The sequence below is a fragment of the Pelecanus crispus genome, chromosome 3 (genome assembly GCF_030463565.1).
Source record: "Pelecanus crispus isolate bPelCri1 chromosome 3, bPelCri1.pri, whole genome shotgun sequence".
Lineage (NCBI taxonomy): Eukaryota > Metazoa > Chordata > Aves > Pelecaniformes > Pelecanidae > Pelecanus > Pelecanus crispus.
The window spans coordinates 131,728,018-131,856,203 of NC_134645.1; the positions used below are offsets into that span (position 1 = coordinate 131,728,018).

The following is a 128,186-nucleotide window of genomic DNA, read 5'->3' on the forward strand; positions in this document are numbered from 1 at the left end:
CAGTGGTTTGGGGTCAGCTCAGCTCCCTGTGGTCCTCCGTGCCTCAGTTTCCCTGTGGGGGCAGCAGGGGACAAGCAGCTCTCCCCTCTCCGGGGGCTGCACTTGCTCCTGCCCACCGTGGGTTGAGCTGCTCGGGAATTGGGCAGCGAAGGGAGAGAGAAAGGCGTGGAGACCCACTGGAGCTGGGACATGGACTGTCCCATGCACCCACCTCCTGCCCCAGGGCCAGGGCCTCCAGGGCTGGCCATCCCACCACTGCATCCCCCCGGGTCCCGGGGAAACCCCCCTCCGACCTAAGCCGAGTGCACCCGGGGGATGCTCCTGCCCCATCCCCCCGCAATGCTCCTGCCCCAGTCCCCCCGGGATCCTCCTGCCCCGTCCCCCCTGCGATGCTCCTGCCCTGACCCCCAGGGATGCTCCTGCCCCGGCCCTCCAGGATGCTCCTCCTGCCCCGGTCCCCCCGGGATCCTCCTGCCCCGACCCCCCCAGGGATGCTCCTGCCCCAGTCCCCCCGGGATGCTCCTCCTGCCCCGGTCCCCCCAGGATCCTCCTGCCTCGACCCCCCCAGGGATGCTCCTGCCCCAGCCCTCCAGGATGCTCCTCCTGCCCCGGTCCCCCCAGGATCCTCCTGCCCCGACCCCCCCGGGGATGCTCCTGCCCGGTCCCCCAGGGATGCTCCTGCCCCGGTCCCCCCCCGGGATGCTCCTGCCCTGTCCCCTCGGCTCCTGCCCGGTTCCCCCCGGGATGCTCCTGCCCCGGTCCCCCCAGCTCCTGCCCGGTTTCCCCCGGGATGCTCCTGCCCCGGTCCCCTCAGGGATGTTCCTGCCCCTGTCACCCCCCGGGATGCTCCTGCCCTGTCCCCTCGGCTCCTGCCCAGTTTCCCCCGGGGATGCTCCTGCCCGGTTCCCCCCGGGGATGCTCCTGCCCCGGCCCCCCCGGGATGCTCCTGCCCTGTCCCCTCGGCTCCTGCCCAGTTCCCCCCGGGATGCTCCTGCCTCAGTCCCCCGGGATGCTCCTGCCCGGTTCCCCGCAGCCGGGGCGGCCCGAGGCCGGCGAATGGGCGGCGGGGGCGGCCCCGGGATGTTGGGGAGGGGGGGGGGCGTGGGGAGCCCGCCCCCCCTCCCGTTCCCCGCCTACAAAACCCTCCCGGCCGAGCGGTCCTTGCTCACAGCCTCCCGGCTCCGCAGCCGCCCCGCCGGCTCCGCGCATCACCCACCCACGGGGGAACCCCCCACCCACCCACCCATGGGTGGCGGCCGGGGAGCGGCGGCCCCTCTGCGCCCGTGGGGAGCTGGCGGTGAGGCCGGGGGCTCCCCTTGCTGTCCTCGCCCCCCTGTCCCGACCACCATGGCGCAGCCCGGGGACTGAGCGACGCAGCGGGACAAGGAGCCCACGGGGAACTCGCTCCCGCGTGGGCGCGCCCAGCAGGTGAGTGGGGTGGCGGCTTCCCCTGGGGAAAGGGGACACACGAGGGCCGGGAGAGGGGAGCGGGATGGGGTGCAGGGATGGAAATGGAACCCCCCACCCCCACCCGTGACGTGGGGTGGGCACGGAGGGGCCGGTGTCTCCCCGAGCATCCCAGCGTGGGGAGCCGGCACCCCTGAGCCCTGCGGCGGCTCCCCCAAGTCCCAGCTCCCCAGTGCTGCCAAGACGGCCCGGTTACACGGGTGATGTTTCCCCCCGTGAGAGTGGGAGTGGGGATGCTGCTCCCGGCCGCGGAGGTCCCTGCCTGCTCCCCGCGAGGCTGCTTTTGGCTGGGGGCGGGGGGTGTGGGTGGCAGGAGCTGGGGGTCCCCAGGGAGCACAGCACCCATGTGCTGACAGCGAGGGAGCTGGGGGAGTCGCAGGGGGGCAGGGGATGAGTGTGGGAGTGCTCCGCAGATCCCACTTTGTGGGTGATTTTAATTTTCCACACCAGAGCCCTCCTGGGACCTGCCCAACCCAAGCCTCCTGACCAGGGAGGGAAGGACAGCAGGATCAGGCCCGTGGGGAGAGCAGGCTTGGCTCCCGGGCAGGGTGCTGGGGTATCTAGAGGTGGTGTGGTTGCAGGGGGACCCCAAGCCCTAAGGGTGAAGAGGAGGCTGAGGAGAGACCTGATCGCTCTGCAGCTCCGGACAGGAGGTGGCAGGGAGGTGGGTGTTGGTCTCTTCTCCCAAGGAACAAGCGATAGGATGAGAGGAAATGGGTTCAAGCTGCACCAGGGGAGGTTTAGACTGGATATTAGGAAAAATTTCTTCATGGAAAGGGTAGTCAAGCATTGGAACAGGCTGCCCAGAGAGGTGGGGGAGTCCCCAGCCCTGGAGGGGTTCAAAAAATGGGCAGAGGTGGCACTTGGGGACATGGTTTGGTGGGCATGGGGGTGTTGGGTTGATGGTTGGACTGATGATCTTAGAGGGCCTTTCCAACCTTAGTGATTCCTGGTTTGACTTTCATTAAAAAATAATCCAGCCACCAAGCCAGGAAACATGACATTAATTCTTCCTCTGCCCTTAATTGTTTTAGTGGTGGAGTTGGCAGTGTTAGGTTAATGGTTGGACTGGATGCTCTTAAAGGTCTTCAACCTAAACGATCTGATGATTCTATGAAACAGGTCCCGATGGTCCTTGCATGCACACACTGAGCCCCCAAGGACAGACTGGCCATCTGCAGGGCGCGTGGTCGAGTGCGGGTGGGTGGTGGGAGCCCCTCCTTGGCCAACGAGCACGGGGTCTGCGTCGGTGGTGAGCGTTTCACCCCGCTGCAAGCACACAGGCAGCACGAGCCAGTGGTGGACCTGTGGTCCTGCTGAGCTTGCCCACCAACTTTTCCCTGCGTTCGCTGAGAGGTCTGGCCCTCCTTCGGGGCACTGCCAAGCCCAGCCTGGGCCACGGGCAAGTCAAGAACCCACATAGAATCATAGAATCGTTTAGGTTGGAAAAGACCTTTAAGATCATCCAGTCCAACCATTAACCTACACTGCCAAGTCCACCACTAAACCAATCAAGGGTAGACTAGACCGAGCCATGTCCCCAAGTGCCACCTCTGCCTGTTTTTTGAACCCCTCCAAGGATGGGGACTCCCCCACCTCTCTGGGCAGCCTGTTCCAATGCTTGACTACTCTTTCCATGAAGAAATTTCTCCTAATATCCAACCTAAACCTCCCCTGGCACAGCTTGAGCCTATTTCCTCTTGTCCTATCGCTTGTTGCTTGGGAGAAGAGACCCATGCTGGGATGTGGTGGTCAGCTTTGCCAAGAGAGAACCTGGGCAGCAGGTCCATGGCCCCTGCACCAGCCCCACACCACGTCGCACTGGCCCATGGTGCCAGAGCCATGATCGGATTAGCCAGGATTGGGGCCCTGCCATGTCAGGATGTACCGTAGCCACCAAGCACCATCTCACATGCCTGTTCTGCTCCACCAGCAGCAGGAGGATGGAGAACAAAGCCATGTATCTTCACACCTTCAATGAGAACGGCTCCATCTTCGAGGAGCCCTTCGAGGGAAGGAACCTTTCCAAACTGAACCTCTGTGAGGACGGTGAGTCCGGGCTCCACGTGCGGCTCGGTCTTGGGGGGGGCTTTGAACCTGGTGCTAGAAACCTGGAGAGCTTCTGGAGGGGTACATGGGGACTTGGGAAGGGGGGGTGCGCAGGCGGAGGGTGCCTCGGTGGAAGTAGCACCACGATGAATGTGTCTGTCGGAGGAAAAAACGGAGCAGGAAACGTCTCCTCTCCCACTGGCATGGCCTCACTGGGAGAAACACTCAGGGAATCCCATTGCAAGGAGGTTTCTGGGCCTCCTCTCCTGTCCCCCCCTTTCTGGTCCGATGGGGGAGGACAGAGCCAGGGCACCGTGGGCCTCTCGAGGTGCCCAGCATCTCACTTGGTTCTGCCGCTGACCAGGGTTGTGCTCCAGGGAAAGTCACTTTGCTTGCTAAAGGTTGATTTTTTTTTTTTCTGGGGACGGGGAGGTTTGGGGTTTTTTTTTTTGCCTCCTCCAAGCCTCTGGCTCTCTTCCATGTCATCTTGTCCTGAGCACCGGGGCTGTGCAGCGGGGCACGGCGGGACCCGTTTGCGTTTCCCATGCACCTTAGCAAGCCTCCATCTCCGCTCTGGACCTGCTGAGCTCTTTTCCTTTGCTCTTGCCCCACGAAACGCTCTCCGTGTTTCACCAGACCCAAACTTGGTCCCCAAGCAAACAGCCCTGATGAATATTTTTTCCCCGAGGCCTTTGCAGCCCGGGTGGGAGAGGCCACGGTGGCAGAGTTGGGTGCTCAGGCAGAGCTGTGAGGTCCCCTTTGCTGGCAGCTTCGCTTAGAGACCTGTGGGGCTGCTGGGGAAACTGGTCTTGTTCTCAGCGGGCTTCCCAGCGCTGCTGTCCCCCACTGCAAGCATGGGATCGGGGCGATGGGGGGCTCACCTTCCCGGTTTTAGGCACGTGGGACATCCCCGGGATGTGACGGAGAGCTCTGGGTGTTTCCGGAGGGCAGCCCCTGTGCCAGGAATGGCCGCGTCCAGGCACTGAGTGAGCTGGGAACACCCAGCCCTGGCCAAATTGCTTTTGGATGCTTGCACGGTGCAGGTGGCTGGCGGGAGTTATTGCAAGAGATGCGATGTTGCTGTGTGGGTGTCTTCTCCTGCCCTCCAGCCCCCAGGATGGGGACAGCTTTGAGTCCGGAGGGTGGATTTCCCATCCAGATGAAAGCTGAGTCTTGATGCCATTCCCCAAACTTGCTGTCACCCTGCAAGGGTCCCCCTGCTCTCAGCAGCATGTCTGCTCCTGCCTCTGCCCACCTCCCTGCTGCTGGCTTGGAAAATCCAGCACCCGCCCCACCTTCCTGCAGCAGAAAGAGGGGCAGGGGCTGTCCCCGTGCTCCGCCACGCCGCAAACACGGCAGGGAGGTGGCGGAGCCTGGAGGGAGCGATGCGGGAAGAGATGGAAGAGTTGGTGTCTTCTAGGGCCAAGGCCACCATCTGCAGGAGAGACCTTGTGCTTGCTTGGAGTGATGGCAGGGAGGGTTCCAGGTATCTCCTGGCGTTGGTATTTTTGTGGCAGGTTGCCCTGGATCTCTTAGGGCAAACCTGCTCATCCGTAACTCCCTCCGATGCAGAGCTGGCCCTCCGAGGTTCCTCATTCCCACGGGAGAGGTTGCTGGAAGGAGATTTGGGGGGCTGTGTCTGGTCTGCAGCTGCACAGGGGCAGGGGCAAGGTCAACCCTGAAGGCTTCGTCCTGCGGATGGGACCACCCAAGTCCCTCCTGGGCTGATGGAAAATGCTCTGTGTGGGGCTGAGGACTGGTGCGGCAGCCTGCTGCTTGCCGTGACCCCCAGGACAGCGGCCCTGGACCCCCCCCCCAGGGCTCGGGGGACCACAAGTCCTGGCTGCTTTCAGCCTCCCACCTTCTGCAACCCCACCGACCGGGCGGGCCACAGCTCCAGCTCCCCTGGGCATGGGCAGGGGGAAGAAATATTTGCTTTTCCCCTTGGTTACTGGCCGGAGCCCGCCCATGGGCTCCTCGGAGCGGGCTGTTGTGAAAACCCTTCTTACGCAGCTGCGGTCCCCCCTGCTCTTCCGAGAGCAGCAAAGAGGAGTGGGTGGTTCGGGGCCCTGGGCCAGCTCCTCCCGGAGTCTCCCAGGACCTGATATAAGTGTTAATGTCAGAAAAATATTGCAGCTTTCCTCATTCTGAAACCTTCGGCTCCATCTGTTTGGCCGGTGACAGCAAATGGGAACCGCGTGCGGGTAATGAATTGCAGATGGAGGGGTCCTGGAGGAGCGGCACCGCCTTTCGCACCTGAGCAGGGGCGCCTGGAGCACCCCCCCATCGCCGCGGGCTCCCCTCTGGGTGTCAGCGAGCCTGACCTCAGCACTTTATCATTTCGGAGCCCCAAAATGGGGCTGAGCGAAGCGATACACCCAGCGTAACCCTTCACTGGCTGGAAGCTTTCGCAAGCCTCCCTGTCCTGCAGCAGGGCAGACACACAGGCCGTCAGCTGGGCAAGGGTGCAGTGGGGAAGGGCGAGGGTGCAGTGGGGAAGGGCGAGGGTGCAGAGCAGTCCCTCTCCATCTCTGGCACCCCAAGAGCCAGCTTGGACCCACAGGGAGCTGAGCTCCTGCCCCATGGATGGGCGGTGGGATGGGCTGAGGTCCCAAAGGCCATGGCCATGGATGAGCGTGGTCTCCTCCCCAGGAGGTTTGGCTTCGGGGCAATGATGCTTCACCCGCCTCACCCTTTCTGCTGGGTTGATGCAGGCTCTGGATCAGTTCTGTGCTGTGCCTCGGGGCTTAAAGGGCAGAAAGCAATGGGATGGAGCCACCCAAATGTCAAGGGGGTAGGAGTTTTGGACTCTTCCTCCACCTTTCGTTGGTGTCTCCTTGGAGACATCTCAGATCTGGCAAGGGGCAAAACGGGGCGGTGCTTGTTGTCCTGGAATGAAGTTGCTGGTTTGCATCTGCTCTCAGAAACCTTGTGTTTCTGCAAGGGTCCCACACAAAAATGCAGGCACCCAACACCCTGCACCCCACCCCAGCAGCACGGGGTCACCCAGAGAGCCAGGACATCAGGCTGAAGCATTACTGCAGCCTTGGGGCTGGGGACAGAGGGATGCGGGGTCTGGATCCAGATCAGGCTCCGGCTCCCACCTAAGAAGACCGCGACGTGGCCCGGATTTCAACATGAGCTCAAGCTTTGACCATGTGCAAAGCCCAAAACCAGATGACTTTGCTGCTGCTGGGTTCACGGCATGGGAGCCTTTCCTTCCTTTTCTTTTCCTTGCATTTTCCTCCCAGCTATTTTATTCATAAAACCCCACCTCCTCCACGCGCAGCTCTTGTTGCTCGTGGCAGTGTCGAAGAGGAGCTGGCTCGCAGCTGGTGCAGGAGCGGGCAAGCAGGGGCTGGCAGGGATTTCAGGATCCAGGCATCTTAGAATCACAGAATGGTTTGGGTGGGAAGGGACCTTTAGAGGTCACCCAGCCCAGCCCCTGCAGTGAGCAGGGACAGCTTCAACCAGAGCAGGGTGCTCAGAGCCCCGTCCAACCTGGCCTGGGATGTTTCCAGGGATGGGGCATCTCCCACCTCTCTGGGCAACCTGTGCCAGCGCTTCACCACCCTCAGCATAAACAATTTCTTCCTCCTATCTAGTCCGAATCTCCCCTCTTTTAGTTTAAAACCATTCCCCCTTGTCCTATCTTCCTCCATCCCCTTGTTGCCACCTGCCTCCTGCCTGGCAGGGAGAGCTCCAGGGCTGCAGGCAGGGAAGGCAGGGGATGGGGTGAAGGGTGGGAGCTGGAGGGGCAGCAGGGGTGGGTGATGCCGATGTTTTCCTAGCCGGGATCCCCACCGGGCCCTTTGCACCCCAGCTCTGCCTGCGCAGGAGATCATGGGCTTAAGCTGTGCCAGGGGAGGTTTAGGTTGGAAATTAGGAAAAATTTCTTTACAGAAAGGGTGGTCAAGAATTGGAACAGGCTGCCCAGAGAAGTGGTGGAGTCACCATCCCTGGAAGTGTTCAAAAAACGAGCAGAGGTGGCACTTGGGGACATGGTTTAGTCTGGTCTACCCTTGATTGGTTTAGTGTGGACTTGGTAATGTTAGGTTAATGGTTGGACTGGATGATCTTCAAGGTCTTTTCCAACCTAAATGATTCTGTGATTCTATGACTTGGGGACAGGCATGCAGGTTGACGCCAGGGCATGCAGAGCTCTGCCTGCACACACGAGGCATTGCCGAAATTCTATTTGCAATATTTTTTCCCAGTGGGAGATGGAGCGCAGGCTGGCTGGGTGCATGATGCTCTCCCTGACACCCCACTCTGTCCCCCAGGTCCCGGGCGGAGGATGAAGGCAGCCGGACGCTGCGGCCAGCTGGGCTCCTTGGCAGCATTGAAGTACGCTGTGGTGGGACTCTACCTCCTCGTCTTCCTCATCCTCGTCGGGGTCTTCATCCTCGCAGGTAAGGGCCAAGCCTGGGTCTTCCCTCCATGGCGCAGCGGTACCCCAGGGTGATGCTCCCTCGTGCAGAAGCTCAGTGCAACGTGAACTGGGTCTGACTGTGGGCATGGGACCATGTTTCTGCTGCCTCTGCAGAGGTGTTCGGGAGGGTTTTCCATGCCACCCAGGAGAGGAAAATACGGGATCCAGCAGAAGGGGGGTGTGGAGGCGATGCCTGCCTTGGTTTGCTGCAAACCAAGGAAGGCATCATCTCCACGCCCCACTTGCAGCTCCTTGGGGACAACAACATGAGCCTATACCGGCTCCATAGAATCATCATCATCATAGAATCATAGAATCATAGAATCGTCTAGGTTGGAAAAGACCTTTAAGATCATCCAGTCCAACCATTAACCTACACTACCAAGCCCACCTAAACCAATCAAGGGTAGACTAGACTAAACCATATCCCGAAGTGCCACATCTACCCGTTTTTTGAACACTTCCAGGGATGGTGACTCCCCCACCTCTCTGGGCAGCCTGTTCAAATGCTTGACCACCCTTTCCATAAAGAAATTTTTCCTAATTTCCAACCTAAACCTCCCCTGGCACAGCTTGAGCCCATTTCCTCTTGTCCTATCGCTAGCTACTTGGGAGAAGAGACCAACACCCACCTCACTACAACCTCCTTTCAGGTAGTTGTAGAGAGCGATAAGGTCTCCCCTCAGCCTCCTCTTCTCCAGGCTAAACAACCCCAGTTCCCTCAGCCGCTCCTCATAAGACTTGTTCTCCAGACCCTTCACCAGCCTTGTTGCCCTTCTCTGGACACGCCCCAGCACCCCAATGTCCTTCTTGTATTGAGGGGCCCAAAACTGGACACAGTATTCCAGGTGCGGCCTCACCAGTGCCGAGTACAGGGGGACAATCACCTCCCTGCTCCTGCTGGCCACAGCATTCCTGATACAAGCCAGGATGCTGTTGGCCTTCTTGGCCACCTGGGCACACTGCTGGCTCATGTTCATCATCATCATCATAGAATCATAGAATGCTTTGGGTTGGAAGGGACCTTGAGAGATCATCGAGCCCAACCCCCTGCAGTGAGCAGGGATTGAACCTGTGAACATACCGCACGTCTGGAGCGGTTTTGATGTAAGCTTTGAGGCCGGAGTCGCTGCAGGGTCCAAGCATCGTGTGCTGGGGATGGCGAGGCTCGGGAGCCCCCCAGTCGGGGCTCGAATTGTTCCCATCACTAGGTCACAGCTGCTGGATTTGCACCAATCCCCCAGTTTTGCTTGGGATAAGGATGAGCCCCGGCTCCATCAGCGATGGAGCTGCAGGCAGCTCGCAGGCAGGGTGTTATCCTTGCACAGCACACCCCGCACGTGCCGGCAAAGCTCCTGCCTCCCCTCTCCGGCTTTTTGGTGAGCGCAGGGATGGGAAAGCTGCTCGCAAATGCCTGTAATTGCTCCCAGCCCCAGCTCATCCCTGCGTACACAATCCCATGTGGTCCGCATCGCCGCTGGCTTGTTTTTCCCCTTGTCGTGCTGGAAGGAGTTTGGGAAGATGCCCGGTTTAACCCACGGTCCCGGTGCACCCCCCTTGCACCCGTACCACCCCCGTGTGGGGTTCTGCTGGGTGGGGGGGGCGCTTGGACGGGTGCCGCAGCGGGCGCGGGTGGGAAATGCCACCACCAAGGAGCAGCTCCTTGCTTCCTTCCCACCCACCTCCTTCCCAGCTTTAACCCCAGCATCCATGGTGGGGGGGGGGATACGTGCTCCCCCTTTCCAGCCCCCAAATCCCCACTAGCTGGTCTCCAGGGCCGGGCAGGGCTGAGCGCTGCCCCCGCGCCATCCCTCCAGGGTGATTTTCTGTGCCTTGCCTGTGCCTTGCCTGCTGCAGGCAGCTGGGAAGGTGATGGATTTCATGTTCAACTCCAGCTGCGGTCATGCCAGCAGCGTGAAGGCAGACCGCGTCTTTTGCAAAGGGCGGATTTAGCTTTTTTCCTGGGCTGGCGAAGGGACAGAGAAGGTTTTGCTGGAATTTTGAAGCCTCTCCCACTTATTTCTTGCATTACATTGTTTTAATATTGTTGTTGGCCCATGAAACCCTGAGCGAGGGATGCCATGAATTGTACAAAGAGCTCAGGACAGGCGCTCTTGTCCCGGGCTGAGCTACAGCTGCTCACCCAAAAGCAGCTCCAGAAATAACAATAACATTATGGCATCGGCTGACGGCGGGGCGAGCTGGAGGCTCACGGTCACGGGCATCTTCAAAGCCCCACCTCCTGGAGTCCCGTGACTGGCAGGATTTCAGCTTTCACTAAAGACCCCAGTGAAACCACCTTACCCCTCCCAGGTCATGGACCACAATCTTGGAAAACAAAGGCAAAATGGAGAGAAAAATCATCTCTTTCATTATTGCTTTCTGCATGTCTTGAACTTCAAGCCAAGCCTGGCTTTGGATGTAGCTGACTCAAGCGCTGGAGCCAGCTGTGGCGACTGCGGGTGCCTGGAGCTGTCTTATCACATCAAGGAAAACCACAGGCACAGGCTGGTCTTGCAACATTGCAAAGAGCAGCTCATTAACCCAAGACCGCATGCAGCCGGGAGCCACGTGTAGCCCAGGGAGACAGCCCTGATGGTCCCTGGCTTCAGGTGTCTGTGGCTGAAACCTCAGCGTTGGAGCTGATGGTCCTCAGAGGACGGGGACTGGGTATTTGTGAGCACCCTTAACCGTGGGGGGCTTGCTTTTCCCCTGGAAAATCCCACTTTGTGCTACTGAAGGCCAGACACCAGCTTGCCAGGGATGAGACATTCTGCCCAGCATCCGCTGTCTCCTGTCAGAGACGACATAATGGTTGGACTGGATGATCTTTTTGTCTTTTCCAACCTCAACGATTCTATGATTCTATGAAGGTGCACAGAAAGATGCAGCGTTTAGTGAAGTAGAATCATGGAATCACAGAATGGTTTGGGTGGGAAGGGACCTTTAGAGGCCACCCAGCCCAACCCCTGCCGTGAGCAGGGACAGCTTCAACCAGAGCAGGGTGCTCAGAGCCCCGTCCAACCTGGCCTGGGATGTTTCCAGGGATGGGGCATCTCCCACCTCTCTGGGCAACCTGTGCCACTGCCTCACCACCCTCACAGGACAGAATTTCTTCCTCATATCTGATCTAAATTTTCCCTCTTTCAGTTTAAAACCATTCCCCCTTGTCCTGTCGCTGCAGGCCCTGCTCCAAAGCCTGTCCCCACCTTTCCTGCAGCCCCTTCCAGCAGTGCAGGGCCACAGGAAGGTCTCCCCGCAGCCTTCTCTTCCCCAGGCTGCACAAGCCCAGCTCTCCCAGCCTGGCCTCAGAGCAGAGCTGCTCCAGCCCTCGGACCATTTCTGTGGCCTCCTCTGGCCCCGCTCCAACAGGTCCCTGTCTGTGCGGTGCTGAGGGCCCCCGAGCTGGGCGCAGGGCTCCAGGGGGGGCTGAGCAGAGCGGAGCAGAGGGGCAGAACCTAAGCAGACTAAAGCAGACTTGCTCTCCCCTGCTCCTTGGGCTGGGGAGAGCCACCCGCGATGCTGTACGAGAACGGCACTGTTTGATGCCGTCCCTGCCCTCCCACCGCCGCGGTGAGGTCCCTGCTCAGAGCAGGTCCCACCTGGAGCAGACACCATCCTACCCAGGGCATACGAGTCTTGGGTGTCCAGCTCATTTCCAGACCTGATGCTCTTTGGAGAGGGATGTGGACCTGTGATACCCCAGCTGCTCCCCAAAAAACAGCTCTCACCATGCCGTCTGGGCAAGGGTGATGGGAAACTGTGCCCCTGGTCCATGCCAGCATCCCTTCATCCCAGGGCCAGCAACACGGAGCAGGGATGCTCCGCCCAGCTTGCTCCGCTGCTTCCCATCCTGCCCACGGAAAAGGAGGAAAAGTCCCCAAAAAGAAAGCGCGTACGCGTGCGAACACGCACAGAAACACGCACGTGCATGCCACCACACGCTTGTGCTTCCTGGCAGGGCGGGGGCGTTGCGGGGGAAGCCACCCCGCTGCGGATAGCCCCCCCAACACGTGCTGGTGTCCCCGGCACGTGAACCTGCTGCTTTTGGCGAGGCAGCTTCCCCCGGGCATCGTTTTGAAGCCGCCGTGGGCAGGTGTCCTGCGACTCGCAACACGCTCCGTGAAAGCGGGTTAGAAAATGAGTAAATTGCTAAAAATACTGTGAACCACCTCGGAGCTGCAGAAACAGGATGTTTTCAGCAGCAGAGCCGGGGTGGTTTCAACACAGCCTGCTTTTATTATCCTCTCTTGCAAGCCTGGCAGCGGTTTTCTGGCTCCTGGGGACGCACACTCCCTTTCTCCCTGTCCCTGACCCCCCTTTCATCCACCAAAAAGGCACCTAGCCCAAGGTTAGGACTCCGGTCTTGGCTTTTTTGCAAGGTCTGAGTTAAATCCCAGCCGCCTGCGTGCTCAGACCTGCATGTTGGTGTTTGAACCCGAATCCCTGCCTGGCCCCATGCCTGTGCACCCCGGGCACGGCCCCCGAGCTGCTCTGCAGCAGCAGCGGGAGGCCAAGCAGGGCTCGTTAGGACGTGGCTAAGGAGCCAAGCGCCTTGGTGTGAGCATCTGAACCGTGCATGCGGCCGGCAATCCCACCTGCACCCCATCTCCGTGCTCATAGTCGCGTTGAGAGCGCCCACGTTTCCATGCTCGGCACTCCTGGTTGCCTGGCAGAAGGGTCCAAGGAATTGAGCCCCCGTTGAAACGGGGCTTGATCGGATCTTGAAACGGATCAAGACCTGCGACCCCAAAACTCGTGCTCCGAGGATGCCGGCGGAGATGAGAGCAACACACCCAGCCCCGTGGCAGCCACCGCGTGCGTGCTCCCCCATCAGCTCCAGCGCAAACTCCTCCTGCTCCCTGTGAGCTGGCTCCAACGCGGGTCTGTGCCGGCAGACGGCATCTCCCTGAGGCACGGAGCAAACCTGAGCTGCCGAAAAGCTGCCGGCAGTGGGGCCCTGCGACCCTGTGCCTGGGCTGCCGAGCCCCAAGAGACTCGTGCTGGAGCCGAGTGCGGGCTGCTCCCCACCGTCCCCCGCTCCCTATCCTGCCCGTCCTTCCCCAAATTCTTCTCCTTGCAAATATTTCCCCCAGCCCAGGGCTTGGTTTCCAGCTTTTTCTGAAATGCTGGAGTTTTCCACCCGGAGATGCTCCGGCGCAGAGCTGAGGCTGGATGGGGTTGGGCTGGAGGTTTGCGATGCCCAGACCCGCTGCCGTTGTGCATCTAGTCGCGTGCCGAACCTCACGCTCAGCATCTGCCCGACTCCCCCGTGGAAATAAAACCCATGGGAGCCCATAGCAGCGCTCCGGGGCTCATAGCTGGGTCCAAATCCTCAGCAGCGCTTCCAGCTTGGAGAGCACACTGGGGTGTCCTGCAAGACTTTGCCTGCAGCCTCTTGGTTTTCCGCAGTCACGCAACGCTGCAAAAGCGGGATGGGGAGCGCGTTTCCCCAGGGCGGTGAAAATGTCCGTATCTGTTGTGCACGCAGCAGCTTTGCAGCACCGCCTTGGCTAAACGGGAGCCTTCAATGCGGGGCGAGAGATTTTTGGGTGCACGCGAGGGGGCAGATGCCCGTACGCGCTCATGGTGCCCGGCTGCACCCGGGAGCGGGTCCCGGCGGCAGTGACGGCGTGCGGCGCAGCCAGGTGCACGCGCGGCGGTGCGTGTGCGCGCTTGCCCCCTCCGCGAGGCTCCTGCGGGACAAGTCACGTGCAAATTATTATTATTATTATTATTAGCGGGAGGGCGCAGGTCACATTCTTCATTAACCCCAGCAAGGTGGCGGTTTCCGTCAAGGCTGGATTAGCTCCGCCGGAGCCGCTGGCCTGCAGGCACCAAACGCGTCCCCTGGAGCGAGCTGGGAAGAGCTGCCTGCGGTCCCCGTCGTGCAAAAACGTGAGCGCGGGTGTGCGCGGGAACAGCTCCGGGAACAGCTCCGGGCGCGCGGGTGGCAGCGCGGCTGCGCGCAGCGGGCAGGTGCGTGCGCGCACATTCGTGTGGCGCTGCGTGCAGCTATGCACGCGTGTAGAAAAATATGTCTATATTTAGTAACCTCGAGGCATTTCTCTCCCTGTGCTTTTCCAACCTGCCGGCGGCGAGCTGTTCCGCAGCTTACCCACGGGAAACCCCCTCCTCCCGTCCCCGAGGGCTCTCTCTTGCTGCCTTCTTTCCGTGCCCGTTAGCTTTTTAGCACCTTTCACACGCGCGGGCACACGTGCAAGGCGTGACCTTGCACGGGGCTGGCGCTGCTCTGCCTGGAAGGGGCTTGGGGGTAGGACCGTGGGGTTCTTGCAAACCTTTTCCCCTTGCAGCAGGGGTGGGGACAGCAGCCAGGAAGGTGGCATGTCCCCAAAATAAATAGCGGGAGGGAGCAGCTGCTCGTGGAGCTCTTTGGGGGCCATTAGCTCACCCCCTGCGCTGCCAGGCCTCGGGCTGCGGCATTTGGGGTGCCCATAGCAGAGAGCATGTCTGTGCACGTGTGTGCCTGGGTGCACATCTGTGCTGGCTGCATGTGTGCATGCGTGTGTGTGTGCATCTCTGCTGGGTACACATGTGCATGCATGTGTGTGTGCATCTGTGCTGGGTGCACGTGTGCATGCATGTGTGCGTGCATCTGTGCTGGGCGCACGTGTGCGATTGTCTTGTGTGTCTGCGCTGGGTGCGTTTGTGTGAGTGCACGCATGCGTGTGTGGTGTGCATTCGCATGTGCACGCCGTGTGCTGTGTGCATTTGTGTGCCTGCACTGTGTGTGCGCACGTGTGTCCGTATGTGCTGTGTGCATTCGGGTGTGTGCACACTGTGTGCATAGATGCTCGTGTGCGTGTGTGTGCCATGTGCATGCGTGTGCCTGCATCTGTGCTGTGTGCAGGTGTGCATGCACGCTTGTGTGCCATGTGCGTGCATGCGTGTGCCTGCATCTGTACTGTGTGCCCGTGTGCGTGCACGCTTGTGTTCGCTGTGTGCATGCATGTGCCTGCATCTGTGCTGTGTACATGTGTGCATGCACACTTGTGTGCCGTGTGTGTGCCTGCATGTGTGCTGTGTGTACGTGTGCATGCACGCTTGTGTGCCGTGTGCGTGCATGCGTGTGCCTGCATCTGTACTGTGTGCACGTGTGCATGCATGCTTGTGTGCTGTGTGTGTGCATGCGTGTGCCTGCATCTGTGCTGTGTGCATGTGTGCATGCACACTTGTGTGCCGTGTGTGTGCCTGCATCTGTGCTGCGTGCACGTGTGCGTGCATGCTTGTGTTCGCTGTGTGCATGCGTGTGCCTGCATCTGTGCTGTGTGCATGCACGCTTGTGTGCCGTGTGCGTGCATGCGTGTGCCTGCATCTGTGCTGCGTGCACGTGTGCATGCACGCTTGTGTTCGCTGTGTGCATGCGTGGCTGCTGTGTGCAGGCATGCATGTGCGTGCGTGCATAAATACCCGTGCTGCGCGCATGCCTGCGTGCGCGCGTGAGCGTGTGTGCGCACACGTGAGCTGTGTGCGTGCATGGATGCGTGTGCTCCAGGCTCCCAGCCACTCCACCGGCCCCCAGCTCTTGAGTTCATGCACAGAACAGAAAGCAAGGAGGGCGTTACGGGCCCACAACGCCCACGTTCTGCTCCTCTGGCTCAGCCCTGCACCTGCAGCTCTGGCCCGCGGCTTTGCCTGCTGCGCGGGGCCACGTCCGTGCCTCTGCCTTGCGGCAGGATTAGTCCATCCTGCCAACCCAGCAAGCGGAAAGTGGGAGGCAGAAGCTTTGGGAGGCGGGTGAGCTGCCAGCACGTGTGCACGTGCGTGCACAGAGCAGCCCAAGGCTGGAGGTGATGCTGCTTGGAAGCTTCCCGGTGTGGTTTTGGCTGCGGGATGCTCGGGAGCGGCCTCGGTTGCTCGTGGGTTGGTGGCTGCGGTACCATGGCTGGGCAGGGGAGAGCTGCAGGGATCCCGGTTATTGGAAGTGATTTATGGGAATGTGGGGAATTCTGCAGGCTTTGCAACTAGCCGCAGGTGCAAAGGGGGGAGCTCGCCCGTGCTTCCCAGCCCTCGGCCACTGCAGGACGTGGGATTTGGGTTATTTCTCCTTGTGCTGGCCACGCGGGGTTGCTTTTCCCCTTGGTTTCTTTGCAAGAAAGCCGTGGTTGTCTCCACACCCATCACGGGCACCCTGGGTCCAGAGAGACTTGACGGAGCACCCTTGGTCACCCACGCAGAAGGCAGCAGCACCCAGCCCTTCGCCAGCCCCGTGGCGATTTTTCCCAAGGTTTTTCCTTGCCCGTTGTCCCCTCTCAGGGCGGCTTTGGGGCACGTCGCTTGGTTGCTTTCCCCATTGTGATCCCCCGCGGGCAAAGGTTCCCCCGAGCCGGTGCCCGCTGGGCGCCTGGCACAGCAGGGACGGGCGGTAAGCGGTGACACTGAGATGTCCCCCCGAAGTGATGCAGGTGACAAGCAGGGACATGCAGAGGGGACCGAACAGCATTCCCATGCCCCAGGAGGAGAGCTCCGAGCTGGCACGCTGCAGCCCAGCCTGGAAAGCTGGGACAACCCAACAGCGGGATTAATTAACGAGGAGGAAAGATGCTTTCGGTGCCTGGAAGATGCTCAGCTCCTCCGTTACGGCACCCACTGGCCCTCCCAGAATCCTTTTTCCGGGCATGGTGGGTCCCTCCCCAGGCACCCAGTGCTGCCGCTGCGGGTGGCCCCGAGCCCTTCGCGTGTGCACGGCTGCTTTCACCCTCTCCTTCCTTACTCCTGCGATTTTAATTCAAACCAAATGGCTTCGCTCGCTTTCTCCTCCGTGGAAATGAGGGGGTGAGCTGCCAGGCCGTTCCCGCGCCAGCCCGCGGCATCACGCCAGCCTAAGCCCCACCGCGGCTTAAAGAACAATGGGGATTATATATTTTAAAAAAAAAAAAAAAAGGAAAAAAATCTCATTATTCGTGTGGGTTTGGCTTTGAGTCCACCACCCCGGGGCTGCGCTGGACACCCAGCGTCAACGCAAGGCAGAGGGAGAAGATATTCTCTGCCTGGATCAGTGTTTTTGGGGTGTGCCAAGGCGTGATGGGGTCCAGGATTGGGCTTTACTGGGTGCTACTGGGCTTGCTGGGCAGGGGCTTGCGGGGCTGCCCGGCATGGAGCAGTGCTAGGAGCTGCTGAGAGCAAGAGGTTCCCCCCAAATTTCCAGGTTCCTGCTCCAAACCCCATCTCAGTGCTCTGGGAGCTGGTGCAAGGCCAGGAGAGGTTTGGGGTGGGTGCCTGGATGGCCAGGAGCTCTCTCCAACTGGGAATGCAGAGGCAGGGGGTGAAGGATGCTCCTGAGCTGGGTTTCCTTCCCCAGGAAGATCCCTGGCAGCCCTGGGATGCAGGATGTGGGATGCAGATGCTCCTGAGCCGGGGTGGGTTTCCTTCCTTGGGAAGAGCCCTGGCAGCCCCGGGATGCGGGATGTGGGATGCAGATGCTCCTGAGCTGGGGTGGGTTTCCTTCCTTGGGAAGAGCCCTGGCAGCCCCGGGATGCGGGATGTGGGATGTGGGATGCAGATGCTCCTGAGCCAGGGTGGGTTTCCTTTCTTGGGAAGAGCCCTGGCAGCCCCGGGATGCGGGATGCAGTACTTGGAGGCTGACAGCAAATTGCACCCAGGGCTGTGGAGACCTGCTGAGCCAGCCTGATGGTCTTCATTATAGAGCGAGGGGCTGAGCTCAGGCCCAGGATCAGTGGCCAGAAGGGAAACCTGATTGTTAAACTGAAAATTAAAACCTCCGTGGGGGAAGAAGCAGTTTTTAAGGTCTGTTTTTAGGAAAGGGAAGCGGATGCTGTTAGCAGCCAGTCCTCTGACCGAAGGCAAACACAAGCCAGGAGAAGCCACAAGGCAGAGCTTTGTAGCACCGTGACCCACCTGGCAAAGCCCAGAGCTGCCGGGAGCCTTTGCTGTCCTTTCTGAGCCAGGTGTCTCCTTCTTCAGCCCTTCTGCAACCAACCTCCTTCTCCAATCATGGAGAAAACCGTGGGGCCAAAGAGGGGCTTGATGGGATGAACCTTTTCATAGAATCATAGAATCATAGAATCATAGAATCATAGAATCGTCTAGGTTGGAAAAGACCTTTAAGATCATCCAGTCCAACCATTAACCTACACTACCAAGCCCACCTAAACCAATCAAGGGCAGACTAGACTAAACCATATCCCGAAGTGCCACATCTACCCGTTTTTTTGGGGTTTGAGGTAGGGCTTCCACCTCCAAGCACGAAGGAGCAGGGGGATGTCCAAGCATTCCTTGGGAGGAGACGGGGTTGCACCTCTCAGGGAGGTCCCCACCTCCATGGGGTGGTTTCTGATGCCCCCTCCTCTCCATCCCTTGCAGTCTCCAGACCACAGACTTCCCCCGAGGATCTGAAGGTGCTGATGGGGAACGTCAACCGCCTCAACGAGAGCTTTCGGGACGTGCAGCTGAAGCTGCTGCACCTACCTCTGAAGGGGGACGTGCTGGATCACATCTGGAGGCTCCAGGACCTCCTGCAGAACCACTCGGACTCCTTGTTCCTCATGACGGGGTCACTGCAGAAGCTGGAAGGGCTTCTCTGGAGCCTGAAGACCCAGGCCAGCCAAACTGACAAGGCAGTGTCCAACCTCTGGGACAGCTTGACCCAGCAGAGCGACGCGGCTCAGCAGGAGATGTACAAGCTCTCCGTGGAAGGCAACAGCAGCCGGCTGCTGCTGCAGCACCACGACCACCTCCTGAGCCACCTGGGCAGCAGGGTGGAGAGCCTGAGCGACCAGGTGATGGCCGTGAACGGAGCCATGGACTCCATGAACAGGACCTTCTCCTACGACGTGAACATCCACCATACCCGCATCCAGGACCTGCAGGTGCTGATCAGCAATGCCACTGAAGATGCTCGGCAGATGCGCCTCATCCACATAGCCATGGAGGAGCAGCTGAAGCACGAGCTGGCCATCCTCAACAACGTGACGGAGGACCTGCGGCTGAAGGACTGGGAGCACTCAGTCGCGCTGAAGAACATCTCCGTGATACGGGGTAAGCCGAGTACCTCTTGTAAGCAGCTCCCTTGCTGGTGCATGAACCTGTCGTGAGGAGGGAGGTGTCCTGGGGGCTTTGGGTGGTGGTGGAAATGGTCCCTGTGGCATGGGGATGTCCTGTGGGGATGTCTCAGGTACTCTTTGGTGTATCAAAGCCACCAGGCACCACTGTTTAGGTGTCTGCGGTGTTCAGGTGTGTCCATCACCTTGGACTCTCGGACTCTCCAAATGCTCCTCCATCCATGTTCGGAAGAAAGCTCCCAAGGTTCCCTCAAAGATGCCAGGAAAAAACTCTGCCAGGTCCCTCCTGACCATGAAAGTGAACCAGACCAAGCGCGGCAGAGTCGGTGGGGTTTTTGCCCTGCTCCGTACTGCAGTGATCAAGCAGAAGGCTGCCCAGCAGTACCCTCTGTCATCATCAATCACATAATTAGCTTTACTGTACATCCCCTTTACTCCATTTCTGGCCCCCCCCATCTTTTCCTCCTTTACCACCCTCAGCCCCTCCCAAATCACAGAATCATCGAATCACGGAATGGTTTGGGTGGGAAGGGACCTTTAGAGCCCACCCAGCCCAACCCCCTGCAGTGAGCAGGGACAGCTTCAACCAGAGCAGGGTGCTCAGAGCCCCGTCCAACCTGGCCTGGGATGTTTCGAGGGATGGGGCATCTCCCACCTCTCTGGGCAACCTGTGCCACTGCCTCACCACCCTCGTCATGGTGAAATAAACAGCCCATCCCTGCTAACTCTCGACCATTGACTCTAGTTTTGCAGATCCCCTTTTTTTGGTATTTATATGGTTGCCTGAGTGATCCCCCCCTCAGTCTGCTAAGCATCTACTCCCTTTTTCTTAATTATCTGCAAAGTCCAGCCATTTGTCACACTGTTATCTCATGAGCGTAGCTGTATGGCCAGGGTTAACCATCTGCTTGGACTTTTCTTCCTCTCTGATGTCAGGAATTTCCAGCTGCTTCATATCTTACTGTCCTGCTGCTGTGGGATCACCCACTTCTCTGCATCCCACAGCACTAGATCTCCTAGGTCCAAGGGAACCAGCTCAGGTGGAGATGTCTGCACTGGAAAAACCCATGTCTGCTGTGGTGGACCCCAGTCCGGTGTCCTGATGTGAGTGGGGAGCAGCAAAAGAAGGGTCCCTCTGTGCTGCAGCAAGGGAGAGGTGGCTTTTGCTTCAAGGATCTAGCAAGGCCTGTTGCGACAGAACAAGGAATAATGGATTTAAACTGAAGAAGAATAGATTTAGACTGGATATAAGGAAGAAATTTTTTACACTGAGGGTGGTGAAGCACTGGCACAGGTTGCCCAGAGAGGTGGGAGATGCCCCATCCCTGGCAACATCCCAGGCCAGGTTGGACGGGGCTCTGAGCACCCTGCTCTGGTTGAAGCTGTCCCTGCTCACTGCAGGGGTTGGGCTGGGTGGGCTCTAAAGGTCCCTTCCCACCCAAACCATTCTGTGATTCTATGATCTTAGAGGCTAAAACAGGAGAGGGAGTGAAGGGAGCTGCATTCCTTGGGAGCAGCTTGGCTTCGTGGGATGATGGGGAAGGGAAAGGGTCAGGCTCTTCAGGAACAGGGACAGACGAACAGGCTTCATGATTTATGGTGCAAGAGCAAGGGGGCACCTGATAAAATGGTGGGCAGCAAGCCCAGGAGAAGTTCAGCCCTTTCCCACGTGCCGCCTTTTCACCCAGCTGGAGGTCCTTGCTGCAGGACTTTGTGGAGGCAGAAACCGAAGCGGGTCCGAAAGGAGCTGGACAAATTCACGCAGGGGACATCCATGGCTATTAAATGCCGTGACCTGATCACAGTCCCAGCAAATGAACTGGTCATAGGAGGGGGAAAAACCATGAAGAAACACAGAAGAGCGCAGTGCAAGCTCTTGGGGGGAAAGCAAGAGGTTGGGGGGCAGTTGCTGTCCCACTTCTAGGCTGTTGGTTTGCACCTGCGGAGATGCAACGGGCTGTTGCTCATTTCTGGTGCTTCCAGCTGAAATACCAGACGGGGAAGGAAGGGGCTGACACCAAGGCACTTGCTCCCTCTGGCCGTCTGCTGAGCCAAGAGGGGACAGACGTGGTTTGAACCGCAGCAGCTACATCTCCCCATCCAGGGCAACCACCACCCTTGGGTACCAGCAGCTCATTGGGTTCATTTCCCTGGTCCTTGGGGGACGTTGGCTCCCAATGCCTGGTTTGGGGCTGCTGGGACCACGTTGCACCCACTGCTTTGAGGTTTTTCATAGCTGCTCACCCACACCTGTGCCCTTTCTTTCCCCCACTGCCATGGGGAGGACGTCACCCTCTCTTGGATTAAGCCGCTGAGGAAGGGGACTGTCACGGAGCCCAACACCCATGTGCCATGTTACTCCAATTAACATGAGCAGAAAGGAAAACAAATCCCCTCCCAACGGGCCGGCACCTGATTTATCAGCCGCTGCTCCGACACATTCCTGGCAGCCCCCACCTCCCTCTCTCCCCATCCCTCCTCCCTCCTCGCTTTCTGTCCGCAGCAACGGGTCGTGGATAATTTAGGAGCCTTGTGCCCAGCTGGCTTTACCCTGGCCTCAAATGTCCTTGGATGAATCCACCATGCTCCTTGCTGGATTTGCACCAGCGGAGCCAGTCCTGGGCGATGCAGGGCTGCCTGCTTGGGGGTGCATTTGCCTCCCCCTAAGACCTTAGCTACCCCAGGCTCTGGCTTTTTGAGGCTGATTTGCTGGTGATGGCAGCTTGGGGAGGTCCCCAGGCTCGTCTCCAGCAGCCGACCATGCCAAGCAGCTCGCGTGGCTTGGAGAGGGCTTGGCCTTGCAGCGCAGAGGGGCTCTGGGTCTTAAATAACGGTGTCACCAGGAGGGAGGATGCCCGGGATCGTCCACCGCCCGCCCGGAGCCGCTTGCACAACTCGCTGGGTGGGATGTCCTGGCTCGCAGCAGGTCTGGCAGGGTGATTGCAGCGGTCCCATCTGGCCGTCAGATCTGTGCACGTCATGAAAGTCCTCATCCCAATGGTTTTGGAGTTTGTTTTTTTTTTCCCTCTGCTGATGCAGCGAGCAGCCCAGCCCTGTGCAGGCAGGCAAGTGAAGCAAGGGTGCATCTGGGCTGGGGTTTTCTTTCTTGAGTGCAAACCTCAAACACTGTGGGGTGGGGACCAGCTTGGCACGGTGTCTGCAGTGCTGCTCGGCCCCTCCCAACCACCTCTCCCAGTACTCCTCCATCCTCCACTCCAGCTGTTCCCTGTGTCCCATCCCACCAGCTGTCCCTGGGGATGGGACCATCTCTGCTCATGGAGCTGCCTGGATGTAGCCGAGAGGAGATGTTCTGGTGGCTGATGGACCACAGGGCTCCCTACTGTGGGAATAGCTCCGAAGGATGAGTGCCAAAACTTAGGAGCCAGCAAACAGGTTCAGCCCAATGATCTGCGCATCCCCAAGTCCCATCTCTAACTGCAGGCATTAGGGTAAGGGAGTAAGGGACAACATGTGTCTTCCCTGGCTGTGTTCTCCCAGCCTCCAGCTCTTACGGAGCAGATGAGATTGTCTGTTTCCCATGGTCATCCTCCATGAAACTTAATTCCCTTCTTAGCCTGTCCATGCCCCAATGTCCTGTGGGATGTTTTTCTGAGATGGTAGAAAAGGTGAGATGATGAGATGAGATTGAGATGAGATGAGATGAGATGAGATGAGATGAGATGAGATGAGATGAGATGAGATGAGATGATGAGATGAGATGGTGGCAGAGGACTGGGGGGGCTGCACTGTGGCAGCTGATTTTAAGGATGAAGGGCAGCTCCAGCCCCCATCCCACCGAGAGGTGCCCTGAGCAGGCAGCTCCCATGTCCCTTCCAGGGTTAACAGAACTGAGGTGGGGCCCTAGTATGGGTTATTTCCCAGTGTGCCCATAAAAACAGAGCAGATGGAAGTTGTCGGAGCTGCCCCCGCACAGAGGACCTCAGCCGAGCCGTGCTGGAGCCGGCGTGGGGGAAACAAGACATTCCGTGTCAGCAGCGGTTTTGCTCCAGTGCCATTGGTGTGGGACCCCTTCCCTTCGGAGAGGTTGCTTGGGGCAAAGTCAGGGTGACGAAATGGGAGCCCTTTCCTCGGTGGCTCCCACCGCAGAAGTTTCCAGGGTTGCTTTTAGTTTTTCTCGTGCTGGGAAAGCATCTGTTTTGTTTAAGCAAGTGGTTTTCAGCAGCCCAACCTTTGCTGTGCTGGGGTGCAGCAGGGGAGGGAAGAACTTGACCTGAACCCAGGAGCATGGCTGGGTCATGCAGAGTTTTCACAGCTCATCCTGGGACACTTGGGGCCTTCAGGCAGGAGATAGGCTGGTAGAAAAACCCCTTTGCCTTGACACTCTCGCTGCTACCCATCAAACTCACCACCACCTCTATAAAGCCATGGATCTCTGGCAGGCGCGGCTTTCTGTAATGCCCTGTAGGCTGAAATTAATGGTATCAACATATTTTAATTCTTTACTTCCACATTCTCCATTAGTTCTTTATTTCTGAAGGGTCTGGGTGATACCGGGCAGCCTTAACATACCCCCATTATTGCACTTTAACAAACTGGCGTGACTTGACCTCCCTCTTGCTCTTTTGGGGCACTGAAAATCATTGGCTGTACTTAACACTGTCTATTTATGCAGTCAGGTGCTTCCTATTGCTTGTTTATTTGCCCATCGATTCAGTTTTTCAAACCCCAGCAGGCAAGTAAGCGGATCTAAGGACATGTAGTTTTACAATGAGGGTGGTGAGGCAGTGGCACAGGTTGCCCAGAGAGGTGGGAGATGCCCCATCCCTGGCAACATCCCAGGCCAGGTTGGACGGGGCTCTGAGCACCCTGCTCTGGTTGAAGCTGTCCCTGCTTGTGGCAGGGGGTTGGACTGGATGGCCTTTGAAGGTCCCTTCTCACCCAAACCATTCTGTGATTCTATGATTTAACGGCTGTTGTGTAACGCCCTCCTTTAATGCTATGGGCATGAAAACTAGTTCCCCAGCCATCCCAGCACCTTCGTACAGCGCACACCTTGCCTGGCTCCCGCCCCACGTCCCCCTGTGCAGCAGCTCCTCAATGTCGCTGGACCTTCTGCATCGTGAAGAATCCTGCCTCTCCTACCCAGGGCCAGGCAGCGTCTCTGCTGTGCATGGTTCCTCTTGGTTCCCCCCCCAAAATGCCTCCTCATTGTGCTCAGCTCTCCCGGGTGTCCATTGTTCTTTGCACCCTTTTGTTTTGCCAACAGGAGACGTGTCCCCAGGGTCTCGGGTCCATCCCCATGTTCTCTCAGTGCCCAGAGATGTGCATCATCTAGGGAAGAGGAAACCCAGGGCAAGCTAATGCAGTATCTCCCCGTAGTGCTCTCCCAGCCCCTGACCATCTCCAGCTCGGCCATTTCCTGAGCTTGCTGCGGTTCATCTGCTCAGGAACCCGCTAATTTCTGCATAATATTTGCAGATCCTAATTACTCATTCATTAGGTTTGCTAAAAATCCCCTGTCTTCCTTTCCTGATCCTTTTGCATTACCACGTCGCCTGTAGCCCTGGCTGGTTGGTTGCTTTCCACACAACTGTGAGATGATGGCTTTTGGGGTTTCTAAGCAAACAGTGTTTAACAGTTTCCAATTATCACCCTGGCTTGGTAGGACAAAGACCAAATGACCCCTCCAGGCATCTCTCTGCCCTCTTTTCTATCATCCCATGAGTCATTTTTTTTCTGTTCACATTCTTTCTTCCAATTGACTTAGCTCATAATTGTTTTCAGCTTTGTGGACTTGGCCCTTTGCAGGCTGTGGAATATAACTCTATTACTGGGTTGGACTTTCTGCTTGCTCATGAGAGTTTACACTGAAAAGCAATCACCGATGGCTAGTTCCTGATGAGATCAGTGATGCAAATCCCTTCCTAAAGGTTCATCTCAATATTTCCAAAATGCTTTTTGGTTTTTTGTTTGTTTGGTTTTTTTTTTCTTAACATTATTTCATTGGAGATGTCATGACTTTGGGTCAAAAGGCAATTCCAGGAGGTTGGAATTTCCCATCAAGTCACACTCAAGTGGAAGCACAGGAGCTGCAAGGTGAAGTTTTCTGGCATGCGAGACAGGTTGAGGAGGTCCTGTTTGGCCTTTAAAATCCTCAGGTGATGGAGAAGGCTGCTGGCAAGCTCCCTCACTGTCACTTTGCTCCTGTCTGCAGGGGTCTGTGTTTATTAGAGGTCCCTGGACACCTGATAGGCAATAGCAGCCGGTGAAGGGTGGGTGGGTGCATGCAGTCATGCATCTGCTGCATGGCTGGAAAGCTGGGGCGCGATGGCTGCACTCCAATACCTGTTGTGTTTCAGGGCCGCCAGGACCCAAAGGAGACCAAGGCAATGAAGGGATGGAAGGTGAACCTGGTCTTCCCGGCCTGCCTGGGCTGCGAGGTAAGGAACGACATGCCCAGGGTGCCCGTAACCCTGCAAGCCTTCACCCAAAGTCCATAGAGTCAACGCGATGACTCCTGGTGACTTCCCAACCTGTCCCTTGGGACCTCGCTGGCTAAGCACAAGTCTTGAAGAACAACAGGATTGACCTGCTGCCCCATCTCCTGCCAGACTGCCAGTCTTTAGGGGCGAAAAGTCTCTCTCGTCTCCCAGCTGGCCCTGGGGCAGTGAGAGCTGCGAGGGTCCATCACCTGCAGGTTGATGCCCCTTTGACACAGCCACCCAGCTCAGGTTTGTGCAGGAGCTGGCCACCACCCTGTGCTCACAAAAACCAAACCCTTGCAAGGTGCCAGGGCTGGCCCCGCTGCCTGCACCCCCCCGGCAGCACACAGGGACCTGGCACGGGGCCCCTCCAGCCCGGCGGAGGGGACTCGGCCACTGCCTGCAGCTCTGAGGCTTTTCATAGGACACTTTTTTCAATGTCAAGAATGCCAATTTTTTTCGCCTTCTTAATTCCAACCATTGTTTCGAAATTCAATTAAACAAACAACAGAAGAGGACCCCCCCAACCCCAAGAAACAGGACTTGGCTTGAGCCTGTTTCTAATTTTAAGCCAAACTTAGAAATACTGGCTTTGCATCCAAGAGCCGGGGATGGCACGCGGGTGATGGAGGATCCCCTTTGGTGAGGATTTGCTGGCCCCAAGAGGCTCTTTCCTATTGAGGCGACAGGATCTGTCCTGCCTGGGGCGTCGACCTCCTTCTCCATCCCAGAAGACGTCCAGCCCTGGCTTCACCTTGGCTGCTGAAGACATGACCCACGTAGGACTACCAGTGTCAGAGTCAGGTTCAGCGCCCCGGCCCCGTGCATCTGAGCTACCGGTACTGGGCTGGGCTTAAAACCTCATATTTTGGTACCCTGTTTCCCCCCGCTCCCCGGCGGGCGGCAGGACCAGCCAAGTTAGGCAGAGCCAGCCTGGAAACCCAATCGCTCTCTGAAAGCCCTTCTCAGCGCTGGCTGCCTGTGCTTATTTCACCGACGGCTATATTTTTTTGCGTTGACAGATTCATGGCTGTTTTTCTTGGGTGTAACAAGCATCAGAAATATATCGTCTGGTTTCTTTCCTCTTTTCTTTTCTTTTTTTTTTTTTTTTTAAAAACAGAAAAACAAAACAATCTCTGGAGCGTCCACCTTTGGGAAGAGTTGCTGAAAGCGCTGCTATTTTTAGGTCTTTCTCTGTCTCGCTTTCTCTGGTGCTTTTCTGGATGTGGTCACAGCACCAGCCCTTTGGATATGAGGAGGTCAGGTTCAGGTGCAGCCAGGTGTTGTAAAGCATCCCCTTTTGCACAGCGAATCTACCATCCTGCCCCTGCCCCAGCTCCTCTACCCAAATAGGAAGCCGGGTCCTGACACGCTGCAGCATCCCCCCTGGGAGGGAGGCGAGGTGTTGGCCAGATGCAGCAGGGAAAGAATTAAGCCCCAGACCATGTCCACTGGAGCTGGTGCCCAAATTCCTCCTGGCAGCTTTTTTCCCCTCTTAAACCAGAGGAAAATACTGACTAAGTTTGGAAAAGCTCCGCCCAGGAGGGGCGGAAGGCGCAGTGCCAAGGGAATCCAGGGCTCCCTCTGCATGGACAGGGGAGACCAGCAGCATCGTGCCGGGCAGGCAGCTGAGCTCGGGTGCTGGAGGAGCTCTATCTGAAGAGCTTCTCCCCCAGGAGCTTCGGATCTGACCCAGACTCGGGCTCAGGCTGAGTCCGTGCTGGGTTGATCCGGTGGGAACACCCCCGGATCCCACCAGAGCCCATCACTGGCACAGGGGCCCCTCCCTCCACCTCCCCTTGCTGGCCCACATGGATGGAGGTCACCTCTGGGGCTTGGATGTGTCCCCTACAAAAGGAGCCCAAGCTCCCAGACTAAAGCCCGCATTTCCCACCTCCCAGAGGTCAGGGGGTGCTCAGATAAGGGGTTTTAATCCAACCCCTTCTCCAATAAATAGTAAACCCACCTGGTCAGCGTGCATGGATGGCAAGGGACCTGCGGCTCATGCTGGGCACCTCATATCTCCTTGGGGTCTCTGCTCCACCCCGGCTCCTGGCTCTTCCTCCTTGGTCTCCAGCTTTGGAGCTCAGTTACCTTAATCTGAGCCTTAAGATGCTCAGAGCTGCATTAGCACCAACCCATCTCTGGGTTAAATCTCTCCTGTATCCAGAGGCAGGTGAAGAAAGAGAAGATGGGCTGGACTCTCAGGCATCTCCTGATGGTCCCAGACTTCTGGCAAAGAACCAGAGACCACCTGGCGCGTCTGCTGGCAAGCAGGACACGTGTGCGTGCATATGTGTGTGTGCACGTCTGGTTTGTGTAGGTCTCTGCTGCAACAGTGTCATTTTGCCTCTTTATCCTCGCTCCAGGGCTACCCGGGGAGAGAGGACCACCAGGACCACGTGGCTTGAAAGGGGACCAAGGAGACCTTGGCCCTCCAGGTCCAGTGGGGATGCGGGGATTCAAAGGTAAGGACCAGCCTCTGCGCACGCTCCCGGGTGGGTCGTGGGGTCTGGTTGGGCTTGTTGGGCGTCAAACTGGCTCTGGAGACCACGGGCACGAGGAGCACTGGTCATGGGTGTGAGAGTGGTGGGTGCCCTGGCTTGGGACCCACCTGGAGCTCCTGGCGGGGAGAGGAGATCTTGCTGAGCTGGGAGCGTGCACATGAAAAACCTCTGCACCGAGACCTTTCCACCACGGCACAGCGGTGGAGAGAGTCCAGGGGTTGGACGGAGAAGGGCAAAACAGTTGGGTCTGCGATGCGCCCGCCACGCAGTGGGGCTCAGCGCAGGCAGGCAGCACTCACTGGAGCCCCGTGAGAACCTGCCAGGCTGCCCTCCCATGCTTGGCTCCAGCAGAGTTTTCGGAATAGCCTTGTGTTTGTTTTCTGGTGACCTTTTCTGGCTCGCTGTGGTTTTGCAGAGCCTCACCACACCCTGGCTAAGAGCAGGGAAAAGCTGTGGGTGTAGGAAGTGGCCACGCACCTATTTAGCAGGACAGATCTGTCCCAGGAGACCTTTTAAAAGAAATTCCATGCTGCAACCTCAAATAGGATGGATAATCCCAAAACGTGCTCTTTCTGCCTCAAAATGCCTTGCAGGCAAGGAGAGGCAGGAAGAGCCCAGCCCAAGGAAGCAGCACCTCCCTGGGCAGAGTCGAAGGGGGCCAAAGCAGTGCAGTCCCCTCATCTCATGCTTGTGGGTGATGTTGACATGGGACGTGGCCATGCTGGCCACCAGGACCTGGGGCCATGGCCACAGACCAGTGTCCCCATCTGGAAAATGCCCGGAGCCCTGCAGGCAGCGCTCCGGGCACGGGGTGTTGATGTGTGATTTATTTTACAAGCTCTTGCTTTCATGCAGTGAGCTCCTTGGGTGAATTGCATGTGTGAAAGCTGAAGGAAAACTTTCTCTTTAAGTGTCCTCTCTCTCCTCTGTCTGCAAACTTGGCATCAAGCTGGAGAGCTGGCCAGAATTGGTGTCCAGTTTTCCTGTACATCCTCCAAAGTGCTGGTCATCGCCAGGGGCAGGGGTTAGGGTGAGACCTCCGTGTCATGTCTGGTGGCCCATCCTTCATGTGCGGTAGCCACAGTGGTGGCCATCTCTTGTACCTTGCATGCCACCAGAAAGCCCCTTGTAGTCTAGGGGCAGGAGCACAGCTTCCATCTCTTCTCCATACCGCTTTGTGGTGTCTTTAGGAGAAGGACCTTTAGGTGAAACACTGGCACAGGTTGCCCAGAGAGGTGGGAGATGCCCCATCCCTGGCAACATCCCAGGCCAGGTTGGACGGGGCTCTGAGCACCCTGCTCTGGTTGAAGCTGTCCCTGCTCACTGCAGGGGTTGGGCTGGGTGGGCTCTAAAGGTCCCTTCCCACCCAAAGCATTCCATGATCCTATGATTCTATGACCTTTCCTAGGGACAGGCCATCTGCCTCCCAGTGCCAGTGCCTCCCGGTGCAGCCCCAGGAAGCTTTAGGTCCAGGTAGAAAGGAGGTGCAGGAGGTGAGATGCTGCACGTGGCCTCCTTCTGCAGCGAGGGAGCAGCATGAAGCTCCCAGAGCTGCAGCCCAAGGCAAGAAGGTCTGCAGGATTAGCGCCTGTCCGGTCCTCTTTCCCTCAAGCCATCGCTGCCCTACTGACACAATGGCTCTGTTCATCCCACCGCTCTCCCAGTCACCCCAGTCTGGGCACAAGCTGACCTCCTGGGGCCTGATAGCTGCTGGAGATGGCTCTCCAGGCCACGTGGCTGGTTAGATGGTATTTATGCAGTGCTGTGTAGTCTTGAAGAACGCTGCTGGGTGCTGTCACCACATCCCATCTAACTGGAAGACCAGGGTTGCTGGGCTGATGTAGCTGGGACAGGTCTCCATTCTCCTACCAAGGCAGAGGCTGCCAGTGGGGCGCAGAGCCCTACGTGCTGCAAGAATAGAGAAACCAGCATTTCATGCTTGTTTTCCAGCGCTCTCTCTTGGGTTTTTTGGAGGTAACTCTGGCCTGCAGATATGGTGTTGTGGGGTTGCAGGACTTGTATCTGAGCTGCAGGGTGAAAATGCCTGGCCTGATGCTGCAGGAGGTCAAACCAACCCCCTGGATACGTCCCTGGCACAAGCCTCGCAAAGGCGTGAGTGCTGCAGGGATGGGTGCTAACGCAAGGGAGACATCGGCACCGAGATGTTCCTGGCAGCACATCAAACACCGAGGTCTGCCAACCCAAACCACAACGTGCTTCGGGACTGCGGTTTCCTTTCCTTCCCCGGAGCAGAGGAAAGTGGGCTTTTCTCACTGGCCAGTGCCAAGCACTCATTAAACAAGCAAATTATCCCAAGGAGCCTGGGACAGTTGAATTGGGCTTCAGTAGAGGACCAAGCCCTGATGCCAGATTTGTTCAGCAAAGCACATTCCCGGGGGACGTGTCCCTTCTGGAGGAAGGAGGTTGAGGGGCTCCTGCATCATGTTCCCACCCCCAAGACAGAGAAGTTAATAGCTGCTGTGCTGGGTCAGTGCTGAGATCTGTTCACGGACTCCATGGTAGGCATCAGAGCTCCAGCAAGCAGCTCTCTGGAGACACAACACTGAGGATGAAGCCTTTCTCCAGTGCTTACCAGCCCAGAAGGTGGTGGAAACCAGCCCAGGTGTTGACCAGGTGTTGACCACCCCCAGCACAGCCCCTGCCTTCAGGGAAGAGCTGTGGCCACACCACAGTAGTAGAGCATCAACCCCCACAAGCTTGGGCACCCTTCCCCAAAGCCAGTCTGCATCTCAGGCCCCCTTGTCCAGGGAGATGAAGCACTTCTGCTTTTGGTTTTGGGAGGCGACAGGTCAGACAGCATGCCAAAGGGTCAGTGGATCTTTGCCATGTGGCGCATTGCTTCTTGCTATCATCCTTTCACTGATGTAGAGTAATCCCTGTATCTGAGGAGGCCTCTTGGCTTGAAGAAGATTAAGCTGTCTCCAGAGCTCCACCAGCCGTGGCCTTGATGTACCCCCTTCTTCATGCATTTCTTGGAGGTGTCCTAGGTTTGGGGTGAGGATGACTCCGTGGCAGCAAAGCCATCACGTGTTCCCCTCAGGGGGATGGACCACCCCCAGGTCCCACCAGCACCCATCACCAGCACAGGGGTCCCTCCCTCCACCTCCCCTTGCTGGCCCATGTGGATGGAGGTCACCTCTGGGGCTTGGATGTGTCCCCTACGAAGGGAGCCCCAAACTACAGCCCCCGTTTCCCACCTCCCGGAGGTTAGGGGTGCTCAGATAAGGGGGTTTCATCCAACCCCTTCTCCAATAAATAGCAAAGCACGCTGGCAGCAAGCACTGAATTTCTATGGTTTATGGGATTCTCTGAAATTTATAGGAAACAGACACCAAGCCAGGCAATGGTCCAAGCTCGGGCTTTAAGTAAAGGCCTGTTTTTCCGCAGCACTAGTCTTACACATCTATAACGACTTTCTTCTGAGCACAGGAGAGCTATCGGTTCCCCGGAAAATGCAGCCTGTCCTGGGGCGAGGGGCATCTGGGGTGGATGAGCCTCCTCACTGAAAATTTTGGGTCAAACCATCTCACAGAGATGGTCTGACCTGGTTGAGGGACAGCTTCTCCTCTCCATAGCAGAGTCCCGAGTATTTTCCCTTGTTGGCATTTTCCTATCCTTGATGCATTTTCCCCTTAAAATTATCCCAGTGGAGTATTATTTTCCTCGTTTCCAAACGAGGAAAATTATTCTGGAAAGTGAGTATGTATCAGTCTTCTTCACTCTTCCATGGAGAACATCGTTGCAGAGAACACGTTCAGGAGGAAACAGCAATAAATGAGCCAAGGTAGGGATTGCTAATTTATAGATAAATTTGAGGCAATAAGAGAAGTCCCCTTCCTAAACACCGCATGCAGGCAAGGAGGAGGTTTTGGGCATGTTGCTGAAGGCAGAACATGTTTCTGCCTGTGAAGATGGGAGTTTGGCAGCTTCTCCTGGGGCTTGCTCCGAGACCATGCTGGTCCACCTCACCCTGCAGACCCAGGAGCTCTTTCCACCCTCCTCCAGTGACGTCCTCTCCCACCAGCTTTGCAGGTTTTGTGCCCTGCCTCTCTCAGCAGCGCTGATTTTTGGAGCAGAGGTGATGCCCAGGAGCGGGATGTCGGTGGGGACCGAGCTTCTGCCATGGGAAGAGCTGAGGGTCGCTCATCATGGCATCTGTGCCAAAATTGCGTGCACAGTCCAGAAAAACCAGACTGAGCTGCACTGATTTACCTGCAGTGGGAAGACCTTGACACTTGTTGGGTGAAAGCCCTGGGCAGGACATCCTGGTAGGACCAGCGGTGACACCAGCAAGGGGCTCTCCTGGACTCGTGGGCTCTGTCCCAGCCCCGAAGCTCTCTCCTTTCCAGCTCAGAGGGGCTTTGTCCCCAGCCAGGGATGCTGTCCAGCCCTGACACCTCGGGGAGCTGGGCTTGACCTCGGGGTGAAGTCAGCAAGCTGTGCCACCGAAGGGGCCGTCCTCCCTGTTCACCGGTGAACTTCTGGGGAGAGAAGAGAGATAGGAAGATGGGAAAAAGAGAAAATAAGAAGAAAAGACTTCCAGGAGAGCAAGGAAATGAAGCAGCTTGGAGGACTGCACGGAGAAGACAAGGCAGACGGGGAAGGATAAGGCAGAGGGGGTGGGATGTGTTTTAAAGCACCCTTGCGAATCTGTTGGCATCGTCCATAAAACGCTCCTTTCTTTTAAAGGGTCTTTCCTCTGCCAGATGCATGTGAAGCTAAAAAAGAAAAACAATGAAGAAACAATCCAGCTTAAGCCTAATGCAGCAGCACAGGTCGGGGATGAGGAGGAGAAGCACGCCTAGAATGGTGCGCTTTTGTTTAGACCCGCTAACCCATGGAATCATTGAATCGTTTAGGTTGGAAAAGACCTTTAAGAGCATCCAGTCCAACCATTAACTTCACACTGCCAACTCCACCACTAAACCAATTAAGGGGAGAGGAAGAATTAATTTCATGTTTCCTGCCTTGGTGGCTGCATTATTTTTTCATGAAAGTAAAACTGGGAATCACTAAGGTTGGAAAGGCCCTCTAAGATCATCAGCCCAACCATCAACCCAACACCCCCATGCCCACTAAACCATGTCCCCAGGTGCCACCTCTGCCCGTTTTCTGAACACATCCCACAGCAGCATCGGCTCCAATGGCGGGCTGTTCCCTGGCAGTGTTTGGGATGGGTCCAGCCACAGACCCCACTGCACCAGCTCCTCCTTCCCCATCCGTAAGTCATTCCAGCTCCTCAAAAGCCCCTGGACCTGTTTTTAACAGCTCAGCATCTTATAGCTGAGCCCATCTACTGCCTTTTGGAGACCCGGGTGCACTCTGTTGGCTAATGACACCCACATCAGGGCTCCCAGGCGAGCAGTGTCTGGCCCTGAAGATGTGCTGCTGGGCAACTCGCTGCCTTGTGCCAGGAGCCCCTCGTTTCCCGTGCAGCATTCCAGGCTGCTGGAGGAGTCTCACCATCAGCTTTGCTGCCTTCTGCCAGCTGTGCCTCTTCATAGCATCATTGAATCATGGAATGGTTTGGGTGGGAAGGGACCTTTAGAGGCCACCCAGCCCAACCCCCTGCAGTGAGCAGGGACAGCTTCAACCAGAGCAGGGTGCTCAGAGCCCCGTCCAACCTGGCCTGGGATGTTTCGAGGGATGGGGCATCTCCCACCTCTCTGGGCAACCTGTTCCTCTTGCAGCGGTACAGTACAGTTTCAATTTGTGCTGAATTTTTTTGCCTTGGTCTTTTTCTTAAGGGTTTCTAACCGTTTCTGATGGTTGAGGTCTCCCATCGTTAGAGTATTTCCTTCCCCTGCAGCATCTCTGAAGTCCCCAACTTGTCCCAGTTGCTGTCACCTCCCTAATGAGACCAGCAATGATACAGCAGTTGAGTTATTTACTCCAGGAATTTCAGTCCATGCCTTTTCTGCCCAGCACAGCTGATGTATTCCTGTCCCTCGAGCTCCACCTTTCCACCTTCACCTCTCTCCATCATTCCTATAGGATGCTCTATAGCATGCAGCACGGACCCTGCAGGGAAAGCACTTCTGCTCTGGAAAAAACAGATTTTTAGGGAGAAACACAAAAGAATCGTAACTGCTGCTTTCCAACCCCCTTTCCTCTGGGCTGGGGAAGGAAGGTGGTGGAGAGCATGGGCCGCTCCGGCATCCCAGCACCATCACGTGCCGGCGAGCAGCATCTCTGGCCGCTCTCCCGCTGCTCAGGGGGTTGTTGTCATCTGGTTCCCATCAGCCGGGCAGGCTGCAGGCAGCTTTCCTCCATCTGACACAGCTGCGGCTGCCCAGGGGAGCAATCTCGCCTTCCCAGAGCCTCCAAGTTAAAGGGCAAGAATTTCCTGCACGCTTTTTTTTTTTAATTATTATTATTTTATTTTATAAGACATTTCTCAGTGTGTGTGTGTGTTGTTTGTTGTTCTTACACGGAGACAAAAGAGGAGGATATGTCAAAGTGGGGCCATGCTGCAGGGTTGGAGCTCGCCCGGCGCATCGCTGGCCGGAGCAGCCCGGAGCCTTCCCTTGGCCCCTTCCCTCTGCAGCCTCAGGGCAAAACCAGACCCGGCAAAGCCAAGTCCACGACCCCACTCAGGACGGTGTTTTTAGTGGTACACAGCATGGGAAAACACGGCTCCTGCCTGCCAGGAGCAAAGCCGGAGCATGGGCAGGGGTTAAGGGAGGCAGGCAGAGGCAGCCCATGCTCGCGAGCCGCGGGGAAAGCCAAGCCATGACACAGATAATTATTGAGCTCATTATTTTTGTATGGAAATAGGCGTGGTTTTGAAGGCGGCCTGTTTACCCAGCTGGCCTGAGCCCCCCCAGCATCGTTGCCTTTCAATGGATACAGGGTTTGGTTCGGCAAATCTGCTCGTGAGGAGGTACCAGCCGAGTGCGGGAAGGGGCAATGCTCCATCCAGGCTGCAGGAAACCACGTCCCTGGCCCTGATCCCTGCAAAATGAAGCCTTTTTAGCCCTAAATAGGGGGTTTTTTTACCCCCAGATTCAGGATTTGCTTTCTTTTATTCCTGCTCTGCTGCTGCCCGGCAGCCAGGGCTCGGCTTTTTGGGGCAGGGGGGATAGCAGAGCGGGTGGGATGGTTCGAGGGACCGCCAGCCCTCCATCCTCCCTCTGCTACGGGACATGCACCGCAGGAGGATTTTTTGGGTGGGTGTCCCCATTCTCCCACCCTTACCCTGCGCCCCGAGCAGGGGGGTATTGCACAGCCCCAGCCCTGCAGATGCAGAGGGCAAGAGCCACTTTGGGCATGAAATACAAACACACGGAGCCCGGGGAGCGGCTGGCACCACGCGGTATGAGCCCTGCACGAAGCCGCGTTTTTCCAGGGCCGGGTTGGTTTTGCCTTTAAAAAGAAGCATCCCGGGAGAAGCTAGGGAATGAGAAGGTGGGTCCCATCACCATGCAGCATGGCTGGGGGGTGAAGAGAGGGGCCGACAAGTCATTTGCTGCTTTGTGCCTCAGTTTCCCCAAACTGATGAAGCCCTCCCAAGAGCTACAGACACACAGCGTTACCTAAGAGCAGGGTATCCAGTAAAAATCTGATTTTAGCAAGATTTATGTCCTGTGCTCTTTCTTTTACTAGGTGACCGAGGCCCGAAGGGAGAGAAGGGGGAGCGAGGCGGGGGCACAGGTAAGTGTTCGCTCGCGGTCGTCTCCCCGGTGCTCCAGGCAGGGTTTTTCGGTGGTGTTTGGGGGGTTGGGAGCCTGCGGGAGAAATGCCTGCCGCAAAGCAGGCAGAAAAGCCGCGGTCACTGCCGGGACAAGGCTGCTGAAGCCCATGCTTGAGTTTTCCTGCCTGGGCAAGTAGGAGCCGGAGCGGTGGGGAGGTGGGAGGGATGTCGGCAGCGTGCAAGGACCGAGGACGCTCAAGGAAAGCGGTCACGACGTTAAGGCAGAGCCAAGCAAGGGGGAGAACCTTGCTCTGCAGCCCCAGGAGGCCTCAGCGTGCCGAGATCCTGGCCAGGCTGATGGGGCTGGGTTGAGGATGCCCGAAGCCTGCTGGGACTTTCTGCTCCCCACTTCTTCCTGGGGAGCAAAATAGGATCAAGCTGAAGGCTGAGCTCGCCTGCCCACGCAGGAGTTTTCTTAGCAAACAGCATCACCACCAACCCCGGGGACAGCCCGGAGCTGGCAGCAAGAGGAACGAGGGACCGGACACATCTCTTCCACCCATCGCTCCATGGCAGGATTGGCCCGAGGAAGCGTTTTTCCAGGGCTTAAAGATGGAAACACCCATTTGGATGGAGGCACCTGGGCCATGCCGTGCTGCTGACCGCAGCCGTGCCCGGCAGCACTGCCGTTGCTTTGGGATTTCCTCTGAGGCCAAGACCAGCACATGGCCACCAATCCCCAGAATTGGCCTTCTGGGGTGGCAAGCCAAGAAATACCAGGGAATGAGCCCAGGGCTGGATCCTGCCCACCCTCTGCTGTGCACGGAGCTCATCCCTGAGATCCCTGGAGATGCTGATGCTCTCCAAGCTTTGGACATCCCTCCTGCCTCCCCAAGGACATCCTTCTGCCTCGGGCGCCCATGCAGGGGCACCAGGTCCCTGCAACCAGCCGCCACAACACCCAAATTTTTTTAGTCAAGCACTGGAACAGGCTGCCCAGAGAGGTGGGGGAGTCCCCAGCCCTGGAGGGGTTCAACAAACGGGCAGAGGTGGCACTTGGGGACATGGTTCAGTGGGCATGGGGGTGTTGGGTTGATGGTTGGACTGATGATCTTGGAGATCATTTCCAACCTTAGTGATTCCTAGTTTTTACTTTCATGAAAAAATAATGCAGCCACCAAGGCAGGAAAGATGAAATTAATTCTTTGTCTGCCCTTAACTGGTTTAGTGGTGGAGTTGGCAGTGTTAGGTTAATGGTTGGACTGGATGATCTTCAAGGTCTTTTCCAACCTCAACGATTCGATGATTCTGTGATTTCTACGAAATGGTGCCAAGCAAGAGCAAGGATGTGGCAGGGTTAGAAGGGGAGCAGCAGCGGAGGCAGCTGGGGAGCAGGGAGCACCACGGTGGGACGCACCAGCACCCCAGCAAGGACGAGGACCCCAGCCCCCTCCAGCCCCTGCCTGGTGGGCGAGTGCAGCTGGTTCCCACCCACAAAGTACAAATGATGGGGTATATCACTATTTAATTTCCTGGGATTAGACGTACCCCACATCTTCCCCCTGGAAACTCAATGTTTGCATCCGTATTCCCAAATCAAAGGGACCGGAGCGGAGCAGGGGCAGTGGGAGAGGGCAGTGGGGAGCTCAGGGAACCAGGGGCAGATGGTCTCCATTACCAGGGGGGAGATGATATCTCAGCCCAGCTGCAAAGAATCAGGCCCTTGTTTTCTCAGCCACCAGGGGTTATTTCTCCTCTTTAGCTTTTTCTTTCTTGTTTTGCTTTTTTTCTTTTCAGGGGCTGGGCAGGGGGGAGGTCGAGGGCTTTGGAAGTACTTGCAGCAGCAAAAACAAATGCACACGCACAGGATGAGGAGGAAATGATGCTTTTGGGGTTTATGGGGTATGTTGGAGAGGAAAGGGGCCAGGGAGCTGCTCAGAGATGGACGGGGCCAGGCCACTTTGCAGGCAGGGCGTTGCTGCAGGCGGAGAGCACGGCTGGGATGCTCCTGTGCTGCTCTGGAGCAGCAGGAGGGCCTGATCCTGGACAAGCTTCTGCCGCACAATGAGGTGGACAACCCAGATTGGTCCTGGTGCATCTCCTGATGGCTCTGTCAGCTCGCCGGGGCCAGGATCCGAGCGCAGCCCTGACTCCAGCTGCAGCTTTTGCAGAGTCCCCAGGGCCCATGGGCACCAAAACAGCCCCCAGCTGGGCTGGGCTGGGCTGGGCTGGGATGAGCTGGGCTGGGCTGGGCTGAGCTGAGCTGGGATGGGGTGGGATGAGCTGGGCTGCAGGGCAGCTGGCACTGGTTTGGGAGGAGACTTCTGGGTTTTATTAGCTTTTATTAGCCCTCTAAGCAATGTTTGTTAGAGGCTAAGTGGAAGGGCTGTGGCCAGGACTCACGCGGCTGAGCTCTGCGGCTTTATTAGCAGCCCTCACCCTGCTGATTAATGGGAACATCTCGGTGGTGCCTGGATCTGTGCCCTGATTGCACATCTCTTCCTCTTCTTGGAGAAGCGGTCGTTGTCCTCCAGCACGCACAGGCTCTGCTGAGCATCCAGCGGAGAGCCGGGGTGAGGATGGGCTCGCAGCGGGAGGAATGAGGGCGCTGGGACGAGCAGCAGGCTTGGGTTGGAGATACGGAGCTGGTCCTGGGCAGGATGAGCAACCAGCTGATGTTGGATACAGGGAGCAGGTCCGGGACCATCAGTCACCTGCCTGCTGTCCTGGCACCAGGGAAGGCCGGGGGCTTTGGAGGCAGAGCTGGATGGTTTCAGAGGGATTACTGCCTGCTGGGGGGCTCCACCTCCCCACCACGGGCTCAGTCCACACAGCCATTTAGCTATTGCTTTTCCATAGCCATTGCAGACACCAGGTGACAGCACCTGGGGAAGGACCCCACGCCCCGGGATGCTCCAGGGTGCAAGATGGTCCCAAAGCCACAGCATTCCCTGTGCCGGGAGAGCAGGCAGGCAAGGGGACCCCCCAGATGCTGCAGTGCCAGTGGCTGTGGTCACTGAACACATGGAGCTGGGAAGGTGACACTGTGTGGCTCACCACCTCAACCCGAGCAGTGGAGAAGTGCTGGATGCTGGGTTTCCCTGGCTGGGACCCTGGCTTTCCCTGGCTGCATCCCACCCTCTGCTTGCTTGCCTGGAGCAGGGAGGTTGGGCTGGCTCCCTAGCAGGGGACACCAGTGTTGGACCCAGCACAAGCTTGGCTTGGCAGGACTAGCTCCCCTGGTAGGTCCAGGCAGCGTCTGGAGCTCCAGAGCACGTGTTCAACTCGGAAGAGTCGCTTCATCTAGCCCTCAGATGACACCATCCCTGGGGTGAGCCAAGGCAGCTGTTGAGCAAAGCTGCGCGATGGCTGGGAGGAGACATCCCATGCCAGGGAGCCATCACGCTTCATTACCAGGACTCACTGAAGAAGACAGCGTTCCCAAATGAGCCCCTTGGCTGAGATGTGATGCCACCCCTCCGGGTCCATGGCAGAGCAGTGCAAAATATCAGCAAGCTGGTTCAGGGACAGCATGAGATGTTTCCTGGCTCCTCCGTGAACCCGATGCTCTGCCCAGATCCAGGAAAATATGCTCAGGGTTTCCAGACCCCTTCTTGAGCCTGACCCTGAGTGGGTCCTGGAAGTGGGAGATCAGCTGGTGTCAAGGCCAAGCAAGGACTGTGCTTTCTGGAGGTCACGGGAAGAGGTGGCCCTGTTCCCACTGGGAACAAGCCAGGGAAAACCCAGAGCCTGAAACATGAAAAAAAACCCAACTTTTGTGCGGGTCTCAGCCAGCCAACAGTGCCAAAACCCATTGCATCTCTGTGCAGCATGTCCCAAACGCAGCTCTGGTCTCTAAATGTGCTGTTAACCCTGCACCTCCCAGCCCCGAGAGCCTGGGGCTGGCTGGGACCCTGCTTTGCCCACCCTGGCCAACTTGATGGTCACCAGCTTGGTTGGCCAAGGCGCCTGAAGAGACCTCAGCCAAGCACAGCGGCCCGTGACATCCCACCACCATGGCTTAAAGCAGATGTTGGACCAATGTCAGATTTTACCCAGCTCTTGGCAGCTCCCGCTGCATTGGTCAGCTCTTGCTGAGCTGGAGACCTTTTTGGGTTCATCACTTGAGAAGCTGCCACGGTCCACGTACCGGCAAAATCACAGATGAGAGGGTTTTGTTCCTTTTTACATTGCTGGGACTTTGGTGGAGGCTGTGGTTGCATTGGTTTTGGTGGCGTGGAAGCGGGGCACAGCCCCCCGACCCCTTCTCTACCAGGATCCAGCACGGGATGTAGAGGATGAGCTTCAGCACTGGTGGTCATCAAGGAGGAGACCTCGGTCTGCCTGGAAATGCTTCACGCAGCAATCCAAACCCCATTTATCTTCGCATTTGAGAAGTAATGTCATTGAGCGTTTCCAATGGGAATGTGTGTTTTGATAGGGGAAAAAAAAAACCCAAACCCTGGCTTTGAGAAAGAGAATTTAAGTAAAAATCTCCAAGCAGCTGCAATACAACCTTGTTTGGGGGAGACCAGCTCCACCCTCAGCTGCGGTCCCAGCCTGTGGTGAGTCACGGAGCGAGCCCAGCTGCCTGACAGTGATTTTCTCCGTTCAACCCCATTCTCATCCCAAATAACGGAATTTGTGGTGTGTTCCTTTCGCTGGGTTTCCTTGGCTGGGGGTGGAGGAAGAACCGTTGTGGTTTGGTTTTGGTGCTGAGCTCTGCAGTCATTCCCTTGTCAGATAAACCACCACCCCCCTGTGCCTCTCCCTGGCTGAAGGATGAAGGGCGACCATGCTGGTCTCACCTAGCAGGAGGGTGGTGATGGGGGGGAGGAAGGCTGAGCAGCCACAGAAAGGCACCTGGGAGCAGAGGGAGCAATGCCATGGTGGGGAGGAGGAGGACAAGCCATGATCCCCCACCCCAGTTTAGCATTTCAGACCAATGTGAGCCTCCCCTCACCATCTCCTCAAGTGTGAAGTCAGGGTCCACCTGGGCAGCATGGACTTGGTCCAGGGTCCTGTCTCCAGGCAGGAAGAGCCTCCTCATCGCCCACGGTCCCCTTCCATAGTCCCGTTTGGAAACTCTTTGTGCCCTGGTTTTGCTGGCATCTCACTCCTCCCATCGGTTGCTCAGATCTCTTCTCACCGCAAGCCTGAGCTGTCTCTGTTTGGTCTCACCTTGATGGCTTCAGGACTGATCCTTGCTCGGTGCTTGCCCTCCCTGCAGCACTTCTAGGCTGCAAACAGGTTTCCCACCTTGGCATAGAATCATAGAATTGTTCAGGTTGGAAAAGACCTTTGAGATCACCCAGTCCAACCATTAACCTAACACTGCCAAGTCCACCACTTGCATGACCATTGCAAGGCTCAGCCTCCTCCAACAAAACCCTGGGTTTGACGGGACCCCCTCCAGCACCATACCCAACAGTGGTGGGATGTCCCCAGGTCTCCTGGAGGAGCATCACCCAGTGCTTTCTGCAGCCCCGTGCACCACGGAGAGGGCACAGGAGGTGGTCCAAGGCAGGTGAGGGGCAGCACTTGGAGATGCCACTATGCGCCCTCTGACTTCCCTCTCTCTTCCCACCAGCAGCCCCTGAGGAGGGGATGATTCGGCTGGTGAACGGCTCCGGCTCCCACGAAGGACGGGTGGAGGTCTTCTACGACCGGCGTTGGGGCACGGTGTGCGATGATGGCTGGGATAAGAAGGATGGAGACGTGGTGTGCCGGATGCTGGGCTTCCGAGGCGCCGAGGAGGTGTACCGCATGGCCCAGTTCGGCCAAGGTAAGACCCTTCCACCTCTCCTCCCACCTCGCCCGGCGTAGATACCTGGGGCCAGCCCATAAATAAACCAGAGACCCCCCCAAAAATGAGCCTGGAGGCATTCAGCATGTCCCCCATGAGCAGGACAGGGGCTGTGGTGGCCCGAGAAGTTTCAGTCTGGTCAAGCACCAGTTTATTCAGCACGGCCAGCCCCAGGTGTCTCCAAGTATTTTGGCGTTGGCTTGCGGGACCGCGTGCGAGCACATCGCTGGTGCTGGCCCAGGCTGCTCCTTCCCCTGCTCCAGCTCCCTCAGCGCTCCCGCCCTGCTGCATGCTGACTCAGCACTGGAGAACCGTCCCCAGACTTGTTGTTTTTGAACGAACGCTTCGTTTTTTCAGCCGGATGTGACTTTTGAGATCTATTTTCTTTTTAGAATAACAAAAGGAAAAGCTTTTAAAAACAGAGGGGAAATGTCAGGAACGCTTTGGCAGGCAGAGGGGTGGCCTTTGGCCCCAAACCGTTGGGTTAGGGTGTTTCTGCCCAGACCAGTCTTTCCACACAGGCTTTTTAACTCCTTGAGTTGCCTTCTCTCCAAGGAGATGATGGGTCCCAAAAGCAGGTAGCCACCATGGCCATCATCTAGCCATCAACATGCCAGTTGGCCAGACCTTCTCTGTGAGCACAGCTGGACCCCTCCAAGAGTTGGTGTCCTTCACACCAGCCTTGGGAGACCTCGGAGCTTGGTTCACCACCAGTACCCTGGTTGCCCACTCCTGGGTTTCTTCACCCTGTCTCCCACCCTGGTCCTCTACCACCCCCCGAAGCTGGTGCAGCTGCTTGGGGTCCTGGCATGCCGTCATCCAGAGCCTGTGTCGGGGGATAGGCTTGACTTGGGGTGTCCCACCTGGGAAGAGCTGCCGCTCCTCCTCCCGTGACCCCCCTGCCACCGCAATGAAAGCGCCCGAATCCCCCAACCCAGCAGCCTGCAGAGGCACAGCCCCAAAGGTCCTGCCACAGCACGGTGCCACCTTTGGTCCTCCTTGATGGGGCAGGAGAACCCCATCGATGCCTCGTTGAGCATGGTACGTCCAGTGCCTTGCCATGGCCACAGCCCCTCACGTGCTGGTGGCTGGTGGCTCTCCTGGGGGTGGTTCCTCCAGAACAGGGATTGTGTGTCTCCAGGGGCTTGGTAGCCCCCCAAAATCTGGGGCTACCCCACCGCCACGTGCCAGATGGACTGGGCTGCACCCGTCACCTGTGCGGGCAGATCTGGGGTCCGTGTTTCCGCAGGGGTGAATGAGGAGAATCATTGAATTGCAGAATGGTTTGGGTGGGAAGGGACCTTTAGAGCCCACCCAGCCCAACCCCTGCAGTGAGCAGGGACAGCTTCAACCAGAGCAGGGTGCTCAGAGCCCCGTCCAACCTGGCCTGGGATGTTGCCAGGGATGGGGCATCTCCCACCGCTCTGGGCAACCTGTGCCACTGCCTCACCACCCTCACAGGACAGAATTTCTTCCTCATATCTGATCTAAATTTTCCCTCTTTCAGTTTAAAACCATTCGCCCTTGTTCTGTGGCTGCAGGCCCTGCTCCAAAGCCTGTCCCCACCTTTCCTGCAGCCCCTTCCAGCAGTGCAGGGCCGCAGGAAGGTCTCCCCGCAGCCTTCTCTTCCCCAGGCTGCACAAGCCCAGCTCTCCCAGCCTGGCCTCAGAGCAGAGCTGCTCCAGCCCTCGGACCATTTCTGTGGCCTCCTCTGGCCCCGCTCCAACAGGTCCCTGTCTGTGCGGTGCTGAGGGCCCCCGAGCTGGGCGCAGGGCTCCAGGGGGGGCTGAGCAGAGCGGAGCAGAGGGGCAGAGCCCCCTCCCTCGCCCCGCTGCCCACGCTGCTGGGGATGCAGCCCAGGATGGGCTTGGCTTTCTGGGCTGCCAGCGCACATTGCCGGCTTGTGTCCGGCTTTCCATCCCCCAGCACCCCAAGTCCTTCTCCGCAGCGCTGCTCTCCATCCCTGTGTCCCCCAGGCTGTATGGATACCGGGGGTTGCCCCGTCCCAGGTGCAGGACCCTGCACTTGGCCTTGTTGAACCTCATGAGGTCCACATGGGCCCGCTTCTTGAGCCCATCAGGATCCCTCTGGATGGAATCCCTTCCCTCCAGCAAATCAGCTGCACCACTCAGCTCGGTGTCATCTGCAAACTTACTGAGGGTGCGCTCGATCCCACCATCTAGGTCTTTGATGAAGATATTAAATAGTGTCAGTCCCAGCAGGGACCCTTGAGGGACACCCAGCATTACTATGAACAGTGCCCTTGGAAAAAAAAAAACAACCATGAAGACAACGGAGAGTTTTGCCAACCCACTGCTGGGGGGCTTGGGCTGGGGAATGGACCCCCCCACCCGGTCCCGGAGGCAGCAACCCCGGCACAGAGCTTTGGCGACAGCGGTTTGCAGCGATGGGGAATTCGGATGTGCCACGAAAATTCGTGCCGACGGAGGGGAGAGGCTGGGATGCAAGGTGTGAAATGACAAGAGGCAATATTTATTCTTGCACATGGGGTGTCCCAGCCAAATCGGGGCACCCAAATGTGGTTTTACGGCGGGGGGTCCTTCTCCCCTTCAAGCGTTCAGGTATGCCATGATTGGACTGATCACTAATGCCCGTGGTACTGATCGCTAATCATAGGGAAACTTCGCAAAGCAACTCCTATTTTTCCAGCTTTCTCGCTGCCCGCCTATTGATCCAGATGTCCCTGGAGCCGGTCTTGCTCAAGTTCCTGATCTCCGACACCAGACTATGCCGGGAGGGTCTCAAAGCCATGTTGCGGGGGCTATAGGATGCTACATTATCTCGGTTGTCCAGGGGCAGCCTTCATGGACAGCTTGAAGCTTCCAAAAAGCAAAATCCTTTATTTCTAGTCTTTAGTTTGTTTTACTTAAGCATGAAAAATACACAAATCTCTGGTAAAACTCCATTACGTCTTTCCGTTACAGCGTATAATGTGAGCTACGTGGCACTTTGGGGCCATGGTTTAGTGGGCATGGGGTGTTGGGTTGATGGTTGGGCTGATGATCTTAGAGGGCCTTTCCAACCTTAGTGATTCCTGGTTTTACTTTCATTAAAGAATAATGCAGCCCCCAAGCCAGGAAACATGAAATTAATTCTTCCTCTGCCCTTAACTGGTTTAGTGTTGGGCTTGGTAGTGTGAGATTAACGGTTGGACTGGGTGATCTTCAAGGTCTTTTCCAACCTCAACGATTCAATGATTCGATGATTCTAATATATATTTTAACAAAATTAATACACATTACTGTAAAGAAGGACCGCTGGAATACTTAGGGGAGGGAATTTTCATAACGGATGAAGCCTTTTGTTCAAGAATGGCTTGAATTATTTCTGCTTTATCCCGGTGATGCGGCAGTGCACGTGGCCTTGGTTGGAGGGGAGCCACCGAGGTGCCGGTGCCGATGCCGGTGCCGGTGCCGCTCACCGGGTCGCTGTTTTCGCAGGCACGGGGAGGATCTGGATGGACGACGTCTCCTGCGAGGGGACAGAGGAGAGCCTTCTGCACTGCAGCTTCTCCAGCTGGGGCAAGACCAACTGCGGCCACGCCGAGGACGCCGGCGTGAAATGCTTGACGCCGTGATGGGGAGGGGTACACACGCACAAAACACCCCCCCCCAGTCTGGCCGCGGGGGGTCCATGGGGGGCTCGGTCCACCCCATGGATCTCACCTGTGCTTCCTGAAATGGTTTTATTATTAGAGGAATAAATGCTTTTTTATTATTCTCTACCGTGGCTGGGCAGCCGTGCTTGGATGGGGGGCGATGGGGATTCATGGGGGGCCGGGGGGGTGAATGCAGGGGGCATAAATACGGACCCTGGGTGTGGCTCAGCCCTGGTTCAAGAAGCCCCTGTGTGCTGGGTGGGGGTACAGAGCACCCTGGGGTGCCTGAGCCCCCCCCAAGCCCACCCACAGAGACACCCTCCCTTCAGGGCTTCGCGACCTCCCAGAAACCCCCCATAAGGGCTTGGGGACCCCCAGAAACACCCCCTCCAAGGGCTTGGGGGCCCTGCTGAACCCCAGAGACACCCAGCTATGGCCTGGGAGCCCCCCAAAGACCCCCCCCAAGGGGTTGGCAGTGCCATAGAGACCCCCCCAAGGGCTTGGGGACCCCATGGAGACCCCTCCCAGAGACTCCTCAAGGGCTTGGGGACCCCCCAGAGACCCCCCAAGGTACTGAGAACCCTGCTGAACCCCAGAGACATCCTCCCATGAGCTGGTGGCCCCACAGAGACCCCCCCAAGGGGTTGGCAGTGCCATGGAGATCCCCCCAAGGGCTTAGGAACCCTCCAGAGACTCCCCAAGGGCTTGGGGACCCCATGGAGATCCCCCCAAGGGCTTGGGGACCCTACTGAACCCCAGAGACACCCCTGCCATGGCCTGGGGCCCCCACAGAGACCCCCCCCCAAGAGCTTGGGGACCCCCCAGAGACCCCCCAGGGCTTCGGGACCCTGCTGAACCCTAGAGACCCCCCGAAGGACTTAGGGACCCCACGCAGGCTCCCCCTAAAAGCCTTGGGAATCCCATGGAGACCCCCCCCAAAGGTTCAGTGCCCCTGGTGCCCCCTCCAAAGCCTCGAGGACCTCTCACAGGTGCCCCCTAAGGCCTTGGGGACTCTTCTGACCCCTCAGAAAAGCATTTGGGGACCCAACAGACCCCCCCCAAACTCCTGCTCAGAGCTTGGGGACCCCCTGAGGCCCCCCAAGGGCTTGGGGACCCTAGTGAACCCCAGAGACACCCCTGCCATGGCCTGGGGGCCCCACAGAGACCCCCCCCCAAGGGCTTGGGGACCCCCCAGAGCCCCCCCCAAGGGCTTGGGGACCCTGCTGAACCCTAGAGACCCCCCGAAGGACTTAGGGACCCCATGTGGGCTCCTCCTAAAAGCCTTGGGAATCCCATGGAGACCCCCCCCCAAAAGGCTCGGTGCCCCTGGTGCCCCCTCCAAAGCCTCGAGGACCCCTCACAGGTGCCCCCTAAGGCCTTGGGGACTCTTCTGCCCCCCTAGAAAAGCATTTGGGGACCCAACAGACCCCCCCAAACTCCCACTCAGAGCTTGGGGACCCCCTGAGGCCCCCCAAGGGCTTGGGGACCCTAGTGAACCCCAGAGACACCCCTGCCATGGGCTGGGGGCCCCACAGAGACCCCCCCCAAGGGCTTGGGGACCCCCCAGAGCCCCCCGAAGGGCTTGGGGACCCTGCTGAACCCCAGAGACACCCCTGCCATGGCCTGGGGGGCCCACAGAGACCCCCCCCAGGGGCTTGGGGACCCCCCAGAGACCCCCCAAAGGGCTTGGGTACCCCCCGGAGACCCCCCAAGGGCTTGGGGACCCTGCTGAACCCTAGATACCCCCTGAAGGACTTAGGGACCCCATGCGGGCTCCCCCTAAAAGCCTTGGGAATCCCATGGAGACCCCCCCCAAAAGGCTCGGTGCCCCTGGTGCCCCCTCCAAAGCCTCGAGGACCTCTCACAGGTGCCCCCTAAGGCCTTGGGGACCCTTCTGCCCCTCCAAAAAAAGCATTTGGGGACCCAACAGACCCCCCCAAACTCCCACTTACAGCTTGGGGACCCCCTGAGGCCCCCCAAGGCCTTGGGGACCCTTCTGCCCCCTCAGAAAAGCATTTGGGGACCCAACAGACCCCCCCCCAAACTCCTGCTCAGAGCTTGGGGACCCCCTGAGGCCACCCCCAGGCCCCGCCCCTCCAGCAGGCCCCGCCCCCTGGCCTGGCCCCGCCCCCTGGCTGGCCTGGCCCCGCGCACTTCCGCGTTCCGCGGGGTTTGGCCGCCCGCGGCCGCCGTAGCGGAGGCGGGGGGGGGGCGGTTCCCGCGCGTTGGATTCAAACGGCGGCGGCAGGTAACGGCCGGGCTCGGGGTGGGGGGGCCGCTACCGGTACCGGTGTGGGTGTGTGCGGGGGTACCGGTCCCAGGGCTTGCTCCGCACCCCGCCTCACCCCCGGGGGGGGGCTCTGGCGGCCCCGGCTTCTCCTTCTGCCCTCAGCCCACCCGGCCGGGCCGCCCCCCTCACCCCTGAGGGGGGACCCGGGAGGCCTCTCCCGCCCCCCAGCCCCCCCTCAACCCCTGAGGTGGGGCCCCGGAGCCACCTTCTGCCCCCTCCCGCCCCCGGACCCCCCTCACCCCCAGAGATGGCATCCAGCAGTCCTCTCCTGCCCGCCCCCCCCCCCCTCACACCCAGAGGTGGGACCTGGGAGTCCTCTCCTGCCCCCCCCGAATCTGAGACTCCCCCCTCACCCCCAGAGATGGCACCCAGCAGTCCTCTCTTGCCCCCCCCCCCCCCCCAATCTGGGACCCCCCCTTACCCCCAGAGATGGCACCCAGCAGTCCTCTCCTGTCCCCCCAAACTGGGACCCCCTGTCACCCCCAGAGATAGGACCGAACATTCCTCTCCTGCCCCCCACCCCGCAAACCTGGGACCCCCCCCTCATCCCCAGAGGTGGGACCTGGGAGTCCTCTCCTGGCCCTCTGCCCAACCTGGGACCCCCCCCTCATCCCCAGAGGTGGGACCTGGGAGTCCTCTCCTGGCCCTCTGCCCAACCTGGGACCCCCCCCCCTCACTCCCAAAGATGGCACCCAGCAGTCCTCTCCTGTCCCCCCAAACTGGGACTCCCTGTCACCCCCAGAGATGGGACCGAGCAGTCCTCTCCTGCTCCCCCAAACCTGGGACCCCCCCCTCATCCCCAGAGGTGGGACCTGGGAGTCCTCTCCTGCCCCTCTGCCCAACCTGGGACCCCCCCCCTCGCTCCCAGAGATGGCACCCGGCAGTCCTCTCCTGCCCCCCCAAACTGGGCCCCCCTGTCACCCCCAGAGATGGCACCCAGCAGTCCTCTCCTGCCTCTCCCCCCCCAAACCTGGGATCCCCCCTCACCCCCAGAGATGGCACCCAGCAGTCCTCTCCCGCCCCCCCCCCCCCCCAATCTGAGACCCCCCCCCTCACACCCAGAGGTGGGACCTGGGAGTCCTTTCCTGCCCCCCCGAATCTGAGACCCCCCCTCACCCCCAGAGATGGCACCCAGCAGTCCTCTCTTGCCCCCCCCCCCCCAATCTGGGACCCCCTGTCACCCCCAGAGATGGCACCCAGCAGTCCTCTCCTGTCTCCCCCCAAACTGGGACCCCCCTGTCACCCCCAGAGATAGGACCGAACATTCCTCTCCTGCCCCCCACCCCGCAAACCTGGGACCCCCCCCCTCATCCCCAGAGGTGGGAACTGGGAGTCCTCTCCTGGCCCTCTGCCCAACCTGGGACCCCCCCCCCCTCACTCCCAGAGATGGCACCCAGCAGTCCTCTCCTGTCCCCCCAAACTGGTACTCCCTGTCACCCCCAGAGATGGGACCGAGCAGTCCTCTCCTGCTCCCCCAAACCTGGGACCCCCCCTCATCCCCAGACGTGGGACCTGGGAGTCCTCTCCTGCCCCTCTGCCCAACCTGGGACCCCCCCCCCTCACTCCCAGAGATGGCACCCCGGCAGTCCTCTCCTGTCCCCCCAAACTGGGACCCCCTGTCACCCCCAGAGATGGCACCCAGCAGTCCTCTCCTGCCTCTCCCCCCCCCAAACCTGGGATCCCCCCTCACCCCCAGAGATGGCACCCAGCAGTCCTCTCCCGCCCCCCCCCCAATCTGAGACCCCCCCCCCTCACACCCAGAGGTGGGACCTGGGAGTCCTCTCCTGCCCCCCCCGAATCTGAGACTCCCCCCTCACCCCCAGAGATGGCACCCAGCAGTCCTCTCCTGTCTCCCCCCAAACTGGGACCCCCTGTCACCCCCAGAGATGGGACTGAGCAGTCCTCTCCTGCCTCCCCACCCCCCCCCCCAAACCTGGGACCCCCCCTCATCCCCAGAGGTGGGACTTGGGAGTCCTCTCCTGCCCCTCTGCCCGATCAGGGACCCCTCCCTCACCCCTACAGATGGCACCCAGCAGTCCTCTCCTGTGCCCCCAAACTGGGACCCCCCTCCACCCTCACCCCCAGAGGTGGGACCTGGGACTCCTCTCCTGTCTCCCCCCAACCTGGGACCCCCCCCACCTTTACCCCGGAGGTGGGACCCTCAGTCCCCCCACACCATGGTGCTGGCTGTGCTGAGGCCTGGGGACGCTTCCCCCCGTCCCCAGCTCCTTCCCTTGGTGCCACATCGCTTCCCAATTCCCTTAGAGCACCGGTCCCGGGCTCCTGCCTGGCTTCCGAGCCACCCCCAGCCCCATTTTGGGGTTCATTCCCTCTCTGCGAGCCGGCCTCCGGGGCGATCAGCCCCGCTGGGGACACAGTGGTGACAAGCTGCAGGGTGACACCGGGGAGGGAGGGAGCCCGCGGAGCTGGGCGTGCTGGGAAGCGCATCCCTGCTTCAGCCGTCAGCCCCCTCGCTGAGCAGAGCCGGGAGAAGCCAAATTAGCGGTTGGGAACTCCCAACGGGTGTAATTCCATAGAATCCTACGAAATTATGAATCATCGATCATTTAGGTTGGAGAAGACCTTTAAGATCACCCAGTCCAACCATTAACCCAACGCTGCCAAGCCCACCACTAAACCAATTAAGGGCAGACAAAGAATTAATTTCATCTTTCCTGCCTTGGTGGCTGCATTATTTTTTCATGAAAGTAAAACCAGGAATCACTAAGGTTGGAAAGGCCCTCTAAGATCATCAGTCCAACCATCAACCCAACACCCCCATGCCCACTAAACCATGTCCCCAAGTGCCACCTCTGCCCATTTTCTGAACCCCTCCAGGGCTGGGGACTCCCCCACCTCTCTGGGCAGCCTGTTCCAATGCTTGACCACTCTTTCCGTGAAGAAATTTCTCCCAATATCCCATCTAAACCTCCCCTGGCACAGCTTGAGGCCATAAATTTATGTGATTTCTGTCATTTCATGTGCTGTCACGGTACCTGTAATCCCCCTGCATGGGTCAGGTCTTGAGCCCCGCGCACCCCATGCTCCCGGCTCCTTTCCGAGCGGGTCCCTCCAGCATTTTGGGGCGTGAAGGTGTAATAAAGCCTCTCCTCTGCTACAGGGATCCGGACAGTTTGCAGCCATGGAAGCCTTCAAGTCTCAGAACAACCCAGCCCACAGGAAGAAGCCTGGTGAGTGGCACTCAGGTGTGAGCCCTAAATATTTCCAGAGGGGCTGGCAGGGAAACCGAAGGCTTTGCCGCTGGCCCTGTGCTTCGCTGTGGGGAGGCGACGGGTGTTGCGTCGTGGTTTAACCCCGGTGGGCGGCTCAGCCCCACCCAGCCGCTTGCTCTCAGATGGAGGAGAGACTCGGAAGGGTAAAAGTGAGAAAACTCGTGAGTTGAGATAAAGTAAAGCCAAAGCTGCGTGCAGAAGCAAAGCAAACTGAGGGATCCATTTGCTGCTTCCCATTGGTTTGGCCATCCCCATCCTGTGTAGTGGTGACAAACGCTGTCACTCTGAACGTCCCCCGCTTCCTCCTCCTTCTCCCCAGCTTTACTGCCAGTCTGGGATGTCCCTGTTGTCCCACCCGTGTCCCCTCCTCGTGCACCCCCAGCCAACCTGCTGGCAGAAAATTAACTCTATCCCAGCCAAACCCAGCACAATTGCTTAGCCTGGAGAGCAGACTGGACCAAAAACCTGCGCCTAAGATTGGGCTTGAACATAAAACATTGCACAACGCTTCGCAGAGCGTTGGCCTGGGTGAGAAACCCAGCGGGGGTGGTAGCGACAGCTTGGTGGGACCACCGTTTTGGTAAGATATTGGGGGATGGGAGTGGTTGGAAAGGAGCTTCTTTTAAAAATATGAACTCGTTCGAGCTTTTTTAAAAATATGAACTCGTTCTGTGCGCTTGGTAGAGTCACAAATGTGATTTGTAATTCGAGCGTCAAAGCTCCCTAGTGAGAAGCTGCCGTTTGGTCTGCTGTGGGGGGTCATCCATGGGGGGTTTCTCTTTTTCTTTTTTAGACACGGGCCCGGTTTCTGTCACTATCCCAGCCTCTCCCTTCATGCAGAAGCTTGGATCCGGCACTGGGGTCAGCGTCTACTTGATGAAAAGGTACGTACGAGAGCGCAGGCGTGACGCGGTGCTCGGGAACGGGGCTTGGCAGCTTTTTTTTTCCCCCTCTAGAATAATACAGGGGGTGGAAAGCGATTGAGTTCTGAGCAAGAAAGTGTCACTGTCGCCGACCTTCACGTGCTGCCTGCGGTCCTTCAAATGGGCAGGGAGTTGAGGAAGGGGTGTGGGATTTCCAGCCATCCCGTGTGTGCTGGAGGTATCGGCGCTGGGAAGGAGCCCATCGTTTTGGGATAACCCCATCAGCCATTCCCTGGGCTGGAATTCAGGCATTTGGGGGCCGTTCCTGGCTCTACGTTGGCCTGCTGGGCAAGCTGCTTCCCTCCCCAAGCCTCGGCTCCTCCACCTGAAAATGAGGATCGATATAATCTGCTTTTCTGAAATACTTGAAAATTTGATGGATGAGCACTGAATATAGGCAGAGCATTACTGTGCACCTCTGTGGTGTGCGCGTTAGCAAGCTTTAGCTTATTTCAGTGTTGTTCTTTATTGATTCCATGAAATAAAGTCAAATGCTCTCCATAGAATCATCGAATTGTTGAGGTTGGAAAAGACCATTAAGATCATCCAGTCCAACCATTAACCTAACACTACCAAGTCAACCACTAAACCAATTAAGGGGACAGGAAGAATTAATTTCATGTTTCCTGGCTTGGTGGCTGCATTATTTTTTCATGAAAGTAAAACTGGAATCACTAAGGTTGGAAAGGCCCTCTAAGATCACCAGCCCAACCATCAACCCAACACCCCCATGCCCACTAAACCATGTCCCCAAGTGCCACCTCTGCCCATTTTTTGAACCCCTCCAGGGCTGGGGACTCCCCCACCTCTCTGGGCAGCCTGTTCCAGTGCTAGACCACTCTTTCCATGAAGAAATTTATAGAACCATAGAATCGTTGAGGTTGGAAAAGACCTTGAAGATCATCCAGTCCAACCATTAACCTAACATTACCAAGTCCACACTAAACTAATCAAGGGTAGACTAGACTAAACCATGTCCCAAAGCGCCACGTCTGCCCGTTTTTTGAACACTTCTAGGAATGGTGACTCCCCCACCTCTCTGGGCAGCCTGTTCCAATGCTTGACTACCCTTTCCGGGAAGAAATTTTTCCTAATATCCAACCTAAACCTCCCCTGGCGCAGCTTGAGCCCATTTCCTCTCATCCTATCGCTAACTACGTGGGAGAAGAGACCAACACCCCCCTCCCTGCCCCCTCCTTTCAGGGAGCTGTAGAGAGCGATCAGGTCTCCCCTCAGCCTCCTCTTCTCCAGGCTGAACACCCCCAGCTCCCTCAGCCGCTCCCCACCAGCCCTGTGCTCCAGACCCTTCCCCAGCTCCGTTGCCCTTCTCTGGACATGCCCCAGCACCCCAATGTCCTTCTTGGAGTGAGGGGCCCAAAACTGGACACAGCATTCCAGGTGCGGCCTCACCAGCGCCGAGTACAGGGGGACGATCCCTGCCCTGCTCCTGCTGGCCACACTATCCCTGACACAAGCCAGGATGCTGTTGGCCTCCAGAACAGCTCCTCATTGACCTGTGTGAGCTTTGACCCCTTACAGAGCCGTTCTGAGCCGTGTGGCTTTTTCCCATGCAGATCTCCCAGAGGTTTGTCTCGCTCCCCTTGGGCTGTGAAGAAAATTAATTCCAAACACAACAGCAGCCAGCAAAGCATCTATCAGGAGAGACTGAACGAAGAAGCCAAGATCTTGAAAAACCTCCAGCACCCGAACATCGTGGGTAAGTTTCCAGCGCAACCCATGTCACTTAAATTGCAAATCAGGCTGTCGGAGCCAACTCTGGAGCCAGCTGATGGGACGCAAGGCTGCTGCTGGGTTTCTCTGCCATCTGGCTTCCTCTCGCACTGAGGGCTGTGGGTCACAGACCTCCCCGTCTGGCTCTGGAATTCCAGAGCCCCGGGATGCGATGGCTGGGAGGACGCACGGGGAGGGATCGCTGCGTGCTTGCCCCATCCTTATGCTTTGGAGACAGGTTGCTGGGCTGCCTGCGCCTTTGCTCAGGCCCGCCGTGGACTTTATGAAATTAATTTAGTCTTGTCCTGCGTGTTGGGGGCTTGGAAGTGCTCCTGGAGTGCTGGGGCAGCATGTTTGGTGGCAGAAAACACCTCCTTGGTGCTTCATTGCCTGTTGACATTGGCATCAGTCGCTGAGAGGTGGTTATCTGGGTGAGTTATCCGACGGAAACCGTTACGGTGGGAATCCCGAGCGGCCGGAGTGCCGAGAGGTGCCTCGCCGCTGGCTCTGTGCTGCGGGGCAGCTCCGGCACGAGGAGAGCCGCTGGCTGATTCCGGAAAAACCAGCTGCTCGCCCTGGGGCTGCGCCAGCACGTGGCTTTAGCTTACGGCCTCTGGGAAGGGAGAGACCACTGGAACATTGGAGAGGACGGGCAACACCGGAGTGATATTTGGGATGGCTTCTGTCTCCTGGGTCCCACCCTGATGACACACCTTTGTGGGTGACGATCGAGGCTCCGTCACGCTCTTGGCTCTTGGTGGTAGGAACACTTTGAGAAGCTGCTTTAGTCTGTGTTTAATTTCTGCTCTTATCTTGTCTAAAAATCTCTCCTGCCAGTCAGAACAGCAGCTTTGTTTGACTTTATCCTTTCCTTTGCGCTTTCAACTATCTCAGTGCAGTCACCTGGATTAGAAGTGCTGCGTGCAAAGAACTTTGTATCCCTAAAATGGCGTGTCTTGCTCCTGGCAGGAATTTAAGAGTACAGATGGTCTCGACCTTTCACATTGCAAACATTTCACTGCTTTTTTTGGTAAAAGGTGCCTTAAATCATTGACAACGTAAGTCTTTAGCTATGCCGTTGTGCAAGACTTCGCCGCTTACAACTCCACCTGAAGAGTATTGTTTACAGCTCGGAGTAAAACGTGGAGGAAAAAAGATTACGTGACGGCCCGTACACGCCTTAGCCTTCACCTCGTGGAATGGCCCCTGTGAGACGAGGGCTTGGCTTTCCCAAATGTCCCTCCGCTCTTTGTCTCGCTTCTGCGGCTCCTTATCTTTGCAACTGGAGATGTGGGTCCTGCAGATCTGCTGCTGCTCTCCCTTCCTCCTTTCTCCTGGTTCTCTGTCCTGTAAAGACAGGGGTAAAGCTCCCTGCCGCTGGCGCGGGGTGCGAAGGTGACCTGGGAAGCAGCAAGCTGGGTGTCCGTGGGCTCTCCTGGAGAAGGGAGCTCCTTTACCCCCACGAGGTTTGTGGCTCGGGGCCGCGCAGGTCTCTCCACCGACATTCCTGTGGCTTCACCTCGCCACGTAAAGCGCGAGCCAGATTCCCTCGGGATCTGAATTTGTTTGGGGTTGGTTGCAGCCGCTGGGAAAGCACCTGGGTAGCAGCCCCGAACGCTCTGGCTGCGTCAGGCCGGCAAGCACGCGGAAACGCTGGTGCCTGCTTCAGCTCTCTTAACAAATCAATTCTTTGTTGGAAGGTTACCGTGCGTTTACCAAAGCCAGCGATGGAAGCATGTGCCTGGCCATGGAGTACGGAGGAGAAAAATCTCTCGGTGACTTAATCGATGAAAGAAGTGCACAACGCTTGGGCCCGTTCCCTGCTGCCACGATTTTCAAAGTTGCCTTGAGCATGGCGAGGGGGCTGAAGGTATGTTTGACGTTAAGCGTAGCTGTTCTGTGTGGCATTGTATACGCTGGTGACGCTGGAAAAATAAATGAATTTGGTTTGTGAGAAGGCCGCGCCGGCAGATGGAGAGCAGATGCCGTGATACTTCGTATAAGGCCTTGGTGGGTTTTTTTTTTTTTAATATATCGGGGTGCTGTACGGACTCAGGTAAAAACTGAGCCCTGAAGCTTGACATTGAAGTAATATAAAAAGAGATGCAATGGTGGGGTTTTGTCCCAAATGTCCTGCTGCTCTCCCCTGGGGCTACCTGCTCTCCCCGCTTGCTAGCCAGCGAGGAGGCTGGCTGCTGGCTCCGGCATCCTTATCGCTGCGCCAGGCAGCTGCGGGAAGCCGGTTTTGGCGGTGAAAATGGTTAGCTGATGCCCGCGGCTGCCAGCTGGTGCCGCTTGTGTACCTCCTCTCGCCGAGCCGCAGCAGCCGCCGCGCTGAGGTTGCCTTAGCGGGGGGAAAGAGGGGAAACGGAGACTCGGCGGCACTCGGGCTGAAGCGCAGCACGGCTTCTGAGCTTCTCCGCCAGCTACGGCAGCGGTTGGGGTAAAGCAGAGGCTGCCCCGGCTGTGGCAGCGAGTCCTGCGCTGTTGCTGCCGAGGAGTCGGAGCTCCCGGGAGAACGCGGATGCGTGCTTGGCTGCCAGCTCATGCCCACGCTTCGCGCCCGCTCTCAAGTGCTTGTTGCCAGAGGCACTTCTCGCTGTTCTTTCACTAAAAGGCAACTGTAAGCCTCCAAAACTAGGCTGGGTGGAACAACTAGGCTGGGTGGAACAACTTGCCCTGTGTTTTGTACGTGGTACAGGTAGGCGTTGAGCCGTCCTCGAGGTTTTAAGGCTAAATATGTTAAAAGTTAAGAAGTTGGTGCTTTGTTGTGCAAATCCGATGGCTCCTCCTGCCTCTCCGTAGCTGTATCTGTATGCGGGTGTTAACGCAGCTCCTCTCTGCTTCTTAGTATCTTCACAATGATAAGAAGCTGCTCCACGGAGATATCAAGTCTTTGAACGTGGTCGTTAAAGGCGACTTTGAAACCATCAAGATCTGCGATGTGGGAATGTCCCTGCCCCTGGATGAGAACATGACCGGTAGGTTGGGTGGCCGGAAAGGGGACCCGAATGCCAGAATTTGGCACACAAACCCTCCCGTGTCCTCGGAGGGAAGGACTGGCAAGTGGTTTGCACCCTTGTGTGGGTGAAGGGGATCTCTGGAAGGTCCAGCTTTAATTCTCCAGACCTGTGACCTCTGTCTTGTGCCCTTCCACGCTCGTACATTCGCTCCCGCGGGCAGGAGCGCCATTGTACGTGGGATGCTGGATCGGTCCTTGCTGGAGCGTGTTGAGGAGACGCTCTTGCCAGCGAGTTAAGTAAATGAATCTTTCTCGTAGGGCTAGAAAGAAGGCCGAGCCAAAAGCGAGCGTTATAAAGACTTCACGTAAATGAGAAGCAGATGTCTAATGGCGTCGTGGCTTGGCTGTGAACAGCAGGAATGTGTTTGGGTTAATTAGAAGAACGCTTTTCTCTGCCGCTTTACACGGCGCTTGGGCCTGCGACAGCCTCGTAATTTATAAAGCTGCTCTATTACATTTTTATTAGTAGCTGTTCCCTTTTATAAGGAGCGAGAGAGCTGGAGGCAGCGCCCCAACGTAATCTCCCGGTGAGGAGTGTGGTTAAAGTATCAGTTTCTGGGCTGGTTTAACAGGAAGAAGTCCTCTCCGCCCAGCCCCGATTTTTGCCTTTGCCTTCTCATGGTCTCGAGGAGACGAGGAGCACCCACCGACGGCGAGGCCACTGGGTCCCCGTCCGGGTGGCAGCCAAGGATTAAAGCTCAACAGCCCGTGAAGAGTTGAGGGATTTCGGCATTCGCTTCTCGTTACAGGCCGGGCTTTGAAGATCAGCCCTGCAAGAGAAAAGTTTCTTGAACAGCTGAGATTTGCTGACAGCTCGGGAATTTGCTAGGGAGAGCAAGGGGGGAAAAAATGTGGCTGCCTCCTTCTGGGAGTCGTGCCTGTAATTGGGAGAGGGATATAAGGGATCGAGGCGGAGCTGGTGTTTCCTTCGTCAGGTTGAGAGCTGATCCCTTCAACTCTCCCAAGGCTAATTAAGATCAAGGAGGCATTAAATTGAACAAAGCGGTGAGAACTTGGTTTGGGCCGGAGTAAAGAAAACAGGAGGAGCGCGTGGCGGGCAGGAGGCACCGCGTGGTGGAGGCTGACGGAGCCTCGTGAGCACTGGGGTTCGCTTTGTCCCCTGGCTTTGTCCCAGGAAGGTGCCCCGTGAGCGCTGTCACCCTGGTCCTGCCTCCCCGGGGTGGGGGGACCAAGCTGAGGAAGGGAAACACCTGGGGAAAACGCAGATAATTTCTCATTTCTTCATTGTGGGGTGTCTTACAGCAGGGTTAAGCTACAGAGTGCCGCTCTGATCCTCAGTTCTTCTCTCTGCGTAACCTCGGACGCTTCACCGTGAAATCTCCTCGCGGAGTTTTCTCCGCGGTCCAGGCCTGTGGAGGAGAAATGCAGGCACCTCTGTGGAGTGAACCGCAGGTTACAGGGGTTTGAGACTACGCAGATGTGAAAGAAAAATGGGTTCAGGTCCCCGAAAGATCCTGCCCTGTGGCTTTAGCACGCCTGAGCGAACCGACGGGCTAAATCCCCGCTGCGTGGCGAGCTGCGACCGTGTCTTGCTGTGTAAGCAAGTCCCAGCAGCCACCCGAGCCGTGGTGTTTCCTTCCAGTGAGTGAGCCGGACATGTACTACGTGGGCACTGAGCCCTGGAAGCCCAAGGAGGCTCTGCAGGATGATGGCGTGATCACCGACAAGGCCGACATCTTCGCTTTTGGGCTGACTCTCTGGGAAATGATGACCCTCTCCACGCCCCACATCAACCTGGGCGATGACCTTGATGATGAAGGTTTGTTTCTATACGTTGCTGGTGAGTCGATAAAGTTGATAAATGACGGTAACTAATCATTGCAAACCAGTGCGCTTGGTAAGCGCTCCAGCTGCTCGTCTAACAGCTGGAGAGAGCTGGAAATTTGGCTGCTCATCAGATTCCTGTCAGCACGGTTCGGTAGGTTTGAAAGATGTCCTGGAGCCTGACTGCTGCTCCCCCGAGAGCCCCGCAGCGTGCTCGGCCGTGCTGCGGCTCTGTCCCACATCCACGCAGCGTAGGAGCGATCTGCGGGCTGCCTGACAGCCGCTCACAAAAAAGCAAAGGGGGAAGCAGTTTGAGTTACTTTGGGCACCTCCTTTGTGCCCAGGTGGGGATTTGTTGTAGGATCAGGAATCGTTTCGGTTGGGAAAGACCTTTATGATCATCAAGTCCAACCGTAAACCCAACACTACCAAGTTCACCACTAAACCTTGTCCCCAAGTGCCACCTCTGCCCGTTTGTTGAACCCCTCCAGGGCTGGGGACTCCCCCACCTCTCTGGGCAGCCTGTTCCAATGCTTGACCACCCTTTCCATGAAGAAATTTCTCCCAATATCCAGTCTAAACCTCCCCCAATGCAGACTGAGCCCATTTCCTCTCGTCCTATGGCTTGTTCCTTGGGAGAAGAGCCCGACCCCCCTCCCTGCCCCCTCCTGTCAGGAGCTGCAGAGCGATCAGGTCTCCCCTCAGCCTCCTCTTCTCCAGGCTGAACACCCCCAGCTCCCTCAGCCGCTCCCCACCAGCCCTGTGCTCCAGACCCTTCCCCAGCTCCGCTGCCCTTCCCTGGACACGCTCCAGCACCCCAATGTCCTTCTTGTAGTGAGGGGCCCAAAACTGGACACAGCATTCCAGGTGCGGCCTCACCAGCGCCGAGCACAGGGGGACGATCCCTGCCCTGCTCCTGCTGGCCACACTATTCCTGACACAAGCCAGGATGCTGTTGGCCTTCTTGGCCACCCCCTCGTTTGGAGTCTGCTCCGTGTAACAAGGCAGGGGGGAGCAGAGGGGATGGGCAGGGGATGCTCACAGCTGCCTGCGGGCAGATCTGTGCCCTGGAGCTTAAAAATCCTACGGGCTTGTGCTGGGAAAACTCTTGCTCCAGAGTTTGTGCTGGCACCGACCCGCAGGCTGGTTTGTGTTTTCTAACTCTGTCTCCAGGCAGCCGGGGGAATTTTCCTCACCCTCCTGCTCTCGACATCTCCTGGCTGTAGAGCTTTTTCCCAGCCAGCTCTGCAGGGGTGACTCAGTTATTCTGCTAGGAGACAGGGCTTAGATACAGCTTCAAAACAAGCAATTTAAGTCACAGGGAAAGTAACGATGTATCCCAGGCAGTAATTAGTGCTAACAAAAGAATAGCAAAGTGGACACCAAGGTTGCATCCCACTGCACCCCTGCAAGGCAGGACCGGGGGGTGCTGGGGGATGAAAAGCCGGACATGAGCTGGCAATGTGCGCTGGCAGCCCAGAAAGCCAAGCCCATCCTGGGCTGCATCCCCAGCAGCGTGGGCAGCGGGGCGAGGGAGGGGGCTCTGCCCCTCTGCTCCGCTCTGCTCAGCCCCCCCTGGAGCCCTGCGCCCAGCTCGGGGGCCCTCAGCACCGCACAGACAGGGACCTGTTGGAGCGGGGCCAGAGGAGGCCACAGAAATGGTCCGAGGGCTGGAGCAGCTCTGCTCTGAGGCCAGGCTGGGAGAGCTGGGCTTGTGCAGCCTGGGGAAGAGAAGGCTGCGGGGAGACCTTCCTGCGGCCCTGCACTGCTGGAAGGGGCTGCAGGAAAGGTGGGGACAGGCTTTGGAGCAGGGCCTGCAGCCACAGGACAAGGGGGAATGGTTTTAAAGAGGAATAGATTTAGGCTGGATATAAGGAGCAAATTGTTTGTGCTGAGGGTGGTGAGGCAGTGGCACAGGTTGCCCAGAGCGGTGGGAGATGCCCCATCCCTGGCAACATCCCAGGCCAGGTTGGACGGGGCTCTGAGCACCCTGCTCTGGTTGAAGCTGTCCCTGCTCACTGCAGGGGTTGGGCTGGGTGGGCTCTAAAGGTCCCTTCCCACCCAAAGCATTCTGTGATGTACAAGCCTGGGAGCTTGTCCCTCCATCCAAGGGAGCAGTGCAGTTTCCAGCACCCTTCCCAACACCTTTTCCACCTTTTTGTCTAGATGAGTGTTCTGAAGAAGACTTCTTTGACGAGGAAGCGTATTATGCAGCCCTGGGAACCCGCCCACCCCTCAACATGGAGGAACTGGATCCCTCCTACCAGTGCGTGATCGATCTCTTTTCTGTCTGCACCAGCGAGGACCCCAAGCTGCGTCCTTCGGCCGCGTGCATCGTGGAAGCCTTGGAGGCAAGTCTGGCCCAGAATTAAAAGCATCCGAGCTCCCACGCCTGCGCCACGGGCTCAGGGTTTGAATTTAAAAGAGTAAGACTACTCCTGCAGCGTGTAATCTTCTGGTACATGAAACTTGTTCTGTGTACTTAAAACCAGAGCCTAAACTTGTTAAATACTAACACCCAGTTTAAGGCTCCAGGTTGTTCTAGATCCCCTCCCACCCACCTTTAGCTCCTAAATAAGCTACACGCTCAGTGCAATAGCTGCGTTTTTATATTTGTCTTGTTACAGCTGCTTTAAAACCCTTCCTTCGATGTTTGTGTTGAATTAAACATATATTTTTTTCTTAATGTCCTTGTAATTTTCCTAAGGTATGTGCAAGCGTTGGTGAGGGCTCTTGTGTAAAGTATTTGTGTTCTGGAGCTGGCTGCGGACAGCAGCCCCCAGGTAACAGAACATTACGGAGCTCAAGGAAAATGTTTTTGCGCAAGAGGTTGTTGCACAGAATCGTACCGTGGTAAAAAAAGGGGGTAGGGTTAAGGAAAGAAAAGCAAAAAACAGTCTTTTGGGGATTTGTTAAAGAAAACCCTGCTGGTTAGGGAAATTCCTGCCCGCAGCTGGCTGGAGACATAGAGGTTGCGACACACACTTGTCCTGCTCCCCCACGCAGCTGGTGCTACCTTCTCCAAACTCCTCGAATTAAGAGATGCATGAACGCTTCCCCTGCTCTCTTTGCACAGAAACAAGCTCGAGCAGCAGCATTTCACACGTTTTATTAAGCAGGTAACCCTCCCGCGCTCGCTTCCCCTGCAGCACGACACCTTACGTGCTGGGGGAAACGCTGCCACGAGTCAGTCGTTTTAAGACATCTCACACTCTGTGCATAAATTTAGCAACTACTTGTATTAAGGCTTCCACCCCGCCTTTGACAGTGCACACAGAGCGGAGAGCTCCGAGTTACGTACCCACGCATCAGGGAGAAGCCAGCCATCTTTATATTAATTAAACCTTTTAAAGAAATTAAGTTACTTGCAATAAAATTTAGTTTCAGAAGAACCCAACCTACCTGAAATCCAAGTGAGGTTCCACAGCATACACTAAAATATAACACAACTCAATATAACACAACTCTGTACACAAAGTGACACATTCTCCTCCAGCTCGCTCACAAGAACGAGCGCTCAGCAGGAAAACAGCGTTGAGCCCCGGTAACAACACTTAAGTGTTAATTTAAACATCAAATTACTTTAGGCAATTCAAACAAACTTCAACTTGTACTAATCAAGTTGAATCAGTTGCTATAAATAAAATTGTAAACGAGGAAGGTAGGGGTTTGGCAGTATTTCGTTGCAAACAGCTTGCCGTCGGGCGTCGGGTCGGAGAAGGCGATTTCGTCGGTGCTCAGGTAGCTGCCGTACATGAAGGTGCTCCTGAAAGAGAGAGCAGAGCTATCGGTGCGCTGCGACCAGCCGGCTGCTTTATCCGATTCCTAAAGTGCGCCGCAGGGGTGTTCCCCCCCAGCCCTCCTCCGCAGGGAGCGGTTATTTCTTCTGTCGCTTTGCTTTCAAAGCGGAGAAGCAGTTTGTCCTCTTGGATTCTGGCGTAATCAGGAATCGGGAGGCATTTTAAAATTAGCAAGAAGGATGACGTCGGACCGAATACAGGCAGAAAACCCCCAATACAGTTTTACATGGAAACCCAGAGGTTTCAGTTAAATATCTTGGAGCAGTTCCCGGGTGAAGTCCACCACGGCGGTGCCAGGACGCTCGTGGGCACACACAGGTGACCCGGCTCCAGCTGGCTCACCCGTCCCGTGGGTTTGGAAGGCGTCAGGGAGGTAGCACATCCACTGGCACATCAACCACTAACCACAGGAGGAAGCGGAGCCTGAACACTGGCTGATGGATTTTCAGAATACTGAGCTCCAGATACAGACATGTACGGTTATATGAAAATACATACATACGTACTCATATATGGCTGCATGTGATATACATACAGCAAGCAGATCACAAAACCATTGAATCGGTTGGGTTGGAAAAGACCTTGAAGATCACCCAGTCCAACCATTAACCTAACACTGCCAAGTCCACCACTAAACCAATTAAGGGCAGACAAAGAATTAATTTCATGTTGCCTGGCTTGGGGGCTGCATTATTTATAATGAAAGTAAAACCGGGAATCACTAAGGTTGGAAAGGCCCTCTAAGATCATCAGCCCAACCATCAACCCAACACCTCCATGCCCACTAAACCATGTCCCCAGGTGCCACCTCTGCCCGTTTTTTGAACGCTTCCAGGGCTGGGGACTCCCCCACCTCTCTGGGCAGCCTGTTCCAATGCTTGACCACTCTTTCCATGAAGAAATTTATAGAATCATGGAATCATAGAATCGTTGAGGTTGGAAAAGACCTTTAAGATCATCCAGTCCAACCATTAACCTAACATTACCAAGTCCACACTAAACCAATCAAGGGTTGGGCTCTTCTCCCAAGGAACAAGCGATAGGATGAGAGGAAATGGGCTCAAGCTGCACCAGGGGAGGTTTAGATTGGATATTGGGAGAAATTTTGTCCCGGAAAGAGTGGTCAAGCATTGGAACAGGCTGCCCAGAGAGGTGGGGGAGTCCCCAGCCCTGGAGGGGTTCAAAAAACGGGCAGAGGTGGCACCTGGGGACATGGTTTAGTGGGGCGTTGGGTTGATGGTTGGACTGATGATCTTAGAGGGCCTTTCCAACCTTAGTGATTCCTGGTTTTACTTTCATGAAAAAACAATGCAGCCCCCAAGCCAGGAAACATGAAATTAATTCTTCCTCTGCCCTTAACTGGTTTAGTGGTGGCCTTGGTAGAGTTAGGTTAATGGTTGGACTGGGTGATCTTCAAGGTCTTTTCCAACCCAAATGGTTCTATGATATAAATGTATCCCTTTCCATACGTTCCTTCTAACCACTTTTTGCTGCAATCATCATTTTGCGCCCCCTCCAAGCACAAATCCCAGCTGGGATCCTGGCTCCCCACCACCCTCCTGCCACTCCCTACCTGACCACGTCCACCATGCGACGGGCGATGCCCTTCCTGCGCCTCAGGCCGAACACCCAGATCCTGCTGATGCCGCAGATGGCGGGCTCCGGCTCGCTGGAGCAGCGCCAAGCCCGGTGGTGCTGCAGGACGTCCTGGCCGAGGGACGGCACGGCTCCCGGCTCAGACAGCACCCGGAAAGCCTGCAGGGATGAGCAGAGGCATCAAATTGCTCCTTCCTGACGGGATGCGGAGCCACCGACCTTCCCGTGCTCCCAGCTTTGCCTTCTGCTGTCTCTGACAGGGCAAAGCAGCACCCAAACCAGGGTCAGGTGGAAGCTCGCCGCAGTATCGGCCGGGCAAGCTCGACTAACTCCTGCCAGCACCATCTCACCCTGACAAAAGCACAAGCTTTTCCTTAATTTCTTTTTGTTGTTGGGTTTTTTTGGCTGGGTTTTTTTTGGCTGGGTTTTTTTTTGTCCATTTGGGTGTTATTTCCTTAGTTTTATGTCCCCCCCATCCCATGCTAAGCCAGGATTTCCAATACACAGGCTTACGCCCGTCATTAGCCCGCAATTTCACCCCCTCCCCATAGAATTAATTCCACCTACCTGCTTGATGGATTCAGCCACCAAGCACCCAACGACCATCTTCTCATTGGACACAAACAAGTACATTTTAGTCTTGTCTGGGCAGCTCAAAGAAACTTGCTTAAATCCCAGTTCGTTATCTACAATTTCTCGCACATCTTCTGCCTAAGAAAACAAAACCGGAGAGAGACGCGTTAGGAACTAACGCACACGTTCTTTGGGGTGAAAGCTGTCAGAAAGGGGACTCGTTCCGCCCAAATAAGCCTGCGCTTACGCGAGGTCAGGCTCTAACTGTGTAGGGAACGTTAAAAGACCAGGCGCTCGCTGGTGTCTTCATCCCTCTATGCCTCTCGCCAAGCGCACCTGCCTCTCGCCCCTGTTCCTTGGGACGGAAAGGATTGGGTTATGTCGGTCATTTAAGAACAAGAGCTTCAGCGCAGGGAGCAGGGTTAGGATCATCGAATCGTTTAGGTTGGAAAAGACCTTGAAGATCATCCAGTCCAACCATTAACCTAACACTACCAAGTCCACCACTAAACCAATTCAGGGCAGAGGAAGAATTCATTTCATGCTTCCTGGCTTGGTGGCTGCATTATTTTTTAATGAAAGTAAAAACTAGGAATCACTAAGGTTGGAAAGGCCTTCTAAGATCATCAGTCCAACCATCAACCCAACACCCCCATGCCCACCAAACCATGTCAGGGTGGGTGTCCACAGCAACCCGGATTGCTGCCATGAGCCCACTCAGCTCTCCTGTTCGCCCTGCGTGCTGGCAAGCCATGTGTGATCACACACTGAGCTAGTTCCGAGAGCTGAGCCAGCAGAAAGCTGATCTACAATATAAACCCCAAAATAAACAAACATGTACCTTCTTGACGGCGTATTTTGGGTCATTTGGAAGAATCAAGACGATTTTCCCATCCCAGAACTCTGCCACAACCCGTTCTTTCTTCCAACCCTGCCACAGAGGGGAAAAAAAAAAACCAACCAACCCCAAACAAACAACAAGTTAGTGGTCTAGCAAGAGAGGGGATGTGATTCAGTGCCAACTCTGGCAGATGAAGCTGTAATCTGAACTGCTTCAGCCTGCAGGAATAAAGTCAAGTCACATTCATCAAACTGATGAAGGCAGACATTTGCTGGAACTGCCTAACTTACACTTTAACCTCCCCTCTGGACGACAAAATTTGCCCGCAGCTGTCTCAACTTTGTACCTGGATATCGCCCACCGCTTCCCCACCCCGCTGTCTTCTTCAGCTGAGCCGCGAGCGCAGCCATCGCCTTACCACGTATCTGAGCGCCTCGAGGAATCTCTCGTGGTGCTGGATGTGCTGGGCTTCATCCTCCGGGCTTGCGGCCGTGTAGATCATGCCGCACGACTTGCAAACTACGGCACCAAAATGCTTCTGCCCAGCATCCTAGTGAGAAACAGAGCCAGCTAAGCGCTTCTGAAGCTGTTCAAAACCACATTCGGTTTAAGGAACGAGGTTGAGAACTGGTTCTAGTAACAATCATCAAGGATTCGAGTATTTGTTTTCATTTGAATTTGGGAAAAGGAGGACGAGCTTTTGCTTATTTGCAGAATATTCGGAGCTACAGAGCATAAATTATCCAGGGAACAGGATGAATGCATTATTTGGAACGAGCCTTGAAATAGATCAGCAACACCCTCACTGAGGAAACAATGTAAAAGAGCACTGCAAAAAAAAAAATCCAAAGGAAAACTCTGTACAGTCTTTTCATCAGTTATCTGAGAAAGAATTTCACGTTTATCAGTACACAGGGAAGGGAAAAGAAGGAACTGAATGCCAGATGTGCAAGCAAACAGCGGATCGCTCTCCCAGTAGCGAGGGGAAGCGAAGCCTCGTTTGTTAAGGACCCATCTTCTTCCCCTGCGCTGGCTGCTACTGTGGCAGCCGCTTTCCCTTCCCCGCGTCCCCAGGTCGGGCTTCCCCCCGTGTCACAGCACCCACAGGCTGTCCCTTGTGGGCCCGGCGGTCAGACACGCAGCCGAGCTGTGCCGGGGCAGGGCTGGAGCTCGCGGCTCGCCCGCCAGCCGCGTTCAGGGCGGCGATGACTGTACGTGCCGCTCCTTTCCTCTCAGCGCAGGCACTCATCCGGCTTTCTCCCTTCCACAGGGACCAGTTTTCAAAACACTAAAAAAAAAATTTCTATCTGTGAGGTCTCAAATTTGACAGAAATCATCCAAATAACTCAAAAGGTGCTTGAAAGGGCAGATCAGCAGATGAGAATGATCACACAAGCCCTGCTCCCTCAGGAAACAGGCTTGAAAAAGTCTGCGTGTCACCACATGAGAGCAAATGGTCTACTAAAAAAAATTACTCATCGCTAAGGGTGTGTTTTCTGGAAATTGCAGACGTGTGATGGCTACACGACACGTGAGCCTCAGTAACGCCGTTTGGCCTCCTCCTGTGCCAAAAAAATCAGTACTTCACACTGAAGGGTAACAGCAGGAAGGCAGACGCGGGGCTACCAAAGAGGCACCCGCTCGTTAATGGAGCGAGCTCCGTTCGGGCTCGGCTCTGGGTCGCAAACTCCTGCTCCCGTGCTGCCCTGGCTGACGTTTGCCTCTGTGGTTGCGGTGCTGCGCTGACTCTGCTCGCACAGCGGGCCAGGAAGCTGTGGGAAGGGAAAATTATCCAGCCAAATTCACTCCTATAGCACCCATACAGCCTTGGCTGAGTTTCCTTTTGTTTGGGTTTTTGGGTTTTTTTTTTGTGGTGGGTTTTTTTTTTTTTTTAAATATTATGTTCCATAAATCTCTTTTGAATTCTAAAATGTAATAAAGCGCTAGTCCCAGGGAAACCGTAACAACTATTTCCTAGCTACCACCCTGTCCTAGCCTAGCGCTAAGTACGTTAATCACTGCCCCGTTACGGTCATTGCAGCGCGGTTGGTTTGAGGTTTACACGTAAGGAAATCTACTTATGGGTTAGCCTGAATACATATTTCTTATTTCCTCACCACCAAGTCACCCCGAGGACCCAGCGCGCCCCGAGGAGAACCTTACAATGATCATCTGATCTCTGGAGCGCTTGCAGAGCTCTTTCGCCTTCTTGCTTTTCTGTGAGGTGTGAGATGTTTTTGCAGGTGGGCTGGACCCAAACGGCGAAGTCAGTTCATCCAGCACAGCCTGCGGCCTGAAAATCATTTCAGAAAGATGAAAATTAATTGCTTGCAGACAAAAGTTAACGTTACACATCAGATACCAGGGCAGGGGGAGTGACTCTTATTACGGAACATCCCAAACGAAGCCAGGGACAGCAAAGCCTGTGAGAGCCAAGGTGCCAGCTCCTCCGGGGGAGGGAGGGAAGGAGAGGGGCTCTAGGAAGAGCCACAATTGCATCAGAAGTTAAATAACTCTTGATTAAGCACCTCTCCCACTTCCACAGCCATCCTATTTCCAGGATACTGGAAATTCAGCAGCTCCTTGGACAAAGGGATACACAACAAAGCGAGAAGCAGAGGGCTAGGTCCGTGAAGCACGGAAGCTGCGGGTGAAGAAACAGGTGCCTAAGTCCAGCAGCTCCCTCCTCGAACCACCGCTTACGTGCATCTAGGCATCCAAAACGCTCCTGCGCCGGCTCGGAGTTTTGCGGCAGGAAGCTGCCCAGCTCCGGCAATCTTGCACCCGAGTCTAACTGGGATGTGAAAAACCCAAAGTCTCCCCTAAACAGTCCCACAGACACGCTCCTAGGATCATCGAAGCGTTTAGGTTGGAAAAGACCTTTAAGATCATCCAGTCCAACCATTAACCTCACACTACCAAGTCCACCACTAAACCAATTAAGGGCAGAGGAAGAATTAATTTCATGTTTCCTGGCTTGGTGGCTGGATTATTTTTCAATGAAAGTAAAAGTAGGAATCACTAAGGTTGGAAAGGCCCTCTAAGATCATCAGCCCAACCGTCAGCTGTCCTGGGTTTGGCTGGGATAGAGTTAATTTTCTTCCTAGTAGCTGGCATAGTGCTGGGTTTTGGATTTAGTAGGAGAAGAATGTTGATAACACACAACATTGTGTTTAGTTGTTGCTAAGTACTGCTTATGCCAGTCAAGGACTTTTCAGCTTCCCATGCTCTGCCAGGGGCACAAGAAGCTGGGAAGGGGCACAGCCAGAAGAGTTGATCGCAACTGCCCCAAGGGCCATTCCATACCATCCGGCGTCATGGGCAGTATAGAAACTGGGGGGGTTGGACGGGGAGCAGCGATCGCAATTGCATTGTGCATCACTTGCTTTGGATATTATTATTATTATTATCATTATTATTATTATCATTACCATTTTACTTTATTTCAACTATTAAACTGTTCTTATCTCAACCCAGGAGTGTTTCTCCCTCTTACTCCTCCAATTCTCTCCCCCATCCCATTGGGACGGGGGCAGTGAGCGAGCGGCTGCGTGGTGCTGAGCTGGGGCTGGGGCTAAACCACGACACGACCCAACACCCCCATGCCCACTAAACCATGGCCCCAAGTGCCACCTCTGACCATTTTTTGAACCCCTCCAGGGATGGGGACTCCACCACCTCTCTGGGCAGCCTGTTCCAATGCTTGACTGCTCTTTCCGTGAAGAAATTTCTCCCAATATCCAGTCTAAACCTCCCCTGGCGCAGCTTGAGCCCATTTCCTCTCATCCTATCGCTTGTCCCTTGGGAGAAGAGCCCGACCCCCCTCCCTGCCCCCTCCTGTCAGGGAGTTGTAGAGAGCGATCAGGTCTCCCCTTAGCCTCCTCTTCTCCAGGCTGAACACCCCCAGCTCCCTCAGCCGCTCCCCACCAGCCCTGTGCTCCAGACCCTTCCCCAGCTCCGTTGCCCTTCTCTGGACACGCTCCAGCACCCCAATGTCTTTCTTGGAGCGAGGGGCCCAAAACTGGACACAGCATTCCAGGTGTGGCCTCACCAGCGCCGAGTGCAGGGGGACGATCCCTGCCCTGCTCCTGCTGGCCACACTATTCCTGACACAAGCCAGTATGCTGTTGGCCTCCTTGGCCACCTGGGCACACTGCTGGCTCATGTTCAGCCGCTGTCGACCAACACCCCCAGCTCCTTTTCGGCCAGGCAGCTTTCCAGCCACTCTTCCCCAAGCCTGCAGCGCTGCATGGGGTTGTTGTGACCCAAGTGCAGGACCCGGCACTTGGCCTTGTTGAACCTCACACAGTTGGCCTGGGTCCATGGGTCCAGCCTGGCCAGGTCCCTCTGCAGGGCCATCCTACCCTCCAGCAGATCGACACTCCCACCCTAAGTGTCCTAACTTGTTTAACTTGTGCATAAAGTTACAGCTACGATCACGCACCTAAAAAATGCCTATCCTCCGATGGGTAGAGGAGCCCTGTGGGTTTGTGAAGTCCCCAGCGGATCAAAGGGCTCGGGGAGATGAAGGCAGGGAGATGTGGCTACGAATAGCTGGGAACGTCAGCGCAGCAGGCAGAGGGAGCATGCGCCTCGCTGCGTGACCACACTGCAACCCACGGCACCACAGCTGTCGTGGTTGAGCCCCAGCCAGCAGCTCGGCACCACGCAGCCGCTCGCTCACTGCCTCTGCCCCGGTGGGATGGGGGAGAGAATCGGAGGAGTGAGAGTGAGAAACACTCCTGGGGTGAGATAAGAACAGTTTAATAGTTGAAATAAAGTAAAATAGTAATGATAATAATAACAATATCATAATTATAATAATAATATCCAAAGCAAGTGATGCCCAATGCAATTGCTCACCACCAGCTGACCAATGCCCAGCCAGTTCCCAAGCAGCGATCGCTGCTCCCCGTCCAACCCCCCCAGTTTCTATACTGCCCATGACGCCGTATGGTATGGAATGGCCCTTGGGGCAGTTGGGATCAACTGTTCTGGCTGTGCCCCCTCCCAGCTTCTTGTGCCCCTGGCAGAGCATGGGAAGCTGAAAAGTCCTTGACTAGCACAAGCAGTACTTAGCAACAACTAAAAACATCAGTGTTATCAACATTCTTCTCCTACTAAATCCAAAACCCAGCACTATGCCAGCTACTAGGAAGAAAATTAACTCTATCCCAGCCGAACCCAGGACAACAGCTTGGCCTGAGCAGCTCAGGGATCCGCGCCAGACTTCTGGACAGTGTGATACTCAGCAAGGATAAGGGTCCTACCCTGCCAGAGTCAGCATCGTCTGAAATCACCTTACAAAGCTTGAAGCGTTTTGCGAGGAAAGCTGACGACAGAGCGTGCACCACATCAGCACCGCTCTCCCCTCAAGGGGAGGGAAAAAAAGGAAAAAAAAGGCAGAAAGTGAAAAATTGAACTCTGATAACATGCAAAGCTTTTCGTCGAGGTTTTGATCAAGGTTCACAAGAACTTGTGACAGTGTTTTGGCCGAGACCCACCATAGCTTGGACTCAAGCCCGACTCCTGGGGTCCCAAGACCCCTTCCGCACACAGTCGCTGCTCCAGCAGCACAAGTCCCAGCCCCTGATGCCAACACCACCTTTAGACCAGGGCATCGACACCCTGGATCTCAGGGAAACCCTCGGTGCTGGGGCTAAGCTCTCCTCTGCCACCTAGCAGGGACAGCTTCCCAAAAAGGGGAGCAGACCAAAGCAAGGCCAAGAGGAATTTTTCATATTCAGAACCAGACGTGGAGGCTTTATATGAATTTTTAAGTTTACAACGTGGGCTTCAGCTACAGGGAAGCAGATTGTTAGGGGTGTTAATAATTGCACGGTTTTTCTAACCTACCTTTAGACTTCTGTATGCAAGGTGGCATTTCTTAAGCAATCTTAGAGTGGGAAATTGTTAACTATTGCGCAGTGAACCTTAACATGGAACTAATTTAGAGATACACCAAACAATTTCATAGATTTGGATACTAAGGAGAATTTCCAAAGCAGAGATTTCGTGTAGGAAAAGCTTGTGCTCATCAGCTTCCCAAGAGACAACTGCAAATGCAAGGCTGATTCTCAGTTAATCACAAACACCAGGATTTCCACGCATTCCAGGGTTCCACTTGTACCACGGAAGGTATTTGAGAAGCCACATGAGGAAGCAAAGCAAATATTGCAATCAGATCTCTCTTTCAACACTTCTGTGGCAGAGGACTACAGTAGCACGACAAGCCTTGGAAGGTTTATTTTGGCTCTTTTAGGAGCAATTTTAAGTGGGTTGGTTTGGTTTTTTTTTTATGGTCGCAACAAAGTCGGCTCAGAATGCTTTTACTGTTAACAAAATGTATCAAGAAGTTGATTCAATATGGGAGAGGGATTAGCAGCTTTGGTTCTTGCGTGGGAAAAGAAGTCTTTTTCCACTAGAGGTCTATGAGTACGACAGCAAATTAATTGAAGAAATAAAACTAATCAGAAGTACAGGCATCGGATAGTACAATTACACCTTACGACTAAAGAGTCCCAGTGCTTGCAAATAATTTATCAAGCACGCTTTTTACAGAATCAAAAAGCAAAAGCTTCACACTCTTGCGCTTCGTTTTCATCACGCCGAATATCAAACATCGCCCGGCAGAGTTACGACAGACCCACTCGGGCGAGCACGGGAAAGGGGAAGAGGAGCGGGTGCTTCCGTGCATCCTTTTCACCCATTTTTATTACGATTTCTGCCTCGTCTTCGGCGCCTAGATCAAAACTCCTGAGCATGCCGCTACCTAGTGCTGCTTTACGAAAATTTCTCCGGTTAAAAAAAGCACGATACAAAATACATCTGACCAGTGCAGTTACTGAGCTTTGCGCTTCAGGTGATTTCCGTCTAGCACACGGATACTGCTCGGAGTGCTAAGTGAAGATGTCAGTCAGCGTTAGCCACGGCACTGTAATATTTACAGAAGCGTATCACAGGAAGAGTTACTACGGAAAAAGCGACGACCCTGATGGCAGAGATCAGTTTGACACTAAATTTAAGGAACACGGGTATTCTACACCCCCAGCACAAGGCAGGTAAACAAGCCTGCGGAACTCTTCAGCTCCGCACAACTTTAATAAGCCAGTGCCTTCCCAAAAAGTGAGCCATTTCAACAGTTTAAAAATTAACACTGTAGGCTTAACTGGTAAAGGAGGTTGAGTGTGACAGACAGAGAAGTTGCCAGTTCTTGCAAAAGCCAGACTGGCCTGAGCAGATTTACTGACCTGCCCCAGCAGCCTCTCCAGCGTTACTCAACGAGGGACCCGCAGTTTAACTGGCCCAGGTTAAACGTAGAGGCGAATTTTCACGCGCTGTAGCTGACGTACCCAAATTTAGCTCAAAAAGTTGCTTGCAACACAGAATTGCTTCAAGCACGGCAAGAAACACTCACGCCAGAGGCATCGCTGCCGTACGGGGGGGGTGATGCGGGTGTAGTAAACTCACGAACACGCCTGTTTGCTGCCTACAGCGCAGACTTAAACGGATTTACAGAAACCCATGCCATTTATTAGACTCTAGCGAGGGACAGCAACGCCTCCCTGCTTGTTGTGTGGCCCGCAGGCAATGTTATACTGTGCCGCTGCACTTGCCAAACTGTTTGAGTAAAAACAACTCGTTTTGGCAACTCTGGTACCAATTCAAAGTCCGTAGTTAGCGCTGTTGAGGGTCTCTGGCTGATGGGAGGTCCCGGTCCCTGATGAACGGCCAGTAAAGACTGAGAGTTACTGCTCATTATGGACGCTCCAGGTATGGAGACAGAGGACACGCAGAAGTAGTATAAATAAATAAAAACCCCTCTACGTGGCTCAAACACCACCAAGGCTGTGCCATTCTTGGTGATGAATATATCCTGAAACAGTCCCTCTTGTTCTAATGATTTTAGCATTAGCAACAGCTAAGAGAAAACCATTATTTCCTTTTTATTTCAAAAAGTAAAGCCCATCAGCTCAATCATACGTACAAATTCACAAGTAAAATGTACTACAGCCAGTAAGCAAACATGTATTTCCTTATTCGCAGGCTAGAATCTCCCTAAACCAACGCATATTTAATCTTTCATCTTCTCTTATTTAAAAAAAAAAAAAAAACCACAAACAAACCCAAAACACCCTCAGACTCCCAAAACCTTACAAGGATTGGGAGAAAGCTAAGCTATTGTTTTTAGCACTAGTATAATTTCTTTAAAAAAAAAAAAAACAACCCCTGATTCTGCAGATATGACACTTCTGATTATTCTTGGAGAGCGCTAGCAGAGGTTAACCTACCTTTTCTTGCTGGTAGGGCGAGCGCTGAATATGGGGTAGACAACAGCATTTGAAGGAGATGCTGGAAAAGACGAGAGAAGTTAGTGTGGTTTAGAATCCTTTTTAGTTGCAGAACACATCGATACAGGGAAACAAATTCAAGCAATGAGACTTCAAAAAATGACACACAACGGTGACATTGAACTCTATAGACAAGAGCTTAGAAGAGTACCGGGAAGCTGTCGATGCTGCAGGACATAAAGGTTACGTCCATGAGTGGTATCCAGCCATAATTACCTTCAATCCACTTCAGTGACATTGATCAGGCTACCTGGCGCTCTCCCTTCTCCCATTGGAGTTGTAAAGAATGCTATCAAGCAGAAATTTCTGCTGCAGTAGTTTAGCATTTCCTTGGCTTTTAATTAAGAGTGTTAATCAAGCAGAGGTTTCTCCATTTTCCATTATTTTGGCCAAGGCAGCCCGAACCTAGAGCTTCTTCATCCTTGAGAAGCTGGGAAATGACAGGCTCAGCACCAGGCTACAGCACAAAAGCTGCAAGTTTTAGGATAACTTAGCAAAGACTTGGGTAAGTAAAACCGAGCCAATTGTTAGTTAGGCATATATTTTCCCCTCAAGCGCAAAAAGTTTAGGTGCTAGACTGCTTTATGCTCTCATATTTTGACTGCACTCACAAAGAGACAGAGAATTCTTCGGAATTACAGAAACATAGTAAAGTACATCAGCAGAAAAATGGCCTTAACGGCCTCCAAAAAAACATACCAGGAAGATGAACCAGTCGTTTCTAGGAACTGGGACACAATAAAAAAGTCTTTTGTTAGTATCAGTAGTGGAAAAAAGCTTGTGAGGAGTCACGAAGAAGATGCTAATAAGCAATGAAAAGCCTACAGCTTCCTAGAAATGCAGGATCTTAGAGGGCCAAGACACTTCTTGGGAAAGGGCGCAGCAGGCAATTAATGTCAGGCAATCCTTGGGAATGCGATGGCAACAGCTTTATAAACAGGTGGAAAACACAGTGAGAGGAGTCGTTCATACAGAGCCGGAGATAGCGGAAAGAAAAGTGGCTGGCAGCGCAGAGCGTGCCACTCCTCAGAACGAGGAGAGAAAGTGCAGCAGAGAAAGGGTGACCTTCAAGAAAACCGGCTTCACGAAGTGCCAAAAGCGGATAAATAAGTTCCCATGTGAAGCAAGACTTAAGGGGAGGGGGGGAAAGCTCAGGAGTGCTGGCGATTTCTTCAAGAAACAGATTAAGACCAGATGTGCCAGAAAGAAGCGGAGTAAGAGACAAACACGGCTAAATCACGACTTTTTCCTCTCACTGGAAAGTCAAGGAATCACAACAGGAGTAGGAACCGGGGGAAAGCCGAGCAGCAACGTGAAGGACGGAAAGCAGAAATGCCAAACTGCAAAATGAGCTCTACCTGGGAAGGCCACGGTACCAGGAAAGCAAGGGGAAAACCCAGAAGTTTTTTCAGCTACCAAGAGAGGAGGAAACACTGAAACCAGATTAAAACAATGGCAAAACATTCAGTGCCTTTTTATTTCAGTCATCAATAAAAGAATTAGTTGTGATGAGATCGTTAGCACGATGAAGACACGAAGGAGATATGAACTTCCACAGCTGGGGAAAGATGTAGAGACAGCTCTCGGATAAATTAGACTTTTTCAGACTAGCAAGGACTTAATTAAATGAATTAACCCAGGGCTGCCGAGGCTAGAATAGCAAATGCTGCCTATTTTTAAAAGGGAAAAACAGAGAAAGCAGGAAATTAGGATAAAATAACACACCCTCAACTTCTGCAAACATACTGGCACATGTTAGTGCATACTTGGAAGATGAGAGAGCAGGTAGAGGCCAACAAATTATTTTGCCTTAATAAAATAATATTCAACCAACATATTTTCTTTTTCTTAACACTTGCTATTCTGAAGAGGAATAATTATAGATGTCTTAAAATTAATATATAACATCTGAAATTTCCCTTGTGTTAGTAGGGAAAAATGGTGTCTGTAAACCAACCATATGCAAAGGGGAAAAGTTGACTGGGGAGAAAAAAAACCCCAATCATATTCAAAGAATTCTTGTTAATAATTCACTGTATGAATTCCTTCCTTCCTGCTAATTAGAGCTGGTAAGGCTGGGGTGCAGTTCTGTTTGGGAGTACCACACCAGGAAGGACGTGGCTCAGTCTGGAGAAAACAAAGAAATGAAAAAGTGAGATGCCTAAAAATCAAGATTTGAAAAGGAAGGCTGAAAGAATCGGGGTAACCGTCCAGGGAGAAAAGAATGGGGGAAAACCTAATAGAGTTCAAATACAGCAGTTTCCCAAATCTTACTGGGAATGGGCTATGTAGTAAAGCAAAGAGGAAAGATAGGTTAGGCATCAGGATAAAAACAATTTACATACTGCTTAACGTTAAAACAGATTTGTCAGGGAGACAGCTGAATCTCCATCGTTACCGTCCAGCTTATTAAAACACAAAACAATAGGACAAGATGGGAATTCAGCGGAGCTGATCCTGCTGGGGAAAAGCAGGAAACCTGAGAGATTTTCAAAGTCTCTTCCGCCTCATTTTCCTACAGCAGCAAAGGTCATGGACCAAGATACGTATAATCCAACTTACCTCGTTTATTCACCTTACGCGAAGGTTGGCTTGAAGGAATAATGCAATCATCTGACTCGGAGGTTGTAGAAGCGATTTCCTCAATATCCTATAAATTAAGACAATTTTTTTTAGGGCAAAAAGAAAACTTGCCAGTTGAAAGCTGCAGAATCGCATATAGTTCAAGTGACCTTCACAACGAGCATTAACTGATGTTACGAAGTGTTACCAACAGCTTGTGTTTTCCAATAACAAACCGCGGCCTTCGCGGACTACCCGGCTCGCCGTTATTAAAGTTACACCTGAACGCCGAATTTGAAAACGCTGCTGAAAACATCGCACCCGGCACTGAGGAAGAATTCATTTCCTGCGGGTTATTTGCAGCCTTCACGAGTACCGTCGACATTTCTCATCTGCCTGCCTTTGCTGTTGACAAACGATGATCATGTTTTTTGCTTCTCTACACCTTAACACCTACTTATGCCCCTGCTTTTGTTTTAGTGCAGGATTTTTTTTTTTTCCCTTCTGTTTTCAAGTAAATCTTAACTGTAGAGGTTTGTATCATTTCTTCACCTTAGTGTTTCTGGGACTCTTGTTTCATTCTCTGTCTACAACTATGCACCTTCACAGCTTTTGGAAGCCTCTCCCAAACGTTCCATAAAAATGAAAGTTTGCCAAACTGATTTTTGCCTTGAACTCTGCTCTTTCTGTATATGACAGCATATTATTTCCCATCTCATCAGGAACCCTAGACAGTCACCCGGTAAAGCAACCGGCCGTAGCAGAATCTGAGGCTGGATCAAGGCCAAACGTGGTCTGTATTCAGTTTGCAGCAACAAAGTCACCAAGTTCCCTGTTCAAACGCTCCGTGCTTCTGGTTAACCTCTGAGAAATAGTTTGCCAACACACAAAAAATTCCCATCACTGCAGACTCAAATGCTTTCAAGTTATATATATATCTTTTTTTTTTTTTACTGCACGTGCAAGTTTAGATCGCACAACCTAACATTTGTGTTTTATTAATGCTGCATTGTAAAAACATATTGACAATCAAGTCAGGAATGTGAGAGAGAGACTAAAATGGTGCAGGTGAACAAAGGAAGCAATAAAGTGTCCTTTACTGAGCCGACACAGGAATATAAAACACATTAGCCCTATAAAACCAGCTTCCCATCTTGTTCACTGCTTCCTTTCAACGCCCAGTATAAAATACTACGGTAGTATTCCACTGGCTTTTCCTGCTTTCCTAGATTTCAGACGCCAGAATGCAAGAGCAAAATATGACATTAAGCGTTATGAAATAGTTGGCGAACCTGTTCCGAGTTTGTATTTTACTGCTGCGCCCGTTCCGTTGCCACCCTTACCTTTCACACCTAAGCCCTGCGTTAGAAAGCGAGCTCCACATCCCCAGCAAAACAATTCTCTGGGAAATCATAAAACTAAAAGCGAGGTCTGGCAAGCATTAACTGGTTGGCAATAAGGGAGACTCATTGAGAAGTTTAACCATTCCAGCACTGCTAAAGATATTTGCAGAAGAATCAAATATATGTTTTAAAAAACCAAAGCAAACCAACGCTTTTCTATCACCAGGAGTATTCGCTGCTAAGGTAGCAACAGATAAAAATGGCTTTTAACTCTTCAGTGATGTACAAGAAGGTTACAGTTCTTCAAACACAGACTAGGTCAGAAAACTCATTCTTGTTTTGTGAAAGCATGAGAAACCGGGGCTTAGTCTCACTTCCTTGGAGAAGGGAGCTGCAGAGCTAGCACACACAGTTCCTGCTGCAAAAAGAATCACTACAAAGATAACCCCGGAGCAGACCGCAGCCTGCTAGCGCCGCCTGAATTACAGCACGGGCTGTACCAGCAAGCAACATCTTGCAACCCGGGAGAAATCTCTAAATAAAACCACTCTAGAAACAATTTTGCTTTCTCTCTCCAATTACTTCGCTGGCCGAGAAGCACGTGGCTGGGGAAAAAACAAGAAAGGCTTCAGGGAGTACAGCAGGACCGGTGAGAAGCACCTCCTTCCCCCAGCTTTGAGCGGGGAACGCGTTGAGGACAGAGACGTTACCTAGGGAGAGCGCCCAGGCTGCGGGCTCATCACCTCCCACAAAACTCAGCAAGGTCAGACTTGGCATTTGTATTTATTAAAACAGAAGGGGGGAAAAGAAAATAAAGGACATTTGAAAACTCCTTTTTCAGCTTTGCCCTTTATCACAAAAATAACAGATTATGTTTTGCAAAAACTTCATGCAGGAAGCTTTCCTTTCAGCTGTCATAAATGGAATATTTCACTGCGACCAAGAGCCAGCAACAGACGGAGATGCTGACAAGAACTTCTTGAAAGCTAACCACCTTTTACACCTTCGTAAGGCGGGAATAAATCTGTGAAAGTTTTCCTAGGCAAAAATCGGCTAATATATCTAAAGAAACCGTATGTCCAAATAACTGGAGCACGTATAACTTCCAGCTTGCTCAGCAAGCTCTGCGGGTGTCACCCGAACGCCTCCGCGCGTCCCGGTGACACCTCTACTTACCACGTTCTCTGCATCGCTGTCTCCAGCGGCTGCAGACGTGGAAGTACGAAACGGACCGGAGGCGCTCGCGCTTTTCCGCGGAGATGTTTTTCCTTCACGTGCCGAACCTCTCCCTTGATTTGCGCAGTCTGTAAAGTCCTCCCTGTTTTCATTTTCCTTCTCCTGAGGCACAGAAATACTTCTCAACACACCACCCGCCTCAAGAATTTTGTTTCTATCAGCCGAATTAGACTTTGTAGTTGTCGGTGGTCCGGGCTGATCATTTCCTTGCGGAGATTTGGGGAGACTCTGGAGAGATTTAGGGTCTACAACTGGTTTTTTAGAGTGCGATTTCTTCCTGGCAGAAAAGAACGCCGCTCCCAGCTGGAGTTTCAGGGCCGGTTTGACTGTCATGCTTAAGACTCTGAAGGGTGAATCCATCTTCTTTTTAATTAGGCAATTCACATTCTCTTTCTCCACGCTGGGTTTGCCCGCTGGTATCTCTCCCTTTGCCTTCTTAAGCGTTTTGGGGACAGTTTTGCCATGTTTGGAGCCGGTCGCGTGCTTGGTTGGCTTTGAGCTTGTGTTCCTGCTCGAGTTGACGTTCGTCTTCTCAGTCCTGCTGGCAGCTGGGAGATTTTCACCCCCGTTCCTCTCGCCCAACGAGCGGTTCTTGTTCAGCCGTTTCCTCTCAAGAGGAGTAAGGTATCGCTTTTCTTTGCTGTAAAAAGACACCACAGGCACAAGGGGCTTGTACGAGGAAGCGGTCATTGGGGATAATTTCCTTGCAGAGTCCCTCCGGGCAGCAGTGGGAACGCTGGCTGCCCGGAGGGGTGAAGCATCCAGCCTCCTCGACAGCTTCACCGGGACAGCCTCATTTTCTTTCACCTCATCGCCGGAGCCCGCTGACCATTTTATTTGAGAAGCAAACCAATTATTGTGCGATTTCTTGAGTGGAGACAGCCCTTCAGCAAAGCCTGTCATCGTTTTTTTCACAGGCATCTCAAAGGCTGAGGATGAACTGTAAAAATAATTACGGAGCAAAATGTTACACGTACTACGGAAAGCTTTTCAATTATAGTTTTACTTAAATAACACTTCATTTTCACTCAGCCTAGTTGCCTGTACTGGTATATGCCCTGTAACAAATAGAAATATCAAATACCAAAATGTAATATACAAATATCAAAAGGCCTAAGACAGTCTCGCCATTCTCCATAATATTTTTTTTTTTTTTTTAAAATAGCAAATCTATTTTCCTGCCTGAACTTGTTAAAGCACCGGGAAACAACAGTCATTCTATTTTCTGGAATGCTGCTGACAGGATCAGCGCAATTCATGACTAAGGAGACGGGGGAAAAAAAAAAAAATTTATTTGTTTCAGGCCAACTCTATCAACTCAGATATGTGCCTCTGAACAAGCTTGTGCATCTCCCACCCCTGTATGTAAGACTGATAAAATGGGGGGAATCTTAAAATATTTTACACCAGTTTCTGAAAGGCACGCACTGAAATCTCACCCCGACAGCCATTTCAGAATCTAAAACCTCATCAGGAGATCACTAATAGCTTCTGAACCTACTGCCCAAAAGGAGATAAATATATTTATATGAAGGACACGTTCAGCCATTGCCGGTTGTAACTTATTTGGCGCACAACATGGCGAGGCGTTTCCTCGGCGAGTATTTACACCCTGTCTCAGGAATTTGTCCTTCCAATTCAGAAATCAAACTTCACTCTCGGTCCGTGTCCCCCCCCCCCCCCCCCCAGAATATTTTTGTGGGGGAAGTACAGGACAAGCATGAGAAAAATGTGTTCAGCTGGTAGAGTTGCGAAAGAATGAGAAACAAGCTATTCTTTCGGATTTAAAGCTCAGCTTTTTTTTTTTTCCCCACAGCCAGTGGCTTATCCTCCGCTAGATTTAAGGGGGGAAAAAAAAAAATCTGTAATTTTTTAGGTATACATGACAAAGGAATTATTTTTCTAGAAGGCTATTCAGATAATTTGTGCAGACCGCTGTATTTCCGTACTGTATATCAAAGTCTTTCCAAATGGGAAAGACTGAGGCTTTACCAGAAAGAAATGCAAGTATTGAGGGGCTTTATTTCTTAAAGTTTCTAAACAATCAGTTTTTAGGTTTCTACTGGTTTTGTGACGTACTCAGGGCTAGGTCTGCCCGTGAATGTTACGTACGGGGACATGCGCTTGACAGAGCTGACTACCAAAACATGATATTTTTTTTTTTTCTTTTATTAAAGTAAGGTAATGCCCTAATACAAACTAATGCAACCTACCAAGGTGGGCCTGCGAAGTGTCAGCTCAGCGTAATGGCTTTTTCTCGTGTCTAATTCTGTGCTATGCTACAGATTGAAGATCATCCTTAGCTTCGGTTTCCCTATATATTAGATGAAATCTCTCGAGATGCTCAATACAGTATAAAAAGGATACATGTCACCGAATCATAAACACGGGCTGACGGCACTGCGTCTCAGAACCACCTTAATACTTTTTTCCCACTTGACATTAAAAGCTCTCAAGGATTTTAAACATCTATTTTATTCCATGTGCAGCAATTAAGTTGTTTTTATTAGGGAAAAAACAAAATATCTATGAAAAGTTAACATACCCATCGGTATCAGTAGAACTACGGCTCCTTTTCTGTGGGGTGACAGCTGCCATGTCTTCACCAAAGCACCTACAAGAACACAGTTTTTAAGAGCTTGAGGCAGATTTCCAGTAAAAAAAGGAAACTAAATTAAAAAAAACTTAGCGAAGAAGGAAGAGAAGGTGGGGGACTGGGAAGAAAACACTGGATGGAAGCAGTTCAGGCATGACAGAGACAAGAGCAACACAGGGCTGTGTTTCGGTTGGGCGTAAGCCATAAAACAAGTGCACACAGAAGAGATCTTCCAGGTCAAGTCCAATCCTGTCATCATGGACAAATGCATCCTAAAGTCTCTTTTCTAAAGCAGAGTCAGATAATTCAGAAATGCCACTTTCCGTCTCTCACATTCCTCTCCCAAGGCACGTGGTTCCTAAAAAACCTGCTTGCTCCTGCCTATATCCATGGTCAGTTTATTTCCGGGAGGATTTCACGTTGGCATTTACCTTCCAGCTGAGACAGCTCTTTACCCAACAGACTTTTAGTTTCTCTCCCAGCTCCCTTCTGGCCAAATACCATAAGCCACGCTTTTTTTAGCCTTCATTAACACAGTAGCCATTTAAACCGGTTTAACGCTCGACACTGTTCCATCTCTTCCAGTTTGAGATAATTATCGTAATTTTGTGTTTTGTGGCGTTTCACCGCTGAAACTCCAGCGTGAAAAAATACCCTGTACCCAAGAGAACTAACAATAAATATTCATAAACCCCCTAGAACACCACAAAGAATAATTTATTCAATAATCTGCCGGTAGGGGGAAGTTCCTCCTAACCTGCCCGCGTTAACGCATCGCTGGGATTGGAAAAGCGGTGACTGGTGACAGCCCAGCCGTGACAAGCTGCCGTCAAGCCCAGGAACACCATCGCTCTCTACTACTACCTGACAGGAGGGTGTACTGAATGGGGGTCGGGCTCTTCTCCCAAGGAACAAGCAATAGGATGAGAGAAAATGGGCTCAAGCTGCGCCAGGGGAGGTTTAGATTGGATATTGGGAGAAATTTCTTCATGGAAAGAGTGGTGAAGCATTGGAACAGGCTGCCCAGAGAGGTGGGGGAGTCCCCAGCCCTGGAGGGGTTCAAAAAATGGGCAGAGGTGGCACTTGGGGCCGTGGTTTAGTGGGCATGGGGGTGTTGGGTTGATGGTTGGGCTGATGATCTTAGAGGGCCTTTCCAACCTTAGTGATTCCCAGTTTTACTTTCATGAAAAAATAATCCAGCCAACAAGCCAGGAAACATGAAATTATTCCTCTCCCCTTAATTGGTTTAGTGGTGGAGTTGGCAGTGTTAGGTTAATGGTTGGACTGGATGATCTTAAAGGTCTTTTCCAACCTAAACAATTTGATGATTCTAGGACACAAGTGGTGGCAGAGGATTGAGCCAGGAGCTGCGTAGCTGCAGCAGGAGTTGTACAGCCACAGCACAGAGCAGTGCTGGTGTAGGGGAGCTTCCAGAGAGCGCAGGCAATGCCCGAGAGGCACGGGGCAAGAAGAACGGGCCTTGCAGGTACCCGGGAAGTAAGAGATCAGGTGCAGATGAAAAGAAGATAAGACAAGGCCACGCTGCTGGCAGGACAGTCAAGGTGCACACACAGGGAGGAGCAATCCTTATAATTTGCACAAGTCACCTGAGGATCCCGCAGGCAGCTGCCTGTGGAGCAGCTCTCCGCTGCCGGCCGCAGCCACCCACAACCCTTCCCAAAACACTCCCGGCCCAGTTCCCAGCAAGCCCCTCACCCCTGCACTGCATCAGACCTTCATCCCAGCACGCCCACAGGCACCTGCACCCTACTGGGGCACCAGCCCCTTATCACAGAATCACGGAATGGTTTGGGTGGGAAGGGACCTTTAGAGGCCACCCAGCCCAACCCCTGCAGTGAGCAGGGACAGCTTCAACCAGAGCAGGGTGCTCAGAGCCCCGTCCAACCTGGCCTGGGATGTTGCCAGGGATGGGGCATCTCCCACCTCTCTGGGCAACCTGTGCCACTGCCTCACCACCCTCAGCGTAAACAATTTCTTCCTTAGATCCAGCCTAAATCTATTCTTATTTAGTTTAAATCCATTATCCCTTGTCCTGTGGCTGCAGGCCCTGCTCCAAAGCCTGTCCCCACCTTTCCTGCAGCCCCTTCCAGCAGTGCAGGGCCGCAGGAAGGTCTCCCCGCAGCCTTCTCTTCCCCAGGCTGCACAAGCCCAGCTCTCCCAGCCTGGCCTCAGAGCAGAGCTGCTCCAGCCCTCGGACCATTTCTGTGGCCTCCTCTGGCCCCGCTCCAACAGGTCCCTGTCTGTGCGGTGCTGAGGGCCCCCGAGCTGGGCTCAGGGCTCCAGGGGGGGCTGAGCAGAGCGGAGCAGAGGGGCAGAGCCCCCTCCCTCGCCCCGCTGGCCACGCTGCTGGGGATGCAGCCCAGGATGGGCTTGGCTTTCTGGGCTGCCAGCGCACATTGCCGGCTCGTGTCTGGCTTTTCATCCCCCAGCACCCCCAAGTCCTTCTCCGCAGGGCTGCTCTCCATCCCTGCGTCCCCCAGGCTGTATGGATGCCAGGGGTTGCCCCGTCCCAGGTGCAGGACCCTGCACTTGGCCTTGTTGAACCTCATGAGGGTCACACAGGCCCCCTGTGTGCAGGGCTCCAGCACCAGCACTCCACACCCCAGGACCTAACCAAAGCGCCCCACACCCCCCAGAACCCCCCTCCCCGCACCTGACCCAGCCCCACGCTGCCTCCCCCCGTTACCCCCACCCCACCCCCGCTCCCCCACCCCACCCGCAGCGGTACGTGGGGCCGGCTGCACCCCAGCACCGCACCAAACCCCCAGCCCGGGGCTCCCCGGCCCTCACAGCCCCCCCACAGCAACACCGCGCCAGGCACTGGCCCACCCCCGCCCCTCAGCGCCACACGGGCGCCTCAGAACCGCACCAGGCCCCGACACCCGCACCCCTCGTCCCCCCAACACAAGCCCCCACGCCTCCACACGGCCCCGAAGCCCCGGACACAGCACCAAAGGCCCCGGCCCCGGCCCCGGCCCCGGCCCCGGCCCCGGCCCCGGCCCCGGCCCCGGCCCCTCTCCCTCACCTCAGCACCGCCAACACTCCCGCGCCTTCGAACCCCGCGCGCCTTCTCCCGCCCTCCCACCTTCCTCTTCCCATTGGCCGAGTGCCTCGTCGCTCACCGAGATTTCATTCCCATTGGCCATAAGCAACGGCTTTGCACCCGCCCTACCCCTTTTTCAGCCAATCGGATGGCAGAGGCCGCTGCACCCCGTCTCCTCCCAGAAAGACTCCAACTCCCAGAGTGCCTTGCGAGCGCGGGGCCGCCGCCGGGCTGGTGAAGACGCGCGGGGGCTGATGGGAGCTGTAGTCCGTGCGCGGCGCGGCGGGGGCTCGGGAGGCTCAAGGCGGGGGACTTTGGCCGCTGAAGGGACGGGGTGAATCGAGAGGCGTTTGCGAAGGTTACGGGGGCGCTTACGGGGGTGCCCCGCAGTGCTTTTGCTTTTAAACGGGCCGTCAGGGCCCTGCTGTGCAGAGCATCCTCCTTAAACGAGGGTCACTTGAAACTGAAAACCAAAAACCCCGGCAGCCCGGAACAAGCCGGGAGGCGCGGCAATGAGCTGGATGCGGCAGCGAGGATGGCCGCGAAGCGCTTCCATCGCCCTGCGCGACACAGTCTGCCGTGAACCCAGCTGTAGAATCACAGAATCATGGAACACACCCTGTCTCTCCTCTCTGCTGGTAAAGGGGTAAACTGATCTGAAACTCCGCCCTCGCCCTCTGCATACTCCGAAGACCATTTCCGCGTAGCCAGAAAAAAAAAAACCAACACAACCAAAAAAAAACCCCAAAAATCCGTGCCCAGGCCCCCAGCGCCCCCTCCCCATACAATGGGCTGGAGGAGCCTCGCGCATGCGCACACGGCGGCGTGCCCTCACTGCAGAGATGCGCATGCGCGACGCGGCGCGCCAGCACTGCCACCTCCTGGGAGCTAGGCGCATGCGCAACGCTCATACCGGCTTCACCGCCCGGAGAGCTTGCGCATGAGCATAGGGAACGAATTAACGTTGGCACCTCACTGCGCATGCGCACGGCCCCGCCGCGCATGCGCTCTGCTCACTTCCGCCCCCACCGTCGCCAGGCGCTGCTGGAGCGGGAGAGCGGCCGCCGTGCGGAGCCCCGGGCCGGGCGGGCTGAGGAGCCGCCGCCGCCATGGTGTTTTATTTCACCTCCAACGGTGAGTGGAGAGCGGCTAGAGGCCTTAGGGCCCGCACGGGGCGGGCCCGGTGCTGCCGCCGCTGTGAGGGGAGCGCTGGGCCGCGCCCCTGCCCGGTTCCTCAGTGAGCGGGGCCGCCTCGAACGCCCCGTCCTCCCGCCCCTGCCCTTTGACCAGCCGGTTGGGCCCAGCGGTCCCTTTTTGTGAGCCCTTGCGCTGGGCTGAGTGTAAAGGGCCCGGTTTGGGCCGGAATCGGCTCAAGTTTAAAGTTATTTCAGGAGCTAAGTCAGGAAACATGAAATTGCTACTCTCACCTGAATTGGTTTAGTGTGGACTTGGTAATGTTAGGTTAATGGTTGGACTGGATGATCTTAAAGGTCTTTTCCAACCTAAACGGTTCTGTGATTCTAAGGGCTTCCCTGAGCTGCGGAGCCTCTCCACGGTGGTGGCCAACAGCTCTGACTAAATAGCCATACCGGTGAGTGACTTCTGAAGAGCTTCCTCAAGTGTCCTGCTGTCAGAAGTTTGAGAGAAAGCATAATGCAGAACTTGTCTCATTATTTTGCCTTTCATATAGACAGATCTCCTTTGCTTGCCTGTTTGGAAAGGTCAGACGCTGCTGATCACAGAATTGTTTAGGTTGGAAAAGACCTTGAAGATCATCCAGTCCAACCATTAACCCAACACTACCAAGTCCACCACTAAACCAATTCAGAGGAGAGAAGGAATTAATTTCATGTTTCCTGGCTTGCTGGCTGGATTATTTTTTCATGAAAGTAAAACCAGGAATCACTAAGGTTGGAAAGGCCCTCTAAGATCATCAGCCCAACCATCATTAGGGCCACAGAAATGGTCCGAGGGCTGGAGCAGCTCTGCTCTGAGGCCAGGCTGGGAGAGCTGGGCTTGTGCAGCCTGGGGAAGAGAAGGCTGCGGGGAGACCTTCCTGCGGCCCTGCACTGCTGGAAGGGGCTGCAGGAAAGGTGGGGACAGGCTTTGGAGCAGGGCCTGCAGCCACAGGACAAGGGGGAATGGATTTAAACTAAAGAAGAATAGATTTAGGCTGGATCTAAGGAAGAAATTGTTTACGCTGAGGGTGGTGAGGCAGTGGCACAGGTTGCCCAGAGCGGTGGGAGATGCCCCATCCCTGGCAACATCCCAGGCCAGGTTGGACGGGGCTCTGAGCACCCTGCTCTGGTTGAAGCTGTCCCTGCTCACTGCAGGGGTTTGGGCTGGGTGGCCTCTAAAGGTCCCTTCCCACCCAAAGCATTCTGTCATTCTATGATCAACCCAACACCCCCATGCCCACTAAACCGTGGCCCCAAGTGCCACCTCTGCCCATTTTTGAACCCCTCCAGGGATGGGGACTCCCCACCTCTCTGGGCAGCCCGTTCCAGTCAGAGCGGGTCACTCAGGACCGTGTCACCAGAAGTCTGCGCCGTGATGCAGTACGGGCTGATAATACGTAGGACAGGACAGGAATGTTCCCTTTTGGTTTGCCCCCAGTCATTTCACCAGCGTATAACCTGCTTGCAAAAGTTTCCATATATTTTTTACCCTTTACCCACTGTATCCACAAGCAAGAATTTTATAGCATTGCATTCCTCAGTTCTAGAGGTGAAGTTCCTTAATGAGAAGGATTTGAGTGTCTGGCTGTTTGATTTTCCTTGGACAAGGCGCGGCTTAACGCTCTTGTGAATGTTTCTTAAATAAATTTGTTCTTGAGATTTATTTAAAAACTTTTTTTTCCCTCTCTTGTGGAAAGTCAAGTCCCTTGTACACCCAGCGAACAGTTGCACTGGCTGCATTGATCACTTAACCTTACGCTCGGATGGAAACATTTTCTGCTGAGAAGCAGGCTCCTAGGGAGAAGTTCCGAGACTTTCCTGGGCATGAGCCTTTTTGTGGGGAGAAAAGTCCCCGAAACAGTGCCCGGCAGACATGTAGGGTGACTTGGGGGTTAGGAAGAGCAGACAAGCCGCAGTTAATTCTGCTAATGATGTGAACAATCTGCTTTATTTTTAAACCATAGTTCCGCGGAGGGTTTCTGACATGTTATAATCAGTTTTGCTGCCAGAGGCTATTGTAGTTTGCCTAAAATGTGTTGCACTGTTACTGGTGTGCGTTAAATCATATGGGTTGGAAGTAATCTGCTCTGTTATGCTAGTGTTCCCTGACTTTTTTGGCCGGATGGGCTTCATTTGCACGGAACCATCACTGGTGCAACTTTATTTTTGAGCATTTAACTTTACGCTTCTGGGTAGTGCCCGTAGTCATGATGATCTCACATTCTCTGGGCTCTCCTTCCTATGTGTCCGCGGTGGATTTTTTTCCAGTCTTTAACTCCCACAGGTGTATGATCCTTTCAGACTTTTGAAGTTCCATTTCTTATTACCTCATTACTAAATTGGAAAGCGTTGTCCGGGCTTTGTGCTCGCGACAGTTGGATTTCCGATACAAATGCCCTCAGAAAGGACTGGGTCAGTAAGCAGTGTGAGATCCAAGTCATTTCACTGCCAGAGCTTTAGCAGGTAACTGAAGTGTGTTTACTATTTGAAAGTGACTTTGAAACTATGAGATTAGAGACTGGATTTTCAACGGATGCTTTTTGGAGGCAGATTTGGTCAGCCTGCATTTCATTTGTTTGCTCTTAGTCTTTAATTGGTGCGCTGTCAGTGAGCAGCTTTAGAAATCCCGCTATGAATTCTGTTTGTTCAGCAACAGAATATGAAAAATACAGATCTTTGTATCTTGTGCTGGAGCGTGTCCAGAGAAGGGCAGCGGAGCTGGGGCAGGGTCTGGAGCACAGGGCTGGTGGGGAGCGGCTGAGGGAGCTGGGGGTGTTCAGCCTGGAGAAGAGGAGGCTGAGGGGAGACCTGATCGCTCTGCAGCTCCTGGCAGGAGGGGGCAGGGAGGGGGTGTTGGTCTCTTCTCCCATGTAGTTAGCGATAGGACGAGAGGAAATGGGCTCAAGCTGTGTAAGGGGAGGTTTAGATTGGATATTGGGAGAAATTTCTTCCCGGAAAGGGTAGTCAAGCATTGGAACAGGCTGCCCAGAGAGGTGGGGGAGTCCCCATCCCTGGAGGGGTTCAACAAACGGGCAGAGGTGGCACTTGGGGCCATGGTTTAGTGGGCATGGGGGTGTTGGGTTGGTGGTTGGACTGATGATCTTAGAGGGCCTTTGCAACCTTAGTGATTCCTAGTTTTTACTTTCATGAAAAAATAATGCAGCCCCCAAGCTAGGAAACACAAAATTAATTTTTCCTCTGCCCTTAATTGGTTTAGTGGTGGACTTGGCAATGTTAGGTTAATGGTTGGACTGGATGATCTTCAAGGTCTTTTCCAACCTCAACGATTCGATGATTCTGTGAAATCCGTGTCGCCGCAGCGGGTCGTTTCAGCCACTGGCTGTTACGGCGTGAAGCCGCCTGCTGCAAACCCGCTCTCTGCAATCCTTCGCGCTGAAGCGTGCGGGTGCTGTCGGTCCTCATGAAGAACAGCTGTATGTCAGGGCAGCGCTGAGGCTCGTAGCTATGGCTGGCTGCAGCATTTGCTCGCTGGCAACATAATTCTTAAAAACTGTCGGAGCTAGAAACGTGACAAATTGGGAGATCGTGTTGCTGGGAAATTGGGATTTCCCTGCTGCCGTGTACAAGAACAGAGCCTTTTTTTTTTTTTTTTTTTTCTTTTAAGCAGGTTGCTCTGTGGTTTCTTCACCAGGACTTCCCTGACTGTAGCACCCTCATACTGCTCTTCATCCGTCTCCCAGCTGTGCTGGCCTTTGGTCCAGACGCTGAAGGGATGCTCGTTTGCTTCCCCAGAATTGGCAATGTCTTTACTGCCTGATGGAATGAGCCCTAAAGAAGAGAAGGACGTTCTTTTAAGTGCCCCAAAAAGGCACAGATGAGACAAACGAGTTTGCTGTTTATGCAAATTCAGTCTTTCTGTTGAATTTTAATCCTCCCAGGACACCTGGGGGAGGTTCCTGTTGGGCTTCTTTTACTTTGGGGAAGCAAGGGCCAGGCAGATGAGCTGTTTCACTCAAGGCCACACAGAGAGTTAATCCCAGACTGTAAATACAATGTCAGCCTTTCTGGCTCTCAGGAGTGTGCTTAATTGAACGGATTATACAAATTACACAGATACAGTCTGAACCACCTGGATGTTGAGGGTGTTTTGCCCAGAAGGCTGGTCCTTGCTGGATAATCTTCTACGGAAAGCAGTGGAAAGGCCACTTTCCAAAGTCCTTCGCAGCATTCGGGGCAAAATTGGGAGGAAATTCAAAACAATCTTCCTTTGGCCCCCAGGAGGGAAGTGGGATGGGTGGGTGAAGCAGTTTTCAGTCTAATTTCTGTGACCAAGGCTGGTGTGTTTGTCATTCCTTGCACAATTTGTCCAAATGCCTTTTGATTTGTTTTCCTCTTTCTATCCCTCAGTTGTTCCTTCCGTTTACACCATTTACATGGGAAAAGATAAGTATGAAAGTAAGTACCTTAATGTAATGATGCCTAAGGGGTTGGATTTAGATTTGTGGGGATTTAAGGCCATTTTGAAAGGATGTCTTTGTGTTAACTTGAAATATTCTTTGAAAACTTGTCTACCCTTGCAAGTGATTCTGACTTACCCCTCTGAAATCCACTGCATTACTTCTAGTTAGGATAAATCAATTTTGTAAATCCTCTAGGCGGAGTAACTGCCTTCAAGTACAAGTGAAAACTAAATTAACTGAAAAAAAACAATCTGTCTAGAGAAAAATACTGGTTTTCAGGTTGTGCCTGATAACTGTTTGCAAATCAACCTTCCAATTCCCTGCTCAGTCTGTATTTTTCCCCCTCTCCAGCGAGCATTCGTACTCCGCAGGTTTCCTGTGCCCATCCTTTCCCTCCCGGTGAAGGTTATGGTTCTGCTGCGTCTCCTGTTTCCACAGCAGCGGCTGATGTGAACCCGGGTGTCTCACTCCAAGGGAAAAGTGTTTTTTGAAGACTTGCCCTGAAAGTCTTCCCCCCCGCCCCCGCCCCGCATTAGATTGATATTTGAAGAAACGTATTTTCACTTAAAAATTTCAAAATTTGGCATAGCTGGTTCTACCATTCCTGTGAGCAGGCAGGTGCAGCGTTAAACCCTTTTTCTGTTTCTGCTCAATCGCCCTGCACTGGCTGACCAACAGTGGAGGGTTCCTGCTCTTGTCGGGTTCTTTGATTTGTTGTTTGATTTGAGGTCCTGGGCTTTGCTCATTGATACTTTTTATTCCTACAGATGAAGACCTCATAAAGTATGGCTGGCCTGAAGATATCTGGTAGGTGCTGAAATAAATTGCCTTTCGTTACACAACTGAGTCATAGAATCACAGAATCGTTTAGGTTGGAAAAGACCTTTAAGATCATCCAGTCCAACCATTAACCTAACACTGCCAAGTCCACCAATAAACCAATTAAGGGCAGAGGAAGAATTTCATGTTTCCTGGCTTGGTGGCTGGATCATTTATAATGAAAGTAAAAACTAGGAATCATTAAGCTTGGGAAGGATCTCTAAGATCATCAGTCCAACCATCAACCCAACACCCTCATGCCCACTAAACCATGTCAAATGATCGTGACGACCCTCTCGCTTCCCCAGGCGCTGTAGAGTCTCTTTTTTCCAACTTAGCAGTTTAAATGCAATCGCAGGGTGGAGATGGATTGCAGCAGACCCCGGTGCAGCTGTTGGGACTCTGTTGATCCTGAATTCATTCCCCTGCCTCTCCCCCTCCATCCCCTGCTTTGTTCCTCGTAAGAGCTGGCCCCTTTGTGAAGTTTTTTTGGGGTTACCTGTTCATGGAGCTGCTGGAGTAGCAATAACTCTAGATACGGATATTTGTGTTTCAGAATATACGTGTTAGCTTGCTGTTGCTCTTAGCGCATTTGGGAAATGGGCAGAGTTAAACAAGAAGGGAAGCTTGGTATTTGTAAGAGGGCAAGGGGTGGTGGGTTGGTTTTGGCTCGTAAGATATCAGAAGAGAAATCCGAGAGAATCATAGAATCATAGAATCGTTGAGGTTGGAAAAGACCTTGAAGATCATCCAGTCCAACCATTAACCTAACACTACCAAGTCCACCACTAAACCAATTAAGGGCAGAGGAAGAATTAATTTCATGTGTCCTGGCTTGGTGGCTGGACTATTTTTTAATGAAGGTAAAAACCAGGAATCACTAAGGTTGGAAAGGCCCTCTAAGATCATCAGTCCAACCATCAACCCAACACCCCCATGCCCACTAAACCATGTCCCCAAGTGCCACCTCTGCCTGTTTGTTGAACCCCTCCAGGGATGGGGACTCCCCCACCTCTCTGGGCAGCCTGTTCTAGTGCTTGGCCACTCTTTGAGTAAAGAAATTTCTCCTACTGTCCAATCTAAACCTCCCCTGGCGCAGCTTGAGCCCATTTCCTCTCATCCTATACTTGTTCCTTGGGAGAAGAGACCAACACCCCCTCCCTGCCCCCTCCTGTCAGGAGCTGCAGAGCGATCAGGTCTCCCCTCAGCCTCCTCTTCTCCAGGCTGAACACCCCCAGCTCCCTCAGCCGCTCCCCACCAGCCCTGTGCTCCAGACCCTTCCCCAGCTCCGTTGCCCTTCTCTGGACATGCCCCAGCACCTCAATGTCCTTCTTGGAGTGAGGGGCCCAAAACTGGACAGAGCATTCCAGGTGCGGCCTCACCAGCGCCGAGCACAGGGGGACGATCCCTGCCCTGCTCCTGCTGGCCACACTATCCCTGACACAAGCCAGGATGCTGTTGGCCTTCTTGGCCACCTGGGCACGTGAGCAGAAGAGGAGATCCCAATCCTGTTAGCAGTAGTTGGTAGCATCTTTGCTGGCTGGATTAATCTGTAAAGTTTCCAAACTGATAAGGTTTGTGAGATGTTTATGCAGGAGTTAGCTTGCTTTCAGGCACTATCGCGCAGACCCGATGTGTCGCAGTTGCTGCCCTCTCCTTCGCTGGCAGCTCCGAACAAGAATCACCGTGAGGATTGTGCTCCTCGCTCTTCGAGGTGGCCTTTGCCTGGATGAGCTGAGGTGTCTTGGTAGAACTGGAGGTTGAATAGGTAGTAGCTAATGTGCCCCGTAGAGCATGTTTTGTCAGCAGTCAGCTAACTGGCAAGGGAATATTTTTTTCTTTTCTAGCAGAACAGATTGTACTTCAGCTGAATAACACTTTGTTGTAGCAGTATCACATTCATTTTCTGTCCCATGTTTGTCCTATCGCTACGTAATTTAAGGTACTGTTATTTAGGAGTGACCTTGAGATTCATCCTCAAATTGCCTGAACTGTGAAAGTCGTCTTTCCCCCTCTCTTTCGTGTCTTGCAGCTCACACCAACATCATCCACGTTGCTTTTTTTCACATCCTAGTGCTATCTCAACAAAATATCGTAGGTCCTCTTGTGGAGGCCTCCTGGGAATTGTTGTCCTAACAGTGTCTGGCACCTTTTAGGCTTACTTCTGCTTAAGAGGGCTCCAGTGGAGTTGGGTTAGGAGGCTCGGGAGGTACAAGTGAGCATTCATACGTTGGTGCTTGAGGGTTTTCTGTCTTGAAGCAGGAAGGAAAAAGTCCCATTATGTTAAAAAGAAAACAGTGTAAAGAAAGGTTGGGAGGTGACATGAGATCAGTTCCCCCCTTCCATCCTTGGAAGTCTGCAGGGTTGGAGTGCATGTTATCAGGACAGAGGCTTGAAAAATAGGTGATCATGCTAAAAATACAGTGACAGAATCATAGAATCACAGAATGGTTTGGGTGGGAAGGGACCTTTAGAGCCCACCCAGCCCAACCCCTGCAGTGAGCGGGGACAGCTTCAACCAGAGCAGGGTGCTCAGAGCCCCGTCCAACCTGGCCTGGGATGTTGCCAGGGATGGGGCATCTCCCACCTCTCTGGGCAGCCTGTGCAAGCGCTTCACCACCCTCAGCAAAAACAATTTCTTTCTTATCTCTAGTGTGAATCTCCCCTCTTTCAGTTTAAATCCATTCCCCCTTGTCCTGTGGCTGCAGGCCCTGCTCCAAAGCCTGTCCCCACCTTTCCTGCAGCCCCTTCCAGCAGTGCAGGGCCGCAGGAAGGTCTCCCCGGCAGCCTTCTCTTCCCCAGGCTGCACAAGCCCAGCTCTCCCAGCCTGGCCTCAGAGCAGAGCTGCTCCAGCCCTCGGACCATTTCTGTGGCCTCCTCTGGCCCCGCTCCAACAGGTCCCTGTCTGTGCGGTGCTGAGGGCCCCCGAGCTGGGCGCAGGGCTCCAGGGGGGTCTGAGCAGAGCGGAGCAGAGGGGCAGAGCCCCCTCCCTCGCCCCGCTGCCCACGCTGCTGGGGATGCAGCCCAGGATGGGGTTGGCTTTCCGGGCTGCCAGTGCACATTGCTGGCTCGTGTCCGGCTTTTCATCCCCCAGTACCCCCAAGTCCTTCTCCGCAGGGCTGCTCTCCATCCCTGCGTCCCCCAGGCTGTATGGATACCGGGGGTTGCCCCGTCCCAGGTGCAGGACCCTGCACTTGGCCTTGTTGAACCTCATGAGGTCCATGTGGGCCCACTTCTTGAGCCCATCAGGATCCCTCTGGATGGAATCCCTTCCCTCCAGCAAATCAGCTGCACCACCCAGCTTGGTGTCATCTGCAAATCTGCTGAGGGTGCACTTGTTCCTGCTGTCTGTCATTCATATGTCTGTGTCAGGACATCAAGGAGATGAAGAGCTGTGCTGTAAGGAGGGAGTGGATAGGAGAGCACCCTTCATCCTGCTGGGGAGAGGGCTGCAGGGGGTGATGGAGGTTTATGAACTCCTCAGGGCAGTGGATGAAGCGAACGCAGAACTGGTTGGTGTTCACCAGTGGACTGGCACCCACTCGAGCCACTAGATCCAGTGCACTTCCCAGGCAGCGTCGCCTGCTCCTGCTGTTGCAGGCAGAGCACTGGGCTCCGTGGACTTTTTGCTGAGAAACTGCGATTGGGTTTTGTCGTGGTTTAGTCCCAGCCAGCAGCTCAGCACCACGCAGCCGCTCGCTCACTGCCCCTGCCCCGATGGGATGGGGGAGAGAATCGGAGGAGTGAGAGTGAGAAACACTCCTGGGGTGAGATCAGAACCATTTAATAATTGAAATAAAGTAAAGTAGTAATGATAATAATAACTATATAATAATGATAATAATAATAACAATATCCAAAGCAAGTGATGCACAGTGCAATTGCTCACCACCCGCCGACCGATACCCAGACAGTTCCCGAGCAGCGATCGCTGCTCCCCGGCCAACCCCCCCAGTTTCTATACTGCCCATGACGCCGTATGGTATGGAATGGCCCTTGAGGCAGTTTGGATCAACTCTTCTGGCTGTGCCCCCTCCCAGCTTCTTGTGCCCCTGGCAGAGCATGGGAAGCTGAAAAGTCCTTGACTGGCATAAGCACTGCTTAGCAACAACTAAACATCAGCGTGTTATCAACATTCTTCTCCTACTAAATCCAAAACCCAGCACTATGCCAGCTACTAGGAAGAAAATTAACTCTATCCCAGCCGAAACCAGGACAGGTTTTTTTTTATTTTTGCACTATGAGCTTGAGGCTGGTCATGTAAGTGGTGTAGCTAGCAGTGCCTGCTGCAGAGTTCCCGAGTTTGCTGTTTCTCACCAAAACACCACATGCGTAGGCTCATCCCGTGAGTGTTGCCTCCATGCAGTATAGTGTTTAAAAGGAAAAAACTGAAGGGGTAAAGGGGTTTTATTTTTTTCAGTCTGCCACTGAGAGGACTGCTGTTTCTTGAAGGATAGGCTGTGACTCCCTTGCCTGCTTTTAAACGTATATATCATGAACATTTCTATGTTTTTGTTGTCCATGGAGTGGCTGTTTTGTCGCTTGTTAGGAAGTAAATCTTTCAGAACAGATCACCATCTCTCACCCTCTGTTATGTGTGCTTTTTTTATTCTCTAGGTTTCATGTGGATAAACTCTCTTCCGCGCATGTGTACCTTCGGTTACACAAGGTAATCCTGCGACACGTGTATTTAAAATCATAGAATCATAGAATCGTTTAGGTTGGAAAAGACCTTTAAGATCATCCAGTCCAACCATTAACCTACACTACCAAGTCCACACTAAACCAATCAAGGGTAGACTAGACTAAACCATGTCCCCAAGTGCCACATCTGCCCATTTTTTGAACCCCTCCAGGGCTGGGGACTCCCCCACCTCTCTGGGCAGCCTGGTCCAATGCTTGACTACCCTTTCCGGGAAGAAATTTTTCCTAATTTCCAACCTAAACAAAGTGTGGCTTGAGCCCATTTCCTCTCGTCCTATCGCTTGTTCCTTGGGAGAAGAGCCTGACCCCCCTCCCTGCCCCCTCCTGTCAGGAGCTGCAGAGCGATCAGGTCTCCCCTCAGCCTCCTCTTCTCCAGGCTGAACACCCCCAGCTCCCTCAGCCGCTCCCCACCAGCCCTGTGCTCCAGACCCTTCCCCAGCTCCGTTGCCCTTCCCTGGACACGCTCCAGCACCTCAATGTCTTTCTTGGAGTGAGGGGCCCAAAACTGGACACAGCATTCCAGGTGCAGCCTCAGCAGTGCCAAGTACAGGGGGACGATCCCTGCCCTGCTCCTGCTGGCCACACTATTCCTGACACAAGCCAGGATGCTGTTGGCCTTCTTGGCCACCTGGGCACACTGCTGGCTCATGTTCAGAATTTACAGCCTCTGTTACCAAATAACGCGGGGAGGAGCGGGAAGTTTAACGTGGCCCAACAGAACGATTGATTTCTGTCTTGACGCCAAGCGTGCATCTAGGAACCGTTACCCCGCTAAAAAAGGGGGAATGATTTTGAGAAAAGCAGGGTGCGAATCGCTTGCGGTGCTTCAAGCCTCTCCTTACAAATGGCACGGGAGACTCCAGTCTTGTAAAATGCGGAGCGTAGAGGTCCTGGGTGTGTTTGCAGAGCGTCGTGCCCTGCATCCCCAGCCGTGGCGGGTCTTGCTGTGCTCCCCAGTCCCTACAGCCCCCCGCCGCAGGCTTCTCACGTTGCCTTGCTCTGTCGCAGGGGCAGACGGTGGATGACATTCCTAAAGAAGTTTTGATAGACTGTGCCCATCTAGTGAAGGCGAATAGCATTCAAGGTAATCCTGATTCCCGGGAGATTGGTGCGAGGTGCTTGCGGCGAGCCTTTCTGCTCTGCACGAACGCGTGTTTTTTCAGATCAAACGTTTGTGACATTTCTGCTGTGGTGCTCGCTCTGTTAACGCCTGTGCCCGCAGGTCTTACAGGAAGCAGCTGTCGCTTGCAGCTGCTGGCGCTGCCTGTTATACTTTCATAAGGAGGAATTTTAAATCTCTGAAATTCCCGTTTGTGCCTCCACATCGCTGCCTGAGCCAAGGAGGCCTCGCAGTCTCTTCTCTAACACCACCTTGGGGCCCCCTTCCGTAGTAATTGCTCTTCTGGCAAAGGCGGTCTCCATCTGGAGTTCATTAACACTGCCGCAGCGCTCGTGTTACTGCAGAAAACGATGTCGTGGTGTTCTTCCGTTTCACTGTAACGCTGGAAGGGCTTCTCCGTTTTCTTTTTTCTTGCCTAGCTGGTAATGTTTGTGACACGAATAACTGCCGGTTTCCATGCACACGGAAGACTTTAAGACCTCTTTCAGCAGGGAGAGAATTGAAATGTTTTTCTCCTTTCTTTTTCCCCCGCTTCCTAGGTTGCAAGATGAACAACGTCAACGTGGTGTACACGCCGTGGACTAACCTGAAGAAGACTGCAGATATGGATGTGGGGCAGATCGGCTTTCACAGACAGAAGGATGTAAGTGTTTGCTGCCAGCCAGTGACGGTGGCAGACTGTAACGTTTCCGTGCTGGGAGCTGGGTGGATTCTCTTCAGCATTTGCCCTAAAGCCAGGGAATCATCCATTCCTGAAGCATAAGAGAGATCCCGGGCACGCGTTTGGACTTGGCTGAACATCACCTGAAAATCCGTGGTTGAGCGTCAGCCTGTAGCATAGCGTAGCCTGTGCAGCACGTGTTTCCAAACTGCATCATGGTGTAGCTGATGAGTCTTTGCTGATGCTGAACGGTATCACGTGTTAGTCTGCGCTATTCGCTTGAATTGCTCTCCACTGAAATCATCTTGTTTAATATCTTTATCAGTGATCTGAATGAGGGGATTGAGTGCACCCTCAGTGAGTTTGCAGATGACACCAAACTGGGTGGGAGTGTCAATCTGCTGGAGGGTAGGATGGCCCTGCAGAGGGACCTGGCCAGGCTGGACCCATGGGCCCAGGCCAACTGTGTGAGGGTCAACAAGGCCAAGTGCCGGGTCCTGCACTTGGGTCACAACAACCCCATGCAGCGCTGCAGGCTTGGGGAAGAGTGGCTGGAAAGCTGCCTGGCCGAAAAGGAGCTGGGGGTGTTGGTTGAGAGCGGCTGAACATGAGCCAGCAGTGTGCCCAGGTGGCCAAGGAGGCCACCAGCATCCTGGCTTGTGTCAGGAATAGTGTGGCCAGCAGGAGCAGGGCAGGGATCGTCCCCCTGCACTCGGCGCTGGTGAGGCTGCACCTGGAATGCTGTGTCCAGTTTTGGGCCCCTCACTCCAAGAAGGACATTGAGGTGCTGGAGCATGTCCAGGGAAGGGCAACGGAGCTGGGGAAGGGTCTGGAGCACAGGGCTGGTGGGGAGCGGCTGAGGGAGCTGGGGGTGTTCAGCCTGGAGAAGAGGAGGCTGAGGGGAGACCTCATCGCTCTCTACAACTCCCTGACCGGAGGGGGCAGTGAGGTGGGTGTTGGTCTCTTCTCCCCAGTAGTTAGTGATAGGACAAGAAGAAATGGGCTCAAGCTGCACCAGGGGAGGTTTAGGTTGGATATTGGGAGAAATTTCTTCATGGAAAGAGTGGTCAAGCATTGGACCAGGCTGCCCAGAGAGGTGGTGGAGTCCCCATCCCTGGAGGGGTTCAACAAACGGGCAGAGGTGGCACCTGGGGACATGGTTTAGTCTAGTCTACCCTTGATTAGTTTAGTGTGGACTTGGTAGTGTAGGTTAATGGTTGGACTGGATGATCTTAAAGGTCTTTTCCAACCTAAACGATTTGATGATTCTATAATTCTATCTCTTACTGCAGCTGAAGGGCCTGCATAGGAGCAGTCACTTTAGGTCAGCTCACAGGCAGTGGTGCGATCACACATCTGGAAGGGCTCAGGACTTGAACTTGCTGAGCAGAGGAGGGCTGTCGGGGGTCCTGGAGGTGTCTGCTCACTCTACTGTCTCTGCTCCGAGAGCTGTCTCACCCTGGTGCTGCCTTGAATTTGTTAAACCTGTTAAAAGGCAGAGCTGCATAGCTGTGATGTAGGGTCAAACCAGTGTACGAAGCTATTCCCAAGCCTGACCTAGTGTCCCCAGATAGTTTTATTCTTTAAATTTTGGTTAAGTAGCTTGGCTGCTGGGAGAGAAGGCTCCCTAGAGATGCAGTTTGACTGAAACAGATCTGTACCAGGGCAAGAAATGCTAAAATGCCTACAGTCAACAAGCAGCACGTGAGCTTCTCTTCCCAAAATGGTCTGCAGAGACCTCCTGCCAACCTCTTCAGGAATCGGCAGAGACCGGTTCTTGTCTCTTGGCTTCTTTGTTGAGGCGTGTGCCAAGAAACGAAATTAGTAATGCTTATGTACTTAGCAATGCTTATGCTTATTAGCTATGTGCTTCTGAGTGTTGGGAGTGGGCCTCTTTTTGCTGTTACACAACCTGCTGAATGGGCCCCGGTGGCAGTGATTTTCCTTAGCATCTGTTTTTGTGGGATTCAGCCATGTGTAAAGTGGAAATAGGGTGTTTTCTTTCCGTTGAGAAAGTGCCAGAATAAAAGTATTTTTTTTATAAGGATCACAGTTCTTTGCACTCCAAAGGTGAAAATGCTGACAGTGGAGAAGAAGGTGAATGAAATCCTGAACCGGCTAGAGAAGACAAAAGTGGAGCGCTTCCCAGACCTGGCTGCGGAGAAGGAAGCCCGGGACAGAGAGGAAAGAAATGAGAAAAAAGCCCAGATTCAAGAGATGAAGCGGAAGGAAAAGGAAGAGATGAAGAAGAAGAAAGAGCTGGAAGAACTTAGGTAAGTAATAAATTGTAGTGCCAACTTCTAACTTCTGCAGTTTTCATCGGCGCTGGGAGGGAGTCATGGGTCAGCAGTTTCTGTTTAGTAGTTGGCCCAGCGTTACTCAGTGTTCAGCTGACCTGCTCTGGCATAGACATCTGCATGGCCCAGTGATTTCCTTTGTCTTTAGAATAAATGCATTTTCCTCATTTCTCCTAAAATAAACCTGGAAGTTAAACCCTTGTTAAAAGAAAGGACTATGTCTTTTCAAACCTGTCCCTAACTTGGCTTTGCCTCTCTCTGTCATTGGGACGGGGAGCAATTGCTTCCAGCTTTCCGCGAGCCTTGGAAAGCACTGAGCCTTCGCTAGAGTTCTTCAGCTTCCCCTCACATCACCGACATTAACCAAAACATGCGAATCCTCGATCGCACGCTCTTTTAAACGCAGAACGAGGCATGGTGTTTCGAAATGTCACCTTGACCTTTCTGTCCGTGCCGCGGCATGTGTGAGCTTGTTCCTTAGCGCTGTCGGCCCCGTATGGCGCTGGACGTATCCGCTGGCTGGCCCCAAAAGCTCGCTTCTAAGCTTTAGTAAGTCATGTTTATCTGTAAGTGACAGTGAAACCAGAATTTGAAAAACTCCAGGATTTCCTGAGTGATTCAACACACGGATTGCTCAGAAAAGAAGGCTTAGAGAAGCAAACTAAACTGAAGTCACCAGCAGGCATGTCTGTGCTACAGAGTAAGGGGCCTGCCTGCTTATTTAACCTTGCCCCGGAGCTGCCTCTTGGCCATCCCCCAAAGTAAAGGATTTTTCTACCTCCTGGGATGATCTAGCTGGTAGTTTCTGAGCAAAGCCATGGAGAAGCAGTCTGCATAGCGCCTGGGCTTTCTCCAGTTGTTTTAATTTGCCAAAGAGTATGAGATAAGCAAATACTTGTCTAACCTGCCTGAATTCAGAAAGGAAAAAAAACCTTGTTTTTCTGGTACTTGGTCCTGTTTTATCAAAACGCCTCTCTGTTGGTGGGTTTTGAAAACATATCATGCAAGATAATGTAATTTCCCTTCCAGGAGTTACTCATCATTAATGAAGGCTGAGAACATGTCCTCCAATCAGGTAAGAGCCGGCTGATGCCCACAGAAACCTTGCAGAGAAAGCTGAAATTCAATGCGGGATCGTGATGGTACAGCTCCCGCATTGCGGTCTGGTTTGGGTGACTCCTGCGTGACAGAGCACATCTCCGTCAGCCCTTCTCGGTGAAGGACTTTGCCGCTTTCCTCCGCTTCCTGAGAGGGCCCTGTTGCTCTTACGTCAGCCAGGTAGAGCCTGTGCTGCTGGAAATGTCTGCAAAGTCATAGAATCATCAAATCATTTAGGTTGGAAAAGACCTTTAAGATCATCCAGTCCAACCATTAACCTAACATTGCCAAGTCCACCACTAAACCAGTTCAGGGCAGAGTAGCAATTTCATGTTTCCTGGCTTGGTGGCTGCATTATTTTTTTAATGAAGGTAAAAACTAGGAATCATTAAGATTGGAAAGACCCTCTGAGATCATCAGCCCAACCATCAACCCAACACCCCCATGCGCACTAAACCATGTCCCCAAATGCCACCTCTGCCCGTTTGTTGAACCTCTCCAGGGCTGGGGACTCCCCCACCTCTCTGGGCAGCCTGTTCCAATGCTTGACCACTCTTTGCATGAAGAAATTTCTCCCAATATCCAATCTAAACCTCCCCTGACGCAGCTTGAGCCCATTCCCTCTCGTCCTATCGCTTGTTCCTTGGGAGAAGAGCCCAACACCCACCTCCCTGCCCCCTCCTGTCAGGAGCTGTAGAGCGATCAGGTCTCCCCTCAGCCTCCTCTTCCCCTTCCCACCCGTGACAGAACAGGTAGAGCTTTAAGCGGGGCACCAGACTTGACTCTCCTTGTGAGCCTTTTGGGCACAACCTGGCTCGTGAACAGAGGGGATCTCCACACTGGCAACCACCACCTGCGTATGCCAGCTTGTTACTTCAGAGAAGACAGGGAAAATGCACGTTTTTAACAAGAAATAAACCCGAGGTGTACGGACAACAGTTTGGGGAGGGATGAATATAGGTACTGAGGGGCAGAAGAGGAAGCTCAAAGGGCTGTGCTTGCAGAGCACTTTGGAAAAGGAGCCAAAGTTGTCTCTTTTCTGGCTGCTGCTTCTGTGCTTCCTGCCACGCTTTGTTGTCCACATAATACCACAGGATGCAGCACAGAAAAACCCACCCTGCTCTTTTAATTTGCGCAATCCTGCCTCAAAACACTTCTGTGTATCAGATTTATGGTTCTGAGCATGGCCAGCTGAGGCTCCCACGTGGCACATCTAAGAAGATGGTTCCAGCTCGGAGGCTTCACAAACCAAGGAGAATTTCAGGAAAGCCTCAGAGGTGGGATGTGAGATGAGGGAGGTTGTTCGAAGCAGAGACGGGGCACAGGTGAAATTTTTGAGTGGCAGAAAGAGGAAGGCAAGAGATTACTGAGAAAGGCAACCGCTCTTGCATCCTGAGATGCAAGGAAGAAAACAGAGACTGCAGTATGAGCAAAAGTGAATCGTAGACAAAGAGTGTGATCTGATGGTCCGGTATAGGTAATCTGATGCCCTAGCATATCTTAAAAGAATGATCACTACAGAGGAAATGGCCTCAAGCTGCATCAGGGGAGGTTTAAATTGGATATTAGGAAAAAATTTCTTCATGGGAAGAGTGGTCAAGCATTGGACCAGGCTGCCCAGAGAGGTGGGGGAGTCCCCAGCCCTGGAGGGGTTCAAAAAACGGGCAGAGGTGGCACTTGGGGACATGGTTTAGTGGGCATGGGGGTGTTGGGTTGATGTTGGACTGATGATCTTAGAGGGCCTTTCCAACCTTAGTGATTCCTAGTTTTTACTTTCATGAAAAATTAATCCAGCCCCCAAGCCAGGAAACATGAAATGAATTCTTCCTCTGCCCTGAACTGGTTTAGTGGTGGACTTGGCAATGTTAGGTTAATGGTTGGACTGGATGATCTTAAAGGTCTTTTCCAACCTCAATGATTCGATGGTTCTGTGATTCTGAAGCGGAGAGGAGCGCAGGCCAGCAGGAGGGAAGCGAGGAGGTGGATCCCAGGAGGGCTGGGGGCTGAAGTTCAGAGGAGGTCCTGACGTGGGCTTTGCCTGAGGTCTGGCACGTCTGCAGCTTCCTCCTCAGTGCGACCTCGGGCAAACAGATCTCCGAGCTCCTCCAAGTGACCCTCAGTTTAAAATCCACCTTTTGCATCCTAATCCCTGACTAACCGTTTAGAGGAGTGTGCGGTTCTCGAGAATTCTTGACTTTCCTCCTGGTTGGCATGCAGATCCCCTTTGAAATGTGAACTGGGTTGCAGTATGAGCGTCTCCTGACACGCACGGGCCGGCTGCGCCCGATTCGTGACGCATGCCAGGGAGAGGCGCAGTGGAAATGCTGGGCAGGGGGGCTCCTCCTCTCAGCACCTGACCCCCACACGATGCCAGACTGCTTTCCTTCCCCCGAGTTGGAAAGAAGCTCAGGTTTGGTGATACAGGGAGGGTCCACGAAGCTGCTGGTGAGCACCTGGTCTCTGGTTCTTCTCAGGTCGCAGCAGATGGGCTGCAGTTTCAGGGAAGTGATACATGGCAGGCACAGCAAACAGCCGCTGCTGTTTCACAACACAGAGCCTCACTCAGGGCTGTTCCCGCTCCAGAGCTGACGTTGTGCGTCTGTTTGGTCTGATTTCATGGTGTTTGTACTGAAATGGCAGGAAACCAGAATAAATGGCAATTCTGAAATCCTGCTGAATGCACCATTTCACCATTTTCTGTTTTCATCTGCGCAACGATCCTGATTTCTCTTTTCTTCCCACAGGATGGCAACGATTCAGATGACTTTATGTAAATAAAGTCTCTCTCCTTTCTCAATCAAGAGGTGGTTTGGGATGTCTTAAATGTGTCACCATCGCTAAGAATGCCAAAAAAAACCCCAAAAAACGTGAACTCTGACTCCATTTCTTCAGGACCTGGGTGGTTCTCCCGGCAGCCTGACCAACTCTGTGCCATGGACAAGTTCTGAAGGGAGAAGATCTGTATGTCTGCACATACATCTCTTTTTTTTCAGGGACGTGGGTGGAAGGAAGCAGAATTGACTTTCAGTTCTATAAAGACAATGATATTTATTCTAGGGAAGGGGTTGGTGTAGCTTTTAATCCGATGAGATTTAAAGAAAAGAAAACAAATCGTGCTCTCTCGCCGCTGTCCCAGCAGCGGAGCTTCTCGGAAACGGTTGCCATTAACTGGGTGTCACTGGTGCGTAAGCGAACGTGACGCTGCCAACTGCGTAACTCTTCTCTTTGCGCTGGCGATGGTCAGCAAAGCTGGGGGATCCCTCTACAATCAGGGGGGTGTAAATTTGGACAAGCTCACAGCTGCTTTGCAGACCTCCCCAGCCCTTGCTGGCACTAAATCTGGTGGCTCCTCATTAAATACAGAGCTGCAGATAACGAAGGCTGCGCTCGGCTGTTGTTGCAGCCTACTTGAGCGCGTGACCGCGGGCTGTGATCTGTGCCTTTAGCACAGAATGAGAATAGCCCCACGGTGTATTTTCTTTTAAATTCCGCTTGATTCCTGGGCTCTTCCTTGGAAACTTTCTCTGGAAAGAGAAGGTCATGAAGAAGAGTCGAGTTTTGCGCAGCGTCTACGCCTGTCCCAGCCGGAGCTCTCGCCCGAGCGCTCTGTAAGGTTTCATGGATGAGTCTGTATGAAACTGTTGTGGTAAATCCTCGCAGCTCCTGTATATATGTCACGATTAAATTCATACCGTGCTGATAAAACGCACTGCTAGGTGGGAGTCAGCTCGTGTGCTCACGCCTCTGAGAAGGAGCGGAGCTGCGAGGGTCCGCGGAGCATTGGGCAGCAGAAAACCACGCAGAGCGCGGCCGTGCCGAGGGGGAGGACAGCAAAAGTCTACGAAAGTTTGGTTTTGGGGTGCTTCTCGGGGCGCTGCAAACTTTCCTGCAGCCTCTGCTTCTGGCCTTGCTTCTCCCCTGTGCAAAGCGAGGATGTCTCCTGGTGCAGGGGGGGATTTTGCAAGGGGAGGTAGGCAAAAGGGAAGCGTACCTTAGGGAACTGAAAACGCTCTCAGCAGAGAATTACTGAATTATTACAGGAGAAAACTACCCTGCTACAAGGGCAGGTCCCAATAATAGTACATTTAACATTATCCGACGGGCTTCCCGGCACCTACCCCCTTCCCTCTGCATCCCGAGGGTGTGGGCTGGGGCTGGGGAGAGCGAGGGGGTCCGGGCCCCCTCATCAGCCCCCGGTTCCTTGCTGGGAGGAGGAGGATGGTGAGCTGCGTGTGCATCCTCCTGCTGCTCACGTCCTGTCTCAGCTCAGGAGACCCCCAACTGCCCCAAACTCTCCCCGGTGTCCCACCTCTTTAGGGACCTGGCGTGCAAGCTGGCGCAGGGTGCTGGGAAGGGCTAAAGCACCCCGGGGCTGATGGGGAAACTGAGGCACGGCGCAGCGACTGCTTTTCTTCCCTCCCAGCTGCCCCGGCAGAGGCGGGGGAGAAGCCAGGAGTCCAGGGGGCCCGTGGGGAGCGAGGAGCTGGGGGGACCCGGCCTGAGACGCCGCCGGGCCTCCCTCCTCGCCGCCATCAATGGGCCCTTTCATGGGCCGCGGGTGTTGGCCGGGGCCGGTGACCTGAAAGCGGTGCTGAGCTGCTCTGCCATCAGCAACGCCCGCGGCCGCAGCCCTGCAGCTGTAAACTGTTGTGCTTGGCTGCGGCGCCCGCCACGGAGCCCGCCCGGCGGCTCCGCTGTCCTCCGGTGTTTATTGATGGGCGATGTCCCCTGTGCATGGCTGCACTCGGGCTGCATGTCCCCAGCACCCTGTGCATCACTGCCCGTGGGCTGCGTGTCCCCAGCACCCTGTGCATGGCTGCACTCGGGCTGCGTGTCCCCAGCACCCCGTGCATGGCTGCACTCGGGCTGCATGTCCCCAGCACCCTGTGCATGGCTGCCTATGGGCTGTGTGTCCCCAGCACCCTGTGCATGGCTGCCCGTGGGCTGCGTGTCCCTGGCACCCTGTGCATCACTGCCCGTGGGCTGCGTGTCCCCGGCACCCCGTGCATGGCTGCACTCGGGCTGCGTGTCCCCAGCACCCCGTGCATGGCTGCACTCGGGCTGCGTGTCCCCAGCACCCCGTGCATGGCTGCACTCAGGCTGCGTGTCCCCAGCACCCTGTGCATGGCTGCACTTGGGCTGCATCTCCCCAGCACCCTGTGCATGGCTGCCTGTTGGCTGTGTCCCCGCCCCGAGCACCCTGTGCATCGCTTCCCGTGGGCTGCATGTCTCCAGCACCCCGTGCATGGCTGCACTCGGGCTGCATGTCCCCAGCACCCTGTGCATGGCTGCCTATGGGCTGTGTGTCCCCAGCACCCTGTGCATGGCTGCCCGTGGGCTGCGTGTCCCTGGCACCCTGTGCATGCTGCCCATGGGCTGTGTGTCCTCGGCACCCTATGCATGGCTGCCGGTGGGCTGCGTGTCCCTAGCACCCTGTGCATGGCTGCACTCGGGCTGTGTGTCCCCAGCACCCTGTGCATGGCTGCACTTGGGCTGCGTGTCCCCAGCACCCTGTGCATGGCTGCCGGTGGGCTGCGTGTCCCCAGCACCCCATGCATGGCTGCACTCGGGCTGCGTGTCCCCAGCACCCTGTGCATGGCTGCCTGTGGGCTGCGTGTCCCCAGCACCCTGTGCATGGCTGCCCGTGGGGCCACGTGTCCCCAGCACCCTGTGCATGGCTGCGTGTCCCCAGCACCCTGTGCATGGCTGCCCGTGGGGCCACGTGTCCCCAGCACCCTGTGTGTAACTGCCCATGGACTGTGTGTCCCCAGCACCCTGTGCATGGCTGCCTGTGAGGCACACGTGTTCCTGAGCACCCTGTGCATGGCTGCCTGTGGGGCCACATGTCCCCAGCACCCTGTGCATGGGTGCCCTTTGAGACACGTGTCCCTGGGCACCCTGTGCATGGTTGCCCATGGACTGTGTGTCCCCAGCACCCTGTGTTTGGGTGCCCTTTGAGACACATGTCCCTGGGCACCCTGTGCATCGCTGCCCGTGGGCTGTGTCCCCCCAGCACCCTGTGCATGGCCACCCATGGGGCCACATGTCCCCAGCACCCTGTGCATGGCTGCCCAGCCCGGGCAGTGCTGGCTCCCCGACACTGTTTGGGAGAAGCCGTCGGGAAGGGCAGGGATGGCGAGAGGCCGTGCAGCCCCCGCCGCCCCACTCCCCTCCGTGCCCACCCCGCTGGCCAGGAGCCGCCAAGAATAACCTCCTCGAAGGCAAGCGGTCCTGGCTGCCGTCAGCACTTCCCACCTCTGCTCCTCGTTTATTTATTAATCCTTTTGCTCCCAGCTCTGAAATCCTATCTCCCACCCTCACCGCCGCCCGGAAAGCGCGGTGTCGGGGGGGAAAACCCTGCCTTTGCACATTTTTTGGCAGGCCCAGGGGAGGAGGTGGCCACCCATCCACAAACACTGGCACGGCCGCTGCCCGATGTTATGCTGAGGCTGCTCCCTGGCCAGATGTGCTCCCATTTTTCCGCAGATGCAGGAGTTTGGGAAGGGGTGAGGAGGTCGGGGTGGGGGTTACAGCATGGCCAGCTCCTACCTAGTTGGGGGAAACTGAGGCACGGAGCGGTGGTGGGCACGGCACCCGTTTCGTGAAGATCCCACATACGCGGTGGGTGCTGTGGGTCGGCGTGGTGGAGGCAGCGCCCACGCCTGGCACCCGCGCCCCGAGCAGCACCCATGGCCCAGCCGCGTGCCCACGGCGCACTCCCCTCTGGCGCCCGTGCCCACGTCCCTGCCACAGGCGTGGGTGACCGTCACACGAGGGCTCGCCGCGGTGCAGCACCCACAGCACCAAGGGCTCAGGACCCTGAGGTGGGCTGGCACAGGCAGGTTTGCAGGGTGCCCACATGTGTTCCCCCAGCACCAGGCAGGTTTGCAGGGTGCCCACACGTGTCCCCCCCATCACCAGGCAGGTTTGCAGGGTGCCCACACGTGTTCCCCCAGCACCAGGCAGGTTTGCAGGGCACCCACGCATGTCCCCCCCCATCACCGGGCAGGTTTGCGGGGTGCCCCACGTGTGTGTCCCCAGCACCGGGCAGGTGTGCAGGGTGCCCACGTGTGTCCCCCCCAGCACTGGGCAGGTTTGCAGGGCACCCACGTGTGTGTCCCCCAGCACCAGGCAGGTTTGCAGGGTGCCCACGTGTGTGTCCCCCAGCCCCGGGCAGGTTTGCAGGGTGCCCACGTGTGTCCCCCCCAGCCCCAGGCAGGTTTGCAGGGTGCCCACGTGTGTCCCCCCCAGCACCAGGCAGGTTTGCGGGGTGCCCACATGTGTCCCAGCACTGGGCAGGTGTGCAGGGCACCCACATGTGTGTCCTCAGCCGCGGGCAGGTTTGCAGGGTACCGTGTCCACCCCATCACCAGGCAGGTGTGCAGGGCACCCACATGTGTGTCCCCATCACCAGGCAGGTTTGCAGGGCACCCACATGTGTGTCCCCAGCCCCGGGCAGGTGTGCAGGGTGCCCACGTGTGTCCCCCCCCATCACCAGGCAGGTTTGCAGGGTGCCCACGTGTGTCCCCAGCTGCGGGCAGGTGTGCAGGGTGCCCACACGTGTCGCCCCCCAGCACCAGGCAGGTTTGCAGCGTGCCCATGCGTGTCCCCATCACCAGGCAGGTTTGCAGGGCACCCACATGTGTGTCCCCAGCTGCGGGCAGGTGTGCAGGGTGCCCACGCGTGTCCGCAGCCCTGGGCAGGTGTGCAGGGTACCCACGTGTCCCCACCATCACTGGACAGGTGTGCAGGGTGCCCACCCACACGTGTCCCCCCCAGCCCCGGGAAGGTGTGCAGGGCACCCACGCGTGTCCCCCCCAGCACCAGGCAGGTTTGCAGGGTGCCCACGCGTGTCCCCACCATCACTGGGCAGGTGTGCAGGGTGCCCACGCGTGTCCCCCCCAGCCTCGGGCAGGTTTGCAGGGTGCCCATGTGTGTCCCCCCCATCACTGGGCAGGTTTGCGGGGCACCCACATGTGTCCCAGCACCAGGCATGTTTGCAGGGCACCCACATGTGTGTCCCCAGCCCCGGGCATGTTTGCAGGGTACCGTGTGCCCCCCATCACCAGGCAGGTTTGCAGGGTGCCCATGTGTGTCCCCCCTCAGCACCGGGCAGGTTTGCAGGGCACCCATCACTGGGCAGGTTTGCAGGGCACCCACATGTGTGTCCCCAGCCGCGGGCAGGTGTGCAGGGCACCCATGCGTGTCCCCACTCCAGCACCAGGCAGGTTTGCAGGGTGCCCACGCGTGTCCCCCCCAGCACCAGGCAGGTTTGCAGGGTGCCCACATGTGCGTCCCCAGCCCCGGGCAGGTGTGCGGGGCACCCACATGTGTGTCCTCAGCCCCGAGCAGGTGTGCAGGGTGCCCACGCGTGTCCCCCCCAGCACCGGGCAGATTTGCAGGGCACCCATCACCGGGCAGGTTTGCAGGGCACCCACATGTGTGTCCCCAGCCCTGGGCAGGTGTGCAGGGTGCCCACGTGTGTCCCCTCCCAGCTCCGGGCAGGTTTGCAGGGTGCCCATGCGTGTCCCCACCATCACCGTGCAGGTTTGCAGGGCACCCACGCGTGTCCCACCATCACCGGGCAGGTGTGCAGGATTCCCACGCGTGTCTGTCCCCCAGCCCATGCTGCCCCTCCAGCCATGGCAGCCACAAGCCGGTGCCGGGGCCGTGTTACCAACCAGCTCGGGGCTGTTTCTGGGATGAAAACAGGAAACCGCTTTGCCAACAGCAACAAACCGCCCGCGGGCCGCGTGCTGTGCCCCGGGCAGAGCGCGGGGTGCCCCGAGCTGGGGCACCCGACAGGCCGAGGGGACGGGGACGGTGGGGCTGGCCTGGCTGTTCCCCCCAGCGCCAGGATTTTCGGCCCTGGCTCGGGTACGTGGGGTCAGAGGGTCCCTCCCAGCCCACCCGCCCTGCTCTGGTGGGGTCCCCCCCACAGCCAGGGCTCGGGGAACCCGCGTTTGGCTCGTGGAGGAGGTGACGCCACTCCCTCTGACGCCGGTTTGGGAAACTGAGGCACGGAGCAGAGCAGCAGCGCGCCTTCGCGGGGGAGGTGGGGTCCCCCGGGACCCCCCAGGCGGTTTGGGGGGGGCTCCGGTTTGGGGGAGAGCCCCCGTTTCTCACTGCCAAGGGCATGGGGGGGTACCTGCGTGGGCGGGGGGGGAGCGCGGCTGTGCTGAGCCGGCGAGGTCCCCGTCAGAGACCGCTTCTCACGTGGCACACGGGCGCGCTTGCACATGCCTGCACGCACGCGTGTGCACACATCTGTGGGCACCCTCTGCGTATGTGCTTACATGGGCATGTGTGTGCCCATGCGTGCAGGCGCATCCTCGCTCACGCACACGCGTGCACACATTCACATGCAGGTGTGCATCCTCCTGCTCATCCTCGCTCACACACACACGTGCAGACATGCACACATGTGCACATGTACATACTCCTCCCCCTCACTCATGCACACACGCATGCAGACGTGCACACATTCACGCACACGTGCATAGTCCTCCCCCTCATGCACACACGCGTGCAGATATGCACACAGTCACGCACACGTGCATACTCCTCCCCCTTGCTCGTGCACACACGTGCAGACGTGCACGCATTCACGCACACATGCATAGTCCTCATCCTCACTCATGCGCACACGCGTGCAGATGTGCACACATTCACGCACATGTGTCCTCACTCATGCACACATGCCTGCAGATGTGCACACATTCACGCACGCGTGCATACTCCTCATCTTCACTCATGCACACACGTGCAGGCATGCACACATTCACACACGTGCGTACTCCTCCTCCTCGCTCATGCACACACATGTGCAGACATGCATGCATTCACGCACGCATGCATATTCCTCATCCTTGCTCATGCACACACGTGTGCAGATGTGCACAAATTCATGCATGCTCCTGCTCATCCTCGCTTATGCACGCACATGTGCAGACGTGCACACATTCATGCACATGTGTCCTCACTTGTGCACACACGTTCTGACACGCACACATTCACGCACACATGCATACTCCTCATCCTCACTCGTGCAGACGTGCAGATGTGCACGCATTCAAGCACACGTGCATACCACTCATCCTCACTCATGCACACACGTGCAGACGTGCGCGCATTCACGCACACGTGCACACTCCTTGCTCGTGCACACATGCACGCACGCGGAGTCACGCGCATGCGTGCACATGCTCGCTCCTGCACACGCACGCTCGTGCACGCTCGCTCCTCATGCATGCCCAGGTGCGCCACGCTTTCCCCCACCGCTTGCGCCCCGGCAGCACGTTCGGCTGTGGGTGCTCCCCCGTCCCCCCACTCCGGTGTCCCCGACGCGGGAGCCGCCTGTCCCCATACAGCTTTATTGTGCCGGGAGTACATTGGGGACACAGCGCGGGTTTGGGGGGGGACGGAGGTGGCCGGGGGTGGGCGAAAGGGCACAAACCAGCTGCACCCCATCCCGCAGGGACCCCCCACCCTGGGGCCAGGAGCCGGCAGCGTCCCTGAGAGCCGGGGACCAGCCCTGGGCGGGGGGACCGGGACCCCTCTGCCCCCCTCGTCCTGCGAGGCTCTGCCTCGTGCCCCCCACGAGGGATGCTCGGGGGGTCTGGGGGGTGGCGGTGGGGACCCCCCCCGGTCCCCGTGCCAGCTCGGCCGCCCTGGCTGGCAGCAGGCTGGGCTACTGTCCTGGGGGGCCGGGGGGGCCCGGCAGCCCCGGGGGTCCTCGCAAACCGGGGTCTCCCTTGGGCCCCGTCGGGCCAGCCTGGCCCACAGCCCCGGGGGTCCCGGGGAGCCCCGGTTTGCCCTGCGGGCCAGGGGGTCCCGCTGGCCCCGGCACCCCCATCGGCCCTGGGGGGCCGGGGTCTCCCTTGGGTCCCCCCTGTCCCCGGGAACCGGATTGCCCGAAGCTGCCCTTGGCGCCCTTGAAGCCAGGGAAACCTTTCAAACCCAGGGGACCCCTCTCGCCCTGGGGACCAGGGGGTCCCGGGGGGCCGAGGTGTCCCTGGGGGCCCGGCAAGCCCAGGCTGCCTGCGTCGCCCTTCTCTCCTTCGTGTCCTGGGGGGCCCTTGATGCCCATGTCGCCCTTGAGGCCGCGGGGGCCCGGCAGGCCCGGCACACCTGGGGGGAGAGGGGGGGATAGCAAGCACGGGGCGGGCAGCACCCCGGAGCGGGGTGGGGGGGAGATGGCCCAGCCCGCAGATCTCCCTAACACCGGGATCAGCTGAGCCTGGATCCCCCAGCCCCGCAGATCTCCCTAACACCGGGATCAGCTGAGCCTGGATCCCCCAGCCCCGCAGATCTCCCTAACACCGGGATCAGCTGAGCCTGGATCCCCCAACCCCGCAGATCTCCCTAACACCGGGATCAGCTGAGCCTGGATCCCCCAACCCCGCAGATCTCCCTAACACCGGGATCAGCTGAGCCTGGCTCCCCCAGCCCCGCAGATCTCCCTAACACCGGGATCAGCTGAGCCTGGATCCCTCAGCCCTGCAGATCTTGCTAAGACTGCGATCAACTGAGCCTGGATCCCTCAGCCCTGCAGATCTCCCTAACACCAGGATCAGCTGAGCCTGGATCCCTCAGCCCTGCAGATCTTGCTAAGACTGCGATCAACTGAGCCTGGATCCCTCAGCCCTGCAGATCTCCCTAACACCAGGATCAGCTGAGCCTGGATCCCCCAGCCCCGCAGATCTCCCTAACTTGGGGATCAGCTGAGCCTGGATCCCTCAACCCTGCAGCCCTTGCTAACACTGGGATCAGCTGAGCCTGGATCCCTCAGCCCTGCAGATCTCCCTAACTTGGGGATCAGCTGAGCCTGGATCCCTCAACACTGTAGATCTTGCTAAGACTGCGATCAACTGAGCCTGGATCCCTCAGCCCCACAGATCTTGCTAACACTGGGATCAGCTGAGCCTGGATCCCTCAGCCCTGCAGATCTCCCTAACTTGGGGATCAGCTGAGCCTGGATCCCTCAGCCCTGCAGATCTCCCTAACTTGGGGATTAGCTGAGCCTGGATCCCTCAACCCTGTAGATCTTGCTAAGACTGCGATCAACTGAGCCTGGATCCCTCAGCCCCACAGATCTTGCTAACACCAGGATCAGCTGAGCCTGGATCCCTCAGCCCTGCAGATCTCCCTAACTTGGGGATCAGCTGAGCCTGGATCCCTCAACCCTGTAGATCTTGCTAAGACTGCAATCAACTCAGCCTGGATCCCTCAGCCCCACAGATCTCGCTAACACTGCGATCAGCTGAGCCTGGATGCCCCAGCCCTACAGATCTTCCTAACACCGGGATCAACTGAGCCAGGATCCCCCAGCCCCCAGCCCTTGCTCTGGGCTCCAAGGGCAACTGGCACTGCCTGGGGCCACCGCAGGGCTCCCCTAAAACCAGCTCCAGGACCGGCCCAGGCTCAGCTCATTAGGGCAGCCCTGTGACGATGCGGGTGGCGTTGCCATGTGGCTTCAGGCTGGGCGGTCCATGGCGGAGCAGGAAGCTGCCAGGGTGCCCATGGGCTCTGTGGAGCCGGGATGGGGATGTCCCCAGGCCACCGAGAGAAGCTTTGGGCACCCTCATCCAGGGGCAGCCATGCCCTTTCCACCAGGACCAGCAAGAGGGGTCAGTGGCACCAGTGTGCAGGCCAGCCAGGCTGCAAGGACGTGGCTCACCTCCCCGCTGTCCTTGTCACCCCACACAGGGACAGCTCTGCAAGCCGAGTGCACGCAGCTCCATCCCTGGGACATCTCTGCATCCATGGGCAAGTGCCTGGGTGCCTATGTGTGCATCCCAGCCCCGCCTTGGCCTCAGCAATAGTGGTTTGGGTCCTCCATGGTGCAGGATGCTCCCAAGAAGCCCAGATCCCACCGTGCTCAGCACCAGAAGAAACAGCCCCCCAAATTGCCTGCCCAACCCTCTTAGCCCCAACCCATCCCAGGCAGGGCTTAGGCTGTGCCCACCAGGATGCACCTTACCTCGTAAGATGGTGATATTTTTCAGCATCTCCCCATGCCGGACGTCCACCACCTTCATCTCCTCCATGACCATGGACAGGTTACGGATGTCAAAGTCCAGCCGGGCGCTGAGCAGGCTGTAACGCTCCCGCAGCAGGTCCGTGGTGCCCTGGACCAGGCTGAGGGACTTGTTCAGGTAGTAGAGCTCCTCGGCGTGGGTGTGGAAGCCCAGGGTGCAGGAGAGCCGTACGTCATCCAGGTAGCGCAGCATGCTGTGGACGTGGCTGTCCGTGGCATTGATGTTGGCGAAGATGGTGCTGATCTCGATCTCGTGGGAGGTCATGCGACCTTCCAGGGTCTCGAAGCGCTCGGCCGTGCGGTTCTGCGTGTACCTGTTGTGGTAGCGCAAGTCGTTCATGTTCTCCTCGTGGTCATCCAGGAAGGAGGAGATGTTGTCCAGCTGCAGCTGCAGCCCCATCACCTGCAGCACCAGGTCGTGCATGCTCTCCGAGTTCTGGCCAACCTGCCGAGCCGCTGCGCCGACGCTGCCTTGGATGCTCTTCACCAGGTCGCTGGTCTTGGAGGAGGTGGCCCGCAGCCCGCCGAAGAGGCGGGTGTAGTTCTGCCACTCGGTGACGATCTTCTGCAGCGTCAGCGTTTCCTCGTCCGTCTTCCTCTGGATGACCTGGATCCAGTCGGAGGTTTGCCCCAGGGTGAAGTTCATCTGCTGCATGGCTGCGCGGACATCGTAGCGCTCCTGGGCCAAGCCCTTGAGAGAGTTGTCTAGCTGGGAGGTGACCACCTGCCAGCCCCCAACCTGGGCCAGGAACTGCCCCAAGCTCTCGTTGACCTGCCGGACAGAGAAGGAGCAGTTGTCCACCTCACTGGTGATCATGTTGCTGGTGGATGAGAGCTGGTCATGGGTCTGGGAGGTCCGGTCGAGCAGGATTTCTTGAACCAAAAGCATCTTCTGGATCTCCTCCAGCTCGCCCTGCAGCTTGGTGATCTCCTGGCCCAGCTGTCCTGTCTCGTGGCACAGGGAGCAGTTCCCCGAGGTCTTCTCATCTGAACGAAGGGCAGAGGGCTCTGTTACCCCACCCTGTACCCCACTGGGGCGGGAGACCCTCCCGCTGAGGACCGGAGCAGAGGAAGGAGCCTCACCATGGTCCATCCCTGCAGACCCTGGAGATGGGCACCACAGAGCCATGGCTGGGCCAACCCTGATGCCACCAACCAGCTCCCACCCTCACCCTGCTCCTGCCACCTCTTTGCAGCAGGTTCCCCAAAAAGCCCAACACCACCAACCCCACCCTCGGGGTCGTACAGTCATCCCTCCCCAAAATCCTGGGAGATAAGTGTGGTTTTGGCTCCGAAGGAGCCCCAGGACCTGAAAAGTGGAGACGCTTCAGCCCCTGGCTGGCAGCACCGAGCAGCTGAGGTCTGCTCAGCTGGACGGACACGTGGTGCTGAAGCCTGGAGAAGACCTCCGGGTCCAGACGCAAGCCACTCACCCAACCCCTGGAGATCCTCCTGGATGGATATGATCTTCTTCTCGTAGTAGGTCTGGGCTGAGCTGATGTCGTTGGCGATGGAGTCAACCTTCTTGAACACTGCGGAGGAAAGGCGGGGGGGGTCAGGGGAGGTGGGCAGGCTGCGATTGTGCTCCACACCTTTCCACCCAGCTTGTTCCCTGGTGAGAAGGGTGGCAAGGGCTTGAAGAGCCAGGCTGGGTGGCTGGTGGGTGCTGGCTCCTCAGGGTGGGTGTCCCAAGGGGCTTGCAGGGTCGGGGCTTGGCTAAGGTCTACAAAGCATCTCCGGGGGTCCAGCCCTGGGGACCACGCCATCCCTCTGCTGAGCCTGGGAGGCTGTTTCTTGCCTGTGGAGGTGATGGGTTGGCAACCTCTGGACTCCGGGGTGGTTCCTGAGGTCCCCATGGGGGTACAGCCATCCCCCCTGATGAGGTGGCATCACGCACAAGGTCCCACATGCATCGCAGGGGCAGGTCAAGGCGGGGGAGCTGGATGCTCCTCTCCATGCCTGGGTGCTGAAGGTGCTTTGGGGGAGACCCTCAGTATCCCCGAGGGGTTGTCCCGAGGAAGGCAGGGGGGAAGGCAGGAGGGAAGGCAGCAGCCAAACCTCCTAACCCAGCCCATGCTCACCCAAGGCGGCCAGCACAGTCACGGCCACGATGAGGAGGATGGAGAAGATGTAGAGGACTTTGACGGCCGTCTGGAGGGAGAGGTTCTTCTGGCACCGGCTGCAGCTGGTCCGTGCCCTGCCTGAGCGCAGAGAGGAAAGGATCAGGCCCTGCCGCAGACCCTGCCCGCCCCGGGGGACGTTCTTACCGCTTGGTCGGCAGCCGAAGGACGGCATCTCCTCTTCCTCTCCTCCCACCGGCTCGTCTTCTGAAAGCCAACACAGGAGGGACCTGAGCTGCCTGCACCCAGCCCCGGGGTGCTGCTGGTCCCTGGGGACGCTGAGCCTCGCCGTAACCCCGTGTCCCCGGGAAAAAGCTGGGAAGCCACATGGGAGCTGTCACTGCCACCCTCGGCTGGCCAAAACCCGGTGGCACCAGCCCGTGGGGACACGTCCCCGCTCAGAGACCATAAACTTGGGGAAATTTGGTTGAATTTGGCCCAAAAGTGGGTGATGGAGGAGCTGACGGCTTCTGCCTCCCAGCCCCGTCTTGCAAAAACCATGGGAGCAAAGAAAACCCCCCGTGCCACCCCAGCCAGCACCCAGCCCGGCCCCCCATCCTGGTGGGGGGCGAATTGGGGTGCTCCCGCAGGGTGGGAAACACTGTGGGCTGGATCCCACCCGTGGCTCCGGCACGGGGGATGCGCTCAGCGCCGGTACCCGACCCCAAAAGTGCTTGGGGCAGGGAGACGGTGCCTCCTTCCCCGGCTCCCCATAACTCCCCGGGAGCTGTGCCGTACCCGAGAGCCCCCCGCAGCCCCCCGCCAGCGCAGCCACCCCCTGCCCGGGGCCTCCCCGACCTCCTCGCTGGCAGAAGGAGGGTTTCCAGCCGGAGGTGCCGAAAGGGGTCCGCAGGCACAGTTGGAGTGACTGCGGCACCGGCGTCCCCCGCTTTATACAACCCAGCCTCCCCTGGGGAAAGGCGGGTGGGGGGCAGGAGAGGGGCTGCGGGCGGGGGGGGGGCTCACTGGATTAGGGGCGATGGCGATTCCCTCCGTCCTCCCTAGCACAGCCCTTCGCTTTCCGGCTGCCCCAAATTGCACTTTTCTGCCCCATGGAGTCAACAAGTGACGGGCTTTGAGCAAGCGGGGGGAAGCGCTGCTGCTGGACCCCCCCGCCCCAGCCCCTCTTGCCCCCCACACCAGCGTGGGGGTCCCTGGCCACGGTCAAAGCTGGCTCAGCCCCCGGCCGTGGGGAGATGGGGAGCAGGGATGCGGTGGGTTTCGGGGGGTGCATCCACCCGGTGCCGGCTGCACCCACCGCCACGGCCATCCCCTCCTGTCTCCCAATGCCACCGGCCCCACTCCTTGTCCCCACGGCTCCAGCCCCCTCCCCGGGCTGCCCCCCACTCACCTCTCATAGCCCCCGAGCTGGGGGGCGGTGGGTGCAATCCTGCACCGACCCAGGCCTCACCGCCCCGGTTCCCGCATCCGCTCCGGCACGTCTCTTCCCGGCGAGCGTTAGCGAGCGGCCAGCATGGCCGGGGTTGCTCCCCGCCGCCGGCCTCCCGCTCCCAAAACTTCCTGGGGAGCCTTCAAAAGCAACCGCGGTGGCGGAGCATCCCCACGACCGCCCGCTCGCCCATGGCCTCTGCCCACGCGGGATGGGGACGGGTGACGGGTGACGGCAGAGCCCGGCCGAGCTGGATGCCGGCCACCGAAAAGCGAGGCGCTGGGATATGTGCTGGAGAAGAAAGGCTGGTCCCGCGCCCGCCCTCCTTCCCTCCAGCCTTAATGACTAACAAATGTCCGACCAACGCCGTGCCGTGCCGTGCCGGCCTCGCTCAGCGGCATTTGGGGGGGCCTGGGGTCTGGGGAAGGGTGTCCTGGTCTGGGGAAGGGGGTCCTGGTCCAAGGGCAGCGGAGCTCGGGAGTCTGGCTCAGGGAGATGAGGGGCTGGGGTCAGGTTTGGGGGTTTGGGCAAATGCACCTGGGTCGGGGAGATGGGTCTGGGGTCCAGGGTATGGCCCCTGAATCTGGGTCACAGAGATGGGGTGCTGTGGTTTGGGGTCTGGGGTCCTGCCTGGGACCCTGGGTCTGGGTGAGGGACACGGGGTGCTGTGGTTTGGGGTCTGGGGTCCTGCCTAGGACCCTGGATCTGGGTTAGGGACACGGGGTGCTGTGGTCTGGGGTCCTGCCTAGGACCCTGGACCTGGGTCAGGGACACGGGGTGCTGTGGTTTGGGGTCTGGGGTCCTGCCTAGGACCCTGGACCTGGGCCAGGCACATGGGGTGCTGTGGCTTGGGGTCTGGGGTCCTGCCTAGGACCCTGGACCTGGGTCAGGGACACGGGGTGCTGTGGTTTGGGGTCTGGGGTCCTGCCTAGGACCCTGGACCTGGGCCAGGCACATGGGGTGCTGTGGCTTGGGGTCTGGGGTCCTGCCTAGGACCCTGGACCTGGGTCAGGGACACGGGGGTACTGTGGTTTGGGGTCTGGGGTCCTGCCTGGGACCCAGGATCTGGGTCAGGGACACGGGGTACTGTGGCTTGGGGTCTGGGGTCCTGCCTGGGACCCAGGATCTGGGTCAGGGACATGGGGTGCTGTGGCTTGGGGTCTGGGGTCCTGCCTGGGACCCAGGATCTGGGTCAGGGACACGGGGTGCTGTGGCTTGGGGTCTGGGGTCCTGCCTAGGACCCTGGACCTGGGTCAGGGACATGGGGTGCTGTGGTTTGGGGTCTGGGGTCCTGCCTGGGACCCAGGGTGCTGTGGTTTCGCTCCCAGCTTCTGATTTGCAGTGGTGGTCCCAGTTCAGAGACACAGAACAGGGGTCCTGTGTGGGTCGGGGACGTTCAGGGGTTCCTTGCCGAGACCCCCTCCCCACCAAAGCTTTTGTGTCGGGCTGCTGCTGCCCGGGTCCCGGGCCGGCCTTCCTCCCCACATGGCCTCCCTCCTCCTCCAAGGGTCCCTGGTCACCGCTGGGACACGGGCGGGGGTCTCCAGCCAGCCAAACCTCCACCACTTGCCCCCTGCTTGCTCCAACCCTCCCATCCAGGTTATATGAGTTATTATTTTCTATAATATTCCCCGTACCAGCACCTGCCTGCCTCTTCTCACTGGGACGTCGCTCTTGGACATCCCCATCCCGTGTTTTTGGGTCCCGGATCCTTCCCCTCACTCCCCCTGGCCATTTCTGGGAGCATTTTCGGGGTCCCTCTGCTCCGTCCCCGGGCTTTCCCCGCCGCGTCGTATCGGAGAAGACGCCAACGCTTAGCACGAGAATTTTTTTAATCGCCAGAGCCCCACAGGCGATGCTCTTGCCATGGTTGCGTCCTTCGACACCCCAGCCCGTGGCACCTTTTCGGGGTTCACAAGGGGCTGCCAGAGGATGCTCGCCAGCAACCGGGGCCTTCTTCCCACCATCCTCATCCTCAGCGGCTCCTCTTCTTCAGCCCGTTCAGGCCGTCCCTGATGACTCACGGCTGGTGGAGCCGATCCAGAGATGTCCGGCTCAGCCGATCCCAGCTTCCTTTGGCTGCAGCTATTTTAACCGCCGCCTTGCTACAGGATTTACCAGCCGGCTAAATGCTGGTGCTAAATCAGCGGCGGGGTTGCTCTCTTGCATCCGTGCTGACTCAGCGATTGGGCTGCCGGCTCGCCGCAAAAGCACTAAATATACTTCTGCTGGGGTGGCAGATGGGTCACTGCCACGAGTCCCTGGGCTATCAGCTCCTGGGCTACCTGCTGTGCCCCGGCTCCTGCCATCCCGCTCTTCGTTTGGGGGTCCCCAGGTGAACCCACAGCTCCCACCTCGCTGCTCCTCTGCCTTCAACCAGCTCACGGGCCAGAGCTTGGGGTTCCCAGGGTCTGTGCACCCATGGGGCTTGTGGTCGCCCTCCGTTGCCTTCACTGTTTGGTTTAATGGTTGGAGTCAAGGATCTTAAGGGTCTTTCCCAACCTAAATGATTCTACAGTTTCTATGATTTTAAGTAGCAGAGGGGCTTGGAGAGCTATAAGCTGGGAACAATCAGGAGAGATGGAGAAGGACCCCCAAGCCTTTGAAGACCATGAGGAGCATCAGGAGATCACCTGGAGGTCGCTAATGCAGGGCTGAGACTCGGGTGTTGGACACCGGTGCCTCCTCTCTCCTCTTCCACCGCTCCCAAAGGCTGCTGAGCCTCGGGATGCGATTCCCCGGTGTCGTGGGTGAACTCCTGTGGGCAGCAGAGTGGGAGAAGCAGAAAAGGCCTTGACGCTGTGCGAGCACTGTGATAACTAAAGCATCCCTCTCTGATCAACACTGTTCTCAGCCCAAGCCCAAACCACAAGCTGCTATGAAGAATTTAACTCTTATCCCAGCCAAACCCGGTACAGAAAGGGACAGAGAAAGCAAGAAAACTTGTGGGTTGACATAAAAAAAATCATTTAACAAATGAAGCAGAAGTGGAAAAAGAGGGAAAAAAAATAAAGAAACCAAAGCAAGTGGTGCCAAGACCATTGCTCACCATCTCCCATGGTCCCGAGCAAAAGCTGGCCCAGCTCCCCCATGCCCCTGGCAACACCATCCCGGTGCTCCCAGCACTGTTGGGGTCACAGCTGGAGAGCCCAGCACCACTCTGGATGCTATGGAAAAAACCCGACTCCATCCCAGTCAAAACCAGCATACCCAGCAAGTCTTCCCTCCCTGTGCTCGAACACCGTAGCAAGAAGAGGTTGCGCATTGCTTAGTCATAGCATCACAGAATCATCGAATCGGTTGGGTTGGGAAAGACCTTTCAGATCATCCAGTCCAACCATTAACCTAACACTACCAAGTCCACCACTAAACCAGTTAAGGGGAGAGGAAGAATTAATTTCATGTTTCCTGGCTTGCTGGCTGGATTACTTTTTCATGAAAGTAAAACTGGGAATCACTGAGGTTGGAAAGGCCCTCTAAGATCATCAGTCCAACCATCAACCCAACACCCCCATGCCTACTAAACCATGGCCCCAAGTGCCATGTCTACACGTTTTTTGAACACAAAAGTCAAAAGTCCTGCCTAAAAGCTCCCCAGTTTTCGTGGTTGAGCCCCAGCCAGCGGCTCAGCACCACGCAGCCGCTCGCTCACTGCCCCTGTCCCAATGGGATCGGGGAGAGAATCGGAGGACTGAGAGTGAGAAACACTCCTGGGTTGAGATAAGAACAGTTTAATAGTTGAAATAAAGTAAAATGGTAATGATAATAATAATATAATAATGATAATAATAATAGTATACAAAGCAAGTGATGCCCAATGCAGCTGCTCACCACCCGCCGACTGATGCCCAGCCAGTCCCCGAGCAGCGATCGCTGCTCCCCGGCCAACCCCCCCAGTTTCTATACTGCCCATGACGCCGGATGGTATGGAATGGCCCTTGGGGCAGTTTGGATCAACTGTTCTGGCTGCGCCCCCTCCCAGCTTCTTGTGCCCCTGGCAGAGCATGGGAAGCCGAAAAGCCCTTGACTGGCATAAGCAGTGCTGAGCAACAACTAAACCATCAGTGTGTTATCAACATTCTTCTCATCCTAAATCCAAACCACAGCACTGTGCCTGCTACTAGGAAGAAAATTAACTCTATCCCAGCCAAAACCAAGATACCAGTCCTGCCTAAAAGCCCCCCAGCAAGCCCAGTACACCCATTTTCTCCCCACGCTACGGTACACAACATACAGACAGTAATCTCATGGAGGATCTGGGGGGCTATGGCTACGGAGCATCCCCCTCCAGGCAGCCCCTCAGCAGCGCGGCTTGGGTCCGCTGCTTGTAGCTGGCCCTGTCCTCCTGCAGCTGCTTGAGCCAGAAGAGGACGTTGTCCTGGGAGCAGCCCCCCACGTTCCATGCCCACCGCATCTCCAAGGGGAAGCCAAAAATAATCTGGTAGGGGCTTAGCTCCGCTCCCTGCGCCCACACGGATCTGATCCCCACCAGGATCAAGGAGAGCATTTTTGCCCACTCCTCGCCAGCCTTCTGGGCCAGCTGCTTCAGGGCTACCGTGGCCGGTCCCGCCTGGCTGGCTTCCAGGACCTGCCATGGGAGCTCCGTGGCGGATGCCGCCATCGCAGTAACCCTCAGGAAGCACAGCGCAGGCGGCGAACGGACGGCACGAGGAGTCCCATGCCGTGCAAAAACCTCCCTGCGCAGCACCTCGGCCATCTCCTCTGCTGCCACCATCCGCATCGGGAAGGCTTCCACCCACCCCGAAAACTCATCCTCCACTGCCAAGAGGGAGCAGTACCCCTCCTTGGTCTTGGGGAGGCCACTGACGTAGCCCAGCCGGAGCTGCGACCACGGCCCCTCTGCCTGCTGGGGCAGCACCTTGCCGGCTCCGTCCCTGCCTGCAGCACAGTTCAGGCAGCTCTGCACCCAGCGGGCCACTTGCCTGCTGTCACCCTCCCAGGATGCAACCTGCCGCACCCTTGCCAGGGTCCCCTCCACCCCCTCGTGCAACCAGCTGTGGCACTGGGCGATTATTTCTTGCTTCTCGTGCTTTGAAGGCTCCCAAGTCAGCTGGCTGCCCACGGCCTCGCCAGACATCGCCTTGGCCCTCCTGCTCACTTTCTGGCTCCACTCCATCTCCTCCAGATCCTCGCGCCCGCTCCCTCCCACCTTCCTGATGTGCAGCATCCCCGGGTTGGCGCAGACCCACCGCAGGATGCTCGTCCATGGACCCTCTCCGGGGCTCGCACGCCATTCCCGCTCCCACTTGCCGATCTGGCTTTGCAACTCTTCCACCAAGGACAAGCAGCCGGTATACAAATAGAGGGGCGAGGGGCATTGGTGACGCTCCAGGAGCTGCCCGAGAGCCACCAGCTCCGCGTCCAGCACCAAGCCGCCCTCCGCCACCCCCAGCAGCCACCGTTTTTCCAGGTTGGCCACAGCAAAGCCGACGGAGCAAACCTTCTCGCTGGCTGCGAACCACACGTTGGCCTTGGGGATGTGGGAGGGCAGCAGCCGTAGCGGGGGAGCGGTGAGCACCAGGGTGCCGGGGGGGTGTCCCCACTCAGGTTGGGGTTCCCTTGCCGTCACACCCCTGTTCACCACCAGCAGAGTCCACCGCGCCGGGCACGGGTTGCTCTCGCAGGACTTGAGCGCTTCGCCCCGTAGGAGATACGTCCAAGGGGAATGGGGCATCTGGATAAGGATGGGGGCCGGCCCCATGAGGGTCTGGAATGCCTGCACAGCCCAGACCGCTGCCAGGCACCCCTTGTCCTGCGGCAGGTAGCGGACCTCGCGGCCCTTCAGGATGCGGGACCTGTGCTCCACCGGGACCTGTGCTCCACTGGGACCAGCCGGCCCCGTTTGCTCTGCAGCAAGGTGGCTCCTATCGTCTCTCCGCTGGTCGTTAACCTGATAACAAAGGGTTGAGACTTATCTGGGAACAGCAGGCTGGGAGCAGTCAGGACGGCGTCTTTCAGACGTCTCAGTGCCTGCTCCTGCTCCGGTCCCCATTCCCATCTGACCCACTCCGTGGTGAGGCGGTGGAGCGGCAGGGCCAGCTCCCAGTAGCCGGGGATGTGATCCTGCAAGGAGCCAAACTGCCCAAGCAGCGAGCGGAGGCTGTGGACATCCCGTGGGGAGGCTGCTTTGCTGATGGCCTCCCGCTTGCTGGCCTGGATCTCTTGCCCCTCGGCCCCTGATTGTCATCCCCAGGTAGTCCACCCTGGGCTGGACGAGCTGCACCTTCTCAAACTTGGCTTTAAAGCCTGTTTTTTGGATCAGCTCCAGGACTCTTATCGTTCGGGCTTCAGTTTCCTTTCTGCTTTTCCCAGTGATGAGGATGTCATCGGTGTAAGATAAAACCCAAGGTTTATCTTCTTGGGGCAGCTGGGACAACATCTGAGCCACCCACCGGTGCACGATGGAGGTGGTGCTGTGGAAGCCCTGGGGCAGCCGGGTGAAGAGGTACTGCTGGTCCCTGAAGGTGAAGGCAAACCTGGCTCTGGAGCCTTTTGCCAAGGGGATGGCGAAGGACGCGTTCGATAGATCCACCACCGAGAAATACCTGCTCTTGGGGCTGAGGGTTGTGATGAGCTTGGTCCTGTCCAGGACCATCCGAGGCACCACCATGGGGGTGGCCTTGTTGATCTCTTTGCAATTCAGCGTCAGGCGCCACGTCTTCCCGTTGGCCTTTCAGGTGAGCTGTAGAGGGCTACTGGAGGAAGAGATGCCTTCCACCACCATGCCATCATCCAGCAGTTCGTGCAGGATGCTTGCCACCACGTGCTCCATGTCTGCGGTAAATAGGCATTGCCGTTGGAAGGGCACCGGGGCCCCTCTCACCTCCTCCTCCTCGGACACCAGCCCACAGTCCATCTCGTATTGTGCCCACACGTCCGGGAATTTCTCCCTCCAGTACTCTTCATTCCCAACCTCTGCCAGATAGCTGACCAGCTCTACGGTCGTAGGAAGAGCTGGTGGAGCTCCCTGCTCCGGGAGTTCATCATCGGAGTCCTCCCAGATCTGCTCATTCCTAATGGTGGGGAGGTGCTGACTGTCCCCATGCACGACCGTAGCGGTGAAGATGGGGACGACGTGGTTCATGGCAAGGCAACACAGCCGCAGGTCCTGCTGCACCGTAGTGACGTCCGCATGGGTGCCCACCAAAGCACCCACCTCCTCCGAGCTGCCCACCCTGGCTCTCACTGCTCCCTGCCCCTGCTCCTGCTGCTTGTTCCCCGTCTCCATAGGGTACATCCTGGTGTCTGTCTGCAGGATCACCTCCACCAGCCTGTTTGCCAGGTCTCTCGTGGACCTCCCTTCCCACCTCGACATGTCTTCTCCCAGGCACTGCAGCTTCTCGCACACTCACCTCCTCCGCTCCTCCCCATCCTCTGCTGACGGGGGGTTAAAATCCTGCCCATCCCTGTCCCCTCGAGGGATGGTGGCGGTGTCCTTGTCCTCCACACACAACCCCAGGCTCTGGGGCGAGCTGGTGGTCCTTCCCTCCTCATCCCCGCTGGCGCCTGCCTGGAGCAGGGGCCGAGTTGGATTAATCTCATCCCCGTGGCCACCGCCGCCCCTTGGCACGTCCCCATCCCATGCTTTGCGCCTGACGATCGGCTCATCCCGACCATCTTCCCTGAGGTATGCGACCATGCTGCAGATGTTGACCGCCATCACCTGCTCTTCCTGCTGGCCTTCTCCACCTCGGGTGGTTTTTTGGCAGGTCCCCGGCTCCTCCGGCAGCCCTGGCGCTTTCCCCTCCAGCTCGGTGCGTGTCTCAGCAGGCTGTGCCTGCATCCTGGCAGCTCTCTGGCTCTCCTTGGCTCCTTGGGAAGCCCGGCGTTGCTTGCTCCCATCCTTCACCTGTGCCACATGCCACAGCAACCGCAGGGCCCTGCTCAGCCGCCAGCCTTTACCGGGGCGCCGGATCTGGCACAACTTGGCAAACTCCTTCCTCCAGGTCGCCCCGCTGCTGGCTGCCGGGGACGGCATCTTCTCCCCGGGGCTTGGGACCCTTGTCCTGGGTGAGCAGCAGCTTGCGGGGCCAGCGGTGGGGGGAGATCCCCTTTCCACTTGTCCTTCTGCCTCCAGAAACAGGCCATCGCCCTGAAAAACCAAGAAGGAAACTGGGTCTCTGCTCCGGAGATGTCCCATCTGCCACGCGCGGTGTGGGGCTGCGGGGAAGCAGAGCGGGGTGTGAAGCCTGCGCCCACCTTCCCCACGCAGCACCCACCCTGCGTGGGGCTCCCGAGCTGTGGCAGAGGGGAGAGACCCCCACACCAGCCCCCCACGTCCCAGCCACGTCCCCGGGGGAACGTGCACTGACATGTCCCACCCATGTCCTTAGGAGAACATGCACCGACATGTCCCACCCGTGTCCCCGGAAGAACATGCACCCCACGTCCCTGGGGAACATGCACCCCACGTCCCACCCATGTCCCTGGGAGAACATGCACCCCATGTCCCTGGGGAACATGCACCCCACATCCCACCCATGTCCCTGGGAGAACATGCACCCCATGTCCCACCCATGTCCCTGGGAGAACATGCACCCCATGTCCCTGGGGAACATGCACCCCACATCCCACCCATGTCCCTGGGAGAACATGCACCCCACGTCCCACCCATGTCCCTGGGAGAACATGCACCCCATGTCCCTGGGGAACATGCACCCCACGTCCCACCCATGTCCCTGGGGAGAACATGCACCCCATGTCCCTGGGGAACATGCACCCCATGTCCCCAGGGGTACATGCACCCCACGTCCCACCCATGTCCCCAGGGGTACATGCACCCCACGTCCCACCCATGTCCCTGAGAGAACATGCACCCCACGTCCCACCCATGTCGCTGGGGAACATGCAGCACCCCATGTCCCCAGGGGTACATGCACCCCATGTCCCACCCATGCCCATGGGAGAACATGCACCCCATGTCACCAGGGGTACATGCACCCCACGTCCCACCCACGTCCCTGGGGAACATGCACCCCACGTCCCACCCGTGCCCCTGGGGAGCATGCACCCCATGTCCCACCCATGTCCCTGGGAGAACATGCACCCCATGTCCCTGGGAGAACATGCACCCCACATCCCCTCTACAGTCCTGGAAGATCTTGCAACCCATGCACACACGTGTCCCACCTGTGTCCCCGGGAGCACACGCACCCCCGTGTCCCCTACACGGTCCGGGGAGAGCTTGCACCGCTCGTGCACACGCATGTCCCGCACACGGCCCCGGGAGAACATGCACCGACACGTCCCACCCGTGTCCCGGGTGGGAACATGCACCCACACGTCCCCTCTCCGGTCCCGCAAGATCTTGCGACCCCTCCCCACGCGTGTCCCGCACACGGCCCCGGGAGCCCCGCAGCGGCTTCCCGCCCCTTTGCCGGGCCCCAGCCAGTTCCCCCAGTTCCCAAAGCTGCGGTTTTGCACTGGGCTGCAATCACGTGGTTTATCGCCCCGGGGGGGGGGGGGGGGGAGGGGGGGGCTGGGGTGGAGGAGGGGGCATGGCCGGGAGCGGAGGAGAAGCGGGGGGACCCCCGTGCCTCAGTTTCCCCCCCGTGGCAGCGGGGGATGTTGCAGCACCGAGGGGGGGGGGGTCCCACGCAGCCCCCACGACCACGGGTGGGACAGGGATGCCTCGTTCGCGCCCCCCCGCAGCACCCCCGGGGAGGGGGAATCGGGGTCCCCGGGGAGAGGGGTGCTTGGGGGGGGTGCGCAGAGCCCGGCGAGGTTTTACCCCGCCCCCCCCAGATTGCAGCACCCGGATTTGGGGTGCCCTGGGGACCCCACGCAGGGTGCAAGCCCCCCCCCCCCCCCCCTTCGAGAGGGTTTTGGGACCCACCGCGCCCATCCCCGCGGCGTCGGGGCGGGACAGGGGGGAAGCAGCGGGCCCGGGGGGGGCGGGGGGGGCCGGGCCGGGGCCGGTCCCGCCGGTTCCAGAAAGCTCCGGGGCCGGAGCGGGGCGGACCCCGCGGAGCCGCGGCCGATAAATAGGGGCGGGCGGGGGCGGGCGGCCGCGGCGGAGCTGGCCGGGGCGGCGCAGGTAGGGCTGCGCCTTCCCTTCCCTTCCCTTCCCTTCCCTTCCCTTCCTTCCCTTCCCTTCCCTTCCCTTCCCTTCCCTTCCCTTCCCTTCCCTTCCCTTCCCTTCCCTTCCCTTCCCTTCCCTTCCCTTCCCTTCCCTTCCCTTCCCTTCCCTTCCCTTCCCTTCCCTTCCCTTCCCTTCCCTTCCCTTCCCTTCCCTTCCCTTCCCTTCCCTTCCCTTCCCTTCCCTTCCCTTCCCTTCCCTTCCCTTCCCTTCCCTTCCCTTCCCTTCCCTTCCTTCCCTTCCCTTCCCTTCCCTTCCCTTCCCTTCCCTTCCCTTCCCTTCCCTTCCCTTCCCTTCCCTTCCCTTCCCTTCCCTTCCCTTCCCTTCCCTTCCCTTCCCTTCCCTTCCCTTCCCTTCCCTTCCTTCCCTTCCCTTCCCTTCCCTTCCCTTCCCTTCCCTTCCCTTCCCTTCCCTTCCCTTCCCTTCCCTTCCCTTCCCTTCCCTTCCCTTCCCTTCCCTTCCCTTCCTTCCCTTCCCTTCCCTTCCCTTCCCTTCCCTTCCCTTCCCTTCCCTTCCCTTCCCTTCCCTTCCCTTCCCTTCCCTTCCCTTCCCTTCCCTTCCCTTCCCTTCCCTTCCCTTCCCTTCCCTTCCCTTCCCTTCCCTTCCCTTCCCTTCCCTTCCCTTCCCTTCCCTTCCCTTCCCTTCCCTTCCCTTCCCTTCCCTTCCCTTCCCTTCCCTTCCCTTCCCTTCCCTTCCCTTCCCTTCCCTTCCCTTCCCTTCCCTTCCCTTCCCTATTTGGGGGTGCAGGGGTCAGCTGGGGGTGCCCACAGCCACCCCTGGGTGCCTCCCACCCCTCCGGATGCTCATCCCATCGGGCAGGAATTTCCCACAATGCCCTGGGCCGGGCAGGATGGAGCTGTGCTTTGGGGGGGGGGGGGGGTGGGTGCCTATGGGGGGGGGGGGGCAGCACTTGGGTGGGGAGGGGGCCAGCAGCGCCGTGGGAGCTGCAGCCGCTGCTGCAGTGGGTGCTGCAATGGGTGCTGCAGCACTGCGGGGCACCGGGCCAGCGCTGCGGGGGGGGGTGGTGGCCACACTGCGGCTGGGCCATTGCACAGGCATTTTTTTTTTTGGGGGGGGGGGCGGGGGGTGGTGGCCACGCTGCGGCTGGGCCGTTGCCCAACCCCGGGGGTGCCAGTGCTGGGTGCTTTGGGCACAGCACCCTACCCGGGGGTGGGGGGCGGGGGGCTGGGGTCCTGCCTGCAGCTGCCAGGAGCCCTGGCTTTGCCCCCCCCGCCCCCCCCCAAACCCCTCTCCATCCCCCCAAAAGGGGGGATG

General features: G+C 56.1%; 4 protein-coding genes across 10 annotated transcripts; 3 read left to right on the forward strand and 1 right to left on the reverse strand.

Annotated features, from left to right (window-relative positions):
* Nucleotides 1-3,410: 3,410 nt before the first annotated feature.
* Nucleotides 3,411-44,998, forward strand: SCARA5 (scavenger receptor class A member 5). 4 transcript variants are annotated; one of them, XM_075708069.1, is made up of 9 exons: nucleotides 3,411-3,516; nucleotides 7,800-7,928; nucleotides 18,293-18,967; nucleotides 25,311-25,391; nucleotides 27,803-27,901; nucleotides 35,567-35,618; nucleotides 40,596-40,605; nucleotides 41,199-41,379; nucleotides 44,862-44,998. In XM_075708069.1, exons 1-9 carry the CDS (start codon nucleotides 3,411-3,413, stop codon nucleotides 44,996-44,998), a joined length of 1,470 nt encoding a protein of 489 aa, XP_075564184.1. The 4 variants fall into 4 exon arrangements, with proteins under 4 accessions (XP_075564184.1, XP_075564183.1, XP_075564185.1 ...); XM_075708068.1 differs by lacking the exon at nucleotides 40,596-40,605 and having other exon boundaries at nucleotides 35,567-35,620; nucleotides 41,188-41,379; XM_075708070.1 differs by lacking the exon at nucleotides 40,596-40,605 and having other exon boundaries at nucleotides 35,567-35,614; nucleotides 41,185-41,379.
* Nucleotides 44,999-50,445: 5,447 nt separating this feature from the next.
* On the forward strand, nucleotides 50,446-60,637 carry PBK (PDZ binding kinase). The gene is made up of 7 exons (XM_075707866.1): nucleotides 50,446-50,500; nucleotides 51,336-51,426; nucleotides 53,040-53,182; nucleotides 54,897-55,066; nucleotides 56,048-56,177; nucleotides 57,822-57,998; nucleotides 60,170-60,637. Exons 1-7 carry the CDS (start codon nucleotides 50,452-50,454, stop codon nucleotides 60,373-60,375), a joined length of 966 nt encoding a protein of 321 aa, XP_075563981.1. The 5' UTR covers nucleotides 50,446-50,451; the 3' UTR covers nucleotides 60,376-60,637.
* A 993-nt stretch (nucleotides 60,638-61,630) lies between these two features.
* ESCO2 (establishment of sister chromatid cohesion N-acetyltransferase 2) lies at nucleotides 61,631-80,927 on the reverse strand (the record flags this gene model as incomplete). Its single annotated transcript, XM_075708422.1, has 10 exons — nucleotides 61,631-61,769; nucleotides 63,377-63,558; nucleotides 63,967-64,110; nucleotides 64,814-64,903; nucleotides 65,232-65,363; nucleotides 66,977-67,106; nucleotides 73,105-73,165; nucleotides 75,727-75,814; nucleotides 78,246-79,245; nucleotides 80,851-80,927. Coding segments are annotated over 10 exons (2,043 nt in total), but the record flags the coding sequence as incomplete, so codon positions are not given.
* A 4,138-nt stretch (nucleotides 80,928-85,065) lies between these two features.
* Nucleotides 85,066-103,064, forward strand: CCDC25 (coiled-coil domain containing 25). Of its 4 annotated transcripts, XM_075707317.1 has the most exons (9): nucleotides 85,066-85,099; nucleotides 89,512-89,559; nucleotides 90,332-90,371; nucleotides 95,001-95,052; nucleotides 96,096-96,171; nucleotides 96,747-96,850; nucleotides 98,939-99,141; nucleotides 100,195-100,240; nucleotides 103,008-103,064. In XM_075707317.1, the coding sequence occupies exons 1-9, from the start codon at nucleotides 85,075-85,077 to the stop codon at nucleotides 103,035-103,037; spliced, it is 624 nt and encodes a 207-aa protein (XP_075563432.1). In that variant the 5' UTR covers nucleotides 85,066-85,074; the 3' UTR covers nucleotides 103,038-103,064. The 4 variants fall into 4 exon arrangements, with proteins under 4 accessions (XP_075563432.1, XP_075563434.1, XP_075563436.1 ...); XM_075707319.1 differs by lacking the exon at nucleotides 100,195-100,240; XM_075707320.1 differs by lacking the exon at nucleotides 89,512-89,559 and having other exon boundaries at nucleotides 85,069-85,099.
* Nucleotides 103,065-128,186: the final 25,122 nt, after the last annotated feature.

Bases quoted from the DNA above. Each gene is read 5' to 3' on its own strand.
- SCARA5 (XM_075708068.1), top strand. From the start codon at position 3,411: ATGGAGAACAAAGCCATGTATCTTCACACCTTCAATGAGAACGGCTCC. The intron at 27,902-35,566 runs GTAAGGACCAGC...TTCTTTTACTAG, and splicing joins GGGGATGCGGGGATTCAAAG to GTGACCGAGGCCCGAAGGGA. The intron at 35,621-41,187 runs GTTCGCTCGCGG...TCCCACCAGCAG, and splicing joins AGGCGGGGGCACAGGTAAGT to CCCCTGAGGAGGGGATGATT.
- PBK (XM_075707866.1), top strand. From the start codon at position 50,452: ATGGAAGCCTTCAAGTCTCAGAACAACCCAGCCCACAGGAAGAAGCCT. The intron at 53,183-54,896 runs GTAAGTTTCCAG...CTTTGTTGGAAG, and splicing joins CCAGCACCCGAACATCGTGG to GTTACCGTGCGTTTACCAAA. The intron at 56,178-57,821 runs GTAGGTTGGGTG...GTTTCCTTCCAG, and splicing joins CCTGGATGAGAACATGACCG to TGAGTGAGCCGGACATGTAC.
- CCDC25 (XM_075707317.1), top strand. From the start codon at position 85,075: ATGGTGTTTTATTTCACCTCCAACG. The intron at 89,560-90,331 runs GTAAGTACCTTA...TTATTCCTACAG, and splicing joins GGGAAAAGATAAGTATGAAA to ATGAAGACCTCATAAAGTAT. The intron at 99,142-100,194 runs GTAAGTAATAAA...TTTCCCTTCCAG, and splicing joins AAAGAGCTGGAAGAACTTAG to GAGTTACTCATCATTAATGA.